This window comes from Hibiscus syriacus, unplaced genomic scaffold (assembly GCF_006381635.1).
Source record: "Hibiscus syriacus cultivar Baekdansim isolate YM2019G1 unplaced genomic scaffold, ASM638163v2 tig00111088_pilon, whole genome shotgun sequence".
In the NCBI taxonomy this organism is placed as follows: Eukaryota; Viridiplantae; Streptophyta; class Magnoliopsida; order Malvales; family Malvaceae; genus Hibiscus; species Hibiscus syriacus.
Genome location: NW_024062978.1, coordinates 404005 through 510194, shown reverse-complemented (window position 1 = coordinate 510194; position 106190 = coordinate 404005). Strand labels below are relative to the sequence as shown.

Sequence of the window (106190 nt, the reverse complement as noted above, 5' to 3'; positions counted from 1 at the left end):
ATTAAATTATAGTAATTGTTAAATTAACTTTATAAAATGGACATTTTCAATAAAATATTTTTTATCCATTATATAAATATAAAATAATATTATTCAAACTATTTAATTTTATATGATCGTTTTTCATATTAATCAAGTTAGTTTATTTAAATTTGAGTTGATTGATTATTTAAGTTGGAGATAATTATTTATTATGCTTCTTGGTGATTTTTTTCACAAACAAATTAGGAACATAACAAATATCCTTTGATAATTTTAATAAAAATAAAATAATTAAACCAAACACTTTTATCATTTTAATTATGTTTTTAGATTTTTTTTTTACTATTACTACATTTGATAATAATCCTTATTTAAAAAAAATTAAACTCATCATATCCATTATCTCCGAGTAAAAAACTGTAACAGACAATAGGTCTAAAAATCCTTAATTTAGTTTTTACATATAGGATGTATAATTAACGATGAATATCATTAATTTAATTTATAAAAATTTAAAATTCTAAAGACCAACGTATAGTTAAAAATAAGTTAAAATTTAAAGGTAAATTATTTAAAATAAATGATAAATTATATCAATGACCACCTAACTATTGCCCTTTTCCATTTTGACTATCATTTTTGAAATTTTTTCAATCAGGTCACTCAACTATTTAAATGTATTCAATTAAGTCACTTATCGTTAATATTTAATAGAGAAATTAACGTGACAGTTAAAATATTTAGTATACTTTTAACTTATTTTTCTTAGCAATCAGAAGGTGACAAGTGTCACCAGGGACAAAGCCATAATTAAATATTGGTAGGGGCTGAAATAATAGACTATTTAAGAACAATATAAAGACTTATTAGGTATTTAAACTCAAAATTCAGCATGAACCAAGCGACCTTAGTGATTAAGGGATTGTTGTTATACTTAAGGTCCCGAGTTCAAGCACGTATGTAGGGGTATGAGCGTTCATTGTCAAATAGTTGAAAGTCTTTGTACAAATATTACCTTGTATTCACCCTAAATTAAAAAAATCAAAACTCAAAAGACAACTTCTAAATTGTCTAATATTTAAACTTACAATGACTTAAATTATAATTAGACCAAAAATTTAAGAACACATACTTATCATTCTTTAGTTTGACCCCTACTTGATTAAATATTTAATAAATTTTTATATTTTTAATTTTAAATATTTATTTTTACATGAACCAAAATACTATTAAACCTAAATTATATCGAATATATAAATTTTAACAGGGGTCGGGGCCCCTTGGGCCCCAAAGGAGCTTTGTCCCTGTGTGTCACCCTCTAGAGAAAAGAAAATTTTGGTCGCTTAAATGATTACCAGGGAATTGAACATGAGGTTCCCAAGTTGAAGAAGTAAAGCTCAACCATTAAACCAAAGTAGTTAATTGTGTTGAACTATATTTTGATATAACAATTAAGGCAAAAAAAATTTGGACTTGAATTGAATTTATTCAAAGTTTTCAAAAATAATTTAAAGCCCTTAAAAGTGGATTTGAGCACTAAATGATTTTCACGTACAAGTAGTACCGATACTGTAAGAACAGTATCGATACCTCATGAACAGTATTGATAATGAACAGTATCGACACTGTTCATATGGTACCAATACCAAGGTGAGGGAAGTATCGATACTCACTAGGTAGTATCGATACTATCAACATTGCTCAAATTCCAGAATGCAAAAATGGTACTGATACCCAAAGGGGTACCGATACTACTTTGTATAGTAGTATCGATACCATAAGGCCCCAATGGCTAGTAACAGGTAGTTGATTTAAAAATAACAAAGGTAGTATCGATACTCCCTTTAGGAGTACCGATACCCTCTGTACTGGGCAGTTTTATTTTGCACAAAAATTGATCTTCAACGGCTAGAAACGGCCACAACAACATTTCAACATATAAATACAAATTGAGGACACTTGAAGAAAGGTTAGAACACCTATCCAAGCAATCAAACAAAAGAGAAGAGTTTTTCACTTTTTATTCAAATTCTCTTGTAAATATTTTGTTCTTGTGAGCTTAAATTTGTAAACACCTACCTTGAAGGGTTTTTTTGTTTACATTTCTTTTCCTTTTGTAAAAGGGGTTTGGTTCTATCTTAGCCAATTGAAAAGATAGAGAGTTGTAAAGGTTACTCTTGATCCTTGAAAAAGAAAGAACAAATTAGTGAATTTGTTAGAAAGTCCTTAGTGAGGAGCTAAGGTAGTGGAGGTAGACTTGGTTGAGAAGTCGAATCACTATAAATCTTTGTGTTCATTGTCTTATCTTTACTCTCCTTACTCCCTAAACTAATTTTTATCAATTTATCCCATTTGCACATTTTTCGGTTGTTTGATTTGAGCCTCTTCGATCATAACAAATTGGTTCAAATTTGACTACATATGCTATTTATGTTGTATATTAGTGTAAACTTATAATATTAATATTTTATATACCTTAACTTAAATTCACATATTCAATTAATTTTACATCTTAACTTTAAAAATATATTTTATTTTTATATTAACTTATTAAATATATTTTATTACATTCTTAACCTAAAAATATATTTTAATAATTTATCTTAACTTAAAAAATATTTTTTATACTTATCTTAACTTATTACATAAATTATATTCTTAACTTAAATTATTAAATATATTATATTATTACCTTAAATTATTAAATATAATTAATTCTTATTTTAACTTAAACATATCTTTTATTCTTATCTTAACTTAAAAATATATTTTTATTTTAACTACAAAAATATATTTTATTTTTATTTTAACTACGAAAAATATATTATAATTTTATCTTAAATTTAAAATATTATCATAATAAAATATAAATATTTAAGTTAAGATAAAAATAAAATATATATTTTATTTAATATAAGATTAAAATATATTTTAAAATTAAAATAATAATAAAATATATATTTTAGGTTATGAAAAGAATAAAATATATTTAAAAAAGTCACCCTCTAATCGGTGAGAAAATATATTAAATTAAAAATAAGTTAAAATGAATTTAATCGTCCAATCGGATGGTAACACATGTCATTACACTTGGAAATAGTGACAAATGTCACTATTTGATTTGAGAGTTAAGTTTATTTTAATTTATTAAAATTAAGAACGAATTGATCGAATATATAAGTAAAAGTGACCAAATATATAACTATACCAAATATTTTAGCTACCACATCAGCTTCTCCATTAAATATTAACGACAAATGGCTTAATTGAATGCATTTAAATAGCTGAGTGACCCGATTGACAAAATTTCAAAAATAATGATCAAAATGAAAATGGTCAATAGTTAAATGGTTATTGGTATAGTTTAACTTTTATTTTAAATAATTTACCTATAATTTTTAATTAATTTATAATTCTACGTTGAGTCATTTAGAATTTTAATTTTTTATAAATTAAATTAATAGTGTTCATCAGTACTCATCGAGCGTTGTAGAATTTTCCTTATATATATATATATATATATATTATTAAACAGTTAATTATTGGAAAAAATGTACTTAAGGTCCCTATATTTTTTTAAAAATACTAATGTGGCCCTCAAACTTAAAAGACAAACCCAATGTAGCCTTTTAACTAACGATTTTCATTGTTGACAGTTACGGTGCTGACATGACATCTAACGATACTAACATGATTGTCCATGGTGGTTGATGATGTGACATATGGATTAAATTGATTTTTTTATCAAATTCAAGAGTCAAATTGGTTTTTTAAAAGTTCAATGGCTTATTTGATTATTTTAGAGAAAATATTTAAAATATATAAAGATATTAAAATAAAAATTAAATTACTAAAAAAATTAAAATATATATATATATTAATCAGAGTGATTAAAACATAAAATATTGTAGTTAAATGCTTCATTGAATTTAGAGAGGAATTCTAATGTGATTTTTATTTATTTTAGTAGTATATTTACAATTTTATATATGTTACATGTCAACTCTAAGAATTTGCTATTCAAAAATTTAAAAAAATGTTAGGGTTGATAAAAAACCTCAAACACATGGTGTCTAGACTATATCCACCCTGACTTTATAAAATTTATACGGGATGGAGGAGTTCACGTTTATATAAATTAAAATAGGAAAAATTTAAGGTAATAATAATATTTTTTTAATTTTTTTAGTATTTTTAGTATTTTTTATTTTTAATATTTAAATTTAAACAATTTTATATTTTAATTTAAAATTTATTCATTTTTTTAAAATAATTAAATAAGTTATTTAACCTTTAAAAAAATTAATTTGTATCTCAAACTCGACTAAAAAAATCAAATTTAACCCAACAACCACGTTATTAGCTACCTTATCAACTATCGTAGACCATCACGTCATAATCGTAAAGTGTCATATTAATATCGTAATGACCAACGATAAAAATTATTGGTCAAAAGATCATATTAAATTTATTTTCTAAATTTAAGAACCACATTAAATATAAAAATAATTCAAGGGTCACATTAATTTTTTAAAGAAAAGTATATATACCTCATATATCTTTTACCTTAATTATTTAATGTGAAAATTTCAAGATAGATGGGTATAGACCCGGTCCATTTATTCAATAGAAAGGCCCAGACCTTTCTCGAACTTCATACGGAAAGCAAACAGTTCACGCTCACATTACCCGTTGCCTGAAATATTGACCAAAACCATTTCCAACGCTACAACCCCTATAAAATTTATCAATGATCACAGATTTCAATTAATCTTTGGAAAACAAGGAAATCAACCACACGCAAACTCATCTCAAAGTTTACGATCCAACTCGGAAGAGATTAAGGGGAATTTCTTTTTGGAGTTATGGATTTCGAGCTAAGGAGAGCAAGAGAGAAGCTTGATAAAGAACAGAGGGAGAGGAAGGAAAGGGCCAAGTTGAAATTAGAGCGAGAGAGGAAAGCAAAAGAAGAGGCCAAGAAACAACGAGATGCCATTGAAGCTGCTCAAAGATCCAGAAGGCTGGATGCCATCGAAGCTCAGCTTAAGGTACTACTATTGCCCCCGACCTTTGCTTTCCGGTTCTCAATTCATTTTATTGGTTTTTCTTAATATATGTTTTTATCCGTCGATCGAATTTTTGAGTAATTCTTTTAGGTCGTTGAAATTAACTTCTGTCGTCGCTGTTACGCAATTAGATGGAAATTATTTTATGTGGAGAAGTTATTGAGTTATTCAATCTTTAGCATTATTGAGATCATATTTATTATGAGGACGCGCATCATAAATTCGATACGGAAACGATGCTTTACTTGAAATTGCTAGAAACTTGGGTTTGAAATAGAAGAATCTTTGAAATAATGAATATGTGTTGGTTTTTGGAGAGAAAAATGAAAGCCTGTGCAGCCGCTTGGTTTGAAATAGAAGAATCTTCATTCTTCATCATTCCAGAACCAGGGTTTTGTGCAGCCATTCCTAATAAGTGGAATTCTATAGGCCTGGATTTGAATTCTAGCACTTGCAACCCCTATCCTTATTCTTGGGCTTTTGCCTTCTTTGTACCATGAAAAGATATTTGCCCTCTACATGAACCGTAATTTGGATTGTGACATTTTTGGAAAATTTTAAGTTTTAATTCTCGAACATACCTTGACTTGACTACTCTGTATATTTCAATCTACCATGGTTTAGTTATGAACTCTTATGATGATTAAACGATGATTGAGTTCATGTAATGTATGCATAGAGAGCCTGCATAAATGATTTAAACAGAGTTGAATTATTTTACATTATGACATCTTTTAGTGCTTGCATGGATGCTTTAAAAATGAGTTGAATAATTTTGCATCATGACATTTTTTGGTATATTCAGTAATGCCGTTACTGGTTTTTTCCCCTTTATCTTGATTAGGCTGAACAGCAAATGGAAGAGAGTTTACTTTCAGGAAGAGGAATAGTGTTTTATAAAATCTTGGAAGCTGTACCTTTTCAGGGTAGTGGAGATAAGATCAAATTGCCACCATCCTGTTTCACAGAATTGTCTAATCAAGGTGCATTTGACAAGGGACCGATGTACTTTCAGTTGTCGCTAGTTCATCAAGAGGGTTCTTCAAATACTACGGATGACGAAAAGGAAAATAGTAGAACCACTCATTCAGGTGTTTTGGAATTCACTGCAGATGAAGGTTCAGTCGCAATTCCGCCTCATGTATGGAGTAATTTGTTCCCTGTGGACACTCCAATGGTTCCCTTGGTTGAGGTTCGTTATGTTCGACTTCCGAAAGGTACATATGCGAAACTTCAACCTGATGGAATTGGCTTTTCTGACTTACCAAATCACAAGGCGATCCTTGAAACAAGCCTTCGTCAGCATGCTACCCTCTCTCAAGATGATGTTCTTACAGTTAAATATGGGGAATTCACATATAGTTTACGAGTTCTTGAGCTGAAACCCTCTTCAAGCATATCTGTCTTGGAAACAGATATTGAGGTGGATATTGTCAACCCTGGCGTTGAATCAGAGAGGACAGATCAGTATGTCCTAAAACAACTTGTGTTTGGGACAACAGAATCTGGATCAGTTGAGGAGGGAAATTACATGTTTTATAAGTTCTCTATTGATGATGATACATGGGAAAAAATTGTTTCTGATGATGTCAAAATAGAGGTAAAGATAGATGCAGAGACAAATGGTGGAGATACTGACCTTTATGTATCCAGGCATCCCCTAATATTCCCAAACCGGCACCAACACGAATGGTCTTCCCATGATGTTGGTTCGAAGACTTTGATCCTCACTTCCAAAGATAGGAACTTGGGTACTGGTACTTACAGCCTTGCTGTCTATGGATTCAAAGGAACAACCAAGTACCAGGTATCGGTGCATGTTCAAGAGAACAGCAAGCGTAAGGCGGGACAACAAGTCATGCATTCATCTTCAATGGAGGTGGATACAGTTGAGTGTCGAAATTGCAAGCATTTTATACCCAGTAGGAGTATAGCACTGCATGAAGCATACTGTAGTAGACATAATGTTGTTTGTCCACATGCTGGTTGTAGCATAGTTCTTAGGATGGAAGAGGCCAAAAATCATGTGCATTGCAACAAATGTGGGCAAGCTTTTCAATCAGGAGAGATGGAAAAGCACATGAAAGTGTTTCATGAACCACTTAGGTGCCCTTGTGGAGTAGTCCTTGAGAAGGAAGACATGGTAAGCCACATTCCTTTTGTAGTCAATTTATTTTGATTTACTTTTTTTATTAACTAGGGCATTAAAACTGGCACCTTTTTCTTTTATTTCATAAGTGGAAATTCATTCATGAAATTAATTAACTATTGTTGTGGTTCTGTACGAATGTTGGTTACTGCATAACTTATATGGTCTGTCATTCTGTGACAGTTCAAGTTAAAAGATGGTATACAAACTAGCCCTTTCTATGCTAGTGGATGATGGATAAGACCAAGCATGAATCCTAGTAGTAAATTACAGGTTTAGGTGTTTTATTAGGTTGTAAATACCTTGTAGGATATTGGTTTTTAGTGCTGCTAGTGCAGTCAACATTTTCTAGTATGGTCTAGCAAAATCAAAGGTTTTCCTTTTCTAGATATAGAACTTCAAATGGCTGGCACCCTGTTGTGGCATCATGATCTTTTGTTTAGCTCTTAATAGTAGATGAAACAAGAACCCAGTGATTGGAAATCGAAACTTCAGGTGCATCTTTCTTTTCTTATTTATAAAATTTTTCTTTCATTTTATATGGATAGGTGCAACACCAAGCCTCGGATTGCCCCATGCGCTTAATCACATGTCGGTTTTGTGGAGACATGGTTCAAGCCGGAAGCTCTGCCATGGATGTTCGGGACAGATTAAGAGGACTGTCGGAGCATGAGAGCATTTGTGGCTCAAGGACTGCTCCATGTGATTCTTGTGGGCGTTCTGTAATGTTGAAAGACATGGACATGCACCAGGTTGCCGTTCACCCGAAGAACTAATGTCAACTCTACTTCCCGATTCCGGTAAAGTTCAAAATTGTTCACTCAAAAAGAAACACACCCCCTCCTGCGGTTGTGCTTGAATCAAAGAAACTTATGTGATTATTTGTATTGATTATAATAACAATGGGGTTTCGTTTGTTTTTGGCTTGTGAGAAAAGGCAAATATTAATCATGTGAATGGCATTCGTTACATAATAAGCATTGCAGAAACTCGGGCAACTTCGCTAATACAGTTTATTAGAAACGGTGGCCTTTTTAAATCGCAGATTTTTAGCTCAACTTTCTTTTGTTGGATGAAGCTCTTGAAACTTTGATCGGTTTCAATGGCAGCCTGTCCGCTTTTGAACTTTTTTGTTCCTACTGTAATTTTATTTTTATATTCTCGTTTAATATTTCATGTTTTCTATTCATACTGTTGTTATCAAATAATTGTAAATTTTCGTTATCGTTAACAAGTTAATTAATCGAATCGTTAAAATTAAACAATTTTGGTTAATTGAATCGTTAAAAATGATGGTCAACGGTTAAAGTTACGGTTATGAATTTTGATAAACGGTTAATGTTAATAAATTAAATTTATAATTATATTTATTATTTATTATTTTTTGAACAAATAACTTAATATAATTTTTAATATTTTTAATAAAATTTGTACACAATAGTTTTCATTATTTTTAATATATATATATATATATATATATATTAATAATATTTATACCCAAGGAACTTAATATATATTTTTTTATTTTTTATTTATTTTTTTTATATCTTTAAAAATACATAAACATATTTACACAAATATTTTATCATTATTATTGTAAACATGTGTTAAGTGCTACAAATTTTTATTTCATTCACTTATAATCAGGGGCGGACCTCCATGATACCCGGGATATCCCGGGCAACCCCTCATCCAAGGGCAGACTTCCATGGTGCCCGGGGTATCCCAAGCAACCCCTCCACAAGTGTCACCCCTCAAAAGTGTCACCCATGGGGCTCTTGCAACCCCTAAATTTTTGTCTTGGTCCGTCTCTGCTTATAACGGTGTAGGTATATATTATGTGCTATATTTTAATTTTATTTTATTCACTTACACCGATGTAAGTATGTGTTAGACGCTATAGTTTAATGTAATATGAATTATCAAATTTTTTTACAAATAATTATAATATTCATATGTTAACCAGTTATCAAACCGTTACTAACAGTTAATCGTTAGCGGTTAACCTTTTTTAACAGTTAGGTTACATTTAGAAAAATCTCATAACCGTTATAACAGTTAATCAATCGTTTAGGCTAAACGGTTCGATTAACTATCCATGAACAACCCTACTCGAAGTACTAGATACTCAATTTTTTAGGTAGTATACTTGTTGATTCCTGTTCAAGCTCGTTAAATCTGGGCATCCATTAGTCAGATACCTGTAAAATCCAAGTACCTGTATTTTCGGGTCACGGTTATGAGTTCATATATATTTTTTACTTTTTAAAATTCAATTTTTTATAAAAAAAATCATTTATGAAACAATTATATCTCAAATTCTCTCTTAACGACTGGGAGAACAAAAATATTAAATTTAAAAATTAAAGTAGACTAAAAATGAATCAATTTAATATAAAAAGGTAAAATATATTCTAATTATGTAATATATTATATCGATTATTTCTTTAAATTTCTGATTATGCTAATATCTCGGATTAAACGAATATTTATTTTCTTATCTTATGCTATAATTATTTAATTAATATTTCTTGTACTATTTATTTTTGCAATGCTAGAGATCAAAGACGTGCTTTTGGGGGGAAAGTGGAGGGCAATGGGTAGCCGTTATAGATCGCATCTATTCAAATTTCTCGCACAGGCCATCTACCGACAAATGGATTGTATAAATCAATGCAACAAATAATGTGAACATCAATAGTTGTTTTTAGTCTTTCCAATTACTTTGCTTCTTTAATCTTTCGACTTTCTGGAAAAAACACCGAATAGGAATTACTGTGCCATTCCCAGTTGTAATTCTTCTTCAACTTCGATTTGATTTCTGACCGCAGAATTAGAAGAAGAAGAAACTAGCTTTTCTTCCCTTCTCAAATTATCGCTCGTTCACTGATCAGTGATCATTTCTTGGGGCGAAGAAAACAAAAAAGAAGCGTTTTGAAGTGTTTATTACTGAGTTTTGTCTCATCTGTTTCTGCTTCTCGTGAGTTTAAACTGCATTGGACTCCAAACGCTTTGTTTTTTAGGTTCAATAAGGGTGATAACGTCTATCTTTTTAGTGTTTGCTTCATTGTTGAGAAGAGGAGGAGGGAGTTATATGATAACTTAAAGAGTTTCTGTTTGGTTGCCTAGAAAATCTGGGCAAAAAATGGACTTAACTTCGGCAGTTATTTCCCTTTTTTATCCTAATGTTGTTCGGTTGTTTTTTTTCTGGTTTAGTAGGCATGTTTTTGTTCGATTGTTTATGCTTATATGTTAATTGTTCATAAATTCTTGTTTCATTTCGGATTTAAGAGTGATGAATGATGGTTTATATGAGTTCCAGATTTCAGAGGAAATTTGTTTTTCTTTCGAGTTTTCATCTAAAAGATTTTATTGACAAAAGAAAAGAGAATCACCAAAATATTGGTATTTGATTTCAACTTTTTTACTCTTTTTATTTTTTATTTTTTTGGTACAAGGCATTGGAGATAGCTCTTCCCAAAGCACACAAAAGTCAAAAGTAGCTATAAATTAAAACAATAAATATTTTTGGCCAAACGATTAGACTTTTTTTTGGCTAGTTGTTACCTCAATTTGCTTAGATTAAGCTTTACCCTTTTTCCCTCTGAAAAAGAAAATTTCCTTTCTATTTTCAGGGAAGTAGTCATTGTTCAATGTTGAAGCAAATTCATGGCTACTCTAAGTGATATTGGACTTGCAGCAACTATCAATATTCTCAGTGCATTTGCTTTCTTTTTGGCATTTGCGATTCTTCGGATTCAACCGGTGAATGACAGGGTTTACTTCCCCAAATGGTATATCAAAGGTTTAAGGAGCAGCCCTTTGGCGAATGGTGCATTTGTAAGCAAGTTCGTGAATTTGGACTTCAGGTCATATGCCAGATTTCTCAACTGGATGCCTGCTGCACTCCAAATGCCAGAGCCCGAGTTGATCGACCATGCTGGATTGGATTCCGCTGTTTACTTGAGGATTTACTTGTTGGGGTATGTATGCTACTGTTTGTTCAATTCCATGCCAGCTCTGTGGACCATGGCCGGCTTTAGTGAATGCACAATGCACTAGATTCTACTAGTTAACAATTTGCAAGTTACATGGAAAAGAGAAAACTAGGTTGATATTACATTGGTAATCAGATCATTTGAATGTTCCATAGATGTCTGAATGTGCTTGTTGTGCCGAATAATATATGCTTTCATACAAGCTGCAGTAATATCTAGGCTGATTGGTAAATTAACCGGCATAAAGAGATTCAGTAAAAAAACATTAAGGCTTAAACAAGATAGTAAAGAACTGGCAAAGTGGCAACACGGATATTTATGTCAGTTTGATTTTCTCTTTGGGGAAGCTTTTGCTGTTCTCTTGAGTCATGTCTTGGTAATAAGGAGAATTCAGTTCATCCTTTGGGGTTCATGTATGCGTATATAGGTGCCTTAACTTATGTCAATTCAATAGAAGAACCCGCTTTTTTTTTTAAACTTGAATGAACCATACCTTTTTTACTATGTAAATTAAATGATCTTACTCTGAACTGTTGTATTGAATTCATAATGAGATTGTAAACCTGTAATTCTATTGCAAAGACAAAGTTGATTACTGAGTGCCTTGGACTAATGTGATGTCTTTTCTTACCCTATCTTCTTTGAAGTGCAGGCTAAAAATATTTGTTCCTATTGTGTTCTTAGCATTTACAATCATGGTACCAGTTAATTGGACCAATAATACCCTGGAACATTCAGGCTTAACATTCAGTGACATCGATAAGCTCTCCATATCAAATATTCCAAATGGATCAGAAAGGTATGCAGAACTTTCTCATTCCGAGCTGTATCTTTTCCATTTCCCTTTAGCTTTTGAAATAACTTTCTGACATAGTTTATGATTTCTACAAATACCCGACTCAGTTCCATAACCGTTAACAATTTTAATACATTTTTTTGTTTGCAGATATTGGACACATCTGGTCATGGCTTATGCCTTTACTTTTTGGACATGCTACATGCTGAAACGAGAATATGAGATAGTAGCAGCAATGAGATTACATTTCCTTGCATCAGAACAACGGCGCCCAGACCAATTTACGGTAAGCACAATTCATCTATTAATTTGAAGCTGAATTTTCTCTTTCTGAAATCTACATGCTCCAAGCAAATTATTGAGATTTATATCATTAAGTTCAAAAGGAAAAGCCAGTCAGATGGTCTTATTGTAGTGGCTCTTTTTCTTGCTAGCTCTGAAGATTTATCATCTTAAATATATTTTTTCTAACACCATTTTGTTGGTAAAGGTACTGGTAAGAAATGTCCCACCTGATCCCGATGAATCAGTTAGTGAGCTTGTCGAACATTTCTTTCTTGTCAACCATTCAGATCACTATCTCAGTCATCAGGTTTGATAGTATACATATACATCAACATATCCTTAAATATAAATCTTTGGGCATGTTAAGCTGCATTTGAACTCATTTGAATGCTGAAATATACTTCCTCTGTTTTTTGTCATAATTATTTGCTTGCAGGTTGTTTATAATGCTAACAAGCTTTCAGGATTGGTCAAGGAGAAGAAGATAATTAATAATTGGCTCGACTACTATAAAAACAAATACGAAAGGAATCCATCTATGAGACCTTTACTGAAGGTAAACTTTTTGCAAATAATGTGACAATTAACATCTAGAAATATTTTTTTCTATCCTTGCTTTTTACATTATTAAGTTGCTTTCAATAGTTTGCTTTATCTTTTAGAATTCAACTAGAAATAAAGATGATTAGCTCATGGTTGTGTGTGCATGTTTTCCTGGATAACTGACATCTTTGGATGAATTTCTCTTCCATCAAGCAGACGGGTTTCCTTGGCCTTTGGGGAGAAAGCGTAGATGCAGTCGACTTTTATACAGCGAAAGTTGAGAGATTATCTAGAGATGTAACATTTCTTTTTCTGCAGTCAACTTTCCTTAGAAAATCAACTATATTGCTTTGGCACATTATTTTTATGAAGTATTTGTGCTCAACATCATATTGATGTTTGATTGTATGTTTAGATATAGGTATAGAGATATGATCCTGTAATGACTCTAAATGCATGATTCTTTTTAATGAACATAAATGTGCTGGGCACATATCTATGTCACTCACAACAGGATCGATGTATCTCTATTGACTGCGGGTTTAAGGCATTTTTTTTTCTTTCCAATCAAGAAATTCTTACATGCTAATCTAACCCCAGTTTTATTTGAAGCTGACCTATGTAGTTATTACACATTTCTGATTATTTTCTGTTCTGCTTCTCCATTCATTGGTTAGTTATCAGTTGTCAGTAGCTATGTTGTTCGTACCCTTCACTTTTTATGAAGTATTCATGTCTGACACTCGTGTCCGACACTTGAATATGGGGATGTGACCTCCAAGGATCCTCTAAATATATGGAAAAACATAGAAAAACTTAACCATATCCGTGTACGTTAAATACCCATGTCTTACACTTACACCTAAGCCCGAGTAACATAGAGCTCAAATACTCATTTTAATGTCCCAATTTGACGACCAATGTAATGGTTAGTTGTTCCTTAAGCTTATTATGATAATAAGTGATATTAATCATGGCTTCAGACTCAAAAGCTTGTAGGTTTAAACTGCATGCATGCATCATGAATGTCCAATCATTGGTTTCAGTTTTTAAATCAACATTATTGCTTGAAATGATTATCTCAATAGTATTTTTTGCATTTTTCTTTCTTAATCTTTGAACTTATCAGCAACTTATTTGCATTCAAATTGTGTAAGTGAAAGTGTGTTCTTAATCTTCTGTTCCCTCCATGACTGCCAGATATCCGCGGAGAGGGAGAAGATTACTAACAACCCTAAATCAATCATGCCGGCAGCATTTGTTTCCTTCAAAACTCGATGGGGAGCTGCTGTTTGTGCACAAACTCAACAATGTAGGAACCCGACTATATGGTTGACCGAGTGGGCTCCGGAACCACGAGACGTGTACTGGGAAAACCTTGCAATTCCATTCGTTTTTCTCACAATCCGGAGGCTCATTGCAGCTGTTGCATTTTTCTTCCTTACATTCTTTTTCATGTTTCCTATCGCAATCGTACAGTCCCTTGCTAATATAGAGAGCATTGAGAAAGCACTTCCTTTCCTTAAACCTATAATCCAAGCGTGAGTTTTCTTCTTCTCCTCCTCCTTCTTTATAATATTCTTGGCCTTGCAATGAATAGCAAAGGAAATTGTGTTCGTCCTTTTATTGCTTTTAGGCCAAGCTTTATTAGCAAATAACTATTGTAGCTGCTAAAACTTTCTTTAGCTTATATAATATTTTTTATACTTTTTGTTCAACTGCATAAAATTAATAACATTAATATTTCTGAAGGAAATTCATAAAGTCATTCATTCAAGGCTTTCTCCCTGGGATTGCTCTGAAGATATTTCTTATATTTCTGCCCACAATATTGATGATAATGTCGAAGTTCGAAGGATTTATTAGCCTATCAGATCTGGAAAGGAGATCAGCAAGTAGATATTATTTCTTCCAATTTATCAATGTGTTTCTCGGGAGCATAATCACTGGAACTGCATTTCAGCAACTAAATCAGTTCATACATCAGTCTACCAATGAGTATGTTCTCATATAGCCTTATTTGCCTTAGTTCTATATCACTGGACAAGCTTACGTTCATGTGCATGTGCAGTCTAGTATTTATTGTCATGTTTTCTGTTGTCTATTTTATCCTTAATGGCCTTGAGAGTTCAGGAACTAATTTAGCAGTGGTAACATAGCTAGTACAGCCAGATTTGCTCTGGTTAAATACTGCTCATTCCTGCCATTCATCCCATCTAGTAGCTTCTAGTTCTTAAATTACGTTACGACTCGGGTGTTGAATATTATCTTGTCTAACACAGATATGTTCAAATTTGTAAATTTTTTCTATGTATTCGGGGGGCCAATAGCTCTGTACCATTGGCTGAATGTGCTTCAAGCAGTTCCTTTGCTCTTTGATTTCCTCATTTACTCTGATTAGTTTTTCTACCATGAAATCTGAACACTCCTATGTTGCTTGTGTGGATCATGAGAGACCATACAATGCTTAACTAGTTGGTTTTATCAGTGATGTTATCATTCAAATGTTTCTCTTATATGTCCGCATGGGGCAACTTGTAGGATACCAAAGACAATTGGTGCGTCAATTCCAATGAAGGCAACATTCTTCATTACTTATATAATGGTGGACGGTTGGGCTGGAGTTGCTGCCGAAATACTGAGGTTGAAACCCTTGATAATCTACCACTTGAAGAATTTCTTCTTGGTTAAGACCAAAAAGGACCGGGAAGAGGCAATGGATCCCGGAACCATTGGTTTCAATACTGGAGAACCTCAAATACAGCTCTACTTCTTACTCGGTCTTGTTTATGCTGTGGTTACTCCTATCTTGCTTCCTTTCATAATCGTGTTCTTCGGGTTGGCTTATGTCGTATACCGTCATCAGGTAAGAACTTGCATCTTTCCGGATTAGTAGTAGTGATAACAAACTTGCACTGTGTACTTTGCAAATTCTTACTCTCATACGTACTTAAATGAACTTGTAGATCATAAATGTCTACAATCAAGAGTACGAAAGTGCTGCTGCATTCTGGCCTGATGTTCATCTACGTATCATTGTCGCATTAATCGTCTCGCAGCTGCTACTAATGGGATTATTGAGCACAAAAGAAGCTGCCTCATCGACGCCATTGCTTATCACCCTTCCTGTATTGACCATATGGTTCCACAGATTCTGCAAAAAGCGGTATGAACCGGCTTTTGTCCGGTATCCTTTACAGGTTGGCTATCTGTTTAACCCATCTTACATGACTAGAAGTAATTCAACATACCCCTATCCAACACTTTTATTTGTGTTTGTAGGAAACAATGATGAAGGATACATTGGAGCGAGCAAGGGAACCGTACTTGAGCTTGAAAGGGTTCCTTCAGAATGCCTACATGCACCCGGTTTTCAAAAGTGCCGATGACGACGACATCGATCTAGCCATGCGAGCGTCCTGGGAAGAGGAACCTTCCCTCGTCGCTACGAAACGCAAGTCGAAAAGGTCTACACCGTTTTCAAGCAAACATGTTGGATCATCCCTCTTCCTGCCTGAAGCAAACACAGAGATCAAAGCCTGAAAAATGCTTTAAGTTTTGTGGTTCATAAGCCCGTTGTTTGTACATTTAGGTGTTGGGGAGGTTAAACTGGCTAAAGTCCCTTCACATAAGCTGCTTTTCGAAGTTAGCAGGGTGATGTGTGTCCCACATGATAGTAAGGTATATTAACTCACTAGCTTTGATAGCCTACACTATCGATTTGAAACTAGAAACTTCCAGAACTAAAAAATTAAAAGGGCACCCCATTTCTCTCTTCATCTTGAAGAATGCCACTTTATAACTTCCTCTTCGACTTTATTTAATTACTTTATTTGTATTTATCATTTTTTTTGTTAAAATTTAATCTTTCACCTGTATATATCTAATGGTTGATTTATATACTCTGATCAAAACAATCGATTATTCTGATTAACTAAATTAAATTTTTATAAATTATTCCAATAATTTTATTATATTTTTTTATTAAATAGAATTAACGTTATTATTGATTTGATGATGATTTGGTCTTTTATTTTCAAGTATCCAAGCATAACCTTCTTGCTTCTCGAATAATGAAATCAAGTCTCCCTCTCTTTCCGGCACTTAAAAGCTAGATCTCCATGCTTATGGCGACCGTTGTCAACTGACTTTTTCATCATCAAATCTCTGGCGCCGTATAATCCCAGGATCATACGGCTGGCCTTTGGTAGGACTAATATACGACCGTCTAGACTACTTCTGGTTCCATGGACCAGACACGTTCTTCAGGTCGAGAATTGGTACTAATGTTCCCCGGATTACAAGCCAGGCTGAAAGAAGTGAGAAAATTATCCGACCCATCAACGAGCAAGAGTTTTAACCCGGCGGAAGATATGGAGCTAGTGCACTCAGTCGTTTACGAGACGTTGCGCTTCAATCCGCCTGTCAGGATTAGGACGGTAAATGAGACGAGATAGATCGTGAACTATTCGAGATCGACTCGATTAAGGCTCGATAAATAATCGGATCGAATGTACTCGACTCGAGCTCGACTCGAGTTCTTAACGAGCTGAAACGAGCTACTTGATATTCGACTCGAAAAGCTCGTGAGAAGCTCGAAAATATAATATATTAAGATTTTATTTAAAAAAATAAATTAATAATAATATTAATATTTATGTATTGATTTTTTTATAAAAAAATATAATAAGATTTTATGTATTTAAGGTTCATGTTCGAGTTTGAGGCTTCAATCGAGTTAAGTTTAAGAATTTTTTTTTTCATTTTGAGCCTTTTCGAGCTGTTCACGAGCTTCAATTCAAGATTTCGAGTTCGAGTCGAGTTTGAAAATTTTAAGCTCGCGAGTTTTCGAGTAGAGTCGAACTCTATTTCAGAATTTTTAAGTCGAGTCGAGCTCAGCAATACTCGAACTCAACTCGACTCGTTTACACCCCTAGTCAGGATTCAGTTCGCTCGAGCGAGGAAGGATTTTGAACTCAGTGATACGGTCGAACAAGTAATATGCAAGAGAGGATTATGTGTTACGGTCGGCTTTGTTAATACTAGCTAACCTAGCGTGTTTCAAAGGTATGATCCAATCAGTGGGGGATCTGGTAAAATCACAGCCGTTTAGAAGGCCAAGACAATATCCAAATACTTTTTTTTTAATCAAATACACGATCTTTCATTTAATTTTTTCGATTTTTTTATATATTTGGACATTTTTGTATAAAAACATAAAATTGGGTAGCCGAAGCTTTGAAATAACTAATAATTAAAAGTTACCAATGACAATGTTCTATAACATATTTTCGAGTTTGAAGATAAAATATATTCGAGCTCAAATCATTACGAATATATATATATATATATATAAGTAGAATACAGTACTTGGTGCAGTAAACAAGTAATATCCAGACTAATATATTTAGGTTTCGGCGTCTCGGATACTGAAACTACTATTATGGGTTTGTTTTTTAGTCTACATATGCATGTCTATACGCTTACGGTATAAGTGTACAAAGTTCAGTTTATGCATGGGGTATTTGATATTGTATACTGTGTATTTTCAAGTGACTGCCTCGACCAGCCTGACTAAGGTAAATTCCATTCTCCATCATTGAATGAACGGCCCTGGCGACTCGCTGGTAGATCAAGTCGCAGAGCTGTGGGTGATTTTTAGATTGTGAATCAATTGTCGTAGGTTACCAAGGGTTTCTGGATCACCCTGTAAAGGAAGTTAATTAGCACGAGGAATTGTTCAAAAGGCATTGCTTTTCTTCTCTAGAAACACAGAATGTAGCTTACTTGGAGGATATTGACATATTTGTACTCCAACAACTTCCACGGAACGTATCTTGACAATTGTGGTCGTGTCCTACTTGCAGAAACAAGTTCCAAACATCAAATAATGAACCGGTAAATATGATACATACATGTGTATGTGTGTATATATATGCATCTATGTATATAGAGAACATGTATTTTTGGCTAACCTCTGGTTTTCTGATAGTCTGAGATAGCAACCGATGACGTTTCTCAGCAGGCGCGGTAAATTTTCATCTTCTTCACCAAGACTTTCGATTACATTTGCCAAACATTGGCTTACACCAAGATATCGTTCCACAATAATGAAACAGTACTTGAGACCTCTCTCATTCAGTAAGATTCTGTAAATTATAAATGTGGCAACCTGTAGTGTACATTATATTAGCAGCTGATAATGTTAGTTTCAAAAGAGTAAAACAACTGATACAAGTACAACAGTGATGGATTTCTCTATTTGAAGAATCACTCACTGTTTTTGACAATGTCCTGCCAAACTCCAAGCAGCGTAGGCAACTAGGAAATATCTGGGTAGAAAGAAGATATTCGACCACTTCTGGATTATCAACCTGCGTAAATCGAATACTTGATAAAGACGATCCAAGAGAAAGTAAAATACACTAACCCAAAAAACCATTTAATTCAGCTCCATGAGCTGTAATGATGCAAGTATTCTGCAAGAAGAGAAGATGTCAGGGAAGGCTACCTTTGCTAGGGAGCCAATGACACCTAAGCTAGTGAGCCTTAGACATTCATAGTTCCTTTCACTGCTCATGGTGTTCAGGAAGGGGTAAAGATACACCGGCATAGTAGCTACAAAGAAGTATTTCAATTAGAACAGGTTTTATATGCAACCAACAAATTATGGTATTTTTATACAAGGTAGACTAATACAATTAAAGCAAAACAATTGAATTTGAAGACTTAATGAAGTTCACAAAGTAACCATGTATTTGGAGGACTAAAAGTGAAGTTACCTCTGATGAATGGCATCTTTGTATCAGGGTGAGAAGCTACAGGCTGTAAAGTTCCAAGGAATGGGTGTAATTAAGCTTTTCAAAGAATTAACAGTTAGCATAATGTAAAAATACATAGATAAATACATACTTTACTAGTGTTAACCAAAGAATTAATCATCTTTGAAATTTTTAACTCCAAGCTTAACATATGAAAATAGGCTACAATGACAAGAATTCATTTTATACAATATAATACTGCATGTCTGGACCAATAACCATTGATTGAATCATTGAAGCAAACAGACTAAAACTTGCCAATGTTCATGCACAAAAAATAAAACTAGAAGAATGGACCTGGAGTAGTGCTATGGCATTGCAAACTTGTGTTACGGCTTTTTCTGTAATGCTGTCGGATAATAATGGACTGTAAGCTGAAGTTATTACCTGAATAATGAAAAGATAAACAATCATGTAGTGGTGTGGGCATTTCATGTATCAATAAAGCTTTCAAGTCTATGATTTTCTTGGAGAATAACATTGGTCAGGTAGACAAATAATATTGTTCTATAGATGCATGAGAATTGATTATTACAATGAGCAAAATAACAACATGAAAATTTTAAATTGATAAATAAACTATGCTTGCTAGATGCATAAACTGTACTTAGAAACGATGAGTATTAGATATAAGTATGTCCTTCATACGAATAAGTTTATCGTCCTCTTCAAATTTTATCATAGTATTAAAGAATCGATCATATCCATGTTTGAAATTAATATTAACATTAATACTTTAAGAAAATGAAAAGTGGCAAAACTAATACTTAAAAACAATGAAAATAAAAAAGTTGAAGAAACATAGAATAGAATGAATCAGCAAAACCTACCTCTAAAAGGACCTTCATAGTACCAAAAGAATTCCATAATAAAATTGCCAAATTCTCACAAGTGTGCCTATTCTGAGGAGATACAAAAAGATTACAAATGAGCCAAAAACATCATACGTATTACTAGAAAGCTAATTATCCAATGATCAGAGCCCTAACATTGATGAAATAAGATCTCAGGATAACTTGAAAAGTATTTTTAAAAAAAGAAAAGAGGGTAACGATCATGAAAAAAGAGTGCAAATCCTTTTGAAATATTAAAAATGGTTCAACCATTCTTTAATGACCGAACAAAAACTGAAGAATAAGATTCCTGAGACGTACAAACTCTTTCAAATGGTTTTTTTGTGTTATTTTTTTTTTGATAGGAATTGAAGGCCTCGTTAAAGTTTTTTTGTGTTATTTGATCACCTTTCTTTCTTTCTTTTTGAGAAAACAAAGGAAGCTGAAACTATACCTTGCAGAGAATGTCAAGAGACTGCTCTCGGGTTTCTTGAGAATCGAGTCCTCGAATCAAACGAGTGATGCCGGCGGTAGCGTTGCGAATGGAGTCGGCTGCCGCCGCCGCAGCACCTGAAACCATTTCGTTCGTCGGAGAGAGACTGGAAAGGAAGAGAGAAGAAAAGAGCAGTGAAATCTGTGGATGTGTTATAGGTATAAAATGTGCATTTATTAGTGTGAGTAGCACAAGGAAATAACCAGAGAAGAGTTGAAAACGGTAGTGATAAAAAGGGAGCGAGTCGTACGTTTCCTTGAGCAGTCGCCCACTCGCACTCAAATTCCCAGGTTGTCTTTTGTTCCCCTTAGGACTCTTGTCAGGTCATGAATGTCGACAAAAGTATTTGGATTAGCAAAACCAGATTCCCTGATTTTGCTTCAACCCACTGGGACCACAACCTCAGGGTTTCAAAAGCACTTAATTTAACAATTCAGTGTTTTTCGTTCAATTAAACTCTCAAATTCTGAAGAAAAAAAATGATAAGATGTAAATTCATATTATATTTTATATTTTAGTGATCTAAATTATTTATAAATTTATATCTTAGTATATTTTATTTTTTGCAAGTTAAAATATGTACTGGATGTGTATTCTAACTAAAATCCATCATGAAACACACTGCAAGTCATTGAATGATGGCAACCTAAAATGAAATATGAACTTCAAGCCATTCAGGAAAAAAAATCACTGAAATTCCACATTTTTTAACTTCAAATTTTCTAATAACATGTTTTGATTATATGTAACTTTCTTGATTAGTCTTTGATGAGAAATAACCCAAGCAAATAAAGACCATGATAAATTCTGTAATGAAATACCATTGGACTAAAAAAAGAATATAAAAGTTGCAAAATTAAAAATAATTTGAAATTATGTGTATAAAACATTAGTTTTTATTTATTATTTATGAATTAAAAAACATATTTAAAGTTCTCTATTATACTTAATTAATCGGCACCTACAAACCAATTATATTCAAATATATTACAATTATGGCATTACCATAAAATCATATGATTTTTCAAATACATCATTATTAATAATCTGTTTCTTATTTCAGTATTAATTAAATTTTTTGATAAATGGCATCACATAATCTATCATCAATATGTAGAATTATATTCTAATAAATAATGTTTATTAAATATTAATTAAGATTTATTTGTGGATGCAATACTAATTTAAATGTTTTTATATTGTTTTTGAACTTGAGTAACTATTTACTTAAAAGAGAAAATCATTTGCTAGTCTACTGAGAGTAAACATTAATACCATGAGTTCTTTTATTTTCCTTACGCAAACTATTTTACAAATAAAAGAAACATTCATTCTGCTTCACTATTTTGACTATCAGATGGAACAGTTCCTTGTGGATCCAAGTCTCCAACTCCCACTGGATCTTCATCCCTGTTGTCAATTTCATCATCTACATATGCCTGCGAGCTGACCACATGACCCCTGAGATCCTTGTGTTTTAGATTACCTGTAAATATCTGTGAGGCTCAGTACTCTTCCAAATATATTCTACATGATAACAAAAAGTAATTAACTACAAAAAAGGAGTAAAAATAAGATGACGTTGCAAATACCCATCCAGAAAGTGCAGCCGTTAGAGGTCGAATGGAGAAGAGCCTTGACACGAAACAAAAAGCGTTCCAGAGATCTTTTAGTAGCAGGTATTTTGCCGGTGATGGCTGTTTGTTTCAACCCCTTCAAATACCAATACATACATTCAATATAATCTGTCTGCTACCATTTCAATGTTTCTGACTAAGCCTCGAATGGATTCAATATGCATGACTCACCTTTGCTTCTGAACATAGGGTCTGAATCGTTCGTGTTGCCTTTTGAAGTTCTTTCACCTGATGCAACAAACAAGCAGTATGGTGTTTCCTTCTAAAACTTTGAACTTGGACTGAGCATGTCTGAAAATATATATACTGCATCTTATCTTACCAATAGAAGTATGACTTCATTATGCGTTTGGAAGTGAACCTGCAAGAAGTCAAACGCTGCAAAAGGCCGATATGTCAGTTCTCTGAACAGACTGCAATAAACGACCGTATTTTATTTCCAAGATATAACTACCTTTAAGGAAGGAATCAATGAATTTCCCACAATACTTGACTGCCATGGCATGCATGGAGACCTGTGTCATCATCTTAACACGTCAACAAGATTACTACCTGAAGCATTACGACAATAAATAGGTACTAACTACTCAGATATGTTGAAAAGATATCTTTCTAATGGGCAAAGGCCTCTATTGACCATCCACCGTATATACTTCCAGTGTAGATAATCTGTCCTTTAGCTTTTACTCTAGAAAAACCTAGACGTTTCCAACTTTCCTCAACCTCAAGGCACAGGCAGGATATAAGCTGTTAGCAATAGACATACACATTACAATGCACCAGAATTACTCAACAGCTAGTCACTGCAGTGGGACAGGCCTCATTGGGAGAAACGTTAATGTCAAGTGTCATAGTTTCATCTCTTCATCATCTTCCTTTTCAGAGAAAGATTGCAATCCAAAAAAAATCAATAAAGGAAGCCATCATTCTGCTTAAAATTCTTACAAACTAATCTAAGGAATTTTTACCTTGCATAAAGTGTAGTCATGAGGAAGTACAAGATGAAAAGCTTAAGGGAAAATGTCATAAAATCTAATCCAAAATGGAGGCCATTCATGAACATAAATCAGAGACTTGTGTGATATACCTAATGGTGCGGTGGGGAAGGTTCAAGGCTGAAAATATAACATATATATATTTATTATCTAAGAACTGTTGGCAAAGAAAACCACAGTTCTATTTGGTTACCTTATCATGGGTTCTGCACATGCTAACTAGTGCAACAACCACATTAACATTCTTCTGCATCCTGATCAAAAGTGAGTGAACATTTTCTGGTTGAACACCAGATCGAACCTTCTCTAAGCAAACAACTTCCTTAACCTGAAAAGAGAGCAAAAGGATAAGAATTGCAACACTTTTCAATTGTGTTTTTCTACCTCTTTTGTGATCAAAGGAAACAAAGCAGCAAAATTTACTGGTACCAGTTTGTCGAGAACTGTGAGGTTTACTTCAAACTGCACATAAGGACCAGCCTCAATCAACATATTTGATGGGAAACAATAAGAGTAATCTTTGAAAGGAACTTGGAAAACAGAAGATGTCATACCAGCACACGGTACCATGAGAGGAATGTTGCAGAACATAGAGTTGGGAAACCATAATCCTCATCATCTGCCATTGCCGTAAAAGAAACCTGACAGAGATATACCCTTTTAGTGCCACTACATACGAATCAAAATGAATTCAATCAATAAGAATTTCCAAATAAACCTCATGGTTTGTTCTAACTAGTAAGTGGATTTTTTTAAACCAAATTTTAAACAAATGAATTAATGCAGAACAATGGAACGATAAAAAAGAGAGAGAATCAAGGGAATAAATGAGAAAATGTGAATACGGAGTAACTTAGGAAATAGAAGAAATAAAGGGTAGAATCAGAAAGAAGAGAGAATTAGGGAAGGGAATCCATTTTGTCAAATATTTAGAGCCCAACAATCAGGAATCCAAAAACTCAGCAACCATTATTTATGTGAGAACTAAAACAAGCGTCCTCTGAACCACTATTTATTTCTCTTGGAACACTGCCAGATCCCTTAATTTATAAACATGCAACGAAGGAAAACTTATGGAGCACACTATTAACCTTGCACAAGATGTCACTCAAATAAATCAAATACCTGCGGCAAAATTGAGCAGGCAAGCTCATCCAGCAAATCAGAAGTTGATTCAGAATATTCCAAGTAAGCCCGCAGTATCTTTTGCACCATTTCTCCCTGGAAAACCAGCAAGTCTTTCAGTATTTATATCCGTAACCACATGGTAGCTAAGTAAGAAATCACAATCAATAAATCTAAGACATGCAAAACATAGTGTAATTGGGTCTCACTTTGTTCTTCCAGCCATTTTCAAGATTTTTGCTGTCCCAATTATGCTTTAAAAGCTTCATAGCAGAAGATCTAAGCCTTCCATGCAGTAAATAAAGGATCTGGCTATACCCTGACTTTTTGTTATTATCATCTCCATCCAACTTATCCATGACCTTCTGAATTGATGTAACAACCGACTCTAAAGTGAAGAGAGCCTCTGATGCCAGAATAAAGGAAAAAGAACATGCTGTGAAGCAAATCTGATACAAATTAGATACAGTGAAAGGGTAAATAAGCGCCATAAAAGAACTACAGTACAAAGGCAAGAGATTTGCACCTGCATCAAGGATACTCTCTACAAATGAACAAGCACCAAAACATGAGTATTCTATTGTTCCGGACGAAGGACAAGGCTGGATGTCTAAAGAACCAGTATCCAATGCCTTATTGGGCTGAAAGGCCTCAAGGAGATCTGAAAGAACTGATTTATTCCTTTGAACTTCAGAAAGGTTTAGCATCTGTACAGGGAAAAACTATTTTAGTAGTAGAATATAACTTTTCCAAGAAGAAATTTCCTATCCAAACATCAACCAAAAAAACATCAAATATCAAGTTGGAAAGTGCTGCATGTACAACCCTAGGGAAAGGTGAGAGTAAAAGCATTCACCTTACTGAAACTACTAAGTATTTCCTTAAATAGCATAGTAGAAATTGAAGATTTTGATGGCACAACACTGGTTAAATCTGGGTTGCCAGCAGCAGTGGATTGAAAGTTCCAGTGTTCTTGACAAGTTTCACCACCTACAATATATTTGTTAAGACTTTAAGAATATACAAGGCAAAGTCTTGGCAACAAAATGAAAACTAAATTGTTACCTTCTTTAAGAATACAGAATGAACTATCTAAATTTCTCTTAAGACTTGGAAAGAGAGGTCTAATCTTGCTAAGAAACTCATTCAAAGTCATCCTGGTAACAGCAGCAGTAGTCATGCTTCTTGAGGAGCATTGTTTGCCCGCAGCAGCAAAGTAATCCAGCTTGTGGTGAAGATCATGAATAAGGTACAAGAATAGGGGCAACTGTCCAGAAATAACAAGTTTTCTGCATATCACCTAATCATTCTTTGACAGATTTGAAGGATTGAAAGAACCTAAAAAAATTAATGTACCTCAGACACAGGGTCAGAGCAACAGGAGTCATGGTCCTGCATTTAAAAAGTAGCACTAAATGACTACAATCATTCTTTTGATATAAAACCACAAAACTAGGCCTCATTTAGGAAAACTGCATTTTGATATTTTAGGAAACTAAAAGCTATGCCCAAGGGGTCAACAAGCAATGAGCCAACAACTTAATTAGCAGATACAAACAATAGAGCTGTAACAATACACTAAAAATTGATACAGAAATCAAACCCAATGGTTCTACTTCTGATTTCAAATTGTATTCTACTTGTTGAAATTGGAAGATTTAACCATCTATAACCAGCTGATTTTAAGGCAAGTGTATAAGAGACTGGTTGATAAAAAGAAATCAATATGAAGTTAGATTGAATATTTAGCCATTCAATTAAAGAGAAAATAAAAAGAAAAAGATAAATTAACATCTCCCCTAAATCATAGATCAAGAGAAAATAATACTGACATACTACCAGAAACCAGTATTTTTTTTTAAGAACAGAGATTTTAGTTATACTAGATCCATCTACAACTATATCTGCTGATTATAGTTTCTTCATCAATGCTAACATGGAGCCAAATGCTAGATCCATCTGTTTTTTTTTTAAGAACAGAGATTTTAGTTATACTAGATCCATCTATTTTCATTGTGTGAATCATATACAACAAACGATTATGAACTTCTCAGTCAAATACCACATTCTAGTGCAAATTTTAAAGGAACCATGCAAAAGTTGAGGGTTAACCAGTGAGGAGACACACCTTTGAAAAAGTAAAAATGGAAAAGCATTCCAATAGAAGAGGCCTGAACCTAAATTTCTGTGATTCCAGATCTTGGGAAACTGGAGAAACTTCTATTAGCACCGACTCATTAAAGGCATGCAAATGGTGATCCATTGATGCTGATGTTGCCATATCCTTTGAAGAAACCTCATCTGGATCCTCTTGGCTTGTCACCGCTCCTGCTTTTTTCAACACATCCAACAATGTTACCTGACGAAGTTTTCCTTCTGCACCAGTTGTTGAGGTCTTTGAAATCTTTTTATTCTTCCTCTTGTTTGGAGATGTGCATTCGAGTGTCACCTTAGGCCCATTCTTCTTTTCTTTAGTCCCCACATAGGTTGGTTGGTTTATGAGTGTTGATCCACAATGCTCCATTTGAAGATGGAGCTGAGGTAGTACTACAGGACACATTTTGATGGAATGATTTAACAAGCTTTCAAGAAATCTGTATCAACAGCCAGCCGGTTCTTACCATCAGTATATAGAATTAGTTCACGATAATGTAAAACCCCAAAGGATAAACCAATGTAGCTGTAATTTATGATAATGAATGAGTCTATCAAGAACCTCAAGATAATAACATTTCCCTAAACTGTTCTATGTCATGCCAAAATCTGACTATTATATTTAAGTTGGGAGAATAACTAAAACTTCATAGTTCCATTACACACCAATTTTGTTTATGTTCTTAAATCCCCAATTCAATGGATAAGGAGAAAACCACACTTAAAGGTTGTGTTTTCTACAAAATTTCAGGCGATTTCAAACTTCAAATTTCCATTCCTTGTAAACCACATCCACACTCCCCGGCATCTTTCCTCTCAAACCCAGTGGTCGGCCACCACTTCGCTGCCGCGACAGTCACCGTCAATAGTCTCCGACCGTCGCTCGGCGGCATCGGAAAAGGAAGAAAAATACACCTTTTGAATCCTCTCTTCACCCCAAGCATAGATCGGACGTTGGTTTTTTCAAAATCGAAATAAATCGGAGTAGATCTAGAAGAAAAAATTTGCGTTCAGACGAAATTCTCCCCGTCAGACAGGAAATTAAAAAGGTTCGTGGAGTTCGTCAAATGATGATTTCTCAGTGGCGGTGCTTGCTTCCGAATTGGGTATAGAATCCCGTCCTTTCTTTTTCAACCACGACACTGAAATCGAAGACCAAGACCACTGGCTCGACTGTCCCCAGGATTTTTCCGACCTCGTTCTCCTCCAGTTCTTCTGCCGTCAGTGACGCGATAAATTCGGTAACTATATCATTCGTATCATCGGAAAGTATTTCCCGTTGAACACAGGGACTTCCTGTTTTGCTCGCTTCGAAGTCATCATCAAGGATATACTTCCACAATGAACATAAGCTGACTGATTCTTCAATTTTGCCGCCCTTGTTGGCTCTACCGAGCATTCTCTGTATCTTTGAAGAAAGAAGGATTCCGATCAGTTTTCAAATTCTGCTTTGCTTCAGATTTTTGTTATAATCTGAATTTAATTGTCTTCCGAGTTGAGAATTTGGTTCAATCGTCAACGCGTGTGCTTGAGTTATATCGGATTTGGCGTTAAATCCAAGCTTGAGATTTTCTTCGGGTCGTCTTATGATGGCAAGTAAGGTGACTAGTTCTGCTGGGAAAAATTGTTTTACGGTGATCATTTTCAACATTCCAGAGCGTCTTCATCATAAAGGGCTTTGGCTGGTATTCGATAAACATGGAGAGGTGGTCGATTCTTTCATCCCTAACAAAAGAAGCAAGGGAGGAAGTAGGTTTGGCTTTGTTCGTTTCACCAGATTGGAGGACGCAATGAAGGCTATCAACTGTGTTGACAGATCTAGGATTCGCGGCAATGAAGTTAGAGTTTTTTTGGCCAGATTTCAACCCCGGGAAGCTTTTTGGAGAAAGAAGTTTTCGGGTTTAAAACCAGCCGAGATCAAGAGTAAAAGGGAGGATGTTGGGCATTTAGAGGCTCCCATTGTGGGTTCTGTTGACGAGGACAAACTGCTAACTTGCAGAGGCAGCTTGGTAGGGTGGTGCAGAAATTTTTTAAAGATGAATGAGTTGGCTGCCATAATGCATAAGGAAGGCATTTTAGGCCCGAAAATCATGAGGCTAAGCGGGTTAGCAGTTCTAATCATTTTGAAGATGATGAGAGTAGGGATTTCACGCTGAATAATCAGATGGGGGCATTGAATAAATGTTTTGGCAAAGTAGAAGTGTGGTCGGAAAACTTTCATTGCAGCAGCCGTCGGGCGTGGCTTTCGTGCAAAGGGATCCCACCGTTTTTGTGGAATCCCTCCACCTTCAGAAGCATTGCAGACAAATGGGGAGAACTTATCTCCATTGACGAAAGATCTGTGAATCCAGGTTCTTTTGAAAGGGCTTTGTTTCAAATTATTACAAACCGTCAAACACGTGTGGAAGAATCCGTTGTTTTGAAAGCCGGGGACTTGTTATTTACAGTTTGTATTTCTGAGTTTGAGCCTTGTTTCAGTCCCGACTCAGTCTGGGTAGACTCGTTCTTGATGGATGAGGCAGTTGCCTCCCGTTATCTTTGGTGGGGGAGCTCGTCGGTGTCTCGCCAGTTAATTCTACCGTGGTGGAGGTATGTCTTGAGGGAGCTGGCAGAAACGAGGACTCTTCGGTGGAGAAGATTTCTGAGCGTTGTTCTGTGGATGAAGAAAGTCTATTATGTTGTATAGGGGAAAGAGTTAGTGGCTGCTTCTCGTCGGGTGGGGAAGTAGTGGAAAGGAACATAGGGGAGGATTTTATTATGGGCTTAAGGAATTATGCTGCTGGTGTGGGGATTATTCCATCGGAATTCGAGGATGTGGTGGAGCACGAGAATGTGCTGGATCAAGGGGCTAGAGAGTCAGTTTTTGAAAGCAGCGAAAGTTGTATGTCTGCACGTGATAGAGAGAGAATATTGGATTTTTTTTGATTCATCCAACTTGGATGGTCGGTTAAAGGCAAAGGTGATGAAAAACGTGATTAACATTATTAAGAGGCGTGCTATTAGTAGTTCCAAGGGTGTGGAGGCCCATCAGGATGGGGATGCCCAACAGGTTGGGGCGGTGGTTGACAGGATGGATGGCAGAGATATATCGGGATTAGCAGAGAAAGTTTCGGGTCCCCAATTAATGGCCTGATACAGCCAAATCAAGCAGCAGTAGAAGGTTCAATGTGTGGGAGATTTGTATGTTCTGGGAGCCAGATTATGATTCCATTTTTCCAGCTTTGGAGCCAGAGTCTATAGTTTGGTTTTCTGCCCTCTTCGTGTGGATGGAAGCTCCTGGATGTCTGTGTTTTATTTTGGATACTATGGTTTGAGTCAGCTATCATTTTTTCTCTCTTTTTTAGGTGTTCTGTTTTCTGGTGCTCTCAGAGTCAAGAGTTAGACTTTTAGTTGGGTCAGTCCTTTAGAGGCTGTTGTGGTTGATATTAGGTTGAGCTACTGTTGCTGCTATGGGGGTGTTTTTTGGTTGTTTTATGGTGTTTTGTTTTATGTACGGGGTCGATATCTGGATGTATTTTGGTGTTCTTATGTTCAATGAAATCCTAAGGCACTCTTTTCCTCCTTCCGCTGATTAAGGAGCTTCTCTTAAGTCTCTATAATCAAGAGGGAGGTTTTTAATGAGGCCTTCAATTCCTATCAAAAAAAAAAAAGGTTGTGTTTTCTACCAAAGAAAACAAACCAAAATGAGAACCCAACCAAAAATGTGCTTAGCCTCTCCTCTTCTGAAGGGAGGGTTGCTGAGTTGGGAAAACTAGCTTTTTTCTTATAGAAGCATTGAACTAGCTTACTACATTCTATGTCACAGGTGAGGTCCAACATCTCTCCTTTTTCACATGATATAAGATATTTTTTCTTTTAGTATACCTAACATGCAATGCATTTTCCTTTTTGTAATCCAAGTGAAATTATATTACACGTGAAACTTGCGGGCAGAATTGCCCATTGTCTCTTCTTATATCTTGATCTGATTTGAGTATGATGGACAAACTAAAAAGGAGTGAAGGTTTGATGACATACACTAGATTCCTCATTCGTTTTAATAGTTTCTGTATATTGTCCACTTTTGTGGACTGACTTGTGAATTGAAATCTTCCATCTACTTGTGTGCAGAAGGCATTGAGCTGTAACAGTGAAGACTTGTAAACCCCACTTGCATGTTTAAAATCATGTAACTTATAATCAAAACCCCAGAGTAAACTATTTACCAGTTCCCTTATCCAGTTCACTGAATAAAAAAGTGAGAGACAAATAATATGTTTCTGCTTTCCTGTCAGAGACTGCCATTCAGCTTCTGAGAAGTACTGGATTGTAATAAACAAATTCATGTCAGCAAAATGGTCCAATCTAACATTATGAACAATAAAATAAAAATAGAGAGTTGAGACAGATCAAACAAAGTTTTAAGTACTTTAAGATATGGAACAAAGAACATAATTACTCTTTCTTGGGAAAACCTATTCAATATGTTTCTGTAAAAAAAATTAAGTCTAACCAAGTCTTTGAAGAATATGCTCTCAGCAACCCTTATTGTCCTTAATCTTGTAAACTTTTAGTAGGAATAAAAAAAATTAAGAAAAACAATATCTAAATGCAATAGAAGGATATATATTCTTAAACATGCAACCTGAAATCAATTAGCAATAAGTGGACAAAGGAAACCCAGACAATGGCTAGTACAAAGAGTACAATCGCACAGAGAAAATCATTTTAAATGCTATAGCATCATGAAACTCTGAGACATAATGGAAAAGGAATATGATGTTTGTGAGCGTTTCACTTGATCTCACCTTATAAGAGGGAAGTAGAATAGGACAGCCAAGTAATGCATCAATTCCACCAAGAGATCCTTGATTCGTCAACCGTTCAACCTGCAGTTGATATCAATTCAATAGAAGCATTCTTTTATAGTACTTACGATTACTAAGGCAGTAGACACTTACAGCTGATAGTAAATGAAAATTAGCAGGAAGAAATTGCAAAGAAGCATTCCTGCAAGAGAAGATTCCAAGTTCACTATACCCAATCTCTAAGGATGATGAAATTGACATTTTTGTTCAAGAGAAAGAATAAAAGAGCACTACTGAGAAGAAGAAGCCAATGGCAGAATATTCAGACAAACAGGAGACACTTCACCGTCCAAATTCATCCACAGCTCCCCTACAGAAGTAAAAAGTAGAAAAAATAGACTATAGTCTATCATGAGTTCACAGAAAGCTTCAGGCAGGAACAGGCAGCACTGTTAAACCTACCTTCTAAACCGCAATAAGAGATCCTGCTAGGCAACTTCCCACCATCAAGATCAGACAGAAATATAGATTCAAATTCTCCTAAATGCTTGCCAATCCTGCAATAGATAGACAATTTCGGGACATGCAATTAGTAGTTTTATTATCTTCATAAATGCTTACAACTTGCAATCTAAATAATAGGTTGTTGAAGTTGTCTCACCAATCCATGATAACAGGATGAAGGGTTGTACTTTCTAAAATTGCAGTCAGTTCATCATAAAAGAAGATCGATGACAAGCATGACTGTTTGCAAGATTCTAAGCCTGTTTCAAGGAGCTCCACAGCCTCGTCAGCATTTGATTTCTGTTTGCTCAAGAAATAAATTTGAGATCTCACAATGGTGAATGGACAGTAAAGAAAAAAACAAACATCCTAAGCTACTCAACAGGGAAAGAGAATGACAAGAAATTTCCTATATTTTCCTGTTAGTAGAAAGGACGAGAAAGGATTTCACCAACAATGCTTACAAGCACTTGGAAGCAATAAAAAAGTAAACATGGACAAGAATCAAGCATTATGCAGGAAAATAGTTCCAGCAGTGAATACAGTCCTGAAAATGTAGGTAGATTCAGTGTCAGTTTCTGCTCTCTTCCTATAATTTGCAGAACTATCGTTCAGCCTAAGATCCATCCAACCTGTTCGAACTGTTCATTCACTAAGGAGGCCTTAGTGCAATTATTTTTTATCCTAGAGAAGCTCTTGACTCCCTTTGAAACTGTGATTGCAGAAGAGGCATGGAGACTTTTCTTTATACCTTACCCAGAGGCTACAACTTCAGTTATACATTAGCTTTTATTATGGTCTGAACATTGGAAGAAATAGATTTCAATTGTTTCAAGCACAACTTTTAATCCCCATACGTTTGGTGCACTACTTTAAAATCCATATCATAGGTCTGGACTCGGGATGCACTGTTTGACAATTTAAGTACATTAAAGTGTTCCTTGTAACTGATGAAAAAATTATGTTCTTCAGGCTGCTTGTGGGTTAACTAGCACCAGTGACAGTTTAACTATCAATTTACATCACATCCTTCTCATAAGTGTTGTAGAAGGAATTCAGTCACTCCAAGCTCTAAGGTAGACTTTCTGACCATCAGCTTTAATGCCAATAATGCCTCAATCAAAGCAATAATTCAAACCATCAACCTCCTATAAGGAAACTTTTACAGTAGCTTCTTATGCATAAACACAAAGATAAAAGTTTTTCAAATTTTTCAGCAGGTTCTTGCTTTTGTTTTTCTTCTGAACAGTCTTTTTGGATTCGAGGATAAACGACAGGCATGATAAAAGACAGAAACAACAGCAATTCACCATGAAGATCACAACATGACACACGTAGAATGTACAGTTAAAATGCTAATATGCTGCAACTTTTAAAGTAAGATAAAGTGATCAGCAACTAAAGAACAATATAATCACCAAGGGTCACGGATAGGGAGGTACACTGATACTAGATCCTACCTCAAATGGCGATGATAAAGTAGCATTACTTTCTCCTCCTAGACATGAAACTATTTTCAATATTCCAATTAGACCCATCATTTTGTACTTCAGATCTGGATGACTGACCTGCCCAATTGAAGGTAATGCTAGTCAAAACAACCACCATTACTAAGATCCTTGAGTCAAATCTACAATACAGAAATTTTAGAGATAACGTCGAAAAATTGCACAAAAAGTCAATATTCAAAGCACTCTATGGTTAAGAGTCATGCTAGCACAACATACCTGCTTCCGAACAATTATAAAAAGTTCATTTGCCATGGAAGAGCCCAAACAGTCAGCGTTAGAGCGAGCTAGTAGTGTCATATGGCTGAAGACCTCATAAACCTGCACTAGATAGTGTAAATGGAACTGGCACATACAACTTTGTCCTTATAAAGCTTAGAGTGTAGAAAACAATGAAGCAGCATAAACCTTATAAAGATTTTCTACAGTCAATCCCTCCAAATAGTCCAGGATTCCTGAGAAGTACATTAAACTAATGAAGAACAAAATAGCAGAAAAAGATAAAGAAAATTCAAAAGCAAAAGCTTACCTACCATTTATATGAGAAGAAAGTGGAATGAGTTCCCTTGCATGTTTTGTGGCAAGTGAAGCCATAATCTGCAGAGCAGAACTAACTTCAAAACTAACAGCAGAGCCCACATGAGTAACTAGTGAACCAAGAACCTGCATAAAGCCGCATGAAAGTCTCTTAAAGAAATGTACTTAATCAGATAAGAGAAGATATTGATGCTTACTTCCTGTCTTGAATAGGTATCAGAAAACTCTTCAAAAAGAAGAGTATACATGTAGATGCCAAAATCCCTGGCCTTTTGTTCTTTGCAAGCCAATACATACTCAGCTAAAGAAAGGAAGGCCAGGAAATATTCCTAACAGAAAAATAAGGAAATAACAAAATGAGTTTCTGGAATATATTCAGCAAAATTCAAACAATCTTCGGGACAAAGAAGAGCAACATATACCTGAGCCAGTTCCTTGTTCCCACAAATGCATTGATCAAGCATAACTTCTTGAATACAACCTTCAGTAACTTTCTTCTTAAACACCTTTTCAATGTTTTTCCGCATGGACTTTCCTTTTGTGTACAATAGCACAAGCAGCCATATGTCAATTACTTTGTGATCTCGAGGTTTTTCAAGGCCATTTAATTCCTTCAAAATCTCTTGACAGAGTACCTATAGATAATGTGTAGATATAGAACAGGGTATTAAATTAGAACATATATCCTCAAATAAGAAAGAGGATATAGAAAACATGTATTTCCAAATAAGGAAGAGTATAAGTTACTTACACTCTTAAATTCAAGGCTAGATCTCAAAGCATCTAGAATGGATGCCTCAGTGTTGTCAACAAGCATTTTCCCTTTGAGTTTATTCTTTTGCATTGTGCGGTTATGTGGTATCCTAACAAACTTTAAATGCTCACGTATCTGTGAGATTATCCTGCGAACATTTAGTTGTGTGGCAGAGAGTAGTAAAAATCGAAGCAGACATGGCATGTACTCCGCATCAATTGTTCTAATGCATGATAGTGCTATAGTTATGACCTTCAATGTGAAGAAATAGAATTAAATTAGATATCAATGCAAAAGCAACATAGCACCTTAAAATTTTAATTGGCTGCTAAAAATATCTTGCAATGATGAAAAGAAGAGGGATCAAGTCAAGTCTCTCCAGTCGGAAAAAAAAAAGGAAAACCTTCTTGAAATGAAAATATTTTTATATTTGTTAGCATATTTAGTTGGGCTAGTGACATTACATATTCTGAAATCAACAAGCAGGAATATATATATATATATATATATATATATATATATATATATATACATTTGATGAAAATGCTGGAAGGACAAATAAAAAGTGCATTGAAGGCAAGTAAAGCTGATTATGGTGATCCAATTACAATTTGGAACTCCTCTGCAGATCTAGGTTTAATGTTATTAGTGGTTGGTTCAGTTCATGTTGTTTTCAAACAGTTTAGTTTCAGTTTAGACATTCCTGTAAGTTCAAGTCTCCCAAGCAATGAGGGTATTGGAAATTTCAAGGCCTCACATTGGTGTAGTAGTATTATGTATGGTCAACCTGTTTGTTGCTGTCTTTGTACTTACAACCCAAAGTTGGTTTCTATAAAGTCTGACCTAGTTTTCTAACTTTAGAAGACACAATAATAAGGTTTCTTTATCAATCTGAGTGAATACTGGTAATGTTCAGCACCTTTTATAGTTCTGAGTGCCTAGAGGACACAAAGTGAAATCACCTGGGTTTTATCCCTCCTCCTTAGAAACCTCAATTACCAAATTCAAAAGCCTTTGTGCTAATTTTACTGTTAATTGAACTTAACTGCTAAATCCAAGAGCAGCATCAATCTACCATTACAACAATTACCTCACTGTGGACAACCAAACAGACACAAACCAAGTTTCTAGCTTTTTGTGACCAATAAATAACTGAATTCTAATGATAGATACTCACTTCCAGTCCTGTATTTTATTTCAGGTGTAATTTTGAGCCCAAGAGCCCGAACAACTGACTACTTCACATTGCATTAAATAGTTGTATTGTTGTAGGAAAAGAAGACAAAATATTGAATCCGAGATTTATCAGTCTTTTATGCTGAAGAGCAGAAAGTGCCAATTGCATTACCCTTGCAATAACTACATTACATAACAAGAAATGTCTCCATATAATAGAACATTAAAATAAAATTTTAAAGGAAAAAATAAGGTAAACCACATAGGGGGGAAATTAAAGAGAAGAGGATAAACCTGTTCTTGCAGCTGATGATCCAAATTAAGATTTGAAAAAGAGTCGAGCACAGGAACAATTACAGATGGGTCCTCATGAAGCATTTGTTCAAGGGAATCAACCACAGTCTTGTTATTTTGATCACCAATGATCTCAGTCAATGATCCAATTATCTCTTTTTTCAAGTGTAAAGGGCAAATGGAAAGCACTTGCAATAACTTATCCGTGAAGGAACTAGGATCAACAACAAAATCAAGCCACCGAAACTGATTAATGATAAGCCTAGCAACATCGTCTTCAAGGGACAATGACGTTTGAGAATCTCCAGAAACTATGTCAAAATATTCAGGAAGTTTCTCAAGGAGCATAATTTGAAGATCTAATTGAATTGGTGCAACCAGCAAAAGATGTCGAACTAAGCTTTCATTTTTAGCGGGACCAAAACTACTTCCATTTGAAGAAATGAGAACCCTGAAAGCATTTAAATCAAAAAAATAATGAGGCATTTTCTCATCGATACCAATAGAATAAGCAATGTGAAAACCTTAAAACACTTTCCAACTGAACCTCGTAATATTTTCAACAACACATATATAGAAATTAACTGATTAATCCTAAAATTCATTCAATAATAAAGATAAAAGGCTTTAAAAATAACTAAATAGAATCTAGTACACTAAGTTAAAAAGCTAGTAAACAACATAGATTCTGCATGGAAATAGGGAAATCAAAAACGAAAAAAAAAATAAGCTGGCAATTGGAAAAGGGATGAACATACCTGCGAAGATTGGAGGGAGATTGAATGTAAGAAGAGAAACCAGAGAGAAAAACGGAGCGATCGTCGGTAGAAGAAAAACTGCGGGAGAGGTGGCGGCGGAGCTCGTAGGGATCGGAGGGCAGGGAGGGTGGGCCCAAGGGATTAACCAAGGTACAACCGCCCTCGGCCAATATTGAAACCATCTTATCAACAGCATCAACGGCAGTGCCTTCGTCATTTTGAGATTTGGGGATTTTGGGCGGAGGAAATGCAGGGACAAAGGAAGAGGAAGATCTCTTCCGTGACGGTTGTTGGTGGCGGAGAAATACCATGTTTTTTCCTCCTCTCAGAGTTCACTTAGAGACCCGTCGTTTCGACGGCGAGTCGGTGGTGATTGGTTTAGTGTTTTTCCCTTTGCTTATTTGGATTCATATCGAGAAACAACGCGCCAACTTTCAAGAGAAGGAACCGCTATTTTTCAATATATAATTTTTTGAATTAAGTGCATTACACATCCCTAAACTATGATTCCTACTTTAAAATGATCCTTGAATTTTATACATTTCCATTTAATCCTCAAATTATGATTTTCATTCTAAATTAGTCCTAAATCTGTTGAACATTTCAAATTTATCTTCAGACTGTAACCATCATTCTATATTATTACTCAAACTTTTAAATATTTTAATTTCATCCCAGACATTTGAATGATTTTAAGACATTATTGAATCATTCAAAATTTTGACCTCTTTAATTTATACAATGATTTATACTTATCACGTCAAAATTCAATAGACTCTCTAAAATTTATATCAAATCTCTACTATAAATCTATCAAAATGTTTTGTAATATAGTCTTTAAAATTCATTTGATAATTAAAAATTAAATCCATGTAATATAAGTTATCATAAACTATAATAACAAATAAATAAAAGTTTATTTATCATTTTTTGTATAAGCACCGGTATCTGATCTATTGATTAACTAATCCGGATCGGATACTACATAACTATAATATAATTTATTTTATATTATTATTTTATTTCTTTGAATATATCTTTATATTTAAATTCTTAATTTTTAACAGTTCGTTCTTTTAACTTATTAAACAACGCCTAAATTAAAAACATACTAGCTTGAAAACATTAAAAGAAATGAATGTTAGTTAATTTATATACATGTTTATTGAATTTTATAAAACCCTGATTTTTCTCTTATTGATGTGTTGTTTATCTTTTTTTTGTATATTAATCGACGACGGCACCAATTTTAATGTTGGTTGTCGACCACTGATATTATTTATTGTCTTTTTTCCTTTATATTGTTTCTCTATTTTCTTTTCTTTTTTTATTTCAATAAGTATGTCAGTATGACACGTTTTCATCTGTCTTTTTAGCGTATCTTTTGGTTATTTGGTCTTTTTTTAATTTATCTTTTTCTAAGGATTGATTTGATATCGCCACGACTAAACTGGATGGCGTTTATCTGATATCTTGTTGATCTTCTCTGTTTTAGACCCTTGAATTTGATGTGGATACTTGATTTGCAGTTGTTGATAAATTTTTACATCGCTCGAGTATGATTTACAGTTTGTCGGTAGTCTTTCAATAGTTTGATCTCATTATATATATATTGAAAATATATAAAAATAATAATAATTTTCAGTGTATATAAGAAACAATTGTATAAAGAGGATAACTTCTATTTATTACTAAAATCGTTTCATTAAATTCATTATATTAACTTTTAAAATATTTTTATTAACTCTTTTGCACATGAGTCCATTCAACGACTAAAAAAATTACTACCTTATAATTACTTCATACTATTAAATACAACTATTTCATATAGGTTGTAGTATAGTTTTCACCGATTAAATATTTTTATTCCTAAATTTATATCTAAGCACGAATGTTTGTTTCACGTCAAACATTTTTTTGAAAAACGTTTTTCTCATTTTCTTAGTTTTTGATTGGAGGAAAACTGGTTGATCAATAGGGTCTGATTTTTATAAAAAAAGATTTTTGGTTTGGGTCGGGATAGATTTTTTAAGGGGATAAGGTTGGGTCGGGTAGGGTCAAATTTAGTGGAGGGTGAAAGAACTCCGACCATACCAAAGGATAATAATGTGTTTTTTAAATTAAATCCTTATTTTATATCAGGTCATATTATATCGAATTTATACTATAAAAATTCGGAGTAAGTTGAGTCGGATCGGATAGACGATATATAATTTTCGGATCAAATCAGATTCGAGTGGATGATACATATTTTTGGGTCGGGTCGACCAAAAATCCGACCCGTTACCATCCCAATTGGTCAATGTAAAACATTTTCATTGTCACAATAAATTTCTTTACATTTTCTAAAAAGTGATTCACGGTCTAATTTTTTTGGCAAGTCATTTTCTAACACATTTTACTTCAAAAAATAATACTTACAATACTATTATTTTATGTATTTAATACTAATATAACATTTTAGTATCATTTTAATATAAATATTAATTATTAAAATATTTAAAATATATTTTATTAATATTTTTAATAATGTAATATTGTATTTTTTTAATTTTATAATAATACATGATGTTATGTTTTTTAGTTTCATATAATAAATTGTTCATAAATTATTAATAATGAATAATATTATTTATGTATTTAATATTAATATAATAACCTAGTAGTATTTTTAATAAAAATACATAAAATATATTTATTAATAGTTTTTAAAATACAATATAATATTTTTACTTTAATAAATAATTAATATAATTTATAATATTTTTATTTCATTAAAATATATTAATTTTTATTTATAACAGTATAAAAATAATATTTTAGTAATAATAATGAATAAAGTATTTTAAAATTACGAAGATAATATTTTTTTGATTAATTCGGGTAAGTACAATACAATATATGTTCAAAGATAACTCTTAATCTTTTGACATTAAATTTGACATTGGTCGTACACACCCCTAGCATTTATAATGTTCGAACTCGGATCCTAAACGAATAACAAAAATTCTTTTACCACAAAGGTCACTTGATTCATGCAATAAAAATAGTAATATTAAATTTTTATATTAAACAATATTTTTTATTATACTTAATATCTATAATAAATAATTTCTAAAATATTCATCAACTAGTGAAAAATAGTTTACACAATCTCTTTTAAACATCGTAAATTTTTCTTATTTAGAAAATATAATTTATTTTACGTATAATATTTTTAAAAAACTATTTTCAATTAAACAATCGGATCATAATTAAAAACTTTGTATTCGTCTTTTATCAATCAATTTTATTACATGAATAACTTTTTTTTATTAATATTTGTTATCAACTCAGATTTTAATAACCAACCAAGTACAATACTTGGTTGTTCACAGCGAGTCAAACGCAAAAGGTGAGGTCGTTTTCTAAGAAGGAAAACAAGTTGGTGGTTGGATGTGAACTTAAACTTTACGTGACTATTGAATTATTTGCATGGATTGCAATACTCCAAGTAGTATACTAGCTAACCCAATGGTTTCACACATAATAACTATTCTTCCTTTTCCTCCTCTTCTTCTTCTTTTATCTAAAAGAAGAGGATCTAAATATTTTTTAATTCGAATATTAATGTATTTAAATTTATATAATCATATATACTTTTATATTTAATAAATTTTAATTAGGCATGGAAATGAACATAATGTTCGACAATCCGTTCGGCAAAAAAATCGTTTATGTTTGTTTATTTATTAAATGAACGAACATGAATAAGATTTTATGTTCATTTAATTAAATGAGCGAACAAGAACAAAAAGTTTACTCGTTCATTTATGTTCGTGAACGTTCGATAATCCGTTCGTTTATGTTCGTTCATTTATGATTGTTTATGTTCATTTATGTTTGTTTATGTTTATTTGTTTATGTTTGTATATTCAGTCCAATCTCCAAACTCATTTGAATTATTAAGACCTATAAATTTTAACTTAAACCCATTAATATTTTAAAACCCAATTAATTTTAAACTCAAATAAAAATACTCAAATCAATTAAAAAAATATAAATCCTAAAATTATTTGGAAAGAAAATAAAATATTCTCAAATATAAACCTAAATAATTTTATGTTCGTTTACGTTCGTTCATTTGTGTTCGTTTATGAACGAACACGAACAAACTAAATTTTTTTGATGAACGAACATGAACAAAAAATTATGTTCGTTTAGTTGTTCGTGTTCATTTTCTTGTTCAGTTAAAATTATACGAACGAGCATAAACATATCCTCATTTGTATTCGTTCAGTTCGTTTATTGGCCTTGTTTTGATACATTAATAATTCATATCATAAATTTAATAAAATTTCATTATTGTTTAGTACAAATTTTTAATAGCGAATTTAATGTAGTCCAAAAATTAGACAAATGACATGTATTAGGACCATTACTATCATCGATTGGTCAAATGTTAAGTTGTCAACAATGAGGTCCGGTTGTTATTATTTTGGTAGTGATATTTGATTTGAATTCTGAAAAAGCAAAGAGATGATTTGAGAAACACGAGAGCTTCTACTAATTAATAATATTTAATTATAATATAAACTCAATTAATTGATTCACGTTTGTTACATGTTTAAAAAAAATTAGCTGACCCTTGTTTTCATATGTAATGGGGTAAGGAGAGGTAAGATAGTAGGTTGTCCCCAACGCAAGATTGAGAACAGCCTCCGTGGGAAACCTCCAAATTATGAAATGCCCTTCGTGGGACTCGATCTCACGATCTCAAAGTTAAGAACATTGTGCTCTACCAATTTGATCTAACGCCAAGTTGAGAACAACCTCCCTAAAATACCTCCAAATTAATTAATTCAAGTTTGTTACATGTTTACACCCAATTAATAATACTTTAAACATTGTTACGTACTATTTAATAGAAAATTCATAACTATTGTCATAATCTCTGACACGAAGATAAAGTGCTGATTTTTTTTAAAAATATTTATCTATTTTAGAAACCTATACTCTTGGAAGAAAATTCATAACTTAACTCGAATTGAGTTCGAATTGTAATTTCTTAAACTCGACTCGACTTGAAAAAAATTTAAATTTAAATCGAGTTGCAAAAACAACTTGAATAACTTGAAATTTTTAGTAATTAATATATTAATTTTCAAGTTTAAGTCAAAGATTGAGTTGAACTCATCGACTTTATATGACATATGTAAAATATCATTTAAATTAGAATGAAATAATTTTATAAATATTTATAATTAAATTTAAATAGAAATTCAAAATTTTGACTCGAGTCGACTCAAAAAAAATTTAAATCAAATTCGAGTTATAAAACATGACTCATCAACTCTAATAACTTGAAATTTTTTATTTGACTCTATCGAACACTCACTCCTACTTAAATGGAGCTAAAATTAAAATCGTATGATTTTAAAATTGTTATATATACTTTTAAATCAAACCAAACTAAATATATTTATTTATTATTCCAAAAATATTAAAATTGATTGATTATCTAGAAATTATTGTACTACGTTAAAATTAATCCCATTTACTTAGGAACTGAAAAATATTGAATTTAAATAAAGTTTAGGATCAAGTTTTTTTTAAATTAATTTAAAACAAACATTTAAAATGCTAGCTCGTGCTAATATCAAACTTAAAGCAATGTTCTTTGTATGTCATTGAAATGGTAAAAGTTAACAAATACGAAATTATTTTTTTATAATTCTCTTTATAATAATATTATATTTGATTTTCGAATTAAAATTTTATATTAGAAGAATTAATGAAAAAGGCATGCTTTACGTGAGTGGGGCGTGGAGCCATGGCTTCCTTAGCTTTAATGGTTTAATTTTATTTAAATCACTGATAGTTTTAAAATTAGGTTTCGAATTCTTTTAAAAAAATAATTTAATTTTTTTAAATCATATCAATTTTAATATTAATAAAAAATTAAAAATTGATCTTTGGATTTTATAATTTAACTCATTAAATTTTTAATTTTTGAAATGAATAAAATTAAATTATTACTTCTCTATTTTTATAATTTAATTATTTTTCAATATCATATTTATTTTAAAATTAAATAATTTAACCTCTTATATTTATTCCAAATTAAGGAAATGATTATTGATTATAGTATGTTGTGTTAACAAAATATGAATGGTATATATCTAACATTTATTAAAAAATTATATTTATTTTTAATAGATTTTTTATGTTTACTAAATACATAATGTTTGACACTTTGACTATTTATATAATGTAAGGATTTGTATTAAAATAAATCTAAAAGTATTACTTTATATAGGAAAAAAGAAGAAGAAATATTGAAAAAAGGCACTCACTTAATATATTTACTACAGTTTGGTCTTCTTCAAAATCTCAACTTTCTTTTTATTGCCTGGTCCGTTGCCCCTTTCAAATACTTCAGATGGAGAAAAGCGTGGGAGTAGCGAAGACGGTCGAGGAACCGGAAGAGAAGATAGTTCCAATGGTAATAAGGCTCCCAGGTTTAATTCCTCTAAAAATGGTGATCAAATTGACGCTATCATGAGGAAGGCACAAGTTTCTGTTTGAGCAAGACCAGAGGTTCCCATGGTATTTTTTTTTCTTCATTAAATCGAATTATATAACTTTTATGGAGTAATTCATAATCTCTTTTTAATACGTGAAATTGATTGATTTTTATTCATCCTTAAAAAGATCACAGATGGATGTCAATGGAGAAAGTATGGACAGAAAATAGCGAAAGGAAATACATGTCCTCGAGCATATCATCGGTGTACCATGGCAGCCGGTTGCCCAGTTAGAAAACATGTTTTTTCTTCTTCATTATTTTGGATCTGTAAATCATTTTAAAGTTAGTAAATAACCACAATATTAACTTAATGATGAAAGTTACAGGTACAGAGATGTGCAAAAGATCATACAATTTTAATAACAACCTACAAAGACAACCACAACAACCCTTTGCCTCCGACATCAATGGCATCGACGAAATCATTAGCAGCACGAATGTTGTTCTCGGGTTTAATGTCCAGTGTCGATGGACTAATGAACTCGAATTTCCTCACAAGAACTGTCCTCCTATGCTCTTCTAGCATGGCCATTGTATCAGCTTTCACCCCCATTCCTGTTGGGAATCACGGTCTTTCCCGCATTGTGAAGTTAAGATAAGCACTTAGAGATTAAGGATAGTAAAGAGAGCACGAGAGTATAATTCTCCAATTTGGAGATTTTTCCACTATATAGAAGAATAGTAGGATTACAAGGATGCGCTCACAAAATTTGTCTCACACTTGGTGCTCACTCAGGATAAAGACTTCCCAAGTTATCTTTTTTCTCTCTCATAGAGGTTTTCCAACTCTCTAGTTTCTCACTCTAATAAGTGAACTCTCTTAGTATTTTTGGATTTCTTGAATGGTTAGGAATGAATTCTCTCACCCCTATTTGTATTACTCCACCTCCACAATGAACGGTGGAGATTAATTATCTAGAATGCTCCACGCACTCTAAAAAGCTCTACACTCTTCCTCTCCCTTCCATACTATTCCATAAGGTTCCACACATCTCCAGAATATTTCAGAGGATTCCACATTCTTCCATAAGCTTCTAGAGAGTTCTACACTTCTCTAGAGTTCTTCAGAATGCTCTAGAAAATTCTACACTTCTCCAGAAAGCTCTAGAATTTTCTAGACACTAGATATCATTGGATTCGAGAAGTTCTAAAAAAAAACAAATACATCTTGACAAGGTTCACACATATGAGAACTGGTCAGACATGATGACCAAGGTAATACCGACAAAGTTGTTCGAAGATTGCTATCAAGGTGTCGGCTTGCTAATACCTCCCAATTAAGTCGATAAGGGGGGATTTGTTGGATCTCTCCTTAATTGGAGAGATTCTAGAAAATTCTAGAGCTTTTCTGGAGAAGTGTAGAATTTTCTAGAGCATTACGAAGAACTCTAGAGAAGTGTAGATCTCTCTAGAAGCTTGTGGAAAAGTGTGGAATCCTCTGGAATATTCTGGAGATGTGTGGAAACTTATGGAAGAGTATGGAAGAATATGTAAGGGAGTGGAAGAATATAGAGCTTCTTAGAGTGTGTGGAGAATTCTAGATAATTAATCTCCACCCTTGGATGTAAGTAATCTCCACCATTAATTGTGGAGGTGGAGTAGTATAAATAGAGGTGAGAGACTTCATTCCTAACCATCCAATAAATCCAAGTGTGAGCTACCAAGCTTGAGAATAGAGATAACTTGGGTAGTTTTTATCCTCAAGCTTGAGTGAGCTACCAAGTGTGAGTCAAATTTTGTGAACACATCCTTGTAATCCTACTATTCTTTTGTATAGTGGAATAATCTCAAAATTGGAAAATTATACTATTGTGCTCTCTTTACTATCATTAATATCTAAGTGTCTATCTTAACTTCACGAAGCGGGAAAGACCGTGATTCCCAACAATTCCCCACCGTCACCTTAGACCTCGCCCAGACCCCTAACCCTTTATAGTTCCCCAGGCCCGAAGGTCAATTCCAGGTCTCATCCCCTAACCCACAATCGCACCCCAATCCCCAAGCCTCGCCATTGCCGTTGCTGCCCCAGATTTTCGGCCAGGCACTTTACAACCATTCCAAATTCTCTGGTTTACGAATGTCTCACGACATCGAACAACCTCAATGGAATCACCAACTTCAACAAGACTAGCAAAATGCATTTGCCGAAACCGTTAACGCTGCCACCACCGCGATCGCTTCTATTATCTGGAGCTCTCACACCAACAACATCACTAATAATAATGGAGAGAACCTCACGTCCACCACCAACAGTAATGGCATGTCACCACAATCGCCACTAGTAAAATCAACAACAATGGAAACAATAAAAATCAACAATTTAGTAATTTTACCGCAAATTAGAAGAAACTAAGATCGTACTCCATTCTTTATTTAATTTTTTTTAATCATTCGAGGAAGAAGGGAACACAATTTTTATTTTTATTTCTTTCAAATCTTTAATAATTTTTCCCAATTTGTACGTTGATCGCAAAGTTGAAAAAACAAAAGAGGCAAAAAGAAAACTGTTTAATTTTTATACGTGTAATGCAGAAAGCAGTCAAGGAATTCGTCTTCAGTAAAAGTGTTTTTAATAAAGGTGGGATTAGTTTGACTTCGACTTACCGTTTCGATTTGTGCATTCACGTTCTAGGAGTCGATCAATCTTTTATCATTTACTATAACTTATGAATGAAACTATTTAATTTTAAAATTGTTAGGAAATAAGTAATTATTTAAAAAAATTTAGAAAGTTGGAATGAAGATCAGAGATCAAGGTTTTTGTTTTGATTATGAGGAGAAAGTATAGATTATATTTATTTGACTCTACTAAATGTTTTGTAATTTCGAAAAATTCATTGACTCAAATAATAGAATAAATATAACTTACTGGCCATGTGTACTATTGATTATATTTCAATAAAAAGTTCCGTTCAGCGTATAAACTATTCACCAATAATCTCGACACGAGCATTGCCCGTCCTTAAATCGATGAAATCGGTTATTATCTCTCACAATAATTTCTCTCCCAACAATGCCTGATATAAACTTGAAGGCGCTATGACAATCTCCACAGATTCTAAGGTTCTTTGTGATTCTTATAGGTACTCCAGGAGGTATAGCTATAAGAGCAAAGGCAAGAGCAATTTTCTCACTATGGTACCCAACCTCTGACATTTTCTCTTCTTCTTCTACGTCGACGAGCACAAAATCGATGTCCGGAACGTAGCCGGCCACCTTCATGTCATTCCCGAGTTTAGCCAACATCTCTTGAATCTTAGAATTCATTTCATGTGACGTATCCTTTGCTCGGAAGGTGTGGACTTTGTTCTTCACTGTGATCCAACTACAACCTGCACCCTTGTTGATCCCGACATCTTTCATCTCCTTCCTCACAAGATCAGCCTCCGCCCACCTGCCGGTTGATGCAAATAGATTAGATAGCAGCACATGGTTACCGGAGTCCTTTGGATCGAGTTCGAATAGTTTTTTAGCAGCTATCTTCCCCAAGTTTGGTTTTCTATACACCCTACAGGCATTTAAAAGAGCACCCCAGACGGAAATTGTTGGACGAATAGGCATTTTCTTAATGAACTCATAAGCATTCTCAACCATCCCAGCTCTCCCAAGCAAATCCACGATGCAAGCATAATGCTCTGCCCCTGGTTGAATCCGAAACTTTTCCTTCATTGATTTGAAAATCTCCATACCCATTTTTACCGCCCCTGCTCTACTACAAGCTGATAATACACAAACCAAAGTCACGTAATTGGGAACAACTTTACCCCAAGATATCATGTTTTGAAACAATGCTAAAGCCATGTTGGCAAGCCCTTGATGAGCATAACTACCTATCATTGCATTCCAACTAACTAAATTCCTCTCCGGTATCTCATAAAAAGCTTTCTCCGAGTCCTCGATGCTTCCACATTTACCATACATATCGACTAATGCACTCCCGACGAAAACATTCCCTTCGACACAAGCCTTAACAGCAAGCGCATGAATCGATCTACCGAATTCAAGCCCTGCCATCCCAGCGCAAGCACTGATAACACTCGAGACCATAAAATCAGTCGGCTCAACCCCTTCTTTCCTTGCTTCCAAAAACATTCCACAAGCAGTTTCTTCTTCATAGTTTTGCGCATAAGCAGATATCAATGAGCACCAGGAAACAGCATTTCTTTTCTCCATATCATCAAAGACCATCCTCGCGTCTTCCACCTCCTTACACTTGCCATAAAAATCAATAAGCCCATTGCAGACGGACAAATTCCTATCAAAACCGCTTAGAATCACATATCCATGTAACTGCCTCCCTAACGTCAAATAAGAAGCATCCGAACACGCATTAAGAAAAAGGCAGAACGTAATCGGATCAGGTTCACCGCCGATCCTTCTAAACTGAATAAAGATATCCACAGCTGTTCTCGGCTTCCCATCAAGCACTGCATTAGAAATATTTGCATTCCACATAGCAATACTTCTCTCAGGCATTTCGTCGAACACTTTTGTTGCTTCATCTCTAAGCCCCGTTTTCATATACATATCGAAACAACTACAGCCAACAAAGGAATAAAAAATCTGAGATGACTTTAAAGCTAGCGCGTGAATTTGTTTCCCCACAACGGGTAGCCGAAGCGACGCGGAGGCCTTTAAAGCGCAAGGAAAGGTGAAATCGTTGGGAGATATTCCTTCACTTCGCATGCGGGAAAAATGGAGGAGAGCGGGAGTGAAAAGGCCGTTTTGGACATGACCCGAAATGAGAGCGGTCCAAGTGACGACGGAACGAGACTGAGGTGGGGTTTGTAAGAGGACGAGGTGGGCGGCGTTAGGGAGATCGAGTTTGGAGTACATGTTGATAAGGTGGTTGGAAAGGAAAGAAGGGAGCGGGATTTGAAGAGTTTTGAGGACGTGGGCGTGAGTGGCTCGGCCGAAAAGGATGGACCGCGTGGAGATGGCGGATTCCAGGAGGAACCCGAGCTCGTTCGCGGTGAGGAATGGCATTGGTTTTAATTTTAGTGGCGGAGGGGGTGATCATGGTTGTCCCTTATTCCTTGTTCCCATATGTAACGGGGTAAGAGGAAGGTAAGATAGTAGGCTGCCCAACACTAAGTTGTGAGCAACTTCCGTAGGAGACCTTCAAATTATGAAATGCCCTCCATGAGACTTAATCCTATGACCTCAAGATTAAGAACCTTGTACTCTACCAACTGAGCTGGATGATTATTTCAGAGGGGGTGATCATGGTTTAGGATTTATGGCGGCAAAAATTTCTGAAGGTGACGGACTCGAGAACAAAGGTCATTTTCACGATATGTTTAAATTAAACCTTTGAAATAGATTAATTTACTCATTCTATTATAATCTTTTTACAATTGATATATTTGATGTTAAACTATAGAAAATGATTATTAATGTTTAAATATTTTTTATTGATGTTTCAAAAGTAACAATTAAATCATTAATATTATCGATTAATATTAAATTTATCACTCAATTATTAATCGAGTTTAATGTTTAGGATCTAAGATTTAATGCTTAGATTAATACTTCTTTCTATAATACATGTTGTCCAGATGCCAAAATTTGGTAATTATAATTGCAAAGGGAACTCGCATTCTGCTGTACTAGTTGCATTGTTACCTTTCATATTAACTACATAGGGTATATGTATTATATATACGTGTATATAAAATACACTTTTCATGGAAGTCTATCAGGTTAATAGAATAAAGGAACCAAGCTCAACAGCTGAATTAAGTAGCTATATCCAAGTAAAAGTCGCATCTAGCCACAGTGCTGGTTCAAACTCTGAAATCATTGGTCTCTCAAATGGCTCATTCGTGTGTTCAATTGTTGCTGAACTTGCATTTACCAAAACCTGCCAATTTTCATTAAAAAAATGAGAAATTCATATAATGAGACTTTTCATTTGCATATGGGGAAGTTTTAGATTTTGAGAATAAAAATCGAATGGAACTTACTAGGATCAACGGTAACAAGCATGGCAGTTCCTCCGAACTCACAAGTGCCACCACGCCCCTTTGTGTTTTGCCAGTAACTGTTGAAAGCGTATGATGCATGAGGCATCATTGTGTTGGGCTGGAAGCAGGCCTGGTTGGGTTGAATCGACTTGCAATCTGCACCAGACCCACATGCATAATCTTTGGCCGCTTGGATCAACGAATCAGGCACTGTCTGCTTAGCCACACACCAAGCACCGGACCGTGACCCTTTGTGTGGAGGAGGACGAGGTTCGGAAATGGGTCGGCCAGGAACCTGCTTAGGGGGCGTAGGAACTTGTTTGGGTGGACTTGGGAAAATGCTAGGTGATTTGAACCCATGTTTCGGAGGAGCTGTTTCAGGTGGATTTAGCGGCGGGCTGTGGATGATGTTACTCGGCGGTGGAGGTGTCGGTAGGCCATAACTTGTTGGAGGCGGAGGAGGTTTGGAAGGTGATTTTGGGGTAAATGGAGGAGAGTGGCGATAAAGAGTCCAAAGGAGGTAGAAAAATAGGTGAGTCGAGGGTATACGGATCACCATTCGAGGCAGCACGATCGGTTGTTCTTAGCTTTTGATGGAGGCTTGAGCCATGGTGCTTCCATGCATGAACCATAAATCTGGCATCTTTACAAACAAAACGAAACAACAAATCATACCTCAACTGAATACGAAACAAAATGAAAGAAGCAGAAGGAATTTACATACCACGGTGAGTGAAGAGAATGGTGGCTGAAATGCGTAGGAATGCATAGAGAAACTTTAAACAGTGCCTCCTTGACTCCATGGATGTAACTAAGCGATGCTTAGGGAATGAAGCAGGCTGTTTATATATAAATATATATAGGTGGGGCAGAAAAGGGAATCATTAACATAGAGACACTAAACAAGATTCAAAGGCCATCATTGCTGTAATGTAATCTGATTCTTATTGTTTCTTCTTTTTAGCTTGTTGGAATATATGCTTGCTTGGAAATGGAGGAAGATTGTGGGAGGATTTTTTAGGGTTTTGTTTTCACTTTTTGTTCTTGCTTGCTTTCTCCTCAATGTGTAAAGATCACTACTTATCAGCTGGACAAGTCTTCTTTCTTTCAAAAGTTCTTATCTTCGCGCTTTTAGAAACATTTTCAATTAGTTTATATTTAGCAACAATTTTAATGAAAATAAAAAAACAAATAAGACTATAATTTGAAGATAAAATTGATATATTCAAAATTTTGATGATTAATTTAAATTGAAAAACATAATATAAGAAGGTTTGGTGTAATTGTTTTAAATATTATTTATGTTATTTAATCCATTTCTATACAATGTTTAGAATATTCAAACTTTTTAATAGAAAGTTGTTAGTTTTATTACAACTTCCATAATTATAATGAAGATTTACAAGCACAGCCGTAACTTGACACCTAGATCATACAAGTACCAAAAAAGGAAAAATGTTAAAAATATAACCAAAAGCTTTTAATAAAATAAAGATACGAATAAATCTGACTGCATTGGCAAACGAATCATAAAAGGGATTAAACTACCGAAAGACCACTAAAAAATCACAAATCAAAGTAGAGCAACGTGAAAAAACTATACAATAATGCAAAATATGTATCCAAATCAATATGAGAGTCCAAAGCAGGGAAGATCAATATGATAACAAATAAGCGCCATCTTAATCAGTCACGACGATGTCAAATCCAACCCAGAGGAAAAAGATAAACGAAAACAACGGTCAAAAGACCGAATTATTCTCATTAAAAAAATAAAAAAGAAACAAAGAAAAAACAACCGACGACCAATAATCAGTATCAAAATCGATGTCGTCACCATCTAAAGAAAATAAAAAAAATATTTTATCTATAAAAAATTACACAAACTGTAAAAGAAAAAAAAAGAGTTCAAACTACTCTTTAAGATATTGGACCTCACTTCATCATATATTTTATATTGACAACAATATCAATCATATTAAATTCAATTAACCATTTCAATCATATTTAAGTACAATATACATCTTTCCTAAAAAAGAGTAAATAGATACTAGCCATATTGAAAAAAGTTTAATTTTAGATTTATGAGATTCCAAATTAATCTTGATTTATCTTAGTAAAATTCTCATTATATATGTTACTTTTATTAATTGTAAGAATTTATTAATTAATTCTAATTACAATCGCACACATATATTATTTATAATTATAATTCATATCACGTTGATTTTAAGTCGTAGTATCCTCCTTTCGACCTAATTTCAACATGATTATCAGATAAAATTAGATATGGTACACAACCAACATAAGAGAGTGAGAAGCATAAGAATAAAAAACCAAAAAATGAATGACATGTTGAGTAGAGATCAAACATTCATCTACATCAATTGAAGAACTATGAGATTACTAATGTTAATAGTTGTGAAGAATGAGGTCATGAATATTATCACTTTGATTTTTTCTCCTCGTCGTAAATATTTTTTTTTTCGTTTAAGTTTAGGAATGTTTCTAACGAGGTTTACATTAATCTAAGTAATTTTCATTTTAATAAAAGTATTTGTTTTGCTTTAATTTTTCTTTTTTCCCTTTCGGTTTTAAGGTTTCGTCTTATTTAATTCGGACCGACTCGTGTCACATATCTGACTCAGAAATTTTCTACTTACACAAAAAACTCTAGATCGTGCTTAAACAATATCAACCCGCTTACCAAGTGTTTTAATTTTAAATCAAAGTTTCAACGCATAATTAATGTTTTCATTGCTTTGCTTTATAAACATCCTGCCACACAAACACTTATTCCTAACAACCTAAAATAAATCAACACTACTAATCTTATTCCTAACATCCAGATCCAGTCTATGAATACTTGGCTAGTTTTCCTACCGTTCCTGTCTTTAAAGCCAATTGATCCCCACTCCCGCCATTTAAATCCTGCCTAACTATCGCATTTAACCTTGGGGTCGTGGGATCGAGTCTCAGGGAGGACATTTCATAATTTGGAGGTCTCCTACGGAAGTTGCTCTCAACTTGGCGTTAGGGGCAGCCTACTATACTATCTCTCCTTATCTCATTACATATGGGAATAAGGGTCAACTAATTTTAACTACCGCATTTAATATGGAATTTAATTATAACACCTTAATAGGAATATCAACGGAGTAGGAATCTCAACCATTTCATGAATCTAAGAGCACAATAAAACTCGCACATGCCTTTGCAATTTGTACCCCGTGAGTCTATGAGAAACAATCTTTAGTTGCCGACATGACCACATATTTTCTTCATTTTCCATATGTATATACTTTTAAAAAAGTTGTTTGAAAATTCCGATGATAAACCCATAATCATACCAGAAATTCCACTTTCTTGAACATGGAAATATATGTTACTTAAGATCAATTTGACAATACTTTTAAAAAGTGACTTTTAAAAGTACGGTTTAAAATTTAAGTGTTTGAGATTGTTGTTAAAAATTGAGTTTTAAAAAATGAAATGTCCATTATATACATTATGTTGTAAATTAAAATATAAAATTTAAATTATATTTACACTTATTAGTACAATGATATATAAGATATATCTGTTTAAACTATAATAAAAATATAAAAACTAAAAACTAAAAATATAGTTATAATAAAAATGTATTTTATAATAACCTACTATTAATATTTTAATATGTAAACCATGAATTTTCATTTACTTTTAAGTAATTAAAATAAATTATTAAGTAATAGTTGTCTTTTAAGGATGTCAATATTAAATTATTAAAATAAAATATAAATACATAATTGAGTGGAGTCCGTGCATTGGTAAAATAGTAAAATTATAATTTACTTCTAAACATAAAGTTGAAAAAAGGAAAAACTAGAAAATATAGCTTTTACGGTTGGTTCGAAACCACTATTTTCACCTTAATTTTCTTTTATTTTTTTATTTATTTGACATTGATTTTATGTTCAAAATAAACATTTTAGCTAAAAGTACGTTTAGAAAGCCACACCAAACCAAACTGTGCGTTAATATGAGGAGCTACGTTGTTATTATTTTTCAACTTATGGTGTTATATTTTAATAACCCAAAATTCATTTAATGGAACAATACCTCTCAAACAACCCTAATTAAAAAAAAATACCCCTCAAACTACCTACGTGGACAATTTAAGAAATGCTTGTTTGGGAAGTATAGGTCAATAAATGAATTTTTTTGGGTATTTTAAAATAATAACGCCGCAGCTTATATTGTTTCTATTACTAAAAAAAGAGAGCTTATCTTGTTTCTACAATAAAGGGCAACGAAAATGACATTACAAAAATTCTCATATGTAGGCACGTGACAAGCAAAGCAATGACATCATACTTCCCTCCATTGATCGACTCCCCGCTTTAAATTTAGCAACCTATCAGCAAATCCCAAACCACCTTTCCAATCTTAAAATTAAATAGAATCAAGTTAAAAAATGTAAATTAAATATATTGATAAATTATATTTTATCATTTAAATTTTATTTATTTAAAAAAATAAATATAAAAATTAAATTTTAAAATCGAATTGAACCGAGCTTGCGGCTATTTGTATCTTTTTCCCCCTCTTTGGTTGCAGATATATGTATATATATTATACAACTCTTCATATTTACGAATATAAATACATACAAGTTGGAAATTTGAATAATAAACCCACAACTGTACCTTCAAAAGCTTTTACTGTTTCTCAGCCACAAAGTACAATAAAAGGATAAGGTTTTCCAATCCATCGAACTACCGCTAGGTGAATCAAATTTTATTAGGAAATAATTTCATTGTTTTTGTTTAACAAAAAAAAGTAATAATTGTTTTATGCTCGATCAAGTATTAAAAAAAACCTTGAAATATAAATTAAAACGTAGTAAAAATTAAAATCCACTACAAAAACGGCCTTAAGAACGTAACAAAATTAACCGTATATATCCGATTATCAAAATAACACAGTCGGCCCATAACCCAATCAAATCTATGACTTCATACTTCTCTCCAATGCTTTAAATTTAACAACATCAGCCAAATCCCAAACCAACACAGCCGTCGATCTATCTTCATCGTTCGCCGTTGCAGTGTTCTGCATATAACTTCTCTGTTCCTTTCCGATGACGAAGAGGGCAGAGCTAGTGTTCATCCCTGCGCCTGGAATGGGCCATTTGGTACCCACGGTTCAATTGGCTAAGCTTTTGGTTCATCTCAATTCCAGTCTCTCCATCACAATCCTCACCGTCAAGCCACCGTACGACGCAAAAATCTGCGCCTACGTCGACTCTCTCTCCGCCGATAGAACCTCCACCACCATCAACCGCATCAAATTCATCAACCTCCCTCATCCTGATCCAGACGTAGATGTTTTGAAGTTTATTAGTGGTTTAGTTCACACCCAGCGATCATTTGTGAAAGAGACAGTCACCAACATAGTTGAGCTCTCCAACTCAGTTCCCGACTCACCTCGACTCGCCGGGTTCGTTCTCGACATGCTTTTAACCGGTTTCGTAGACTTGGCTAACGAATTCGGCGTTCCTAGCTATGTATTTTACACCTCGGGTGCCGCTTTTCTTGGCTTTGAATTCTACGTTCAAGTTCTACACGATGAGCAAAGCGTGAAGCTCCTAGAGTTAAAAGACTCGGAAACTGAGTTCACCATTCCATCATATGTCAACCCGGTTTCCACTAGATTAATTCCATTCAATAGGACCAGTTCTGAAGTTGTTACCTTCTTCCTTGATATGGGACGACGGCTACGAGAGGTGAAGGGTATAATGGTAAATACATTTTCGGAGCTTGAATCACACGCGATTGACTCTCTTTCTAATCATAAGCTTCGAAATCCAGCCATTTATCCGGTGGGACCCATATTGGATTTCTCAAGTTCAAGTGAGACTCATCATAATCATGATACAATCATGCAATGGATGGACGAACAACCTCCTTCATCGGTAGTGTTCCTCTGCTTCGGGAGCATGGGAAGCTTCAGTGTGGAACAGGTGACAGAGATCGCCAATGCACTAGAGCAAAGTGGGTACCGGTTTCTGTGGTCCCTTCGGCGACCTGGAGAGAAAGTAAATGGCATCAGGGGAAAACCGACTGATTATGGGAACATGGCCGATGCATTGCCGGAAGGGTTCTTAGATCGGACGGCTAAGGTCGGAAAGGTCACCGGCTGGGTACCACAAGCGGCTGTCTTGAGTCATCCGGCAACCGGAGGGTTCGTATCACATTGTGGTTGGAATTCAACGTTGGAGAGCATATGGTTTAGAGTGCCGATGGCAGCATGGCCGCATTTTGGGGAACAACATATGAATGCCTTCTTATTGGTGAAGGAGTTGGGAATAGCCATTGATCTTAAAATGGATTATAAGAATTACGGCGATGAAGTCGAAATTGTGAAGGCTGATGAGATAGAGAGAGGAATCAGGTGGTTGATGGATCGTGATAGTGATGTTCGAAAGAAGATGAAGAATATAGGTGATAGGAGTAGCAAAGCATTGTTAGACGGTGGAACTTCACAGTCCACGTTACGTCGTTTTATAGATGATGTTATTGATAATTTGTCATGAAAAAAATAGGGTAAACTACATAAATAACCACCCAATTATGGGTTTGGTCTTGAAATGACCATTATTTTTAAATTTACATCAATATGACTATTAAACTATTTAAATAGTTTCAATATAGTAATCTGTCGTTAATATTTAATTGAAGTCTTTACATGACAGTTAAACAAAATTGATATAATTAGGGTGAGTCATTGTAAAGTTACATATTTGCGGCATTGGAACCTTTTTCTTCTTCTTCTATTTTGATCGTTACCTGTATATGATTTGTTTCATTGGATTTTTATTTAATGCAATCTGATCTTGAGTTTTTTTTAATTTGTCTAATGCCTTAATCTGAGCTTTAACTTTAAAATCTTTTTAATCTAGTCACATATTAAATATATAGATTAAATTCTCTAGATTTTACAATTAATCGTTGAGCCAATCAAAAGGTTATACATGTCACCTTTTGAATTGTAGTGAAAATAAATGAAGATGAGTTTTGACACCAAAGGAAATCCAACTTGGGTCCCAAGGGTAACATGCACATGCTTAACCACTGAGCTAATTCTCACGCTTGTTATTGATATAATACATATGTTATATAACTTGTTCAAGTTTAGGTAGAAAAATTAAAATAATTTAATTGGATTTGAACCAAAACGAATTAGTAACCAAGCAAGTTTTAATATATCTATATATTATAGTTAATGATAAAATTAAATAAATACGGATAAGTGAGAACTTACATCAAAGACAATTGAGAATATGACAACACTTAAATCACTAAAATAAATCTAATAGTTTATTTATAATTTCTTTAAGATTTAAATTTTTAAACTAAATTTATTGTTTTCATATTTATTTTTAATGATTATATATATGAAATCATTAAAAAAATAATTTAATATTCAAATTATAATCAGAAGAAGAAAAAATTAAGATTCAAATTATAATCATATAAAAAAATTAAATTCAAATTATAAATTTATCTTTTGATTTTAAATTGTGCTCGTGAATTTGAGTATGCTAAACAAAATTTTAATTTAATTTTATATATAATCATTAATAAATAAATTTAATTTAAAAAATTAAAATTTTACATTAATTATAAATAGTATATTAATTTTTTTTAGCAATTTAAGTGTTATCATTTTCTCAATTGGCCTAGATTTAAGTCATCATTTGTCTATTTTTATTTCTATCATTAACTATAATATATAATATATAAAAATATTTTAACTGATTCCTAAATATTAGATTTAGCCTATTGATTAAGGCTTTGCTTGGTTACCAATTGATTTTGGGTTCAAATACAATTAAGTTATTTTAGTTTTGTTTTTCAACCTAAACTTGAACATGTTATATAACATATGTATTATCTTGATAACAAGTGTGATAATTGGCTCAACGATTAATTCTAAAATCTAGGGGATTTAATCTATAAATTTAATACAAGACTAGAATAAAATATTTTAAAGTTAATGCTCAAATTAAGGTAGTAGACAAATTAAAAACAGAATGTGTATCAAATTGCAACAAATGAAAATCCAAAGAAACAAATCATATACAAGTAGTGACCAAAATGGAAGAAATCAAAGGAGGGTTCCAGTACCACAAATACGTAACTTTACAAGGACCCAAACCTTAATTATACCAAATTTGTTAACTAGCACGTAAACACTTCCATTAAATATTAACTGCAGGTGGCTATATTGAAACTATTTAAATAGTTCAATGGTCATATTGACGCAAAATTTGAAAATGGTGGTCATGTCGAAACCAAGTCCATGGTTGGGTGGTCATTTTTGTAGTTTACCCAAAATAATATTTAAAAATTACTATTGTTTTTTAACAATTTGAAAATTCATAATCATAAGAGTTAATTACATGTTTGATATGTTTATTGATAGAATTTAATATAATAACAAAAAATCAATTAAAATATAATACATAATATTTTTCTCATAAAAATCTTTGATATTTTCTCTAGAAAAATGCCACGATTAGGGTTGTGTATCAAGTGAGTCGATGACGAGTTGAATAATGCGTAATTTATGTTCATTAAAAGAATTCGTTGTTCCAATCGACTCGTTGCTCGATTTATGCTATTAAAAAAATTCATTGTTCAATTCGACTAGTCGCTCGTTAAGCCGCTAGAATTTTTATCTTAATTTTTATTTAAATATATGTAAAATCTAGTACTATTATGTAGAGCTTGATATAAATTTAAATGAACAAATTAAACAAAAAAACACAATTAAAATAGTGTTTGAATAAATTCAAAAATCTAAACTCAAAACATCAATCCAAAAATATATCGAGCTAAAGTCTAAACTCAAAATATGAATCGACAAATATACTAAACTAACATATTACAACTATTATTGAAGAAAAAAAGTTTAATATATATATAATAGATGCAAAAAATAAGACAATTAACAACAAATTATTCGTGAATTTATCAAGTTATTCGACTTGTTAAAATTCTGTAATAATTTTAAAACTGAATAGAATCAACTCAAATCAATCAAAGTTAGAAATAAAAGATTAAAAATATCAAATTGATCTTTGAATTCAATCAAAGTTAATGTTACTAGCCACCACTCCTCACCCCCTTTTGACTTTCCGAACAAGAATCTAATGTTTGTTTTACCGAAAAAAATAAAAGATCAAAAATAAAAATTTAAAAAATCAAATTATTTTTTATTAACATGTTTGTTAGAATGTAATTAGAAATAACAATAATTAGTTAAGAAGTTGGTAGTATCACTTAGAAATTTGTTAGTGATTGATGTTAATATGGGTTATATAAATCTTGTACTATAAAGGATTAAGAACTACCCCAAATAATGTGAAAATTTCTGCAGTGAATGCCATGCATTTACATAGCCACTAATTTTATAGGATTGAATTTACAAATGAGCACTAAATTATATTAAAATTGTCTTTTTAGATATTAACCTTTTAAAATTTCTAAAATAGATTTTAGATTTTGTTATAAAATGAGCACAATACCACTGTCATTAAATAGGTGATGTGATATACTAAATCAATGGAAAATATCTCATTTGACCCTCCAATTGTAATTAAAATTACATTTTACTATTAATTTCAATTAAAATATCTAATTTTACTATTAAAATTACATTTTAGAATTACATTACATAAATGTCCAAAATGTGTTTTGTATTTTTAGTAGTTTCAATTAAGGCTGTAAAAAATACTCTAAGTGGCTTAATTAGGCTCCTAGTTCTTCGTCTCATAATTCAAGTGATTTCATTGGTTAAAGTGAATGTTGTTATTCTTAAAGGCCGTTGGTCCAAATAATTGCACCTGTAAATATATGTATGTTGTTAATAACTAAGAAAGATTATGAACAAATACTATTTTATAATGAAAGATTAAACCAAAATTTTAATTAAAAGAAAAAATATAATTAATAATATAAAATAAGAGAGGATAAAAATCAAAATAAATCAAAATATAAATAAATAAATATTTCTACATTATTTTATTATTAATTTTGTTTTGGGAGACTGTGACCACAAGCTCCTAGGTACCTAGGTCGCTCCTCATAATCAATCTAAAATTTAGACTATTAAAGAATGTGATGTGCTTAGCAAATCAGCTTAATTATTCCATTACTATTAAATTGGATTTTTATTAGAAAATAAAATTATAATTATATATATTTTATTTTAAATACAAGTTTTAAAATTTCATAAACACGACGTAGGTCGTCGTTAAATGTTTATATGGGATTATTGATCGAAAAATATCTAGACATTTAAATGAGAAATTGGACATAATTTAAATATTTTTTTATATTAAACTTTTGTTTCATTGTCCTCTTGAAATGTAATTGTTGCGGGTCCTATATATTTTGTTTCTTGAAATGTAATTGAGGTGGTTTCTCTCTATATAACACATTTTTCCTATATATTCTGCTAGGAGCAATTATTGAAGATTGAGACAAATAATCCTTCTTTGCTAGCTGGAAATTGGTCTCTGCTTTGTGCGACATGCAAGGTGTTCACCTAATCTAACCTTTATTTCTCACCTAATACAGATTACAAAATAAATTAAAGTTAACGCGATGATTAAAGAAACTAGTTTGATTAATTTTTTATCCTTTATTTTTTAAAAATAGGCATTGCATTTTCGACCTAAATGCCAAAAAGGTCTGGATTAGAAATTTCGACGTCGAATCATCGGTGATGGAAACCGATACCGACGGCGGTAATGTGGGACAACCAACGAAGTAAATTTTAATTAGATTTAAGAATCAAATTGATGTTTCATATAAAATTTAAAAATTAAATTAATATTGTAAGTAAAATTTAAAATTAAATTAATATCTTATTTAATATCCAGATATCAAGATAATATTTAATTATTTTTAAGAACATATCATATCAATAAAATAACGGGGATTAACAATTAAATGACTGAAATAAAATAAATTGAAAATATAAACGACTAAAACCAAATATTTTCGAAAAATGACATCATATACCTCTCTCACCTCACTAATTGTCTATCAGCTTTAAATTTAATAACCCCGAAAGGATCAGTCAAATTCCAAACCAACACTCCAAACGCTTCCGTCGATCTCATAGTTCGCTGCTGCAGTGTACGGCATAGAGCTATTCTGTTCTGTTCCGATGACGAAGAAAGCAGAGCTAGTGTTCATCCCATTGCCTGGAATGGGCCATTTGGTACCCACAGTTCAATTGGCTAAGCTTTTAGTGCATCTCAATTCCAACCTCTCCATCACAATCATCACCATCAAGCCACCCTACGACGCAAAAGTCTGCGCCTATGTCGACTCTCTCTCCGCCGATAGAACACCCTCCACCATCAGCCCCATCAAATTCATCAACCTCCCTCAACCTGACCCAGACATTGATTTTTTCAAGTTTATGAGTAGTTTAGTTGAAATCCAGGGACCACTCGTGAAAGATGCTGTCACCAACTTAGTTGAGATCTGCAACTCAGTTCCCGACACACCTCGACTCACCGGGTTCGTTCTCGACATGTTTTTAACTCCTTTCGTAGAGTTGGCTAATGAGTTCGGCGTTCCTAGCTACGTATTTTACACCTCGGGTGCTGCTTTTCTTGGCTTCAAATTCTACGCCCAAGCTCTACACGATGAGCAAAACTTGGACCTCCTCGAATTAAAAGAATCGGAAACTGAGTTCACCGTTCCATCATATGTCAACCCGGTTCCCACTAAATTATTTCCATTCATTAGGGGCAGATCTGAAACTGTTACCTTCTTCCTTGATTTGGCAAGACGACTACGAGAGGTGAAGGGCATAATGATAAATACATTTTCAGAGCTCGAATCACATGCGATTGACTCCCTTTCTAATCATAAGCTTCGAAATCCAACCATTTACCCAGTTTGACCCATATTGGATCTCACAGGTTCAAGTGAGACTCATCAGAATCATGATACAATCATGCAATGGCTCGACGAACAACCTAGTTCATCGGTAGTGTTCCTCTGTTTCGGGAGCATGGGAAGCTTCAGTGTGGAGCAGGTGACAGAGATCGCCAATGCGCTAGAGCAGGGTGGACATTCATTCTTGTGGTCCCTACGGCGATCTGGGGAGCAAGTAAAGGGCATAGAGGGAAGCCCGACCGATTATGAGAGCATGACAGAGTTGTTGCCGGAAGGGTTCTTAGATCGGACGGCTGAGATTGGTAAGGTCATCGGTTGGGCACCACAAGTGGCCATCTTGAGCCACCCGGCAACCGGAGGATTCATATCGCATTGTGGTTGGAATTCAATATTAGAGAGTATATGGTTCGGAGTGCCGATGATGGTATGGCCGCTTTATGCAGAGCAACATATGAATGCATTCTCGTTGGGAACAGCGATAGATCTTAAAATGGATTATAAGAACTATGGCGATGAAGCTGAAATTGTGAAAGCTGATAAGATAGAGAGAAGAATTAGGTGGTTGATGGAGCAGGATAATAATATTCGAAAGAGGATGAAAGAGATGAGTGATAAAAGTAGGCAAACTTTGACAAATGGTGGAACTTCACACTTCACACAGTGTTGCTTTATTCACGATATTATGGACAACTTGTCATGAAAATAATATTAAAAAATTTACTATTGCTACTTTGTTATTTTTCAAATTAGGTTTATTCATTATCAAAAGGGTTAATTATACGTTTGTATGTTGAATCTATGGTTGTTATATAATATTTTTCAAAGCTCGAATCCAATGCGATGCGGTTGGAACGCATCAGCCATTTTAATGGTACAAAAGCTCTAAAGATAAGCAGTGAAATTACATCAGTAATGGAGTTTTGCTACAACAGATACCACATACATAGTGAAACGCGATTAATATTACAGCTTTCAAAGACACATCTATGAATCTATATCTAAGTTGTTCATTTTCCGGGGACAAAGTTAGTGGCATAAGCCCATGCATTGTTGGTCACCGGATCAGCAACGTGGTCGAAAAGGTTCTCGATGGGACCCTTTCCGGTGACAATAGCCTGGACAAAGAATCCGAACATGGAGAACATCGCAAGCCGGCCATTCTTGATCTCCTTAACCTTCAATTCGGCGAAGGCATCAGGGTCATCAGCCAATCCAAGTGGGTCAAAAGCACCACCGGGGTAAATCGGGTCGAGTCCTTCACCCAGTGGTCCACCACCAACCCTGTATCCTTCAACAAACCCCATGAGCACAACTTGGCAAGCCCAGATGGCAAGGATGCTCTGAGCATGGATAAGATTCGGGTTGCCCAGGTAGTCGAGGCCACCCTCGGAGAAGATTTGTGAACCAGCCTTGAACCAAACTGCCTCCCCGAACTTCACACCATTCTTCGAAAGAACCTCGGGGAAAACACAGCCGAGGGCACCGAGCATAGCCCACCTGCAGTGGATCACCTCAAGCTCACGGTTCTTAGCAAATGTCTCGGGGTCAGCTGATAACCCAGCAGTGTCCCACCCGTAGTCGCCGGGGAATTCACCGGTCAGGTATGATGGGATTTGGTCGGAGAATGGACCCAAGTACTTTGGGCGGTCAGGGCCATACCTTATTTCAAGTAATCACAAACATACATAAATCCGGTCTCATATCTTTTGCTCGTAAATTAGATATATATTGCATGCAACATACCAGATGCTGGTGGGGGCGCTTTTGACGGTTCTGCGCATGGTAACACGACCACCACCGACGGCACCGACCTTGCGGAGGAGCTCATTGGACAGCTTCAAAGCTGTTTGGCCGGCGAAAGCAGATTTTTGGATACCAGAGGTTGCCATTAGCTTAGACTTGGGGTTTGTTTCTGTTGTGGTGGCAAGTCTAGTCTGGATTTGGAGATTATACTGGAGAATTGGAGATGAGAAGATTGATGTGGATCAGGAAATGTACATGTCAGCACCAATCTATTGGCTGTTGCATTGGATGTGGATTCCCATTATGATTCTCTTCGATCAGATGCTGAGGCTGTTGTTATGGCACGTGGGATTTTACAAGATCTTTTTGAGAGATGCTTTCCAGTGTGAGGACTGAAGCCACTAATAGTATTGGGCTGAAATTTCATGATCCATTTCTGTTGGAAAATATAAAATTGGGGTGGCTTAATTTGTTTTCCTACCAAGTTTTAGATTTTAGATAAGATATACAAGAATAAGAAAATAAATTTGTATTAATTTTTAAAATAAAAATTAATTTTATTTTTATATTTTTTTATTTAATATACGTTACATGTTATCTTATTAAAAAATTAAAAATCTAGCGAGATCAAATTTTGATTAAAGAAAAAATACAAGATGTATTTTATTCTTTATTATGATAATATTAAAAATGATCTAAAGAGACTTAATTTCATCTTCTTTTAATGGTTATAAAACAACTTGATGTTGATTTGATTTGAGGGTTAAAAATAATTCCTTACGCCCTTATCAAACTAAAGATAAAATATTTCATTCAATTTCATATACACATAGTATTAATATTCCCACGGATGGTGCCGAGTGGTACGAACCAAGTGATTTTCGTGGTAAAAGAATTGTTAGTATTATTTAAGGATTCAAGTTCGAGCACCATAAATATCAAATGTGTGAGCATTCAATGTCAAAATGGCGAGTTTTCTTAGAGTATATATTGCCTTGTACATACTCCAAATTAATAAAAAAAAATAGAAAATAACATGAATTGAACGACTTTAGTAATAAATGAATTGTTGATATTCTTTGAGGTCCTGGGTTCGAACACTAAAAATGTTAGGAATACGGGAATTTAGTATTAAATAATTAAAAATTAACTTTAAATAAATAATATATTCAGTGTTATGCAATTACCCTAAATTAATTAAAAAACCTTTAAAATAAAGAAAAAAATCCATAAAACATTTCAATTCCTTACGCCATTATCAAACCAAAAATAATAATATTTCATTCAATTTCATACATACATAGTATTAATATTCCTATTTAAATGTAATTTTAAATATAAAAACTCACATAAATAAAGTTGGTAAAGTTGACAATTTCATTCATTTAATTTTTGAAAATAATATCAATCGAGCTATTTTAGTAGTAAATTATTGATATTCTTTGAAATTTCAGTTTCAATGTGAAATGGTTAAGAGTTATATTTAAACATATAGTGATTATATTTACTCAAACTAATAAAAAAACTTTAGAAAATAAGGAAAAAAACTTGAAACACTCCAATTCGTCCCTAATTTTTTATATTAAATATTAAATTACCTCTTATAGTTAATTATTATTAGGATAAATTGTATAAACAATCCCCAAATTTTTAAGATTCTTGCATTTTGATCACCTAACTTTTAAAATTACAATATAATCAACGAACTTTTAGTTCGATTTCATTTTGGTCCCTACTGCTATCTATGTTGGTTTTTGTTGACGTGTTGGTTTTTGTTGACGTGACACTTAACTCTCGTTATTCTTCTTCTTCTTCTTCGAACTCAATAGAGAAAGAAAGAAAAAAAAAACAGAGTAAGTGTAAAGAAGCAAATGCTCATCCAAATATCTTTCATGTTTAGTGTTCAACTATGTTTCAAAACACATGGTATTATGAGATTCATTTTTCATCTTAAATCCAGCTCAAAGATAATCCTTAAAACCATCACTTTGAGTGGATCATACGGCACTGTTTCCAAGAGAAATTTGAACGGAGAAACGTCCATGTTCAACCCCAAAACCATGGTTTTATTTTGGTAGAGTTTCATTTCTTCAACATGGAAATTTCGAGATCAAAATGGTTAGAGAGACAATATCCCAGAAGGTCAAAGACTCAAAATAAGCATAGCAACACGGGAATCAAGTGAATTCTTCATCAAAAGTTTTGAGCTTAAGATGAAGAAGATGAAATGAACTAAAAAAGAGTAGATCAAACATAAAAAACTAAACTAAAAGAGAATGGAAAATAACAGAGAAACAGAAAATCTCCTAACCAAAAATAACTAAGGGAGGGGGAAACGCAATGGAGAAAGCTGGAGTCGAGAGAGAATCTATACCGTATAGATTATAAATCCAAAAAATAAAAAGTAAATGCGGTTAAAAACTTTGAAATTTTTAAAATTGAAAAAGTTTTTAAGAATTTGAGCGTGCATCAGATAGAAAAGTCGGATGTCTATGGAAAAGGCTCTAGTTCAAGAACTTGGAATGTTGGGTGTGCATCAGATGGAAAAGTCGATGCCTATAGAAAATGCTATGGTTCAAAAAGGTGCTTTCAAAACTACTAGGCCTCACTGCTGTTAGGGCAATGCCTTCAACTTAAGAGTAAGAAGAGACATTGTGCTCTTCATTTCGGGTGCCAACGCTACTACGAGAAAAGAACGACGGTGCCAGTTTACGTAGATAAACTGTTTAAGGATGCGATGGGGAGGGAAGTGGTGGGGTATGTTCATCAGCGGCCATTAGAGAAGAAGAATGATGGCGGTGCAGAGGAAGGTTCGAGCAATGAAACTGAAATGCATGGTGCTGTGAAATGATTTTCAAGAAAAGGCAACCAAGAAGAAGAATGAGAAGAAGAAGAAGGGAGAAGAGGAGGAGGGGGAGTTAACGGGGTTAAGTGACATGCCAGTAAAAACTAATTGCAGGCAACGGTAGGGATCAAAATGAAAACGAACCAAAAGTTTGATGACTATATTACAAGTTTTAAAAGTTGGGTGACCAAAACACAAAAGCCCTAAAAAAGTTAGGAGATTGTTTATATATTTTACCCTTATTATTATTTATCTTTTCATCGTAGGGCCAAAAAATCTAGCAAGTTGAGGCAAGAGTAACGGTTAGTGTTCGTAGGTCATATCTTTCCTCGAGAAAGAAAAGTAGTATAAAATATATTTATGCAGCCAAAGGCCCAAAACGGGTGATTTTTTCCAATAATACGGTGGAAAAAAATTATCGAATAATGCTGTGTCAACATTATTTCGCAAAATAAGGTGAATGTTACAGTGTACCCGAAGTCGTGTTGCAATCCCGACGTCCCAACACCTCGAAGAAGCATTGTGCTCGGAGGGGGGAGTCGCATGGCCTGCCATGCATCTCCCAAGGGGCCACTCTCCTAGCCTGGGTTGCAAGTGGCCGCATGCGTTTCATCAGGGTCCCCTCGCATGGCCGGCAAAGTCGCATGGCATGCCACTCACGTAGGTACAGTAGGTAGCTGGCATTCGAATGATAAAAGTTTAACCCATGCGTCTCCCAAGGAGAGCTGGGTTGCATGTGGCCGCATGCGGCTCCTCGGGGTCCCCTCTCGTGGCTGGCAAAGTTGCATGGCATGCCACTCACGTAGGTACAATAGGTAGCTGACATTTGAATGATAAAAGTTTAACTCATACCCCTATCATATCCTAACCCAAACCCTGTAATAACAAGTTGAACGGCTAAAAAAATTCTCTCAACTATATATATGTAAGAATGAAATCGGGGCAATTGCAATTCAGAAAATTAATAGAGAGGGAGCAGAAACAATTGCAAAGAAGATTAACGGAGGGAGCATTTCAGAAAATTTGGTGTGTTTTTTCTTTCGTTATTCTAATTTGAGTATGTATTACATGGTAAATTGGTTTAAATTTATGTTTTTTTGTCTGATATTAGTCTAATAGTTTGTTAATTTTTTTTGCGGAACGAAGGTGAATTAAGTTTGAAGAAATTTTATTTGAGGTATTTTACTATTGATTATTATGTTAGTATTATTTTTATAAATATATGTTAATTTTACGATTGTTGTTATGTTAATATTATTTTATATTGTATAATATCATTTTTACGATTTATGATCTTAGTGTACCTTAAATTTCTTTATTCTAAATACAAATTTTGAATTTGTATAGAAAATGAGCAACAACTTTTTTCACGATTGCCCATTATAATGGACATATTATTGAAAAATGAGGTCGGAGTTGTTTTTCAGTTTGAAAGACCTATAAATGTGTATTTAGAATAATGAACATTACATTTATAGAAATGAACATTTGTACAAATATATTATAATGAACATCACAATTGTAGAAATAAATATGTTTTTCATTATAAATATATTATAATGGACATCACATTTGTAGAAATGAAGCAGATGATAGAAAGGAAAATTCGAGCTACAATTAATGGTTGAAGTACAGGTTCATGCTATGTCCCAATCCAGTTAGATATGTTGCAGTTCCAGTTGAAAAAGATGATGATATTAGAACCATGATTGGATTACATAACTGAATAAATATTTCAGTTATTGAGTTATTTGTTGATGTTCCTAAGATATTTGATGTTCATGGGTCATCAAGAAATGTGGCTGGAAATTCATCTCAAATGGCTTTCGGAAGTGAATTTGAGGACCCTAGATACAGATTGATAAATAATTTTATGGCGCTATTGGAAAGTGGAAATGAAGTCGATGAAACATCCGCAGTAGTAGAGTACGAGGAGAGAAACATATATAACTCAGAATTGACTATTGATGTTGACGCTGAAAATCGATGGGGAGAAATCCATGATGATTCCAACAAAGATGAAGAAACCGAGGAACCCGTTTTGGCTGACGATAATAATTTTGGCTATGGTGGTGCACCTAACCTGGCCACTGATGAAGTTCCGACACCGTATCAACCTACCCCTCATATGTACGAGATAAATTATGATGCGATGAGGGTACAAAAATTCCCAGACATGCCACATATACCTCCATACCACATGGTTGAATCATTCGAAAAATTTGGTGAATTTTTGGTTGGGGTGCAATTTAGAGGAAAAGATGAAGCTACGTTGGGGATTAAAGAGTATTGCATCAAAGGCCATGTTGATATCCATGTTGCAAAGTCCAACTAAAAAACCATATATGTGATGTGTGTTAAATATGGCCCATAGTGCAAGTGGAAGATCAGAGTGTCCAAAATTTAGAGGTACGATGATTGGGTCATCACAAGGTACAATGGTCCTCACACATGTTTGCGAAACTCAATCGAACAAGTCCACCGGCTATTGGACTCCAATGTAATATGCGAATACGTTAAGGTGTTGGTTGAGAAGAATCCAAAGATCCCTTGTTCAGTGTTAGTTGCATCTATTTGAAGTCAATTTGGATACCAAGTAAAATACGACAAGGTTTGGAATGCGAAACTGAAGGCAATGAAGTTGACAATGAATACAACGCGAGGGGAGTTGCATGGATTTCCATGCGTCTTCCAGGGTTTTTGCTCAACGTGGCAGCAACACATGGGGGGGCAGCAACACATGAGGTGGCAGCAGTTGCATGGTGCATGCAGGGGGGACTCGCTTGGATTTCCATGCGTCTCTGGGGGGAAACGCTGGGAAGGCACGACGACTATAGTGTATCTCTGTTCAACACTATAACATTCACCCCATTCGAGCAAATAATCTCTCGATTCATTATTCGAACAATTATTTTTCTCCACCGCATTATTTGAAAATTTCAGCTACAAAATATAGAGTCTAATTATAACTATGAATATCAGTATTGAAAACTTTAATTACATTATACTCTCATTATAAATGCTGGGTGGAAGACAAAACAATGGTAGTTAGAGTTTTTCTTTTTATATTATTTCACAAGGTAAAATAGATTGTAGATTAAAGTTTAAATAAATTAGGTTTTTTAATTTGTAGTAAATATAAGATTAATATGAGATTAATAATTCATCAAAAATTTTAAGAATAAAGCATGATATAATCCTCAATTTAATCACTTCTTCCATTGATTTTTTAAAACATACTAAATCAATAAATAACCTAACTTTTTAAACAAATTTACAAAATATTTTAGTATTTTTTAATAATTTAATATAATTATAAGATAATAATCATTAATTTTTTAACTATTGATAACGTGTATGTTTTATAAATTCAAATACTAAAATCCCAATTTCTTTAAAAAAATTAATATTTTTTTAGAGGAAACTCAATAAGTTGACACCTTAGTAATATATGTGTTTTCTTTCTTAATGTTGGTAACCATATTAATATATATGTGTGTTTTCTTTCTTAATGATGGTAACCATATTAATATATATGTGTGTTTTCTTTCTTAATGAAGGTAACCATGGACTTGGTTAAGTACTAAGAAAAAGAAAAAAAGGAGTTTTATTTAAATTAATTTCGTGGAGAAGAAGGGGTAATTTCCAGGAATTAGGTCCCCCCAGCTATATTATATAAATAAATTAAAAGAACTTTTTAGTATTTCAGACTTTTATATAAAGCTTTTGCATCGTCTCCCCTGAGCTAATGTCATCATCTAGTATCCAAAAGCTACCCCTTACTCTCTCTTCACTACTAAAGCTCTTCAAATCTTTCGCCCCATCCCTTTTTCATAGCTGAATTGAGAAGAAAGAAACTATGGAGATTATAAACGAAAACCAAACAATTCAATCGACCATCAGCTCCCACTTCCTGAAGCTTGTCACCAAAATTTTTCTCCCCTTTTCACTTGTTTCTGTAATATTATCATACCCTTTGTTATGCAACTTCCGAACTTTGTCATACAGTTTACATCTCTTTAGTTTCAGCGTTGGCAAGAATTACATGTTTCTGCTTTGCATTGGACTTCTTTTCTTCATTGCCACCAGCTCTGCTTTGTTCGGTGGTTTTGGGGTAGAGTCTGATATTAAATCCGACAAGACTCCAAGGATCGGCAAGCGAGGTGGTCAAAGAGAAATAGGGGTTGAATCATCAGAGCCAAAAGAGTCAATTTTGAAAGCAAAAGTTACTGCAGAAGTTGATCAAAGAGAAGAAGATTTGCCCTTGGTTGTACAAGATGAAGAAGAAGAAGAAGAAATATCGAATGAGCTTGTTCCAGGCGTGGATGATGAAGAACTTGGGCTGTTGAGTGATGAAGAGTTAAACAAGAAATGTGAAGATTTTATTAGGAGAATGAAAGAGGGATTCAATTCGAAGCTCGCAATTGATGGTTCAATAGTAGATTAAATTCTGCATTGAAGTGATTTCTGATGTATTGGCATTTGATAATGGTAATTAAAATTAGCTGTTTGAAAGCATAATTAAGGTGCTGTAGTAGCAGTTAAGTTGATAATACCTTTGCTTACGCATGTTGCCCGACTCTACTTTTAAATGAAAGGAAGCAACGCAGCAATTTCTCAATTGACTTGAAGTCATCCAAAAGAGTACAATATAAAGTTGATAAACTTTATAACACCGAGTAAATTCCAATTTCATATTTTATTTAATTTAACATTAACTCGGTTCAAATTTCATAAATTCAATTCTTGTCGATCCAATACTCACCTTAACTCTAATCACTTTCCATTTTTCAAGACATTATTCCAGCAACAAGGACAAGCTGAAAGCAGATCAGAAGATTCAAAATACAATTGAGAAATTATTTGAACTTATCTTAACCATAAAAAGGTATTTGTCTTGTAGCACGTGTTTACAAATATCCCTCTAAATATACATATATTTAGTTATTCGAGTCCGACCACACAAGGTGCTCAATCCAACCCAAACTTGGGAAACGTTTGGATTTACCATTGAGGCCAATTTAGAAGGCATAAAGGGACAACCTCCCCTATCAAACTTGAAGATCCTCAAATCCTATAGAGGATTAGTGTTTTATTTTCACAGTTCGCAATGAGCTGCCCAGCAATATTGTTCCAACTGAAAATGGAACAAAAAGAAAGAGACTAGCCCCACCACTAAAATCACCTTCATGATACCCCCCTATATGTGGTTCCTAAGGGACCCATCGGGAGCTGCATGATGATTGGGCATCTCTTTGTCGAGAAAGAAAAAGGCGAACCCTCTTTTGCCTTTTGCACATGCACACACTATAATTGTAAGAAGTAATGAACAATGAAACCGATATTGACTCTCCATTGGCTTGGGTTCCCTTGAACCCCAACAATTCTATTTATGTTAAATTAACAGTGAGGAGTGTGGCAGACAAGAGCTTTGCCGCGCTTGACCTGCTCCCATTTGCAGACCCTACAGCTAGATTTGGTCCTCCACAGTTACCAAACATAGATGCAGTGAAATCAAGTGATCCATTGACTTATCACTTTAGGCAAGCCCCGTGTTGACCGATGTTATCCTGAACCCTAGTGCACGTTGGAATAACGTACAATTTTCATGACAGCATGTCTCATCCAATCGACAAGATCCTAATTTTAAAACCTATGAGACAGAATATAGTGTGGGAAATTCACTTATTTTCAAATACAGAATAGATACATATTATACTACCAACCCTTTTCGTAAGAATTGTTGTTGCTGCTGCACCAACTATCTCACGGCGATTACACATAACCTTTATGGAACAGTGACTAAAACAAAACCTCAATCAGTTAGAGGACCATGACAGTGGGCCTTTGCCATTATTTTCAAATATATGTTTTGCAAAGCAGAGAACTATCACCCCACAAGCCCACACTCAAACCAAGTGTTTATCTTTTTGAATGGTTCTCTATAAAAGCCCACATGCGAATGCGATTTATAATTTGTTGTGCCTCGAGTGAGAAGTACACATTGAACACACACGACAATTATGTAATAGAATAATTGATTGCCTGACACGACTGAGTCATGGGACTCTGATTGGGGAGAGGATATTTTCAGTGTCGATTCACTCGAAATGCATCTTTAATTCAGCCTTCTCCGTTTTCTAAATGTAAGAACTTGTTAATGTTAGCACACCCTTCTTCTGAGTACTTGTGTTGTAAATTTATCAAGCTAAAGAGTTGCAGAACTTCAAGTTCTGTTTAATTTACCTATGCACGGACTTGTACAGTACTACAGTTACATATTTTTGAAGAAACCGTTGTGTTGAGCAAAGTGCCATAGACTGACCATCATCACCATCTTGCTTGTAAAGATGGTTCAGCAATGTATGAGAAGGCCTTCGCGAGGACTTTGGCTTCCGACTAACAAACGATCGTTCTTCGAATATCTTTGTCCGTAACTGCGGAGGCAGTTCAGGTGGAGGCTTGCTGAAATCACCACTGTTTAGTGGTTGATTGTCGTAGCTCGATATAGGGGAAGGAGGAGGTTCGAACTCTGAGAGGCTTTCAGGAGCTTCTGGAACAAAGTCCTGTTACAACACATCATTAGACGGTATCTACTTGAACATGTGAATAGCTTATCATAGCTTTATTCAATCTGCAATTTAAGTGTAAAAAGAAGCTTGAGAATACCTGCAAATTCAAAATGTTATAAACATTCCCGGACTCATCGAATTCGCAGGGTAAGTTCGGAGCATATATCCTTAGCTCATCGACAATGAAGTGGTAGTGGTAAACACCACATGGGAGCATCTTCATGATAATGAAATCTTTACCCAAAGAGTGCAAAGGTTCTCTGTAAGGAGAAGAAACAAAGGCTGTGCAATTTAGACTGTGAAAAGAAAACTGCTAAAGCTGAAGAATGAAACTACAAACATAGCCTCCATAACGGAGATTCCAGTACATGGTCTTCCAATTGCTCCATGATCCGGTAATAGCCACTTGCTTGCCACCGAAACACCATGTTATCATCACTGCTCTCTTCTCCTCTTGGTCGAAATCCTTGCAGCGCATCAACTTTTGTACCGGTGGATCATTTTGGAATTGGCTCATTTGACCAGGCCTGGGCAAGGGAACCCCAGAGATCTGGAGAAAGAATTGCAAAAAGATCGAATTTTCCATTACCATGTTGTAGATGATAGAATGCCTTCATAAACAAGCGTGTAGCCATTTCATTTCCTTTTAGCATAATATGCAGAAAACTATCTCCTTCAGAACATTATTTGAGAATAAAACATGTACAATCAACATTCACCACACTTAATTTACCACTCGAAATCTTCAAAGATCAAAATAATTCATGAAGACCATAAATAGGCTGTAAACATGAGACCCTTACAAAAATAGCAAAGAGAAGTAGTAACAATGCAAAATTACTTTACCTTGTACTATAATGAATGGATTGTAGGCTGGTAACAAAACCAATTTACAAACATGCTTTTATTTGGATCAAGTGTTTGGCAAATAAAGTGTAAGAGGATGCATATGGCTTTGTTTTAGTCTATTTGCAAAAGCAGCACCATTTGTCAAGGATATTTTTGGAGCAAAATTGAAAAGGCTTCTTTGTTCTTTTTGGTGGGGACAGAGTATCAATTCAAGAATCTCATTCTTAGTCAGGTTCCACTAGCTCAGAGAATCCAAGCACTTCCTTCAACACACCTGGTGTTCCATGAGTTATACTTAAGTGGGAGGTAAAAGGTCCATAGGTAATAAATTTACTTTTTTTGTAATGGCTAAAAAGGAAGGCAGGCACCCAAATTGAAAAGGGGAAGGAGGAAAACCAGATAAAATGTGCTTGAATAAGTCTCATATTAGCATTGTCTGAATCATCTATTTCCATATAACATTGCATGTTCACACACTATTTGGTGAAAGTTCATGGACAAAATATTCAGCAAACGGGATACTTTGCATGCACTGATCTGAAATGTAAACCTAATGTGTGAAGTTCGTAAAAGAGCTTCAGAATACCTGTAAATTCAAAGGTCTGCCTGAATCGTTGTACTCCCATGGCAAGTTAGTGTTCTGCACGAGCAAATCACTTTGGTCTTGGATCATTTCAGCAGATCTTAACCAGGGAAACATAGGGATCTAAAGATACAAATTCAAATACCATGGTATTGGATTTCTTTCAGTTAAACATGTTGCATATATAGATTCCATATCCAGAATAAAACCTCCAAACCCACATGAGCAAGCACTTCACATGTCAACTTCTTGGCATGCCTGTGAAATGGCTCTAAATCCCTAAACAGATGCTTTTTATTCCCTATAGAGATCAATCTAATCCAAAATCACATGCATAACAACAACAGCAAAAACTACGATACAGAGCATCCAAATACACATGAAGGGATGAATAATTTGCAAAATGAAACACTGTGAGAAAATGATAAGCGAAGGGTGAATATTTTCTGACTATACAACGAACACCAGAGGGAACTAATTGCAACATGTTAAACAATAACCACGAGACTTTACTAGAACAAATTATATCATGTATCTAAAAAGCCATTAAAATCAAGTTTGTCCCCATGTTATTTCATCCTTCAACCTCTCCAATAACTAACCTGTGGAGGGTATTGGAAAGGAAGCTGATAAGCGTCATTATTAGGACTTTGGGGAGGGGAATGAAGCATTGGGTCTGTATTAAACTGTTCATTATCCACTTCATATCCTTTCTTCTTTGTTCCTGAAGTTCCTTCACCATCTTCTCTACCACCAACATTTCCCATTACTTTAAAACACAAAAAAGAATCATCAATCAGTTAAATAATCTCAACAGTAACTAATAAAAAAACCCATCATTTCCCACAGAACCAAATTACCAGGTAAAAAACAAAGAAGAAAATAAAATACCCTGAAAACCAGAAAGAGCAAAACTGATGGAGTAAAGACTAAAGATGGATGTTTTGGAAGAGTGGTTGCTTTACTTACCCATGAATGTAACTGGACTGCACAATCACAGGAAAGCAGGCAAAGAAACTAGTGAAGGGAAAGCACTATAATTTCTGCAACTTTATATTTATGTAATTTCTTTTTTAATAGTATTTATTTGTATGCATTTGATTGGTTGACGTTTTTAATGGGAAAGTGGAGCATGTCTTCTCTCTCTCTCTCTCTCTCTCTCTCTCTCTGCTGGTATGAGTTGAAAAAAGTAGGAAACAAGTGAATAATGAGAAGTGAAATATATATAAAAAAATTCTCCAACAAGTTTGGAAGAAAGATCCTATCCTATGGTGAAGTCATGGACCAGCCAAGTGATGATGGTTGCCTCAAAGAATGTTGTTTCCTTTCGGCCTTTTGTCCACCCAAACCAAACTGTTCCCTGGCCACGTTGTGCCCTTCTTCACGGTTGATACCTTGAAGGAATCAACTCCTGCCACGTTTCATAGATAGCCGTCCGATATTCACTTCTGTTGGTTTAATTATCTAATTGGTATGAGTATTTTTTTAATGAATTCGATTTTAGATTTTTGTGTTCACGGCATATGTTATTAACTGAGTATATTTAAAAAAAAATATTATTTTATTAAAATCTTGTACTATTTTGAAATATATTAATTTAAATGAATATTTTTTAAAAATAGATTTAAAAGAATAATATTAATGTTATAGCCGTTTTCTTCTTTCTCCTTTTTTTTAATTTATGTTAATTTTATTAATTAATCCAATTTTTATTCTTTAATTTTATTTAACTTTTTGTAACACCGATTTTAAAGTTGATTGTTGCCTGTCGGTTATTTTTTTATTTATTTTTATAGTTTTTTTTAATAATAATAATTATGTATTTTTAACATATTATTTGTCTTTATGACACGTGTATCTCTACTTTTGTGACATGTTTTTCTTTGCCTTTTGGTAGTTTACACCTTTTTACCGTTGTTTTTTGTTTATCTTTTTTTCTCAGGATTGGATTTGACATCATCACGACGGATCAATATGACGCTTATTTGTTATCATGATGATCTTTCCTGCTTTGGACCCTTGGATTGATTTGGATACGCATTTTGCGTTCGTGGATAATTTTCTTACATCGCTAGATTATAATTTGCGATTTGTCGGTGTTTTTTCAGTAGCTTCATTCCTTTTTGTGGATTATTTACAGATGCAGTCAGATTTGTTCTTATTTTTATTTTATTCGAGTTTTTGGTTTGGTTTTTTTTAACATATTCCTTCTTTGGTCCTTATGTGATCTAGGTGGCTAATTTGTCTTAATGATAATGGAAAAATGTTATAATTATATTTTAGGTTTACGATTATGTGTAAATCTTCATTGTAATTTTAGATATTTTCTATTTTTAATAAAACTAACAAATTTCAATAAAAAAAGAATAATAATAATGTTAGGTAGATATGATCGAGGATGGATTAATTTTGGAGCAAATGAAAGGAAAAGCATGAAACAAGTGAGCATCTCATTTTGTTTAATTATGTAGGGTTTCTTTCTCCATCTTCAAAGTTATGAAAGAAATAATCTCTGTATTAAAACTAGGGGCGGTTTCACCAGATCCATCCATTATTTTCGCATCAATGGAAACAAGCAAATGGATGTTGGTTGGTTGTCCCTTGTTTCCATATGTAATGGGGTAAGGAGGAGGTAACATAGTAGACTGCCCCCAACACTAAGTTGAGAGTAGCTTCCGTAGGAGACCTCCAAATTATGAAATGCCCTCCATGAGACTCGATCCCACGATCTCAAATAAATGGATATTTACAAAAATCAATATAGAAAAAAAGACTGCAAACCAAAAGAGTATTCTTTTGGGCAGTGGTGAACTCAAGTATTTTATTAATGGCCTCTATTTTAAAATTTTATTTATGCTCGAGAAGTTATATTATTAATTTTATATGTGTATTTACCTTAAAAAGTATTTGTGGATCCATTATTATGTTTAGTACATGATTTTTTAAAAAAATTGTAGTATGGTTAAGATTTAATATATATATCTTATGTAAGCTGTTTTAGGTTATTTTAAAAATATATTCACATCGGATTTGATAAACGCTTTTCATTTTTTATATAGTTTTTATGATAATTTCTTTGTTTTAAATTTTTATTAAAATTAATTATTAAACTATACAAATTTAAGGGTAAAATACACATTTTTCACTAAACTTTACTTTATCTCATATTTTACTCAGTGCATTTTTTATTTTTTAATTTAGTCACTGAACTTTCGAATTGTTCATGTTTTTATCATTCTGAATTATTTTAGTATTATTTTCTTATGATGCGTTTTTTTTTATTATTTAATATAAAAATAATTTTAAATATAAAATAAAAATAGAAGGCGGTTGAACGCCACCATCGACCGTCGTTATCCTTCCTAAATACCTAGATGGTCCTCGTTCGGTCCCAAATTTTATAGGTCAGTTTGCCTCAATCCACTGAGTCGAATTTGGTGGTTGTTTCACCAAAAAAATGTCCTAAAATCCTTAAATATCGACTAAACATTTCGGCTTCCTTACTTTCGATCTCCAATTCATGAGCTTCAGAGCAAGTTTCAACAAAATGGAAGTCAAATTCGGGCTTAGGGTGTTGAGGCGAAACGACACATTAAATTTGGGACCGAACGACCATCATCTACATCGGTCGACCACCTTCTATTTTTATTTTTTATTTTTATATTAAATAATAATAATAAATACCATGTCATGCGTAAATAATAATAAAATAATTCAAAATGATCAAAGCAAAAACATTTCGAAAGTTCAGTGAGTAAATTAGAAAATTAAAAGTACAAATAAGTAAAATAAGAGGAAGAGTAAAGTTTAGTGAGCAAATAGTGTAATTTACCCAAAATTTAATTGTAACTATTCCTGTAACAATTTATGTATATTTCATGTTAACATAACACTATATATTTTATATTTTAATTAATAAATAATTAAAAATAAAAAATATTAAAAAAAACTGCCATGATGTATGTTAACTAGTATGTGGACCGTTACATTACTATCATGAATTTTTCTTTAATGCTATTTTAATCCTGTTTAAAAGGTTAACAATTTAATATGAAAAATAAATCTTAAATAGATAATATATATATATATATATTTATTAAATCTTATGAGAACGAATTAATATTTCATGAATATATTTATTTGTAAATTTTAATGGAATTCACAAATTGGAGTGTATGGCTTGAATTTAAGTTCCTTGGTAAGATAGATGAAAAATAATATAAAATTCATGAAGTTAATTATTTTTTATAAAATAAGATCAAAATTTTTAAAAAATAAAAATATATAAGGGTTGGTATTGGAATTTAAAGCTAAATTATAAGTTCATATAAAAAAATTTAATAATAAAGAGGGTAATTACATTGATAACTATTTAACTTTTAGAATACTTTCAATTTGGTCACTTAACTTCTAAAATTTGGATTATAATCACTAAACTTTTAATTCACTTTTATTACAGTCATGATCAATAGTTATCGTTAAAAGCCATAAAAAATTAAGCTTCTTCTCTCAAATTGGCAACCATCGCTCCTCACTCCACTACCATTTTTGTCAACGTTATTTCTATCACTATCCACAATCACAATAATCAATAAACAATAAAACAATAGCTAAAACAAACATATAAGTAAATAAACAAGAAGAGGAAAAGAATACTCATCTCTGCCTTGGTGGATTTCTTTTTAACAGAGCGATCGTTGGTCAATCCTAACGGTTGAAATGTTCTATTTTGATAAAAGATTAACATGGTTTGATTTCAAGTTTATTCGATAGTTGACATTGACAGATTAAAAAGTTTTATCTTTTAGTTTAAGTTGAGGTTTGAGGAGATTGGAAGTTTTTTTTGGCAAGTTTAAACGGACGGAAAAAAAAGAGAAAAAAAAGAGTAGTTCGATGATCTTTTTTACCAGAGAACCATCGAAGAGTAACAAAAATGTTCGCGAAGAGAGGAACTACGACGGCCAATTTGAAAGAAGAAGCTTAATGTTTCCAATGAGTTTTAATGTGCTGCGTCAAATTTTTAACGACAATTATTATAATGAAAATTAATTAAAAATTTAGTGATTAGAATTCAAATTTTGAATGTTCGATGACTAAAATGAAAGTGTCTTAAAACTTCATGATCATTAGTATAGTTTTCCCTAATATACATACATACATATGATTCATATGGATTATCTTTGTCATAAAGACAATATATATCATTCACAATTTCGTATGTCAATTTACATTTGTTACATATGTATAAGGCTAAGTAAATAGAGAAAAAATTATATGATGAGAAATTGACATGAACGAGAGAGGTGAGAATCTACCACTTGTAGCATGCAGAGCCATTTCGAATATTTTTAAGGCCCTGAGTGGCGGAGTAAAAATTTATTAATAAATCATAGAAAATAATTAAACATTGTCAAATGCATTATTTTTATTATTTTATTAAAAGAATACAACTAAAATAATAAGAGACATTCACTAACTTACAAGTTTGTCACTTGAAAAATCTCACCCTCCGAACATTCTTTGAAGCAAATTCATCATCAAATCCTCATAAGCAACTTTATCTAAAATCTCATTTTCGATTGCCACCAAAGCTAGTCCATTAAGTCTTTCTTGTGACATAGAACTACGCAAGTAAGATTTGAGCGATTTTAACTTTGAAAAACTTTTTTCAGCTGTTACAACTGTCACATGAATGATTAACAATATCCTATATGCAATAATTGTATTAGGAAAACAATCAACACGCTTCATAAACTTTAAAATAACAAGAGGCCCCAATTTTTCTTTGGGAAAAAATTCTTGAAGTAACTTCAACTCCACCAATCAAGTGAAACAATTGCTTGATCAATGATGCAATTAAAATAATTAATTCTAAAAGATTATTTCGCACATTGTGTACTCTTGTCATTTAAATTCTCATCAAGCTGTCTTTTTCTTTGATTTGATGTTTTTGAGGAAAAAATGGATCAATTTTCATATCAATTGTAAGTTCCTTAGCAACTTTAAGAGCATTAGAAAAATCATTCTCTCTATACTCCTTAAAAAATAAAATTATTTTTCACATTTTCAATGGCAACAGAAATAGATTGTAATTTTTTACTAACCAAATTGACAGCATATAACAAATCATATCAAATGACTATATCCATTATAAACTCAAAATCACTAAACTCATTAATGGCTAAATATTTTGTAACACCCTCAACCTGTATCCGACCCGAATACGAATCTGAGGTGTCACATTGACTTTTCAAAACTTGTCTCTAAAAAAACATGAAATTTTTAACTTTTGTTAAATAAAATTCGTTATTTTACATAAAAAAACCATTTGGTTTTACTATTCCTATCATAGCATATTCAACTCTATCAATTAGTACATGCCAACTATATTCAACATAATAAAATACAAAATCACATATATTTATTTTCTGATATGAACTTTGTAAATGAGAGCTGACTTGTCTTGCTCCTCTTAACGTCTCTTCTCGCTTTCCGGAACCTACGTGTGAAACACTCACACGCTAAGTCGATGACTTAGTGAGGCATATAAAATATATAACGTAACCATGACTCCTAACAATGAATGCAGGTTTTCTACTATCATATCAAACAACCTTATATACACTTCCACATAATGAATATATACATACATATACATCATCATATCATTTATTCTTATATATTATTTCATGTCCATAAAGTCATGTGTATTTATCCCACTCAGCTTATCACATTTTCCTATTATCATTTAATCCTTTCTTCTATATAATTCTTAATCATAAATTTCTATCCCAAAATCACATATCTTATCCCTTATTCCATAAGTTATATCTATCATATACCCATAGGTTTTGGTGACATGTTCTATATCATATTCTTGTATAGCAACTCTTTATATTCTATTAATTCATTTTTAGTATAAGTTATCACAAAAACATATATATTTTAGTAACTTATCGTAAATTAACTCCTATAATATTTTCATTGAAATATATAGTCTTCCTATACGACTTATCTCATATATTCTTATTCTTATTCCTATATATATATATATATATATTCTATTTGATATATTATTTACTTTATCTCTATTCTAATATAACTTCCATTATACTATTTCACTCACAAAGTATATTTCACACTACAATCTTAATTATTCTATTCATATACTCCTATAATTCACTCACCCATTACATATACTTATACTTATAGAGTTCACAACATTTCTCAAGTAATTACTCATAACTTATCATATAAGCTCATTTTATTTCCTTATAATCCAACATATCAAACAATCATAAATTATAGCATTAAACCATGTAACATATGCAATACATTCAACCAATACACTCACTTCTATTTACATAATTATATAACAATCATATTACTTCTTATTTATATTATATCTTTACTAGCCCATGTACACTTTGGAGAACTATAGATATGTGAGTCTATTGAAGTTGTGCACTATGCTGTCACCACAGATCGTATAAATGCACCGAAGTGTCGCGTAGAATTGCATCGAAGTGTCGCGTAGAATTGCACCGTAATGCCACGTAGAATTGCATCGAAGTGCCGCCTAGAATTGCACCGTAGTGCCGCCTAAAATTGCACCGTAGTGCCGCGTAGAATTGCACCGTAGTGCCATATAAGATGTCCCTAAGGACCATGTAGAAAATTCCTTAAGAATCATATGCATATACTAAAGACCAAATATGTGTCTCAAAAGACCTCATACATGTTCCAAAGAATACATATATGTCCCGAAGGACCGCGTAGATCCTCTACTCTTGGCATGCCAACTATACCTATAGCTCTCGTATCATATAACATGGGCATTTTCACTTATATCATTTCACATATATACTTTCATATCACATGTCATATAAACATGTCATATAAGCTCATAGCTTCTTTCACGTATACATGTAGTCATATAGCTTCTTTTCATATTCTCATAGGATCACATAGCTCATATATTATACTTTGTTTTCTCATGTTCATATATATCATGTTATATGGCTTATATCTTTCTCATGCTGTCACATAGTTCAGTTTCACATATGTTCATATATATACATCACATATCACATACTTCTTATATCATTATATACAAAAGCATGTTAACACACATAATGTAACATCCCAAAATCAGGGTAAGTGACTAAATTGTAAATTTTGAAAACTATGTGATCGATTTCGAATCAAGTTAAAAGTTTAATGACTTAAATAGGAATAATTCCTTATTGGAATAGATGATAATTATGGAAATGTTGAAGGGTATAATAGTAATTTTACAAGGAAGATTTTTCTCCTCCTTTACATAGGAGATAACACGTGGAAATGAATGGAGACAAGGTTCTAGTTCCAGAGTTCTCTTCTTCTCCTTTCTTCTTCACATGTGGAAGCCAAGAGCAAAGGTAATATTTCTTGTTGGTTAATATTTAACTGAATTTAAGACTGGGTTATGATCATTAGATGATAATTAAGCTTAAGGAAAGCTTAGATTATCTTAAAACAATACGATGAGGAGTACATGAAGAATTAAAGAAAGGAAGTAGAAAAGTGAAATCTTGGATTAGAGTTCATAATAAGAATTTGAAGTGGGATTTGACTTGTCATCAAGCTAATTAAGGAATAGAAAGTGTTAGAATTAAAATTGGAACATGTTGGAATTTGAGTGAGATTCTTAAATTCCATATGGAGAATTGGATTTATAAGTTTTAGAAGTATTGAATGGATAATAATTAGTTTAAGTAAGTGTATGCAAGTTAGGGATATAAAAGGATAAATCCCAAAAATTGTTCAATGTGTATTGATGCACCTGAAGTGCATCGATGCACTCTTTTAAAATACAAACATCGAATGCCATCAGTGCATCGATGCACAAGTAGTGCATCAATGCACCCCCTTAAATGTAAACATCGAATATGATTTATGCATCGATGCAGGGTGTGATGCATCGATGCATACCTTCATTAAAAGATGAAAATGGCTTTTCTTTTAGCCCAATGAATGATAGTTTAGAATATATTAATTAGTATATTGATAAATATCAATGAATTACTATGTAGATACAGAGCTTAAACAAGTTCCGGAACTTGGCAAGTAAGATCGATCAAGGAAAGATAGCAGATCGGTATTGACTAGTGAGGCCAGGTGAGTGCATAATAGGGACATGTATTGATTAATGGAAATAGGACTTGCGATGAGTCTATTTCTTAGAATAATATTCATGAAGTCATGAATAATATTATGTGTTTGTTATTATTATATGTGATTATATTTTTTACATTAATTGTATGTATGCATAACTAAAAATATGGATATGCTATAGGATTTGTGTAAAACACTAAAATGTAATAATGGAAGAACATGAAATAAATTATATGATATAAATATAGGACATTACTATGTAAATTATATTAAAGAGACATGTTTACACGATTACAAGATATGATACAAGTTAAATGATATTGAATCAAGTGAATATAAGAGATTAAAGCATAAATTATACGAAAAGATATAAGTCATAGGGTATGACTGGTTTATAGGAACACAAGAGAAGTGTTATATGCCATGTGATACAATGAATTCAAAATGATATAAGAATTTACATGAACTACGTGATTACATGTATATGTAAATGAAGCTACGAGTTTATATGAATATGTGATATGTTTACATGATTATGAAAAAGGATATAATAGATAATGCCCATGATATGTGTCATGAGAGCTAGGGGTATAGTTGGCATGCCAAGAGTCGAGGGTCTACGCGGTCCTTCGGGACATATATGTATTCTTTGAAACATGTATGAGGTCTCTGAGACACATATATGGTCCTTAACATATGTATATGATTCTTAAGGAATTTTCTACGTGGTCCTTAGGGACATCTTATATGGCACTTCAGTGTATTTCTACGCGACACTTAGGTACAATTCTATGTGGCACTTCGGTGCATTTATACGAGCTGTGGTGACAGCATTAGTGCACAACCTTTATAGACTCACATATCTATAGTTCTCACATGTGTACATGGGCTAATAAAGAAGATGGTATAAAAGAACCTTGTATGATATTGTGTGCTTTGTTTGTAATCTTTATGGTGTGAAATGATATAGGTGATATGATGGAGATGTGTATATAGCTTGGTTAAGAAGAATAGGTACAAGACCATATGACTAAAAGATAAAGAATGAAATTAAGACTATTAAAGAGATAATGAGAAATTTATTACATACGCTTTATATGTTTTGTGATAGGAAATATGTTAATAGAATTATATGATGATATGTGTGTTTCTTTGTGAAACCATATGTATGTATATGATATGAATAATATATATATATATATATATATATATATGTTTGGATGCATTTTATGGTTTATCATGACTACATGAAATGTGCATAATAGAAATTAGTTATGATATGCTATAGTCAGTTTGTTTACGCCTCACTAAGTCATCAACTTAGCGTGTGATTGTTTCACACGTAGATTAAAGAAGCGAGAAGAGAAGTGAAGAAGAGCAAGACAGGTTAACAACTCCCTTACAAAATTTCAGATCAGAAAATAGATAATTTAAAGGTGTTTGGTTAATTTGATTATAGTTGGCATGTACTAAATGATTGAGTTAAATATGCTCTGATTGATTTTGGTTATTGTGGTCAGTTTATGTAAATAAAACGTTGTTATTTTAATGAAAGTTTTAAATTTTCTTTGAATTTTGTCAAGAGTCAATGTGACACCTCAGACTCGTATTTGGGTCGGGTACGGGTTGAGGGTGTTACACATAATCATGCATACATACAATTCATGTAATCCATATACATATAATCATATATTCATGCATTCTAACATAGGAAATAGACTTGTCGCAAGTCTTGTTTCCATTTAGCACCATAAACTAACTAATATGCACTCACCTTGGCCTCACTAAGTTCCAATCCACTTTTATGATTTCCTCTCTTTCAATCGAATCTTTACTTGATAATCGTTCCGAAACTTGTTCGTGCTCGATATCTACATAAATATTCATTTTAAGGTAATTATCAGATATCTACACCTTGAATTTGATGCTAATAACTTGAACGAATTTAATAGACCAATATTCACTTTTTCCTTTAGGGGTGTACCGATGCACTATGTATGCATCGGTACACAAATTAGGTTCGAAATACCCATGCATCGATGCACCCCTTAATGTATCAATGCAACTTCAAAATTGGTCTTAGTGCATCGGTGCATATTCATAGTGTACCGATGCACTTGCCCATAATAGGCTATTTCACCAGAAATTCCTCAATTCTTTACCCAAATTTTCATGTATAAACCCTTTATTATGCTATCAAACTCATCTATAACCATTATAACTAATTTCTAGCATTCCAACACCTTATAATCTCTCATATTTCATCCAAATTCTTAAAGCTAAGAATCATACCAAAATATCAACATGATCCAAATTCAATTCAAATGCTTTAGACTTCTTAATTCTTCTTATGTCAAGTCAAAAATCTCATCAAAACCCTAAAAACCAAACCATAACAAAATTCATCTTTAAAACTCTTTTTACAAATCCCATCATAACTTACTCATCTTAATGTTTTAAGTTTATATAAGCTTTCCTTAAGCTTATATAAAACCCAATTATTCCAACCCAACCTATAAATTTAAGGAATTAACAAGATGAAATCAACATACCTTTTCTTTGGCTCTCATGATGAAGAGAAAAAAAAAGAATGGAGAGTTTTTTTGGAAACTTTCTCCCATTTCCCACGTTTATATAGCCTACAAAAAGAAAGATAAAAATCTTTCTTGTCAAATGACTATTTTACCCTTCTTTCTTTCATTCTTTACTAAACCATCCATCACAAAATGTTTCCAATAAAGTCCTTGAACGTTTAACTTATTTCGAAATTAAACAAAAAACTTTTAAAATTCACGTTTTAGTCACTAGCTCTGTTTTAGGATGTTACATGTATAGCTTCACTTATTCTATTAGAATCTTTATCACTATTAGAAACTTTAAGCAAAGTCTCTTTTATATTCGAAATTTGAAATCTTATTGCTTTTACGCTATCAACACAACTCTTTCAACGATTAGAAGAGAATAATTTAGGAGTTAAGTCTTTCACATTTTCTCTTAAAATTTGCCATCTTTTTGTAAAATTTGTAAATATAGTGTAAATGCATTGTATAACACCAAAAAAGTCCCTAACTTTTCCAGAATTGTTGGCCATGTCATATAACATTAAATTACGACTATGGGCACCACAAGGAGTGTAAAAAGATCTAGGATTTAAATCTAAAAGTTTTCTTTGAACTCCTTGATTTTTTCCTTTCATATTTGACCCGTTATCATAGCTTTGTTCACGCACATCATCTAAATCAAGTTCAAGAACATTCAATTCATGTAAAAAAAAATCAAAAAGACCTTGTCCAGTTGTGTCATTCACATTAAAAAAATCCTAAAAATGATTTTTCTATACTAACACAGTCAGAAGAAACATCCACATACCTCAAAATCAAAGACATTGGCTCTTGGTGACTAATATCAGTAGTACAATTTCAAATTTAATTGCAAAGTAAGTAAAAGAATCAACTCAATTTGGATATTGTGACCAAGGTAATGAACATGTATCTCATCATTAGTAATACGACGAACATGCTCCTGAATAATATGATCAAACTCGGCTAACATTTCAATTAATCCCAAAAATTTTCCATTACTATTTTTGATACAATTTCTCATTAGTACCACAAAATGCTAGATTATGTTTTACAATAAACTTCACAATTGAAATAATTCTCAATAAGACATTTTTCCAATGTTCTTTCTCTTTTTAAGTTGTTTTTGAGTTATTTTATCAATAATTATGTTCTTTTTAAGTCTTAAAATCAAATCATACCGAGTGGCCATATTTTGTACATGTTCTATACTGGTTTTATGCTCTCTAATTATAACACAAAGCTGTGTCCAATCACTATATTCGTCATTTGCTAATTGGCCTTTACCACATCATTTCCTAAATAGTTTACAACAAAAACAAAAAACTCTATCAAATTCTTTTGAATACACAAGCCAATCCCTATCACATTTTTCCTATTTGGTAGTATTCTAGTGTAAAATAAGGTAGAAAATTGTCTTCCAATTTTATCTTTAACACCTTTCACAATAGATAAATCTCTTTTAGGACCATTTATCGCTAAAATGTCAATCATTTGAGAATCTAAAGCATCCCAATTTCTTGGATCAAATATGTTAAACTTATGACACACAACATCATAAAAAACATTAGCATTATCAATATCAACATTATTAGTCTTATCAATATCAACTATATCAACATCAACATGCTCAACATTATAAGGTCCAACATCATCATCAAAGTCATTTTTCTCATTTACATGCATATCCTCATCACCATGTTCATTATTATTATTTAAATGCACATTAACATCAATATTAACATTATTATCATCGACATTATTAATATTAAAATCACCAACAATAACAATATTTTCATTTTCGGAAACGTGATTCATTGATAAAAATTTATCAAGTGCTCCTCTTCGGGATTGAGTTAACTCATCGATTCTTTTTTTTCTTTTTACGCTTTTCACATCCAAAGTTATACTTTCTTTTATGAAGCATAATCAGATAATTAGAAATCATACTTAAAAATTTTAAAAATGAAATAAAAAATAATCAAGCATACAAACACAATCACCACACATGTATCCTAAACGACTAGGCTAGTAGTTGTAACATGCAAAATATACATTTTCAAGAATAATTGAATAATTAATAGCAAGAGTATGAACAACACAACTTGATTTTTGAGTCGAATAATTTCGGAAATTGAATTTTCTTCCCAATCCTTGAGACCTTGTTCTTCCGAAAATTAACATATCCAAAAGCTCAAAAAATCCAATGTTTTTTCTTCTTCTTGAATTTGAATGAATTGAGTCGTGTATATGGTATGAAAAAGAATACTTAAAGAATATTTAATAAATTGAAGAATAGATTGATACTTGAGAAGAAGAGGTAAATATTTTTTTGAATAAATTGAAGAATGTGATTTGAAAAATAGGGATATATATAGTTGTATTTAATTTGAAATTTAATAAATAAAAGAAGAGGAGTTTAATAATGGGAAATTAAAAATATTAATTTTTCCCGTTATGTTTATGTTAAAAATTGATGGGATTTGGGAAATAGGAATATGCATGGAATAAATAATTTAGTTGTTAAAATTAAAAGTGAGTCTCATCCACCATGACTAATTAAATATTGTGAATTAATATTATATATTACCGTTTACTTTTAGAATGAAAAAGTTAAAAATGAGGCCCATAACTAATTAAATGTTGTAAATTCATATTTTATATATATATATATTACCGTTTACTTTTGAGTGAAAAAGTTAAAAGTGGGTCATATCTAGAGATAACAACGGTATAATTTTGTAGATTTTATATCATATTCGTTTCAATTGGGACGGAGATGTGTATAATTTTAGTGGGTAGTAGGCGGGTGTAGATTTAGAAAGTGGTACTTATCGCGAGTAGTGGGCGGGTGATGAATTTGAGACCTTACCCGTCCCGCATCAATCCTTCTACTAAATACCTATTAAATTTTATACCATTAAAAAGGGCGACCTTGAGCAATTGCTCAGATTGCTCCCCCAAAAGCCGGCTCCGGTAACATGGATCGGTTTTCATGAATCAATTTGTACGATAACAGCACATAGCATGCGCAAAAGAGAGAAAATATTCTAGTTGGAAAATAAAGTCGTTGGCAACAGAAATCAATTCTTTTCTTTTTCTTATTCTTAGTGTCATATTCTCTTTGCTTTCTCATGAGACATCGATCTTATTCCAAATCTCAACAATATGAAAGGGAAAAGAGGAATCAAATTGTATAACTTGATTCTATGTTTGATCAGATTTTAGATATTGTATACTGAAGTAGTTTGAGATTTTGTGAATTTTAGATTTGGGATTAAATTTCATGAGTTTTAAAGTGGTTTTATAGAAAGTTTAAATTAATTGAATGATTTGAGATGAGTTTATCAATGTCGAATGATAAAATAAAATAGAAGAGCGATAAATTTAATATCAGTGGGACATAAAAATGAATGTATGCAACTTTTATATTTAAAGGAAAAAAATTAAAAGAATGACATAAATCACGTGTAAATGTCGTATCAACGATAAATCATTCACATCAGCACATATGACTACCATAAAGACAGCAATGATGAAGTGTTAATAATAAGCCAGAATTTATATTCATGGTAAATTGATCTCCTCACTAATTACATGCACAGCTCAGGAAATCTAAATGTAAGCCTAGCAGGCTTAAATTATGTCCAAAACCACCCATTGAACCTAAAAGAATATCACTAACTTAACCCAAAATACAAAAGCAAACTCTCTTTTGGGCCAACATATTTATACAACATTCTTAGAATTATGTTTTTTTATTTCATTTTAGATATAAAATATTATTCAATTATGAAATATTTCTCTTTGAAAATTCTGATATAATCTTAAAAAATTAATTAGATCATTAAATTAGATTAAGTATATATATATTTGAATAATTTAGGATGATTATAAGATATTATTTATTCAGAACTTTCTTAATTAATTGACAACAGATAAACTTTGGAGACGCATGATATTTCCTTTAATATGAGATCATTTGATAGGTTCAGATTAATTAAGGGTCGTTTGAAAATGCTTATAAAAATACTTTTGGCCCGAAATTATGTTTAAAATGTAAAAATATTCTCAAATAACTCATTTTCAAGAAAAAAATCACGTTTAAAACGTAATTATTAACTTCAATCAATAATACTTTTACATTTAAAAGTTTTTTGCCAATGGATCTTTCTATATATATAATTCAACCTTGCACAAAAACTAATGGATTATAAACCGATTAACTTATTTCCCAAGAAAAGTGAACAGTGGTGAGACTAGGAATATGCAAAAAGCATAGCAAGCTGAAACATAAAATATGAGCACAAGATTCAAGAGAAAAAAGATGAAGGCAAGACAAAAGATTTCGCAAAAAACAATGAAACAAAGAAGAAGAAGATATGGTCCCCGCCGCAAGTGTGGAGGGCTAAAACATTCCGTAAGTTTGAAGCCCCCAACGTCGGTCGGATTTGTTGGCCTCAAGACAAATGCTTCTCCAAAACGTTTCCATTCCCATCTTTTTAATTACCAAACCAATGTGTTGTAGTCAAATTGTTGAGCAACAGGTGTTGTGGTTAGGGTTTCATGCGGCACTGCTTTACTTGCACAGCTAGCCGACAAGTGGCACTTGCTTCCCCTTGCTATAAAATAGCGTATAGGTTTCTTAACTAGGGACGGGACGACGCAGGTAAAGGAACAACTGATGGAGTTATGTGTAAGATTAAGGTGTAAGTTGAGATTTTTTTAATAAATTTTATATAAAAATTACAATTACTTTAAATTAATTAACATTTTTAAATAAAATGGACATTGACTGCCATTGAATACATGTAGATATTTGCTTATATTCTTTTGTAGTTTGAATAATTTTTTAGTATAATGTTCTAATTATTGCTCATAATTATTTATTAATCATTAAATATTCATTATTATTATTATTTAAAAATAAGAAAAACTCAATTCAACTCAATATTTAAAAATATTTAAATTATTATTATTACTAGAGACATCTATTTGAAGTAAACTAACAAGAGCAGGTGGAGCATCATAGCATCATAAAACACTTTGAGAGAGCCATCTGAATGAGTAGCAAACTTCGCCATAAAATATGCTGTCATATTCACCTCGCGACGGATGAGGGCGTTGTTAAGGAGAGATGAGATGGCACAAGCCAAAGCAAAAGCACTCGTCGGCGAAGGACTAGAGAGAACTATGTAAATATCGACATTATCAATCTAAACAAGTAAATGCTTGTAATCTTGATTCCAGGCGAGGCAAAGACCATCATAAACACTCCAAAATTCAGCCTCTAGAACACTTGTTTTGCCTGAACTCTTGTTATAGGAAGCAAGGAAATTTCTATCTTGATTACGGAGCACCCCGTCAATTGAGCCAAAATCAGTGGTGGTGGAGACTGCTCAATCGGAGTTAAGACGTACCCAACGAGGAGAGGGAGGCTGCCATTGAATCATCTCTAAAACAGGTTGATGAGCGGAGGGACTGTGAGTGATAGAAGAGCCCTCCATTGTTTGTTTAAATCTAAATTTCAAATTAAATTTGAATTTTATAAAATTTAAATAAAATATATGGATAATGATACATAATTAAGTTGCAAACATACTAGTAGTAGTAATACAAAAAATTACATAAATAAATAAATAAAACACAATAACAAATTAAAAGCATTACCTAGAAGTTGCTTTGATAAACTTCAATTCCAGAGGGGGGGGGGGTAGCGTTTAGAAAGTGAAAAGCCTCGACTATAAATGATTAGTGAAACCCAGCACGAGGGTAAAGCTCCCGATTCCTATCAGAATCATCATGAAGAGTAGGTCATATCGCATGAGCCGACGCACTTTGGATAAATATTTTTTTTTTTCAAAAAAAATAGCTCCATTAGTCCATTAAACTGCGATGCATGGTCTGCCCATATTTTATAATAGAGAAAATCGCCTCAGTGACCAAAAAAAAGTTATAATATACGATTTTAACCAACTTTTTTTGGATTTGCCAAAATGACCAACAAAATCGCAACGCGAAATAAAAATCGCAACGCGATCCCCAGAATCGCAAATCAGTTTCCAAAATCGCAACGCGATTCTTGAAAATCGCGATGCGATAGTACAAATTCGCATTGCGATTTTCCATAATCGCAACGCGAATATGAAAATCGCAACGCGAACACATAAATCGCAACGCGTATCCGTAAATCGCAACGTGTATCCGTAAATCGCAACGCGTATGGGTAAATCGCAATGCGTATCCGTATATCGCAACGCGTATCCGTAAATCGCAACGATAATACATAAAATCGCAACGCGTATCCGTAAATCGCAACGCGATATTTAAAGCGCCATTATAATCGCTACGCGTATTTTATTTTCAAATTACAAAAAGAATATTAAGACAAAATCCCGTAATCGCAACTCATAACCTAAAACCTAAAATCACAACTCAGTCCCATCTCCATCTCTCACTCTCTACGGCGAAGAAATCCGTCCCCATCTCCGAAGATTTCCGTCCCCATCTCCGGCGAAATCCCTCACAACCATTCACGGTCAGAAATCCCTCACAATATTCAGAAATGGAAAATCAACCTCCGAGGGTTAGTTTTTTAATTATTTTTATTTTGAAATGTTTGCATTATTGTAGGTTTTTCATATTGAAACTGATGATAAGTTTACTGGTCATTTCAATAATAGATTAACCATTTCACTTAGATTTCATTTCGCGTTACGATTCTGTCGTTGCGATTTTCATTTCGCGTTGCTATTCTCTCGTTGCGATTTTCAAGTTAGTATTTGTCTTTGTCTTTGTTCTGTCTTTTGGTTGAAGTAATGCAATCCATTCAAGTTTCAATTTGCAGAAGAGTCGCAACGAGATAAATGAAAATCGCAACGAGAGAATGACTGTCGCAACGAGAGAATCGCAACGCGAAATGAAAATCGCAACGAGAGAATCGCAACGCGAAACCAAAATCGCATTGCGATTTTCATTTCGCGTTGCGATTCTCTCGTTGCGATTTTCATTTCGCGTTGCGATTCTCTCGTTGCGATTGTCATCTCGCGTTGCGATTCTCTCGTTGCGATTTTCATTTCAACCAAAAGACAAAACAGTGTTGCAAATTTTAGTTTCAAGAATAAACTACTACTTTTTATGTTTATTGTTTTTGGTATATCTTCACAGTGTAGTTTTTGGTATATCTAACTTGGTATGTTTATTGTTTTTGTAGAAATTTTTTTCGGCTCAATTGACCTTGAGAAATAAAGTCAGCCTGGCCACTACAATTGCAAAGAAGCTTTCACCTGCTCAAAGACAATTGTTTGAGGAAACCTGCTTCGGGCCATGGCTGAGAGTACAGCATCCGGGTGGAGATGCTAATTTGACCCATTTGTGGCTTCAGACCATGACATCAAATCTACCCGACAGTATACAACGTGGTGAGGAAGAGATATGGTTTCATTTTCCACCAGCGTATACTTGCTTTGGGCGGAAGGAGTTCTGCTTAATCACTGGTCTACGATTCGGACACGATGATGTAGGCCGGTACACTCGTCATATCGCCCGCCCATCATGGTTATCCCGGGTTTTTCCGGATGAGTCAATGGAGAAGCCGAACCTACATGTCGACGACCTGAAGAAATTATTTAATAAGAAAGCTGGTTTCACTCGGATGGAAGACGTCGATGTTGTCCGAGTATGCCTTCTACTACTTGTGTATGCCGGCTTTTTAGGCAGAGAGGCCAGACAACCTATTCATCGGGAGCTAATAATATTGGTAGAGGACCTGAATGCATGGAATCTGTTTCCGTGGGGTTCGTATATATGGAAAGCTACCTGGACTAAGTTGTCGTCTGCCTTTGATGACCGCAAAAGTTTGCGGGGCGATGGGTCCAAATACACTTTGTCAGGCTTTGTTTGGGCCTTTAAGGTAAGAATTTCTATATAATGTTTCTAAAATTATAATTAATTATTTAACAATTACTAATTTTGTTATTATATTGTTTGTAGATTTGGATATTCGAGGCTTTCCCCAGCATGCGTACATATGCAATAAAAACGTCAAATGATATTCCCAGGGCTATTTCCTGGAAGAGGAAAACTCTGTTGGATTGGGAAGACTTAATACCATATGCCACAATAAATAATGTAAGTTAACACAAATACTTTCATATAATATATAAACAAGTTATTAATAGTAGACGTTTAACTTTGTTTGAGTTTTTATATTTTAGGAGGCCAACATTCCATTACAAAGACTGACACCCACGGAGGAAGAGCTTGCCACTGATTGGTGGCAAGCTAGTCAGAATTTTTTTGATGGCACGGATGATGAGCAGCATCCACTTCCTCCAATTCGAGAGCCATCACCTCACCTAGAGCCATCACCCGATCGACCCGACTATACATCTCTAGAACGAGAGCCATCACCTATCCCGTCACATCATCGAGCCTCTTCTCCACCATCACCTCATGATAGGCGACCGGCAAAGATGCCACGACTCCTATCTCCCTGTTCTCCACCTCCACCTCAACGGGATGAGTCAAGGGAGTTACGTGATGAGGTCAATGCCTTGCGTGAGGAGATCGGTACTCTACGCGATAACGATGGTGCATGGCGTGTGGAGGTGTCAACTTTACGTGGTGAGGTTGCCGCTCTACGTGAGATGATAGTATCGTTGCAGAATGAGGTTCATACTCTACGCAACGAGGTAAGTTTAAGATTTTCCATATTTAACTTAATGATAAATTTACTCGTAATTTCACTTAGATTAGCCATTTCACTTAGATTGCTTAGTAAATTTATTCGGTTGCTGCCAATTCTGCTAAACTGTGTATTCTTTAACACTGTGAAATAGTATTTGTCTTTGTTTTGTCTTTTGGTTGAAAGTAAATTTGTTCGGTTGCTGCCAATTCTGCTAAACTGTATATTCTTTAACACTGTGAAATATATTTGTCTTTGTTTTGTCTTTTGGTTGAAAGTAAATTTGTTCGGTTGCTGCCAATTCTGCTAAACTGTGTATTCTTTAACACTGTGAAATAGTATTTGTCTTTGTTTTGTCTTTTGGTTGAAAGTAAATTTGTTCGGTTGCTGCCAATTCTGCTAAACTGTGTATTCTTTAACACTGTGAAATATATTTGTCTTTGTTTTGTCTTTTGGTTGAAAGTAAATTTGTTCGGTTGCTGCCAATTCTGCTAAACTGTGTATTCTTTAACACTGTGAAATAGTATTTGTCTTTGTTTTGTCTTTTGGTTGAAAGTAAATTTATCCATTCAAGTTTCAATTTGCAGAAGAAGAAATAGTTTACTTTCGCAACACGAAACTTAAAATCGCAACGCGAAACCAAAATCGCAACGCGAAATGAAAATCGCAACGACAGAATCGCAACGCGAAACCAAAATCGCAACGACAAGATCGCAACGCGAAACCAAAATCGCATTGCGATTTTCATTTCGCGTTGCGATTCTTTCGTTGCGATTTTCATTTCGCATTGCGATTCTGTCGTTGCGATTTTCATTTCGCGTTGCGATTTTGGTTTCGCGTTGCGATTTTAAGTTTCGTGTTGCGAAAGTAAACTATTTCTTCTTCTGCAAATTGAAACTTGAATGGATTGCATTACTTCAACCAATAGACAAAACAAAGACAAATACTAACTTCAGGGTATTAGTTTGAAACATATTTTTCTTTGTTATCTGATGCATTTTGTGAACTATGATAGAATAATGACTTGGGTGAATACAATGCAAGTTTGAAACATATTTGTCTTTGTTTTCACTGTTTAAATATCATGTCTGTTTATTTACTGATTTTTGTATTTAATTATTTAGCGGCCCGATAGAGTGGATGCTTTACGTCGGGTTATGCTTGCACGACGGAGTTCACGCATCAGACAGCGTGCACGTGCTATTAAGTCTCCGTACACCCCAATAGTGCGAAGACACCGCAAGAAGAAGCCCGACTCGCCTGTCATCCCTCAAGAGTCCACTCCTATCGTTGAAGAGGCCCCCCATATCATTCCTCGAGAGTCCCCTCCCACCGTTCAAGAGGCCACTGTCATCATTGAAGAGGTCCCCTCCTACCGTTCAAGAGGCCGATTCACATGGCGTCATATGTAGGCTTCTTGAGAAACCCTCTGTCGTGCCGGACATGATGGATTCAAGTTGGCTCTCGTATGAGTTACCGGCCAGTACCATACCGGTATCTGAAGAGGAGAGGGAACAACTACCGGACACAATTTTGGATAACACCCTTTGGGCTAAGACCGCAGTTGATTTTTATCTACATGAGCGGAGCAAGGGGTGTTTCACTGACATATGCAAGCTCACCGATGATATCTTTTTGTTGCTTGAACGGCCTTGGTGGGGCGTATTATTAGGGGTCGAAGACAATGGCTATTTCGATGGGGGGGTAAGTCTTATATTTTTCTTATATTTCAATTTGATTAATTTTTTTTTTAAATTTATGTAAGTCACTAATATATGTCTTTTTTTGTAAAACAGCATATCGATGCGTGGGTGACACGTCTTCTAATAATAAGAAAACTTAAGAAAAATAAAAATATACGATATACAATAATGCCGACGTCTTTTCACGCCGTTCACTTGAAGAATGCACGAGATGAATCATTTGATTTGGGCAATGGACAAGCTAAACTTTATCCTGCATGGTGGGAGGTCGATAAGGTTAGTATTTATTTTAGATTGAGTTTAAAGGTTTTATGAAATAAGTGCGCAAATGAATGAATTATTACTTATGATTGCAGGTGTTTATCCCTGTTTTGGAACGTAAACATTGGATTCTCGTCGAGCTTCAGCTCCCATCCCTTAAGACAATAGTGTATGACAGCATGATAAATTACATATCATTGGCTGATTTAAGAGATGTTATTAAGGGATGGAGCTCTCATTTGGCTAAATTCTTGGATGCGATCAATTATTGGACTCGTTCTGGAAACAAGAAGCCAAAGAAGCTCAATATTACAGTTATTAGAGACGAGACCGCGCCACAACAAACGAGCGGAGCCAGAGGAGATTGTGGTCCTCTCGTATGCTTGGCGTTGGAGCGTTTGACGACGGGAAGCATCAAGTATCTACCTCCCACCGATAGAGATAAAGCTGCAGTAGGCTTGTGGTTTCGGCATTATATGGCTAAATCGATATATACGAGACGCTGCCTACCTGCATCCGCGTTATAAAAATGTCCATAAACAATTGGTAAGTTTATATACTTATAAATGAAAATGTTTGGTTAATTAACTAGAATTCAATAATTTGCGTAGAAAGTGTTGTTTGAACAAATGTTTGGTTTCTGCAGGTTAATCTCAGAAGTGAACTGCGTGAAAATGATGTCGAGCTGCAAAAGTTGATTCAATAGTTTAATTGATTGTTTTTTGATTGTTTAATTGATTTGTAAAAGTTGATTCAATAGTAGATGATCGGAAATAAGAATTATTGCTTATTTTTGATTGTTTAATTGATTTGTAAAAGATGATTTGTAAAAGTTGATTTGTGTAATTGATGCGAACATAATTCTTATTTGTGCTTGTTTAATTGATTGAAATGTAATGGTTGATTTTGTTGATTTCAATCTGCATTATGTTGAAGGCAAAATGACTATCGCAATGCGAAATGAAAATCGCAATGCGAAATGAAAATCGCAACGAGAGAATCGCAATGCGAAATGAAAATCGCAATGCGGAAATGAAAATCGCAATGCGTTTATAATTTCGCATTGCGATTATCTCGTTGCGATTTTCATTTCGCATTGCGATTTTCATTTCGCATTGCGATTCTTTCGTTGCGATTTTCATTTCGCATTGCGATTTTCATTTCGCATTGCGATTTTCATTTCGCATTGCGATTTTCATTTCGCATTGCGATTTTAATTTCGCATTGCGATTCTGTCGTTGCGATTTTCATTTCGCATTGCGATTTTCATTTCGCATTGCGATTCTCTCGTTGCGATTTTCATTTCCGCATTGCGATTTTCATGTTGGGATTTTCATTTCGCGTTGCGATTGTATTTTCCGTGTTGCGATAGTCAAATGCATGCCTAATAGTGATAACAACTGAATAACAAGAGTTGGTTAAGTCAAAATGGTTGGCCTGAGTCATTAATTCAACTGAAAATGTTAAAAGTTCACACATAAAATCCACATAATACAACGTTTGCATTTAAAAATCACCTAAGTTAACAGTCTCAAAAGGTGAAGCCAATCGTGATTGGGATTTTAAAGATGATTGCCTTTTGCTTGACACCATATGAGCTTTGGATTTTGATGAGGATCCATATTTTGGTAGAGGAAAAGATGATTTTGATGGCACTGGTGATCCACATGTCAACCTTGTATGACCACTTTCCTTGCACCGACTACATGTCGATCTCTTCTTCTCTTCACCCTTAGACGGTATACGATCGTGACTTTTTGGTCGGCCAGGTAGCCTTCTGTCCATGGCTGGTGGCAAAACTGTTTGTAAGTCATCTGGTATGTCCCACTCAGAAGGATGTGGAATAGGGTAGACAATCTCGGCATAAGTCTGTCGATAAACTTCTGTAGTGTAGCAATCCATAGCGTATGCGCTTGAATCATCTTGGTTTAAATGAAGAGCAACTTTTATAACATGGCCACACGGATAACCAGATGTTTGCCATTTCATACAACTACACGTCTTTGCATTTAGATCGACTAGCCCATTTAAGTTATTATCCAGTACTTGAAACAAAGTGTTTGAACATGGTTCAACTCTCCATGACGTTGACTTCACAACACGTTTCGTTATCTTTTTTTCAGTCCATGGTGTAACACGATGTTCCAATGTTCCTGTAAATTTAAATAAACAATACTTAGTAAAATATATAAATATGATAAGTTACGAATTCAAAGAAATAATACCTGCATGGTTTCTTTCTTGTAGTACCACTGTTGAATAGAGGCTCGAAAAAACTCCATTAACATAGTAATGGGTAATTTCCGGGAATGACGACTTAGAGCGTTGATTGATTCTGCACTATTAGACGTCATGAAACCATATCTTGCTCCAAGTTGATGTACTCTTGACCATCTTTCAAACCCGACATCTTCTAGTGTTTGAGCACACTGAGGCAAAACACGTCTTAAACAATTTATATGCTTATTGAAATCCACTTCCCGATAAGCTTTTACAGCCTTCCAGTATGTCCATTTGTGCTTTTTTATACCAGCAGACCTTGATTTTAGATTTCTATACAAATGAACACCACAAAGTCCATGAAAAGCATCTGGGAAACACCTTCTAACAGCGTTGTCAATTGAGTTTGCCCTATCGGATATGATTGTCAGATTGCTAATAGGACCTATGCAATCCCTAAGATGCCCCATAAACCATGTCCATGAATCAGAGGTTTCAGATTTGCCAACCCCGTAAGCTATTGGCAATATCCCATTGTTAGCATCCATGGCTACTGCTAATAAGTTTACTCCAAGGTATCGACCTTTCAAATGTGCTCCGTCAACTATAATAACTGGGCGCATGCAAGTAATAAACGAACGAATCTACAAAATAATATACACAAGAAATATAATCATTTAAATGTGAAATGCATGTAACTAACAAAAATGAGTCAACAAAATTATATTGATTTACTAACCGTAGCACCAATGGCGATAAACAGCAACTCAAAGCGTCCATCTCTATCTGTTTTGATATGAGTTACCGACCCAGGATTTTTCAGCTTTAAATTGTGACAATAAGCCGGCAGTTGGGCAAACGATGCTTCTGGCGACCCCCTCAACAATTCCAAGGCATAACATTTGGCTCTCCAAGCTTGAGAATATGATATACTAATCTTGAACCGAGCATTCATGTCAGTCATAATTTCATGTCCCCGATATACCCTGCCATTCAAAACATTAACTCAGCCAGAAAACCACCCAACACCTTTTTGTTTGCCTGTCTATGGTGAGGAAAAACTTGGGTTCTTGAACATGTATGTTTATCAATAAAAGTCCTAACTTGAAACATTTTGCAATCTTTTATTCTCTTTGCAATCATACGCCACGTACAGTTTTTGTCAATCATACACCTTGTTTCGAAACGATCTTTGCTTGATTTGTTAACTTTTAGTTGATAGCCATCTTCCACACATTTCGTATATAAAGCTATCTTCAAGTCTTCCTTTGTATCAAAACAATCATCTTTCTTGATACGAATAACTTTTGTGTAACAATCAACTGCTTTCTTTATCAACTCTTCTTCCGGTATCTGAAGTAATTCTGGCATATTCCAGTTATACGCCCGTGGCATTTTCTTTTCTTCGGGGACTTTTTCTTCTTCTTTTTCTTCTTCAGGATTATATGAATTACAGAATAGATGTTCAACATGTTCATTCACAGTCGTAACTTCCTCCTCATTATCATCAACATTACATTCTTCGGCAACGGCTGTTTCATCATCAAAATTCGGGTATTGACCAATATCAATATCATTACACGCATGGTCTGTTTCTTCTTCTGAAACATCATCAAAATCCGTGTATTGACCAATATCAAAGTCCGGATATTGACCAAGACCAAATTTCGAATACTGACTAGTACTCACAATTTTTTCTGTTGGCTCATCATCGTCTAACTGGTCAATACGAAAACCGGAATTTGGTGCTGAAAGTTGATTGGGATTTGGATTAGAGAAAGGTTGTGGGTTTTGAGAAAAACTTAGTTGATTACTACCCGCTACTGACCCAACAATACTACTTCTAGGTTCAACAACATACAATGTAACATCATCTTGTGAAACACTAATGTAAGCAATGAATCGTTCAACATCTTCATTGTCGGTTAACAAATAAACTTTACCATTTCTCTGATAAGATAGCCTAAATCCACTTAGGGGCTCTAAATTCAATTTATTTGAAACACGTAGCATTAGAGTTTCATAAGTTAACTTTTGTAAAGACAATTTTAGTTGAAGATTCATGGGTAAAGGCATATATTGTAAAACACCATGAACATTATCCCATGACCCTCCAAAACACAAATCTATCCAAACATGATCAACATTAGATGATTTCATGGTTGTAAATTAATTTACTAAACAGACGAGCTGCGAAACTAAAACCTGTTGCCGGATTGGGAAGGATGTCGTTGGATATAGGAACGGATGTCGCCGGAGAGAGTGATAGATGGAGATGGAATGAGTTGCGATTTAGGGATTTAGTTTATGATTTCAGTGTTATATACCCAAAATTTAAGTGTTGTGATTTACAGATTCTCGTTGCGATTTACGGATTATCGTTGCGATTTACAGATTCTCGTTGCGATTTACGGATTATCGTTGCGATTTACGGATACGCGTTGCGATTTACGGATTATCGTTGCGATTTACGGATACGCGTTGCGATTTACGGATACGCATTGCGATTTACGGATACGCGTTGCGATTTACGGATACACGTTGCAGTTTACGGATACGCGTTGCGATTTACGGATACGCGTTGCGATATACGGATACGCATTGCGATTTACCCATACGCGTTGCGATTTACGGATACACGTTGCGATTTACGGATACGCGTTGCGATTTATGTGTTCGCGTTGCGATTTTCATATTCGCGTTGCGATTATGGAAAATCGCAATGCGAATTTGTACTATCGCATCGCGATTTTCAAGAATCGCGTTGCGATTTTGGAAACTGATTTGCGATTCTGGGGATCGCGTTGCGATTTTTATTTCGCGTTGCGATTTTGTTGGTCATTTTGGCAAATCCAAAAAAAGTTGGTTAAAATCGTATATTATAACTTTTTTTTGGTCACTGAGGCGATTCTCTATTTATAATATAGTGCCGTTAGGAACCGACGGCGTTGCAGCGGCCCTGCTAAGCTTTATTTATAGTGTAGGAAAAAGCCCTTAGTCCTATATCCTAATTCAACTTTTCTTCTCTTCATCTTTCTAGCCTTTTGATGAATATTATAACCGCGATCTTGCAGATAAAAGGATTAATCTTTGTTAATAACTAAGTAGTTCATAGCCTTTTGTGGTTGCATGTAAAGTTTTGATTTCAAAGGTTGATAATGTTGAAGTTACAAAGGAATTATAAAGCATTCTGAAGAAAAACTGTCTCTTGGTGGATTAGGAATGGAAAGTAAGAAGAAAAAAAAGAGCAATGCACGTTTAATGGTGGGTCAAAGAGGTGTGTTTCTTTTTTCACTGGTTTCATGTAGGTTCTGGTTTTGGTTCTCTGGTTTTGGTGTTTAATGGGTCCTCATTTGTTTAGGCTTTGTTAACCCCCTGATATTGGAGGGAAATTTCTAAGTGGTGAGCTCAGATGTCTGCACATGGCTTCTCTCGTTTACAAGCTTTGAGATTGTAAAATCAAATTATCAAATACAGGGGAAACAAGGTTTTGTGGTATCCAAGAGAATCAGTTTCTGTAGGAAGACTTGGGAATTAAAAAACTCCAGTTTAATAAATAGTGAACAATTGGGAGGTTCTGGGAATTGGCGATGAAGATGAACAGTGCATGAGAGAAACAACCCATAAATTTAGTCTCATTTTGCACAGTCCAGTTTATGTAACCCGAAAACCACTCACTTCCCCATTCTCTTCCTTCTTATTGCCTTTCTGGGTACTGCTATTTATATGAACAGGTGAATCATACGTACATAATGTCCTACAAAAACACCTTTTTCTGGGTATGTTCCTTTTTGATCTATGAAACCCTTCCTTCTTTTGGATATGTCATATGTGTTTTTTCTTCTTCTTGTTCACACGCCATTTTCTCTGAAAATCTAGAACAAGAAATCTTGCTGTTTTTTTTCTCTCAAGTATAGTGATATAAGAGCTTTTCTTTTTTCTAGTTTATGGAGCTGGAAAATGATCGAATGGCTACCACTTTTTTTATCTTTGGGTTCTTATCCATCTTCTTCACATCCACAGTCTTGATATTGTCCACCGTTCTCTTCATATTGTCTAAGAGGAAACTGAAGTTGGAGGAATCAGTCGAAGAGGATATTCATGAATCTGTTGAAGAAAGTACACATCAAATGGAAGACATTTCGGCATCGAGACAACAGCCTGAAACTGAAATTAACAAGCAAAAATCAGAAGAGGGAAGTGGTTCATATGATCATAAGATCCATGACTTCATAGTCAAATCACGGATGTCTTGTCTGAAAACGAATGCGTGATTATCAGTACTTGTCGACCACCGAGGGTTCCGAAGTGGAGTGGTCGTTTCGGGATAACGTGGACCGAACACCGGATTGGTCCGACGACGGATCAATATCCGATGAAGATAGCCTCATTGAAATCTCACTTCCCGGAGGACATTACGTTAAGCGCAAAGAACAACAACCAAATAACAAGTACAGTATGCAACCGAAATTGCCAGAATTCATGCCGGATTCCATTTTCCAGCAACGGAGCATCATGGAGTTTTTAGCCGAGTTCAACGACATGAATGAGGAGGAGAATCTGATAGAGATTGACATATCTATGGGCTCCATCAAATGCTCAAGGTTTGAGATTGAAGCTTAATTAATTAAGATCATAATGTTTTACATTCCTATTTCCAGATGTTGCAAGTTCTTTTTTTTTTCTCTTTCTTTTTTGATCCATCTGGATTTGGTTAAACTTCTTTACAAGTTTAGCTGCAAGATTTTACGCTGTCATCTCATGTGCTAATATTATTCTAAACTTTGGATACCCTTCCTGCTACTGCACCACTCTTTTCACTGAATGCTCATTAAAGAATCAAAAGTTGACAGTTTGATGGGCCTTCCACTTTCCTTTCTTTTCCTTTGTCTCTGGAAATGTTTATCAATGCATCACCTAATCTGATCTTTAATCTTAACCCGTTTGAGGTCCCTGGAGACAAGTGAATATAAGCAGATTCATTTAATATACAGTGTCAAAAACTGTTTGGATCCATTATGAGACTATACATGTACTTGCGTCTCATTAGTTGGAGGTTGATTGAAAATTAAGTTAAACAACGTCTAGCTGGACTCAATAAATTAGCGAGCGTTAAGTTTTTATATTTTTTTAGTAATTATCTTAAAAATATTTTATTAAAAAATCTACATAATAATTACTAATTTACTAATAGATAATAAAAAGATTTTAAATTATTAATTAATAATTATTATTAATTTTATAATATATTAATTTTCTAATAACAATAAACAACAACAACAACAAAACCCTATTCCCATATGCAATGGGGTAAGGGGGAGGTAGGGTAGTAGGCTGCCCCCAACGCATGGTTGAGATAAACTTCCGTGGAAGACCTCGGCAGTCAAAAATTAAAATAAAGATAAAATACAATGCATGTATAAATAAATAAAGAAATACATAGTTGAATAGTTTTCATATGCAGTCTTCATAAGCGCGTTTGTACTGGGAAGTACTCCCTGCAAATAAATCACTGCGTAAAAAATATCTGTATATAGACAAAACCGTAAGACCCGACTAAAACTTAAAAAGAGAAAATATGAAGAGAAGGATACACAGTAGTCAACGTTAGCAAGCTACGAGAAGGACTAAAGTCCAATCTAAACTAAGGTAACACTACTCCGCTATCCTAGTTCTAAGCCTTCATAAATTCAAATGATAGAAACGTATAAAAAGTAGAAGTCATGGAAATTACTATAAATGCATTAAAAGAAGACAGAGATGACACGCCCTATAGATGTACTACTCTGCTACCCTGGTCGTAAGTCTCCATAATTTCCTATCAGAGGTCATGTCCTCGGTAAGAGCTAAATCCTTCAAATCATATCTCAAGCAGTCTTCCCACTTTCCGCCTTGGTCGTCCTCTCCTTCTGGCACCGTCGACTGTAATCGACTCTACCCTCCTGACCGCATCTGATGGTTGTCGCCTAAGGATATGCCCAAACCACCGTAGTCTTCCCTCCCTCAATTTTTCGGATACAGGCATCACCCCCAAGGACATCCTAATAGCAGAGTTTAGTGTCATATCCCACAGAGTCTTACCACATGCCCATCGAACCATTCTCATTTCTGCGGCCTCCATCCTCCTTACATGATCCTTCTTGATTGCCCAACATTCTGATCCATACATCAGCGCTGGTCTTATTGCCATTCTATAAAATTTTCCCTTAAGGTTTAGAGGCAACTTCGTGTTACACAAAACTCCAGTTACATCCCTCTACTTTAGCCATCCCGCCTTTATACGGTGTGTAACGTCATCATCTACCACCCCATCTTTATGTATCATAGACCCTAGGTACTTGAAACAATCCTTTGAGGGGAGAACGTGTCCTTCTATGCATACTTCTACATCTTCATCGTTTTGGTTCCCACTGAAGTTTGAACATAAATACTCTGTCTTTTCAATATTGATCCTTAGACCTTTTTCTACCAAAGCAGTCTTCCAGGTAGCCAGTCTACTATTCATCTCAGTTTTTGTTTCAGCAACTAGGACAATGTCGTCAGCGAAAAGCATGCACCATGGAACACCGTCTGGTGTTGCACAATAGATGTCCCATAATCAAGGCGAAGATGTAAGGGCTAAGTGTCGACCCCTGGTGGAGTCCGATTTCCACCGGAAAAGCCTCGGTGTCGCCAACTGTAGTCCTGACGTATGTAGTAGATCTACAGTACATATCACGAATCGCCCGGATATAAGCAGTTGGGATCCGTCTCGTTTCCAGGGTCTTCCAGATCGTCTCGCAAGGAACGCTATCATACGCCTTCTCAAGGTCAATGAACACCATGTGAAGATCTCTATTTTTTCCCTATATTTCTCCATAAGCCGTCGAAGTAGATGAATCGCCTCCGTAGTAGACCTGCATGGCATAAAACCAAATTGGTTTTCCGAAACCCTAGTAACCTGTCTCAACCTAGCCTCTATAACCCTTTCCCAAAGCTTTATGGTATGGCTGAGTAATTTAATACCTCTGTAGTTGCCATAACGTTGGGGATCTCCTTTATTCTTATAGATTGGTATCACCGTAGACTCTTTCCAGTCCTCTGGCATCTTGGCAGTCTCTAAAATAATATTAAAGATGTTGGCCAACCACTTAACTCCCTCTTCTCTAAGGCCAACCACATAGTGATAGGAATTTGATCTGGGCCGACAGCTTTGTCCCTCCCCATCTTTCTAAGAGCTATTTTGACTTCCTCAAACCCAATCCTACTTGTAGGGCAGTCATTGGCCATAGTATAATGTTCGACTGATCCATCAACGA

At 33.9% G+C, this 106190-nt stretch overlaps 9 protein-coding genes and 2 pseudogenes across 9 annotated transcripts; 5 read left to right on the top strand and 6 right to left on the bottom strand.

The window, feature by feature from the left end:
• Positions 1 to 4699: 4699 nt before the first annotated feature.
• Positions 4700 to 8218, top strand: LOC120152432. Its single transcript, XM_039164648.1, has 3 exons — positions 4700 to 5030; positions 5893 to 7191; positions 7746 to 8218. The coding sequence occupies exons 1-3, from the start codon at positions 4848 to 4850 to the stop codon at positions 7971 to 7973; spliced, it is 1710 nt and encodes a 569-aa protein (XP_039020579.1). The 5' UTR covers positions 4700 to 4847; the 3' UTR covers positions 7974 to 8218.
• Positions 8219 to 10739: 2521 nt separating this feature from the next.
• Positions 10740 to 16389, top strand: LOC120152225 (CSC1-like protein At3g21620). Its single transcript, XM_039164492.1, has 11 exons — positions 10740 to 11180; positions 11848 to 11994; positions 12142 to 12277; positions 12482 to 12583; positions 12713 to 12832; positions 13036 to 13116; positions 14020 to 14360; positions 14572 to 14817; positions 15361 to 15685; positions 15786 to 16019; positions 16102 to 16389. The coding sequence occupies exons 1-11, from the start codon at positions 10867 to 10869 to the stop codon at positions 16360 to 16362; spliced, it is 2307 nt and encodes a 768-aa protein (XP_039020423.1). The 5' UTR covers positions 10740 to 10866; the 3' UTR covers positions 16363 to 16389.
• Positions 16390 to 18451: 2062 nt separating this feature from the next.
• On the bottom strand, positions 18452 to 21053 carry LOC120152346 (CCR4-NOT transcription complex subunit 9-like). The gene is made up of 10 exons (XM_039164587.1): positions 20923 to 21053; positions 20795 to 20797; positions 20471 to 20537; positions 19938 to 20027; positions 19602 to 19644; positions 19331 to 19437; positions 19098 to 19193; positions 18795 to 18991; positions 18607 to 18676; positions 18452 to 18526 (listed from the first exon to the last, which is right to left on the bottom strand). Exons 1-10 carry the CDS (start codon positions 21051 to 21053, stop codon positions 18452 to 18454), a joined length of 879 nt encoding a protein of 292 aa, XP_039020518.1.
• Positions 21054 to 22294: 1241 nt separating this feature from the next.
• LOC120152345 (Fanconi anemia group D2 protein homolog) lies at positions 22295 to 37617 on the bottom strand. Its single transcript, XM_039164585.1, is given in 31 exon segments — positions 22295 to 22452; positions 22559 to 22679; positions 22775 to 22831; positions 22926 to 22981; positions 23058 to 23118; positions 23792 to 23926; positions 24028 to 24060; positions 24153 to 24239; positions 24724 to 24819; positions 24933 to 25159; positions 25250 to 25430; positions 25580 to 25709; positions 25785 to 25990; positions 26080 to 26115; positions 26852 to 27317; positions 30895 to 30998; positions 31083 to 31178; positions 31665 to 31745; positions 31818 to 31866; positions 31956 to 32034; positions 32127 to 32221; positions 32326 to 32468; positions 33629 to 33736; positions 33896 to 33997; positions 34085 to 34131; positions 34210 to 34339; positions 34411 to 34542; positions 34636 to 34848; positions 34965 to 35219; positions 36438 to 36888; positions 37196 to 37617. Coding segments are annotated over 31 exon segments (4446 nt in total). The 5' UTR covers positions 37507 to 37617.
• A 5724-nt stretch (positions 37618 to 43341) lies between these two features.
• On the top strand, positions 43342 to 46106 carry LOC120152344 (annotated as a pseudogene).
• A 559-nt stretch (positions 46107 to 46665) lies between these two features.
• On the bottom strand, positions 46666 to 48749 carry LOC120152209 (pentatricopeptide repeat-containing protein At4g14850-like). The gene has a single exon (XM_039164479.1). It carries the CDS (start codon positions 48747 to 48749, stop codon positions 46692 to 46694), a length of 2058 nt encoding a protein of 685 aa, XP_039020410.1. The 3' UTR covers positions 46666 to 46691.
• Positions 48750 to 49789: 1040 nt separating this feature from the next.
• On the bottom strand, positions 49790 to 50577 carry LOC120152213. The gene is made up of 2 exons (XM_039164482.1): positions 50454 to 50577; positions 49790 to 50372 (listed from the first exon to the last, which is right to left on the bottom strand). The coding sequence occupies exons 1-2, from the start codon at positions 50530 to 50532 to the stop codon at positions 50140 to 50142; spliced, it is 312 nt and encodes a 103-aa protein (XP_039020413.1). The 5' UTR covers positions 50533 to 50577; the 3' UTR covers positions 49790 to 50139.
• A 4183-nt stretch (positions 50578 to 54760) lies between these two features.
• Positions 54761 to 56349, top strand: LOC120152210 (anthocyanidin 3-O-glucosyltransferase 6-like). Its single transcript, XM_039164480.1, has one exon. The coding sequence runs from the start codon at positions 54852 to 54854 to the stop codon at positions 56304 to 56306; it is 1455 nt and encodes a 484-aa protein (XP_039020411.1). The 5' UTR covers positions 54761 to 54851; the 3' UTR covers positions 56307 to 56349.
• A 4537-nt stretch (positions 56350 to 60886) lies between these two features.
• On the top strand, positions 60887 to 62395 carry LOC120152343 (annotated as a pseudogene).
• Positions 62396 to 62578: 183 nt separating this feature from the next.
• On the bottom strand, positions 62579 to 63645 carry LOC120152211 (chlorophyll a-b binding protein 151, chloroplastic). The gene is made up of 2 exons (XM_039164481.1): positions 63439 to 63645; positions 62579 to 63354 (listed from the first exon to the last, which is right to left on the bottom strand). Exons 1-2 carry the CDS (start codon positions 63582 to 63584, stop codon positions 62703 to 62705), a joined length of 798 nt encoding a protein of 265 aa, XP_039020412.1. The 5' UTR covers positions 63585 to 63645; the 3' UTR covers positions 62579 to 62702.
• Positions 63646 to 72523: 8878 nt separating this feature from the next.
• Positions 72524 to 75366, bottom strand: LOC120152218 (SNF1-related protein kinase regulatory subunit beta-2-like). The gene is made up of 6 exons (XM_039164485.1): positions 75257 to 75366; positions 74890 to 75056; positions 74291 to 74410; positions 73224 to 73405; positions 72953 to 73115; positions 72524 to 72849 (listed from the first exon to the last, which is right to left on the bottom strand). The coding sequence occupies exons 1-6, from the start codon at positions 75258 to 75260 to the stop codon at positions 72526 to 72528; spliced, it is 960 nt and encodes a 319-aa protein (XP_039020416.1). The 5' UTR covers positions 75261 to 75366; the 3' UTR covers positions 72524 to 72525.
• Between the last annotated feature and the right edge of the window lie 30824 nt (positions 75367 to 106190).

Excerpts from the sequence above, each read along its gene's own strand:
- LOC120152432 (XM_039164648.1), top strand. The coding sequence starts at position 4,848 with ATGGATTTCGAGCTAAGGAGAGCAAGAGAGAAGCTTGATAAAGAACAG. Across the intron at positions 5,031-5,892 it reads CCATCGAAGCTCAGCTTAAG|GCTGAACAGCAAATGGAAGA; the intron begins GTACTACTATTG and ends TATCTTGATTAG. Across the intron at positions 7,192-7,745 it reads TCCTTGAGAAGGAAGACATG|GTGCAACACCAAGCCTCGGA; the intron begins GTAAGCCACATT and ends TTATATGGATAG.
- LOC120152225 (XM_039164492.1), top strand. The coding sequence starts at position 10,867 with ATGGCTACTCTAAGTGATATTGGACTTGCAGCAACTATCAATATTCTC. Across the intron at positions 14,818-15,360 it reads ATACATCAGTCTACCAATGA|GATACCAAAGACAATTGGTG; the intron begins GTATGTTCTCAT and ends GGCAACTTGTAG. Across the intron at positions 16,020-16,101 it reads TTGTCCGGTATCCTTTACAG|GAAACAATGATGAAGGATAC; the intron begins GTTGGCTATCTG and ends TTGTGTTTGTAG.
- LOC120152346 (XM_039164587.1), bottom strand. The coding sequence starts at position 21,053 with ATGGTTTCAGGTGCTGCGGCGGCGGCAGCCGACTCCATTCGCAACGCT. Across the intron at positions 18,992-19,097 it reads GCAGGACATTGTCAAAAACA|GTTGCCACATTTATAATTTA; the intron begins GTGAGTGATTCT and ends TGTACACTACAG. Across the intron at positions 18,677-18,794 it reads AGACTATCAGAAAACCAGAG|GACACGACCACAATTGTCAA; the intron begins GTTAGCCAAAAA and ends TTCTGCAAGTAG.
- LOC120152209 (XM_039164479.1), bottom strand. The coding sequence starts at position 48,749 with ATGCCATTCCTCACCGCGAACGAGCTCGGGTTCCTCCTGGAATCCGCC.
- LOC120152213 (XM_039164482.1), bottom strand. The coding sequence starts at position 50,532 with ATGGAGTCAAGGAGGCACTGTTTAAAGTTTCTCTATGCATTCCTACGC. Across the intron at positions 50,373-50,453 it reads CATTCTCTTCACTCACCGTG|ATGCCAGATTTATGGTTCAT; the intron begins GTATGTAAATTC and ends TTGTTTGTAAAG.
- LOC120152210 (XM_039164480.1), top strand. The coding sequence starts at position 54,852 with ATGACGAAGAGGGCAGAGCTAGTGTTCATCCCTGCGCCTGGAATGGGC.
- LOC120152211 (XM_039164481.1), bottom strand. The coding sequence starts at position 63,584 with ATGGCAACCTCTGGTATCCAAAAATCTGCTTTCGCCGGCCAAACAGCT. Across the intron at positions 63,355-63,438 it reads AGCGCCCCCACCAGCATCTG|GTATGGCCCTGACCGCCCAA; the intron begins GTATGTTGCATG and ends ACTTGAAATAAG.
- LOC120152218 (XM_039164485.1), bottom strand. Across the intron at positions 74,411-74,889 it reads CTTTCCAATACCCTCCACAG|ATCCCTATGTTTCCCTGGTT; the intron begins GTTAGTTATTGG and ends TTGTATCTTTAG. Across the intron at positions 73,406-74,290 it reads GCAGACCTTTGAATTTACAG|ATCTCTGGGGTTCCCTTGCC; the intron begins GTATTCTGAAGC and ends TTCTTTCTCCAG.